Source organism: Mustela nivalis, assembly GCF_964662115.1.
Source record: "Mustela nivalis genome assembly, chromosome: 13".
Taxonomy (NCBI): Eukaryota; Metazoa; Chordata; class Mammalia; order Carnivora; family Mustelidae; genus Mustela; species Mustela nivalis.
The window spans coordinates 71,428,354-71,571,714 of NC_139032.1; the positions used below are offsets into that span (position 1 = coordinate 71,428,354).

Below are 143,361 nucleotides of genomic sequence, written 5' to 3' on the forward strand. Positions count from 1 at the left end.
CAAAGAGGAAGCGCGTGCAAACATTCACAGGTCCTCTGTGGGCCACGGAGGACGGTGCGTGTGTGTGTCTGCAAGAAAGAGCGTGTGTGTCTGTCCTGGTCGAGAACAGGAGCAAGTGACCCAGTGATTCTGGTAACTGGTTTTCTAGGGACTTTATTTCGTCTCTAACAGGGCCGTGTTGGGGGAACCGCCACACTCATGGAGTGACTTGGGGCGTTATTGGGAATGTGTGTGCCTGTCCCAAGTAGGAGCCAGGAGGGGCAGGAGGAGAAGCTCATCAGAACTGTTCAGATTTGGAGTGTCAACTGTGGACAAGGGGTTAATCTCGGAAGCGTCTGGCACTGTTTCCTCTTTGCTCCTGGCTCTCTTTCTCAACATAGTAGATTTGTGCTGGGTCCTCAGTGGTGCTCAGCTTTGGGTTCTCTGCCATTAGTGGTTGGCCAGGCAAGAACCCAAGATCCTGAACTATTTTAAAACCAAGAGGGACATAGCTGAGTTACAAAGAACTAAAGTGAGCCTTGCCTTTGCTTTCAGCAGAATTAGTTACCCTAGAAAGTTCTGGCTGCACAAGCAGCCAGAGTTCCCTCTGCGGCCTTAATGGTGGTTTATTCTGGAGGTGGGGAACTGCCCTGTAAAAATCGCCTCCCGGTGAAAAGGGCCGCTGGGGAGAAGAGCATCTGAGCCCTTGGCAGGGCACGGAGTCTGCTGCATGGAGGAGGAAGTGAAGCCTGACCTTCTTGGAGCAGAAAGGAAGCCTCTCTGCTCAGTTAGGGCAATCCTGAAGGCTCCACTGCCATTCTCGGTCACTCCTGTAGGGAATGGTTGTCCACGCAGCTGAAAGAAACGAGCCTTTCACCAGTTGCTGTAGAAAAGGAAACAGTTTCGTTCCTCCCTCCAGCCCCACTGCCTGCGGCGTCCCACCCCCCCACCCCACCTCCGCCCCCATCTTCAGTTGCTTTCATGGAAAGCCCGAGTTCTAAATGTGTTACTCAAACAACACCTTGACATTTTCCAGATGTGTAGCCTGACATCTGAGCTGGCCGCTGACTTTGCAGCTGGGTTAAGGGGAGTGCTGTTAACAGGGCAGGCTGTGGTCCTGGGGAGACTCCGTTATGTTATAAACGGACCACTTTCCTTCAACAGAAGCTTGAGCCAAGACACGGTTTGTTCCCAACGAAGGGAATTTCCAGAAGTATTTGCATCCCATCGTCAAGCCTGTATCTGTACCAGAAGCCAGAGAGAACAGCAGGATGGTGAGGCCTTGGAAGGTCTCCGAAAGAAAGGCTGGGCCTGTGGGAGCAGAACCGTCTTTTCAGAGCTGTCCCCGTCCTACTTGGCTGTAATGTGTCATGGCAGGAGGTCCAGGAGCCGTTGTTCGTGTTCACTCCCTTTATCAGGGGTCATAGCATTAACCCTGAGCCCGCCTGCTCTAAATTTAGCCTGCACCTGCCCAGGAGTACTTAGGGGCTTTAAGTCTGGCCTATTTCCATCAACCAGGAAGGGGTCGTTCTTAGGGAGTGAGGAGGCTTCTGGCTTCCCACAGTCCGCACAGGCCCCTGGTCCTCCAGGCCGGAAGAAGCTCTGCGAGGGGCGGAAGAAGAGGAAAGGCTGCCTGAGACTGGGACTGGAATGTGGCCCGGGGTGATAGCCTCTCCCCTCCGCTTCCTGGCCCAGAGGCCTGAGGCCGAACCACGGAAGGAAGCAGGGCGCTCTCAGATATTTCCATTCTCTGTTCCCTCACAGCGGTGGGTGGAAGGGGCCTCCTCAGAGTCCCCGCACGTTCTCCAGCCTGCCCCCGAGCCTACCATCTCGGGCCGAGAGCTGCAGGCCAGCTGCTGAGGAACTCAGGTGCTCTCAGCGTTCTCCCTCAACTCTTTCTAGCCAGCCCAGTTTGCGCCGTGGAACAGAGCTGGGACTTTCTTCCCAGTTAGCACGTCCTCCACCTTGTGCTTTTTGCTGTCTTTATGGGAGGTGGAACTCACTCCCTCCAAGGTCGTAGGCTCCTTGCTACTGAGTAGGGACCCCCTCAGAGCTCAGGGACCACCCCCTCTGCCCCTCACCATGGCCCTGGCCCAGGCCTTGCCACTCGGCATGTAGGTACTCAAGGCGTGTTTATCCTTGCCCTGTGACACCTCTCGGCCCCAGATCTCCAACCCATAGCTCCATTCCAGTCCCTCCAAGTCGGATCAAGTTTAGGAGCCTCATGGGGGCATCTTGCAGGTGTCTGGGCAGGATCTATTAGCCAGGATGCGTCCCCTCTTTCCATTTCCCTTTGCGACAGAAACCACAGCCAGGAAGTGGGGTCCCATAAGAAGCATTCTAGAGGTTTCCACCACACGGACCACAGAACCAATTCTCTGCCGCGAACAGCAGTCATGTCCTGTGTAATCAGAACTCGACTTAGGCATGAGAGAGAGGGTAAGAAGGGAAAAAACGGAGATGTTCTCTGGTTGCACAGCTATGCGGAAGTTACATTTTATCGCCACGCCTCTGTTCCTAGGCCAAGAATGAGTTTGTATTTTTGGTGAAACTTAAAAATAACTGGATTAAAGGATCAGGTCACCTATTATCTGGGGAAGCGTGTTTCTAATTTGACTATCATGGCCTTAGTAGGAAGTAAGTTGAGTTATTCAGAGGAGAAAGCTGGTGGGGCAGCGGGCTCCTGAGGTGTGAGTGATTTGGGCCACACTGTGCATTTAGGCTGGGAGCCCTGAGGTCACAGCTGGTAACAGGCGGTTTCAAGGGGTAACAGTCTGAGGGTGATGGGGAAGTCGGCGGGGAAGCTGTGAACACAACCAGCATTGAAAGCGCAGTGGAAGCTTCAGCTTCTTGCTTGCCCCTGTAGCAGAGGATACCTTCCTGCTGTCCCCCTGGGCCCAGCCAGATCCGCTAAGGAAAAAGTACCTCCTGCAAGTTCTTTCTGCTCATGACGTGCCCAGCTGCAGGCCCAGGTGCCCTGGGAAGAAAGACCACACTGCTGTCCATCACCCAGCACGCCAGGTGTCAGGACCCCGCTGTGTTTTGTGTGCAGATTAAAAACAGTCTTCTAGAATCTCACCTGTGCTGTTGACGAGTCACAGCTCTAATGCTTGGTGACCGTGGCAATGCTTGGGATGTGGGATCTGAATCTTTGGCCCCTGGGTTGCTGCTGGAGGAAGCAGAGGACGCTCCTTCAGAGGCCAGCCAGTGGGAAAGGTAAAATCCCCCAGACTGAGCAGGAAGTCAGACCCTCCTTTCTTTTTTTTTTTTTTTTTTTTTAAGATTTTATTTATTCATTTTACAGAGAGAGATCACAAGTAGACTGAGAGGTAGGCAGAGAGAGAGAGAGAGAAGCAGGCTCCCTGCTGAGCAGAGAGCCCGATGCGGGACTCGATCCCAGGACCCTGGGATCATGACCTGAGCCGAAGGCAGCGGCTTAACCCACTGAGCCACCCAGGCGCCCCCAGACCCTCCTTTCTAACTGGAGGGCCCTCTGGGGAGTGCAGAAGGTAGGAAGAGGAAACCTAGTCTCCAGGAAGTCTGTCTCTGTCCGGTTCTGGATAAAGAGGTGAGAGGGGTCTCTGACTTCTGGAGCCAGATCGTGAGTCTCTCATCACTTCTAGAGGTTCACGGGTGCAAAATGTCGACCAGAAAGCCAAGGAAATACTCTTTAGTAAAAACCACCCACCCTTCTGAACATAATACCCCTAGTCAGTTTGGAAGCCTGCTGTCACAGAGGGCACTTGCTGAGGTATCTGGAGAGAATGTGAAGATCCCGCCTTCAGATCCTGGCTGTGCCACTTTCTAGTCAGGTGATCTCGGGAAAAGTCTTCCAGTTTCTCTAAACCTCTTCTTCTGAAGTTCTAAAATGAAAGTAGAAAACTCTGCTTTTCCTGCACGCCAAAGGGCCCCGTTACCAGGATCAGCGGAGAGCGTGTGTACACATGCCCTGTGAACATGGCGTGTCCACAGCGGGAGGGGGTGTGGTTCTCGACTCTCTGTTCAACCACGTTCTCAGACTTGGACTTTCAGAGACAGGAGACAACTATTTTATGCAGTTACTCGGATTATGGCCACAATAAGTGCATCTTCTAATTGTGCTCAGCTTTAGTTAAAATGAACATTTGAGGACCTGAGGTAGGAAAAGATTGGGAGGTCAGAGATGCTTAATAATAAGGAACATTTACACTAAACACTCTGCAGTTTACATAATACTTTTTAAAAATATTTATTTATTTATTTTATTTGAGAGAGGGAGAAGAGAGTATGTACGCATGAGGTTGGGGCACAGAGGGAGAGGGGGGAGAGAGAATCTCAAGCAGACTCCCTGCCCGACACAGGCTTGATCTCATAGCCCTGAGACCATGAGCTGAGCCAGAATCAAGTGGTAAGCTTAACTGACTGAGCTACCCAGTTCCTCCTTACATAGTGCTTTTAAACAACATTATCTAATCAAATTCTCAAAACAGATTTGAGAGATCTTGTTATGAGTCCTGCTTATAAAGGAGTTTTGTTCTTCCAAGAAGAGTCCCATGATTGTCTTACTTAGGGTCTGGCAGAACTTTCACAGGAGACACGGGGGCCCCCAGGTTGTAAATTACCCATATAATTTGCTTTGCGTAACTATTAAACACATTTTTGTAACTAGTGGCAGCTTGAGATGCTACCTGGCTACCAGGTTATAATAAAAGCCGGTCTTGGACCAAGTCCTGGCACTTGTGCAGACATTTAGTAAGGAAACATTTGTGGGGCGTCTGGGTGGCTCAGTGGGTTAAAGCCTCTGCCTTCAGCTCAGGTCCTGATCCCAGCGTCCTGGGATCGAGCCCCGCATCAGGCTCTCTTCTTGGCAGGGAGCCTGCTTCCCCCTCTCTTTCTGCCTGCCTCCCTGTCTACTTGTGATCTCTGTGTATCAAAAAAATTAAAAAAGAAAAATTAAAGAAAAAATAAACATTTGTAAAAGTAGGCATAAAACCTACTGTCGTGAACCTCAAAGAAACCTCCGCTCTGGAAGATTCTAGACGCTCCCAACTCCACGTGGCATGGAGATAGATGCAGCAGTTTCACAAAGGCAGGATTCCCTTACTGTTTAGTAGTTCAACAACCAGAGTCCTCTGAGCTGGAGGCGGGGGGGGGGGGTGGGGGGGGTGGGGGGGGTGGGGTGGGTGGGGGGGAGGGCTGTTCGTATTCGGGCTCCAAGCACCTTCCCAAAGGTATAAAGCCCTGATGCTCACTCTGTCCCTAAATCCTATTCAGGAAAGGCCAGAGAACATCTCGAATTGGCAAATCTGAACACCACCAATCTCACCAATTTCTAACGTTTATTATGCTAATTGACAATGCGGTAATTTCACTGATGAAAACCCATTTCTCACCTTAACTGTGCCAATTAGCAAAGCCTCAGGGGGCCCTGGGAGTTAAAGAGAGCTGAACTACCCAGGAAGGAAGCCACCTGCGGAACCTGGAATTTCTGTTTAGATCCTGGTTGACCACTCTTAGAGGGTTATATTCCCAGTTAGGACAGTTGTCTGCCCCGGAATAGGATTTAAACTGATTCAGACACACACACGGCTGTATTATATGGTCTCTCTGCACATATTTTAAAGTAAATAGTAGGCATCCTGACTGGTTGTTAGCTATTGCAGGAAGCCTGGAGGCTGGCAGGTAACCTGTGTTGTGCTGTTAGGGCTCCACCTGGAGGGTTAGCAGGGGGACTCCAAGGATTTCCCTTGGGTCTCTTAGCACCCTTTCAAAATCCGGTTTGGTGCTATGTTATGTTATGTTGTTAAGTTATGTTATGTTATATTTTTTAAAGTTAGCTGTATGCCCAATATGGGACAGAACTTACGACCCCCAGGTCCCACGATCAATAGTCATATGCTCTACTATGAGCCAGCCAGGTGCCCCTTATGGGGTGTCTATGTGTGTGTGTGTGTGTATTTTTAAGATTTTATTTATTTATTTGATAGAGGGAGAGCAGACAAGCAGAGGGAGAGAGGGAGCAGCAGACAGAGGGAGAGGGAGAAGCAGGCTCTCTGCTGAGCCGGGAGCCCGAGGTGGGGTTCAATCCCAGGACCCTGGGATCACAACCACAGCCAAAGGCAGATGCTTAACCAACTGAGCCACCCAGGTGCATTGGGGCACAGTTTATTTTGAGGACTTTCCAGTTCATTTAATGAATGCATTTTATCTGAATCTGGAATCATGTTCATCTTACCTGAGGCATGGAGAAAATTCTAGTCTTTCTAATCTTCAAAGGGAGCAAGGAGCACTTGTTGGTTTAAGCAAAACATTTAATGACACCAAGCCCAGATTCCTGCCAAATTTGTGCTGTGGACTTTCCAGCCCACTTCCATTTATCTGGGCTACTCACTGGTGGCTTTGATTGCATCAGGCCATCTTGCAGGAAGGTAGATGCGTCCCGGTGAGAACAGAACTCAGGAATTTGCTTTGTTACGACTGTTGCCCAACTTTACAAAAACTCAGGACCTCTGATGCATGGTGGTAAACCAGGAATGAGTGTTGTCTCTTTGATTACTTCTACCCTGATTTGGGTATAGAGCTGCTGCTACTACCTGATGTAGATGGAACTGAGTATCAAGAAAAATTTACTGAATTTGTGGAAAGAAGTGGGAGGAGCCCCCTTGTAACTAACAGGAAGCAGAGAGAGCCGTTTCCTGTTTACACCCTCCAGTGTCTCCATGTTTTAAACAAATGTATTGGAACAGAATTGTTGCAGATTACACTGGGACTCCAAACTCTGGCTTTTAGCCAGTAATTAGCATTTTTTAAAAGATTTTATTTATTTATTTGGCAGATAGAGATCACAAGTAGGCAGACAGGCAGGTAGAGAGAGAGGAGGAAGCAGGCTCCCTGCTGAACAGAGAGCCCAATGCGGGGCTCAATCCCAGAACCCTGAGATCATGACCCAAGCCAAAGGCAGAGGCTTAACCCACTGAGCCACCCAGGCGTCCCAGTAATTAGCATTTTTAAAGATCTCGGTTTGCTACATCATAGAAGGCATTCAAGGAACGAGACTCCTCGTATCTGACTCAAAGCTAATGGTAGTGGTGTTGGACACGGCGAGAAGGTATTGTCAGATGCTATTCTCAGAGTTAAAATTTTGAATTGGAACACTTGCTACTTCAGAAAATAGGCCTTGGAAAAACTTGGTATAATTTTCAAGTTCTAAAAGAGAAAAAAAAGCTGACAGGGCATCAGCTTGGCATGGTCCAACACTTGACCTGAAGCAACCAGGAGAAAGACATGAGGTACTCTTGGGCCGTGCTGTGGAACTGGGCTCAGGACCTCCTGTCTCTGTCATTAGCAACAGGAGCTCACCCTTCCCTCCTCCTGACCAGAGTAAATAAACTCCAAAATAGACTTATGGCTTCCTAGGAAGTCCAATTTTTGTTAAGAAAGAAGTGTTGTCTCCTGGAGCTTATGGTTGCTGCTGATCTCATTATGACCTTGCAAAATAAGCCTCCTGCTTGTTTAATGAATGTTTAATCAATAGATGAATGACTAAATGAAGCGTAGAATGAATTATTTGCCTTTTAGCTTCCTTTACTGTTAACTGCCCTCTTTTCCTCTTATGTCAACCAAAGTATTTTATGTTTTAGGACGGCGGTGGTTTTCAACCATAATACAGTTCTAGTAGCTTCCTACCATTTTCCTACCCCCCCCCCCCAAATCAAAAAGGATATAAGAAAAGCTCTACTTAGTCCCATAAAGAATGTTAGCTGTAAGTCACTCAGCAAATGACGCTGGGGCAGGAGGGCCACAGATCATCGGATTCTCACTGAAGCAGTGCCTTATATCTCTTTTTGTTGGTCTGTTTATTCCAGTTGGTCTGTTTATTCCAGCTTTCCATGGAGTGGGCTGACTTTGACCTAGGTTTATTTGAAATTGAATGGCAGCCAGTGAGTTTCAGGCATTCATATTTTCTGTAATTCTTAATGACCTAGAAGTCACTGGCAATTGCCTTACCAAAAGAGAGTCTAGTTAATGTTTTTAAAAGGCAGTAAAAACATCTTTGACATGCCTCTTGAGTTCATTCCAAAGATAAAAGAACCCCAAGTTAATGATGGTAAAAAAATAAAATAAAGGTATTAGCATTGTAAACATTAATGGTATTAAATATCAGAGTTGGACAAAGACCAGAGCTAGACTGGAAGATCATCTAAGACCAAAAAGTGTTGACAAAGGAATAGTTGTTGTTGCCTGTGACTGAAGAAGGAACATAAATTACCTGATGGGATTAAATCTGGAGGAGAATGTAAAGAATGCAGAATGAGGGAAACCCCAGTTCATGGAGAACCATGAGACTTTTCCAGCATTCTGACAGCAGTGCAGAGCACATAGGGTGGGTCCCTGTATTGTTCTAGGTCTCAGGAAGAAATCCATAATTATGCACTTTCCTTAGAAGGACTCTGAAATGAATCCCCTGGGAGTCCTCCAAAAGTGATGTTTTAGCATTATGTTCTAAGATTTTAAAATCGTTTACAGCGGTCACACATGAAAACAATGCCACCTCGCAGTTTGGTATGGAAGTATGCCACTAATGCGGCACGAACTTGAGAGAGGAAGACAAACTTGACCAAAGTGTCCCTGAGATCCTTGAGGAACACTCCCCTAGTTAACATCACAATTTACCACTAAATTATCTAAGATATACCAGAGTCCTTGGGTGTGAAAAAAAATCATCCTAGAATTTGAAAATTAATTTTACTAATGCCAAATGACAAAATTGCGTGGGATTGGCAATTGGTGACCAAGTGGGATTTATTTCAAAACATTAAGAAGATGTGGTTTTTCTTACTGAATGATAAGAGTGGAGCTATCACAGACCAAGCATTTTAGGAACCAGGGAGGAGCCTCGGGCCACTAACTTTTCAAAGCAAAATTACTCAGTCCTTAACTAAGGAACTGTTTTGATGTAGTCCCAGAGATTAGAACTGTGCAAGCAGTGGCTTTGGTTATGGCATTTATAGTGCACATGCTGAATTAAGAGTCATAGCAATGGGGCACTGCAGTTATTAAGAGGCTTTGGAAGGGATCTCCCCTTTTACAGTATTTTATTTTGGAAAAATTCTCCAAGAAGCTTCTTGTCTCCAGAATAACTGCATTACACCTGGCAGAGACTCATGTTTTCATGAAGTATTGCTTATGCAAGAGGACCATCTTATTATACTTGGGGACACACAAATAGTCCTATTACATTTCTGCCCCATTGCTATGGCTATGGTATATAATCTCTTCTACTTCAGAAGATATCTGAACAGTGTCTTCAGATGATCTGAATCTTCATTTACATTGAAATTTAAAAATGGGGCTAACATCTATGGAACGTTCTCTGGAGACCCAGTGAGAAAAACAGAATCTAACATGGAGAGGTTTAGGTACCTATCACCACAACAAAGTAAGTTGGAAAAGGAAAATCTCTGTTCCCGAGACCTTGTCATGTTTCAGTTTTCCTTCCTGTCAGTTACCAACTAATTTCTCAAGGCTTCACCTCCATAAGAGATTTAGTATCTAACTCTGCCTTTCCTCCTGTCTTTATTCCAGAAGCCTCCCCAGCTCTCTGAGGATGATATCCGGCTAAAAAACCAGAGAGACAACTGCAGCAGGGCCAACCCCTTGGAGCCTGCATCCAGCTCCCTTCCCCCAGATCACAAAAACATGGAAATTGAGGTCTCCGTCACAGAATGTAAAAGTGTTCCCGGGACCGCGTCTACCCCACATTCCATGGACCACGCCTCTCCTTTCTACTCACCCCCCCACAACGGCCTCCTCAGTGATCACCATGAAGCTCTGGATAATGATGTGGCCAGAGAGATCCGCTATCTAGACGAGGTGCTGGAAGCCAGCTGCTGTGACCCTGCTGTGGACGGAACTTACAACGGTACCTCATCCCCGGAGCCCGGAGCAGCCATCGTGCTGGGCGGCGGAAGCCCACCTGCCCACGCGGCCATCCAGCCGGAACCCACCGAGAGGGCAGCTGGCAGACAGGTCCCTCCCCACACTGAGCTCAGCACCAGCTACTCTGACACCATGGCAGAGGGTGGAAAAGCCAACGGCCACTCCCCGGCCCAGCCCCGAGACCTGCGGGGGGACAGCCCCCAGGCCCCCGCGAGCCCCGGCTCCTCCAGCAGCTCGCGGTGCTCGGGCCGTGATGGGGAGCTCACGCTCACCACGCTGAAGAAGGAGGCCAAGTTTGAGCTGCGCGCCTTCCACGAGGACAAGAAGCCCTCCAGGCTCTTCGAGGACGATGAGAACGAGAAGGAGCAGTACTGTGTCAGGAAAGTGAGGCCTTCGGAAGAGATGCTGGAGCTGGAAAAGGAAAGGAGAGAGCTCATTCGGAGCCAGGCGGTGAAGAAGAATCCCGGCATCGCGGCCAAGTGGTGGAATCCTCCCCAGGAGAAGACCATTGAGGAGCAGCTGGACGAGGAGCATCTGGAGTCGCACAAGAAGTACAAGGAGCGCAAGGAGAGAAGGGCGCAGCAGGAGCAGCTTCTCTCGCAGCAGCAGCACCCCCCGCCGCAGCCCTGCGCGGCCCCCGCCCCCTCCCGCGAGCACGCTGGCGCCCCCGACCATGCCAAGGAGGACATTGTCACCGAGCAGATAGACTTCTCTGCTGCTCGCAAGCAGTTCCAGCTCATGGAGAGCTCCAGGCAAACGGTGGCCAAGGGCCAGAGTACCCCCAGGCTCTTCTCTATCAAGCCCTTTTACAGGCCTCTGGGGTCGATCAACTCAGACAAGCCCCTGACCATCCCCAGACCAGCTTCCATCGGGGGACCGCTGGAAGACGGTGGTGCACCAGCAGCCAAGGGGCAGAAAGCCAGCTGTGCCCTGGACAGCCAGTCTTTGGGGGGAAGCCAGGGCAGCACAGCTCCTCAGGGGAAGGAAGGGCCCTACAGTGAGCCTTCCAAACGCGGGCCCTTATCCAAACTGTGGGCAGAGGATGGGGAGTTTACCAGTGCCCGGGCTGTCCTCACTGTGGTCAAGGATGAGGACCCCGGGATCTTGGATCAGTTTTCCAGGTCAGTCAATGTTTCTCTCACCCAAGAGGAGCTTGACTCTGGTTTGGATGAATTGTCGGTGAGGTCCCAGGATACCACTGTCCTGGAGACCCTGTCCAATGATTTTAGCATGGACAACATCAGTGACAGTGGGGCATCCAATGAGACCACCAATGCCCTCCAGGAGAACTCACTGGCTGATTTTTCTCTGCCCCAGACTCCACAAACTGACAACCCTTCAGAGGGCCGGGGAGAAGGCGTCTCCAAGTCGTTTAGTGATCACGGTTTCTATTCCCCTTCGTCTACACTGGGAGACTCGCCATCAGTGGATGATCCTTTGGAATATCAGGCTGGTCTCCTGGTGCAGAATGCCATTCAACAAGCCATAGCCGAGCAAGTGGATAGAGCCGTGTCCGAAACCAGCAAGGGTGGGACAGAGCAGCAGGGACCTGGGGCAACTCTAGAAGAAGCTGGAACTGGGGCTCCCGGCTCAGAGAAGCCTCAGAGCATGTTCGAGCCACCCCAGGTGTCCTCTCCTGTTCAGGAGAAAAGGGAGGTGTTACCAAAGATTCTGCCTGCCGAAGACAGGGCGCTCAGGGAAAGGGGGCCCTCCCAGTCGCCCCCGGCAGCGCAGCCCAGTGGCCCTGTGAACATGGAGGAGACCAGACCAGAGGGGAGCTACTTCAGCAAGTACTCGGAGGCAGCTGAGCTGAGAAGCACAGCCTCACTCCTGGCCACTCAGGAGTCCGATGTGATGGTTGGGCCCTTCAAGCTGAGGTCCAGGAAGCAGCGGACTTTATCCATGATCGAGGAAGAGATCAGAGCAGCCCAGGAGAGGGAAGAGGAGCTGAAGAGGCAGAGGCAAGTCTTGCAGAACACCCAGAGCCCCCGGGCAAAGAACGCCCCGTCGCTGCCCTCCCGGACATCGTGCTACAAAACCGCGCCAGGTAAGCAAAGCGCGCGCCAGACACAGATGCTGTGCACAAAGTTTGATTTCAGCTTATGTGTTTGTTGTGGAGCCTCCTCTGTGTGTGGCTAGAATTCGTGTTTGGGGCGGGACGGGAGGGTGTGTGCGACTTGAGGGTTTTAGCATCCAGGGACAGGCAACTGAAGTCAGAATGTCCCCAAGAAGAACCCTGAACCTGGCTGGTGTGTCATTTCCCTGAGGGTGCAATCGCTTCTTTCTTGTTGTTCTGCTCTGAGTTTGCTTTAGTAGAGAATTATTTTCTTTTATTGGAAAGGGCTGCCTCTGGCTCTGGGAGGGGCCGTGTGTGGCACAGACCCTGGCGGAGCGAGCCCGTGTGGGGGTGGGCTTGGAGTCAGTAGCCTGACCCTTGGTCTCTGTGGTTAAATCAAACCCATGTGATTTGGGGGATGTGCTCTGCTAACCCCTTCCAAACCAGGTCCCTTCCTAGCAATGACAGTCATGACCCTGTGTTACAGACTGACCCATAGCAGATGTTTTTGTCTTTCTTCTGTAGGATTGGCTTGGTCTTCCTTTTAGTCATCACAATGCAGTTGGTTTGGAATCAGGGCGGTCTCATTCATTCTTGGCCTGTCTTCACCACATTTGGAGAGATGGAGTTACCCTAAAGGTCTTTCGTCCCTTCCCATTGCCTGGGCTGTCCCTTTCTTGAATGCTTTGTATAAATGGTTGATGTTATTTAATTATGGTGGTAATTCATGTTGCTGCCATTGTGAATTAACAGGGTGACCAGTGGTTTTTATTTCCCATTTGGATATGATGGCAGTCAGAGCACCACACGTCCTAGTGTGGGAAAATGCTGCTCGAAGTGTGGTCTGGGCTAGTCCATAAACTGATTGTTACCAGTCCACACTGAGAATCAATCCAGACAGGGAGAGCGAGCATTTGACCATTCTTTTTGCAATTTGATATTGTCCTCAAATCCAAACTTGGAATTCTGTGTTTTTTAAAAGTATTGGTTCAGGACAGACTGAGGGGGAAACTTCTTTCACTGGAGACCGTCTGAAAAGCATGACTGTAACATATACTTGCTAGCATTTGACCTGGTTTATCCAGATCCTAGCCCCGTCTTGACCCGTGGCTTCCATCAAATCTACAGTGACTCAAGGTAACTCTTTCAGTTATTAATTTTTAGCTTTGAAATAATCTCAACCTAAGGAAAAGTTTCCGAGTATAGTACAAATATGTTTTATTTTGAACCATTCGAGAGCAAATTGCCAACACTGATGCTCCATCATGCCCAATTTTGTAGAATGTCCCTCAATTCGGGTTTGTCTATGCTTTCACATGGGTGCCTTCAGGTAATGCATATTTGGTAGGAATATCACAAGAATGATGCTATATTCTTCTCACTATATCCAATCAGGTGTCCCATAAGGGACAGATACGGACTTTTTTCACATTATATTAATTTTGATCACTTGTTTGTGGGAGTGTCTGACAGGCTTCTGCAGTAAAATTACTATGTCCTTTGTAATTAATAAATATTCTGTGGGGAGTTACTTTGGTACTGTGTAATCTTTATCCCGCTCCTTATCAGACTTTATTCATTTATCTATTTAGGTCAACGTGGTCATATGGATTCCTATTATATTCTGTGGGTTAAAATCCATTTCTATGATTTTTATTCTTAATTTGTTTAGATATAACTTATGGGAGCTCTTTCAAGCTAACTTCAGCATCCTTTTGACATGTCCTCATTATTCTCTGGGCGTGTCCTTGCTTTCTGATGCCACAGATGTTCCAGTCTCATCTTATATTTTCCTAACCCTGAAATCAGCCATTTCTTCAAACAGCACTAATTCCTTTTCAGTGGAGAATGGAATTTAGAAACCAAAATCTGGGAGCTTGGTGTGCTCCTTGTGATTGGATCGTCACTGCTCCCAGGCCCTCTCAACAAGCAGAATTAGAGAATATACACAGATTCCATCTGTCTGTCTGTCTATCTGTCCACCTACCTGCCTACCTACCTGTTTTGAAAACCATGAGCTCACCTTGATACCTTTAATTCTAATTTAATACCACGGCATTCATATTCTCCATATTTGTAACCTCCTTTTGACAACAAAATACCTGCTTCTTGCAACCCTCAGTATATTTATTATTTCATCAATCCCTCACCTTATGTAAACAGTCTCCTCTATTTTCCTTACCCACCATAGGCTCCAATACCATATGCCTGATACCAATACCCACCTACCCTGCTGTAAACTCCAGCACACCATTCTGAGTCACTGTGACTCCTCCCACCCCCACTGCAGACACCATCTTGTTGAGCCCTCCCCAGTGACTTCTGGACTAAATTGTTCATGAAGAAAAGAAAGGGAAGAGAAAGAGGAAAAGCATGGTCCCTTTCTTGATACAATTTTTAATTCCTGTAGGTCACAGGGCAATGGCCAGCTGAGTGAGGCAAAGAAAACTTTCAAGGCCATTTGTGTGTGTGTGTGTGTGTGTGTGTGTATGTGTGTGCGCGCGCACGTGCGCTTAATAGAGACTGGTTGGCTTTCCCCAAAGATCCTTAGTTGTCAAGTTCAATTTAAATTTTTGTGGACTAGCCTGGCACAGAGGTGCTAGTGGACATTCTGTATAGTATCGTAGAAAAAGTTTTCATACCACTTGAATTCAGCCCAGTCTGAGGAACCTACTTCACGAGTTAATGATGCTGAAGGGCCACATAAGAACTCGAAGTCTGGTGAAGGAATGTTCTTCAAGCATCTCAGCAATTTCTGCTCACATGGAAGGTAGATGCTCACACGGCTCTCCTATCATTTATAGCTGGCTTTACCTGCCTAAGACTCCCTTTACATGATTTGATTATAAAACGATCCTTAAAGTGCATGTGCTCAGTGGTCTTTACCTCTTAATTGAACTTCCTGCTGTATTGCTCCCCTCCTTTATTTCTAGTGTGTGAAAAAAAAAAATATTTCAACACTTTCCTCTGTTTCCTGACCTGCTGTGGTCTCTTGGGCTTCCCCACCAGGCTTAAAATAAGATAGGGTTCTGTGTTTGCCCTCAGCATCCCAGCAGCCCAGGACTGATTTTCCCAGCACATCCCTCTATGCTTGTGCTAATGTCCCCCCTCCCCATCTCTCCTCCCGGAGGAGGATTGATTCTACATGATGATTCATCCAGGCAAGTCTGTGTACTGCAATGGTCTAACTGTTGCACTGAACATAATCGTGGTAATGACGTGTGTGCACCTCATTCCTTCATGTTTATCTCTAAGTAGGTGGCGGGCCTTGCCAGAATTACAACATAGATTGAAAAAAAAAAAAACAAAACTGAATATAAAATGTAATTTTCTTTCTGTCTGTGCCCGGAAATGTTTGGAGTAGTGCTTCGCCAGCCAGCCTCCCAAGTTTGTGATCAGGGAGGAGGCTGACGCATCACTGTGAGCAGCCAAACTAGACGATTCATAGCAGGGTTGAAACCGCTGGTTCCAACTTTGGTTTCGTGCGTGGAGATGATGCTACGTTCCTACTGCGTTACTCTGCATCTGCCATCGGAAGAGGTGATTCAGCTGGTTTGTTGCATGACTCAGCTTGACGATTCAGTATTAGGTGATGAAAAATGCAATTTTTAACTTTCCTCTGGTGGAGATCATGCTGGAAACAAGCTGGAATCCTAAAACCTAAGGGAAGTAGAATCCACTGAGAACCAGGATGTCATCCAAAAAAGCAAATCTGCTGATTCCCCCCAACCATTCCCCAGGTGTTGAAAAGATAACTTGTTTTTGCTGTTAGTTTCCTTGCCTTTCAGAGATGGAGAAGATATATTTTTTTAAGATTTTATTTATTTATTTGATGCAGAGAGAGAGGAAAGCACAAGTAGGCAGAGAGGCAGGGGGAGGGGGAAGCAGGCTCCCCGCTGAGCAAAGAGCCTGATGTGGGGCTTGATCCCAGGACTCTGAGATCATGACCTGAACTGAAGGCAGAGGCCCAACCCACTGAGCCACCCAGGAGCCCCGAGAAGATATTTTTTAAAAGATATGTCATTCTCAAAGGCAAGTGATTAGGAAAATTATTTTGGAAATTTTATCTTGTTGGCTCTTACGTGATTTTAAAGGAAGACGTTTCACTTAAATAGGATCTATGTGACTTTTGCTCATACAGAAGTGAGTAAGGCAGATGCAGTTCCTGCCCTCAGGGAACTTACAATTCAATGAGAGAAACAACATCAGATGAAGATGACAGTTTCATGGTAGAGAAGCATGAATACCTATAGGAGCCCATATCAAGGGAGATCACCTCACTGAGGGTATAAGAGAAGTCTTCCTTTCTTTGGAAGCTACTATCCAAGCTTTGAACTGAAGGAGTAGAAAGAAGTTGGGTTTAGGGGTGGGGGGCAGTTGTTCCAGTAAAAAGGAAGAGCACCTAAGGAGGTCCAAAAGGAAGAGAGAGCTTGTATGCTTGAGGTACTTAAGTAAGGTTAGGATGGGTTAAAGGAAGAGATTTAAAACAAAATGAAAGAAAGTTGGTTTGGAGCCAGACAGTGAAGAGCTGCTTTAATGAGTCCATTCCACCAGCTTTTATTAAGCTCTTCCTGTGTACAAGAACTTCTGAAGTTGGTTGCCATCTTGACAAAGGCTGTGTGTTGTGTGAGAGGCCATATTCCCAAGAGTGAACACATGTGTGCCTTCTGTTGACAGTACTCAAAAGTAGAGAAGAAAGGAAGCATTCCAGCAGGTGCCTTAGCCTAGCTTGAAGGAGCAGCCTACAGCACTGCTGCAGATACCCTTGACGATCAAGTTTGGGAGGAAAACCCAAACTTTTTGTCGAAGTTAACCATTTGGATCTTTTCAAATGTCTTTCAGATTGAGGCTGTCAACAGACGGTTCTCACTTTAGCGCCTGTTGTCTATTAATAGATATCCTGGTTTCACTTCCAAGTTCTAGGCATGACAGAGAAACCCAGCTAGTTAGGTGATGATGAATTTAGTTTTTTAAAATAGTTTCCATTTTCGTGCCAGATGTTGAACTGGTCTACGACATCAAATAATTTGCTCAGTGGGACGGTATGGGGAGTGGGAAAGCAGAAGGTATGGATATTGAGTTCTATAACTTGGAGGGTCTATTCATGTCTTTTAATATGTGGAAAGATATGATAGTTATGCATCTCATAAAGATATAATTTCCACGGAGTTTCAGCTTCGACTGTCAGTTTGAATGAAGGTTGCGCATGTGGTGACCTTTACATTATTATAAAGATTAGTGATTGGGTCTTTTTTCTTTCCCCTTCATTGTCTTCAAATATTACAAAGTCCTAGACAGAAAAAATATATATATTTATGTCAGCACAGTACTCATGAAGGAGAGCTTGATGGCTTTTTCCATGCAAAATTAGAATGGATGAGGCCAAGTCTCACTTCAGATGCCCTCCTTGCTCCGCAGTAGAAGACCTTGTATTAGCAACTGGTGGAAACATTCTGTCACAGACCCAAGTGAGAGAGGGCTCTCCTTCCAGGATATCCTCTGTCTCCCTTTCCTGCAGCCACAGATTGTACAAACTACAGGGGTCCAGCTGGCCTTGTGAAAGTACTAAAGCTTAATGTGGAACATCTTACAGAGCATTATGCCTACGACCGCCACATTTCCTGAACATTCTCTGGTGAAACAAGCCTAATCATGGTACTGTGGGTTACCAAAACCTTAAAAGAGTGTACCATATGAGTTATTTCACACACATTGTTCTCAGTTTTTTTTCATTTGCTCATTTAATCTGCCCATCCGTCTTTTAAGATGTCATAACGAATTATCTAAGTTCTTGAGGCCAGATATATTTAGTTTCCCTGATTTCAGAAAAGCCATGAAGTATATAAACTCTTATTTAGAAAAGCAATACAAGGCCTATACTTTACTTAACCCACCCAGCATGGGGTCTGGAAGCAACCCCCTATCAACAAATTAGATTTCTACTATAAAACTTAGGAAGACTTAGTTACATTAAGTGGGATAAATAAACCCCAAGAAGAGCCTCATGCCGGATCTTGTCAGGTTTTGTTGCCTAATAGGGTATGTCTTGGTTTTCAGAGCTTTGTTTGGATTTTGAAACCACACATAAGAGATCATGGACCTACAATATTATTCCCTTTTCAAGGAATTAATACCAGAGTCCAGAGAGATTAAAACCTGCCTGAGGTCACTTAGCCCAACTTAGTCCATGTTCTTTCTTTACCCTTTCTTGTCCTCTGCAGAACCTGCCCCTCTGCTCTAAAGATCTCCAGGCTGTCTAGTAGTAACAGCTCCCCTCTCCAGCCAACAGTGGTTGAGCTCAGTTTCTTCCCACCCTCTCCCAATCTCAGGCCTGACCCATGCATTGTCTTGGGTCCCTCCTGCCCCCTGCTTTTTGGAACCACTATAGCTCTGAAATCCTTTGCTCACTGTGGTCTGGATGAATGAGTTTGCTCCCAGAGGCCATGAGACAGTGCTGCCCTAGTGACCCCCAGTGGTTCCAGACCTTAATTCCAGTGCTCCAGATTATAATAGGCAAAATTGCTGGTGCTGTCCAAAGATCGGAGCCGATGGCGGAGGGCACGAGCGTAGTCTGTGTCAGCTGTCTAGCCTGATGGCTCCCATGACTTCTTTCTGAATGTTCGTTCCCCAGAAAGAAACACAGTCACTCACTCTAGGAGCAGGTCCATTCCCTGAAGCCGTTGGAAGGATTGGGTTCTCAAACAAGGAATCGATTTCTTAGTTTGAGGATGAGCAGGAATAAGTGTTTGTTCCATTAACTGAACATGTTTGGAAGAGTGGGACCAAAGACAGCTGTGTTCACTGGTGGTCACTGAGCACCATGACTGCTTTCTGCTGTTCCTGTTTGCTCAAGGTTGATCCTTCTGCCTTGGACCAGAAGCTCCCTGTGTTTTAGTTCATCTGAACCCAGCAAATACATTCATTTTTAAAAAATATTTTTATAAGTGAGTGAGTGAGTTAGAGTGCCCTGGTGGGGGGAGGGGCAGAGGGAGAATCTCAGGCAGACTCCATGCTAAGCGCAGAGCCCGACATGGGGCTGATCTCTTGACCCTGAGATCATGATCTGAGCTGAAATCAAGAGTCACACGTTTCACCGACTGAGCCAAGCCAAGTGCCCCAACTACGTTCATTTTAAAAAATGCATGCCATTTGGGAAGGAATGGTCAAGAAAAGGTTAGATTGAAGGAGTGTTTGGCAAAGGGGTGAGTGTATGTGATGACGGGAGGGCTCTTCAAATGATAGAATTCAGAGTTCTTTTTTGGACATTCTCCTCCAAGGTCTGAAAAGGACAGCTGCCATGGTTAAACATGTCAGCCTGACTCCTGAGAAGATACGGACCTCCCGTCTTCCTTCCATGCAATGTCTATGGGGTATAGCTTCTGGCAAGAAGAACTTTGGAAAAGGCACTACCTTCCATGGGTTTAGTTCCCTTCTGTAAGCAAATTCTTCTGTCACTGCTTCTTGTGCTGGTCTTCTGACATATTCAGCGTGCCTGGGTTACCTTCCAGTGGGGCTCTAGCTCTTCTGGGGCCACCTCATAGTGTCCTTGCTCCTTACCCTTGACCCCTATGTGTGGCTACTCTGTGTTCCAAGTTAGACCGGCTTCTGAAAAATCCGACTCCACCGCTGCCAAAAAAGATGTCATCGTAAACTGAGAAAGAAAAGATGAATCAAAGGACCTAATTCTTATAAGATCTCTGCTCTACCTCCAGTAAGAAATATGAGCTAATCAAAGCCAGGCGTGGGAGCAGGATGTCCCCTGTGATTGCTGGAGTCTGGTCAGGATATGACTACGTCTCTTACTAGCCATCGTGACCTGCTGTTACTTCCCTCAGGAGACTGGCATTTCAGACCTATTTGATCTTTGTGAATAAGCTACTACTTCGGGGGTGGGCTAACTAGGGGCGGTGGTGGGGAGTGTGTAAGACATGGCTATTCAGGCACCAAGGAGTACATTCTGTATTTCATGTTGTGATATTTTATTTCTCATGACTTTTCCCTATAAACTTCAAAAGTTTCCCAAAACCTGTCTGAGTCAGACCTCACAGGTATTTCCAGCCTGTCTTTACTTTTCAAATATAAATTCATGCCTTCTATAAAAAAAAAAAAAAAAAAAAAAAAAAAAAAAAAAAAAAAACTATAGTTAAGGGAAATTAGGTGCCTACATGTGACCATCACATCTCTGGACTTGTGTCTGCAGTTCAAATCCTGACTCCTCTGCTTGCTGACTGTGTGACTGACTGACTTCACCTCTGTAATCCCCCGTCTCCTCACCAGTAAATGGGAATAAGATAGTACCAACCTCATCAATAGGTTAGAACTGTGCCCAGGACACAGAAGTCTCCCCAGAAGAATGAACTGTTTTGTGGTTATTATAGTTATGGTTAGGTTTTGAGAAAAGGCCTTGAAAACAGAAATTATTTTCTGTTGACCTCTTACAGAATTATTTTCGAGGTTGCTCTTCTGTAGCTACTGTGAACCTAAAAGAAAAGTCAAAACATACATTATAAAATCTCTTTTTACTCCTAGCTGGTGCATTTTCATGTTTACTTCATTACAGTGAAAGTCTCACAGAATCTGAGTTCAGGAATTAGTTTTCCACAGTCAGCTGTGATTTCAAAAAACAAAGTGTGTTAGAGGACAATCAAATTACAAGTCCATAAAATTGTTTCCTTTTTTCTTTCCCTCTTTTTTTTGGGGGGGATGGTAATCATCACACAGTCGGACCCACCTTGTTGGTAGAAATGCGTTTAACGAAAAGGTCTTGATGGGAGAATTGGTACTTGCCGTGATGTTCATTCTTCCTATTTTAACTAAATTTTTTGCTCTTTTGGTCGTACACTCTGCTTCCCCTAGAGAAGCAGAGCTCTTTCCTTCTAGAGGTTTCACCTTCTAGTCCTGTTCATAGGGGATGACCCAATTTCATCCAACAACTCATTCAACACCCTGACCTTTAAGAAATAATACTTGTTAGTTTCTCAGACTTGTTTTACCAGGGAGGGCTGTATTTCTCATCCGAGCTAGGCTGACCACGTGAAGATTCATGTCATTGCATTTTCCCACCCCTGTGGGCCTTCAGAAAAAGAGATGAAAGGACCAGGGACCAGTCCTTGGTGTGTGGGTCACCAGCACCTGGGCCCTGGATCTGACAGGCAGGATATTCCATTTTACTGGGAGGAAGTGAAATTGAAAATACAATTCTGAGCTCATTTCTTTCTGGGGACTTGTGAGTCGACCGTCTTAGATGTTTCAATCTTATCCCCATGCTGCGTGAAGAAAGGAGGTCATTGAAGGGCTGGGCAAGGCCTGGCATCTGGTGGGCGTCTTTGTTCGGTTTGGTTTGGTTTTTAAGTAAGAGTGGGTGATGGCTTTTTCTTTTCTTTTGAGAAATGTAGTAACAAAGGGTCTTTGATTTAGGAACTCCAACACCATAGACATGGAATATAATAATCCCCCAAATCATAGTGTTTGGCCAAAATAATTTTCTAAACTTTTGAAACCCATATTCTTGGCCCATTCGAAGTTAGCCTTGTCCATACTGAAGGAGGGTCTGGGCTGTCAGCAGTGGTGACAGCTGTGTGTTCTGAGGACATGCAGCCCTTGCTCTGGTTCCTGGTTGCTCTGTCTGCCGCCCCCTCCCCCCAAGGCAACACAGCCCATCACAGATGCCCAAGGGAAACCCTTCTTGCCTGGAAAATCCAGAATTGCAGCCAAGGCATGGCTTTCTTTCTCTCCACCAGAAACTGGCTTCATGATTTATAATAGTAGTTATCTATAATAATAGTTTCTTTATAAAACAGAAATGGGAAATTTTCACAAATTCATGTTGTTTAGTTTTCCACTCACGACGGGACACAGCATTTACTAATTTGGAGTGAGATATAGCTGCCCCCTCTGCCCTGTAGTCCACCTCACAGACCTACAGCCTGTGACGGTCACTGTCGCAGATGGGAGGGTCACTGTCGCAGATGGGAGCGGTGCTGATCTGAGGCCCCGGGGAAGCGTAGGCTCATCAGTGAGATGCGAAGGCGTGTGGATTGCCTCGTGCATGAAGTTAAAGTAGTTAAGTAGTTAAATAGTTTAAGTAGTTAAAGCAGACAGCTTTATCTACTTGACTAAGCATGGCTACCAATATTTAAAGGAAATTTTTTCTGCTTTCTTTTATATTTTTAAATTAATTCATGCTTACTGTAGACAAAAACTGGCTCATAATCCACCCTAGTTAGGATTTCTGCCTAGTTTTCTGCACACACATACGGACATGGAAGAAAATATTGGGTTTATATTTTTATGAATTTCCTATCGCTGCTGAGATAAATCACCACAAATTTATTATCTTACGGTTCTGAGGTCAGAAGTTGACAGTGTATCAGCTGTGGATTGAATTGAGGTCCCCCCAAAATTCGTAGATTGAGCCCTAACCCGCAGTGGAGATGAGCACTTTGTGAGAGGTAATTCGAATTAGATGAAGTCAGGAGGGTGCGGCCCTTAGGATGAAATTAGTGCCCTCCTCGGAAGACACCAGAGAGCCAGCTCTCTCTCTGTCTCGGCCGTGGGAGGACACAGGGAGATGTGGCCATCTGCAAAATAGGAGAACAAGTTCTCACCCGAACCCAACCATGCTGCTACCCTGATTTTAGATGTCCAGCCTCTAGAACTGTGAAAAAATAAATTGCCATTGGGTAAGCCACGCCGTTCATGCTACTTTGTTATGGCTCCTCAGACAGACTGAGACAGTGTTTGTCGGGGCTACAACCAGTGTGTTAAAAGGGCTGTGTTCCTTCCAGGGACACTTCTGGGTTCCTTCCCTTTTCCCTTTTTCACTTTGAGAGGCTGCCTGCATTTCTTGGCTCATAGCCCCTTCCGCCATCTTCACAACCAGCAGCATAGTGCCTTCCAGTCTCTCTCTGACCCTCCTACTTCCTTCTTAGTAGGACCCAGGTAGTTACATCAAGCCCAGCTGGGTAATACAGCATCGTCTACCCTACTCCGAGCCCTTACCTTCATTACACCTGCGAAGTCCTTTTGCCGTGAAGGCAACGTCTTGGCAGGTCTTAGGGATTAGGATGTGGCCGTCCTTGTGGAGGCTATCATTCTGCTACCACAGGACTGTTCGTCTTACTCGGAGAACAGCTTTACCAGATGTCACACATGCACTTTTGTTTCTTTCATACAGCTGGTAAGTGGCGAACCGGGATTTGAACCCTGGCAGTTGTCTCTAGACCCTGTACTCTTAAAGCCTTGATACAGATATGCTTTTGCAATCTGTTTTTTTTTTTTCCTTTAAGTATTTTGTGTGTTTTCCCATGACCTTAACTATTCCTCTAAATTTGAGAGACTAAAACATGATTTGTGATAACTAAATACTACTCATTATCTGAGTAAGTCAAAACTAATTTAACCAGTCTCCTACGTTCAGATGTCTTTGTTGTTTCCACATGTGTCATTATATATGATGGTAAAAATGCTTGTACATAAGCTTCGTGCCTCTACTTAATTATTAACTGAACTTGTGTGAGCCCGTTAAGGTAACTGGCGTACACCAGAGAACAGTATTTCACAAATTGTTTTCCTTGAGATATTAATAGGGATTTTATGAAATGAGGTTCCCTCATTAAATTAATTTGAGAAATACTACACACCCATCCTTGAATTAGTGATTCACGATCACAGCTGCACTAAAACCTTGGAGAAGTCCCCTGGTAAAGAAATCCATCTCATTTTATTTTTAAAGCTTTCTTTAACCAAGTGTTTACCAATGACTGTTTGTTAGCAGCTGGTATGACTTTGCAACGTTAAGCCAACAGGACACAATTTGAGAAAGACCTGGAATCATGCCACCCAAGGGAAGTTGCTTACCTTCAACATCTTTAAGAGCTTATAAAATCTAAAATTATTCTCGATGAGTATTAACCCAAAGAATATGAAAACCTAATTCAAAAAGATATATGCAACATTTTTTACAGCATTTTTTTTTTAGATTTTATTTATTTATCTGACACAGAAATCACAAGTAGGCAGAGAGGCAGGCAGAGGGAGAGGGAGAAGCAGGCTCCCTGCTGAGCAGAGAGCCCAACGCAGGGCTCGATCCCAGGACCCTGAGATCATGACCTGAGCCAAAGGCAGAGGCTTAACCCACTGAGCTACCCAGGCACCTCCAGCATTTTTTACAATATGTTTATTCCAGCATTATTTACAATAGCTAAACTATGGAAGTAACCCAAGTGTTCACTGATAGATTAATAAAGAAGACATTGTATATGTGTATATATATATATATATATTCATACATATACATATGTATTACATACATACGCAGTTACATACACCCGTCTATAGTGGAATATTACTCAGCCATCAAAAAGAATGAAATAGTGACATTTACAACAACATGGATGGATCTAGAAGATATAATGCTAAGTGAAATAAGTCAGGCAGAGGAAAACAAATGCTGTGTGAGTTCACTCCTATGTGGAATTTAAGGAACAAAGAAAATAAGAAACAAACAGACTCTTAACCTATATAGAGAACAAACCAATGGTCACCAGAGGGGAGTTGGGTGGGGGGATGGGCTTGAAACAGGTGATGGGGATTAAGAGTATACTTATGATGAGCACTGAGTAACGTATAGATTGTTGAATCACAATATTGTACACCTGAAATAAATATAACACTGTGTATACTAAATAGGAATTTTAAAAAATACACTAAAAAGTAATAACTAATAAGTGAATAAAGTTACTCTAGATGGAATAGTTTGAACAAAATCATGTTTATGAAGGGGAGTTGAAAATGTCTCCTACCTTCCACCGAGAATTCCTGCCTAGTTTTATTCTGTTGGTTCCTTATGTCAGATGCCGTAGAACTCACGTTACACCTGCTCGCTGCTCTGTAAATGTCAGGGACCAGCCTTTGGCCAAGACCAACACAGGTGTGCCCCAACATCTGCGTGATGCTTTCTGTTCATGCTGTTTCACAGGAACAGTGATGGGTGTCCTTCAAGAGAGCTAGTTTGTAGAGCATGCTGTCCAGTTGAGGAGCTAGACAGCAGGACGTCTGCCATTGAAAACAGAGGCCCCTTTCAGCTACCATCAACTAGTCAGTCATTCACTAAGTGAATAAACACACGAGAGCAAGTTTTGATGGAGCAAATGGGGATGGAACATGTTGGCACGGGGAGGTGCTGTGTGCGATATGCGCCGGTGAGCACCAAAGTTAACCGTCACTGTTCCGGAATTGTAATGGGGTGCATCTTCTGGGCCAAGGAATTTCCAGGGGCCTTGCAGGGCCATGGGCAAAGGTGAGACGGACTTCCCAGGTCTGTGGCACAGACCATTTTGCATCACATCCATGTGATGATCCCTGAGCCCCCACCCGTGGTGATGTATGCAGTGTCCACTGCTGGGGGAAGAGAATTAGAAACTTCTTCACGCATCCTCATCGAGAGGACTGTTGGCTACAATCTTGGGCCCTCCGAGGAAGAGGTTGGGTATGGAGCAGATGCCCCTCCAGCTGTTGGACCTTCTGTGTGATTGCTGAGACCGCACAGTGCGTAGTTTGAGCTGTACTGGGTCAGTGGGGGAAGGAGGGTAGCATGGTTGGAGATCACAGGTCCTAGCAGAGAAGCCCAGCCAAGCTGGCTTCCCCTGATCCCAGTCAGACTGATGGCCAGAAGTCAGGGGATGGGATGGGTTGTGGTGTCTCCTTTCTCTGGGGAACCCGTGACAGCTTCCCTTGAGGCTCTGACATTGGTTTGGTTAATCAGAAACCTGTTTTCTCAAAGACCTCTGGACCTCTTTGGAAGTGGCCATTCCAGACCTGTCAGCCATCTTTCTAACCTGTTACTTCTGTGACCTCTAGTGGCTGGAACTAGTAAAACGTGCTCCAGGGATGGGTGGTTTTGCTGGAATATTAAGAATAAGCAGGAAAATGCCTTTTAATGTCCAATACTTGACTATTTCTCCATATTAACCCTTCACAACCTTTTTATGATTCTCTTTCAGCATACATTCCATCATCTAATTTAGCCATAATCAACACAATTTGCGTTCCAGACCAGACCCAACTCTTAATTGTTACTCTAGCTGACATTAACTTGGGCTGGCATTAGCCTCTGAGTCTCTGTGGTCTAAACCATTCACAGATGTCATGGCATTGACCCTGACTACATCCCAAGGTGGTTGTAAGAATCAAATGACATGGAGCTTATAAATAAAATGCCACATAAATGTGCTTGCTATTCCTACAAAGCCATTGAATCTGTGCTTCTGTAGACCAAGATGGCTTTGTTTCATGGCTTTGGTGAAAACATTTAAACTCTCCTCAGATTCTTTACTGGGAATTTTATCCCAATTCACAAGCACTTAACAGGTGGCTGCTGCATATATGTCAGAATGTCATAATGTACTTAGTGTACTTAGTGGTTCATTCCACAAACATGAGCACCTGCTTTGTGCCAAATACCAGTGGGTGCCGGGATCCAGCAATGACCTTGACAGACAAGGTCCTGCTCTAAGGGAGTTTACATTCAAATGAGTTAAGGGATTCATAATGGTTGAAATCATCCCTATCCTGGGTTGACATTATAGCTTAACTAAGAAGAGAAGCTTAAACAACCGTATATGATACAAGTCAATATGTGATGGGGCTTTCACAGAAGTATAAACAAAGTGCCATGATCCAGGGGTCCTACTGTGGTATGTGTGAAAGGGTGAATTTAGAGCAGTGAATATGGACTCTCCTTTCTAGAAGGTTAATACTGGAGAGGTGACTGTTGGGAAATTATTTGGATACCTATGAAGTCAGTTGGAAAATGATCGACCTGGTAATTTGGTGTCTATTTCTAGTTCTAGAAGAATTGCAAAAATCTTATGCAGTATATGCCCTTGAAATTGCTCTTTCTCATTTGGTAGACATATTGTTCTTTGAGATTATAAATAGTCACTAGATCATTGGAATCTCACTGTTTTAAATACTAACTTTATAAATATTAACTTATATCAACTGTGTGAGGTAGGTACTTCTAGCCTCATACCCATTTTATAGATGAGGACACTGAGATAGAGAAACAGGAAGTTGCCCAAGATTTGGCTGCTAAGTATTGGATTCAAACCCAGGTGGCTAGCTCCAGAGCTGCATGCTCACCACTATGCTGTATAATTTCTTAAGGCTTCACTTAAAAAGTCAATGGGAATTCTTAGAGACACATACTAAGCATTTAGGGGTGATACTACCTAAGGTCTAAGGTTGATTTAAAATATTTCTGTACGAAAAGAGGAAGGAAGATAGATGGAAAAGGCATGGTAAAATGTTGCTAACAGTTTAATCTAGTTGATGGGTCTGTAGGTATTATGATAGCATTCTGTGTTTTCATAATAAAATATAGAATCCATTGCTAGTGAATATGAGGACTTCAAAATACTTATTGCCTTACTGTCAATATCAAAAGACTTTTTATTAGTGACCTGAGTAATTTAGGTCAAGACAATGAGTTTTGCTAAGTTATGATGGAATGGTGGGTCTGCAGATAGAGTGCTCTGTGTATTAAAAAACACCTTACACCTAATTTGCCAAATATGATGGCCATATGTCTTTTCTTTTAATCAATAAAGGTTGATCCTCTTGCCAGAAATATTTGACAGAATGGCAAAATGAGTTTGAGTTAGAAGGGACCTCAAAGACGTTTCTTCCCAAATTCTCTCTTTTAAAAAAAAAAAAAGGATTTTATTTATTTATTTGACAGAGAAGGGGGGAGGGGCAGAAGGAGAGGGAGAAGCAGGCTTCCTGCTGAGCAGGGAGCCCAATGTGGGACTTGATCCCAGGACCCTGGGATCATGACCTGAGCCAAAGGTAGTCGCTTAACCAACTGAGCCACCCAGGCGCTCCCAAATTCTCTTTTTATAATTAGAAAAGTTGAAGCTTGGAGATCTTAAGTGATCGGCCCAAGATAAGAGGGAGAACAAGAAATGGTTGTCTACGGTCAACACAGAGCTAGTGAATGGAAGTGCAAGAATTAAAACCTGGGTTTTCTGAACTCTAGGGTGTGGGGAGGGTGTCCAATTCCCATCAAAAGGAGCTATGCCCAGAAAAGGGCTGTAGCAGCCCACATGGAGACATGGTACCCAGGCTTCACTTGGTGACTGTGGCTACAGCAGTTGCCAAGTTAGAAGTCCAGGGAGGAAGAGGAAACAACATGAGCCACCTTCCGCTTGGGAATGAAAGGGGTCAAAAGGATCCGTCTCCTCCCTTGGTGGTTTCCAAACTTTTAGACTCAAATGGCCCTAGTAATTTGTGAGTTTCTTCCACATTCCTTGTTCACAGACCCTATCTGTGTCTTCCGTAATGGGCATAGTTGGAAAAATCATGGCTGTTGCACCTGAAGATGACTCTCAGAGGAGCATTTGGGGCTCTGGCAATGAGACTCACCCCGTGATGGGTCAGGAGTCAGGGCCGGGCATTTCCTGAGAGGGAAGGATACAGACAGTCTTAATGAAAGTGCCTGGAGTCACCATGGCATCACAGCTGACCTGATGTCCTTATCCTGAGAATTCTCATAGGGCCCTTCAGAAGCTTAAAATTTCACCTTTTTCAAGTCTGGTGCATGCCTTTCTGCCACACCCAACCTGCCTTTGTTGGTATTCCGACCCTAAGGTCTGAGAGTTGCAACCGTATGCTCTCAGGGCCCTGGCAGGTAAGGCAGGTAAGAGTGAAGCTGGCCAGTGTAAGACTGGGGTGACCTGGGAACAACAAGCCTGGCTCTCGTCAGATGTTTTCTAGTCCTGTGCTGTCCATGCAGAAAGGCTGGGCAGGTCTGCTGCCCACTGCGCTTGTGACTTCTGATAGAAGAACTTGGTGAGGAAAGCAAGAGACCTGGACGCATCGCCAGCTCCCTGGGACCTCAGCAAGGCATCCCCTTTGCAGAGCCTGTTTTCTTCAACTGTAAAATGTGGGTTTCAAAGGCTTGGCAGCACCGCCACCTCTGACGGTCGAATTCTGTAATCTGTGATAGAGGACATATTCCCAAAACAATCAGAGCCAGTGTCTGTCTGACATAGATTTCCAGAGTGCCTGCAGGCCTCCTTGGTCTGGCTGATTTTCCAGCACTGACATCCTTGAGGTCTTTGTCGGATGGGTTTGTGACATCATCTCTAACTTTTAGTCCCTGCAGGACAACGACCCACACTGAACTCCAGTTCTGGTACTGCTCTCTGTCAGAGGTTGCTTTTTGTAGGTGTTCTTTCTGGAAGCAGTCATGAGCAGACGAGCTTAGAAAGGGTCTTCTCTTCCTGTTGTTTCAGGGAAAATAGAGAAAGTCAAACCTCCTCCATCCCCCTCACCTGAAGGCCCCAGCGCGCAGCCTGACTTAGCTCCTGAAGAGGCTGCCGGAACCCAGCGGCCCAAGAATCTGATGCAGACCCTCATGGAAGACTATGAGACACACAAATCTAAAAGGCGTGAGAGAATGGATGATAGTAGTGTAAGTGTTTCCTCCTTTCCTCTTTCACTTCTCTGAGGGCGAACGGCCGCGTGGCGTGTGGTTATCCCAGTTCAGGCGCGGGTGTGTGTGCCGTGGTCTGGCCAGCGTCCTGGCTCTGAAGCCAGTTCTCAGATGTGTCCGTTTAATGTGCCTAGAGTTGGGTTTGGGTGTTTTGCCTTGTTTCTCAAAAACGTGGATCACGGAGGGAGCGGGTCGTTTTGCTGCTGAGTGTAGCTGGAACCCACCGGCGAGGCCAGAGCAGGGGATGTCTGGTGTGTAGAAAAAACCACAGGAGGACAGCACAGGAGGAAGGACACAAGCACCCCAAAATCATGTCCGGGTCCTGGGGAGCTGATTGCTACCATGGCCGGCCCACCCCATAGACGTTTTATTTCTCTAGAGAACTGTGACGAGGCTGTCCCTCTGCTGTCTCCTCGCAGCAGTCCCCATAAATGTGTCGCAGTGTGCCAGAGGCTAAACGTGTTTTGGGCTGTTCCCAAGTGTGTGTGTACAGTTTGGCAGGAAAGAGCCATTGGAAATGACAGTTCGAAACCACAGGGCTACCCTGCTACCCTCGGTTCTCAAGATCTTTTTGCCCGTGACAGTCAACCTGAGCCATGAAGGAAATCATCTACTCTGGCGTTTCTTTCTCCAGTCGGAGACATTAGGATTGTTTCACACAGTCTCCCCCGCCAGGAGCTCCGGGGCCCATGCCGACCTCCTGGGAGTCTGGTTGGCCTCCGTCTCGTACCATTTATCGAAGTGGTCCTCCCCCATGCCCGCACAGTTTCACCTGGGTCACAATTAGCCTGGGTCTGTTGAAGACACTGCCCGGTTTACCCAGAGGGTGCTGGTTTATGCCTGTGGTCCTGGTGTAATTTTTAACAGGCCCCTCCCCCCCCAGTTTGGATGCTAAATTATTGGGTCACCTTCAGCTTCAACCTACAGGCTCACAGTACGAATCCCATGCCTACTTACTGCCTTACTTATCCTGGTTGGCTAAACTCAAAAGGTTTCTGCACTCGAAGCTAGATCCCGAATGATGCTTTTAAAATATTTAGTGATAAAGAAAGTGGACACCTCCGTGGACACCAGCCCGATGACTCGCTTGCGTTCCCCAGGCTCTCCCTTGGGTTTACACCTAAACTGCCTGGAACGCTGCCTCAGCTGCTCTGGTCAGCCGGCACATTTGGGGGACATTCCTCCTACCACACGGTGGATGGGGCCTGGGTGGGGCCCGGGCTTCGGTAGCTGCCGCAGACACCCCTGCTGGGGCTCCTTCACCCAGCGCATGGGACTTCTGCCCATGAAGTCACCTTGGCCAGCACTTCTCTACAGCCCCACTGAGAACACGGAGTCTCCCTGTAGGTATTTTCTGGGGCCTGTGCTTTTGAGGTGCTTGCTTGCTTCCTTCCAAGGAGTCCTCACTGTGTATCAGCAGCCGTGGGGGCGGTTAGCTGAGGGGCCCCTGCATCCTGGCACGGAAGGGGAGGAACGAATGGAAGCACTCTGCATGTGCCCCGTGCAAGTGTTTTCTAAGCACCGGCCGCGTATCTCTGGTGTGTGCTTTTTGTGCGTCCATTAGAGGCACACACTACCCACAGCAGTGAAGAGCCTGCGGCCGCCCACTCAGCAAACAGAGCTGAAAGCTGCCTTCGTGCAAGCTCAGGAGGCCACCAGACCGGCTTTCCCCTTCGCCTTCAGGACGCTACCTGGAATCAACGTCTCAATATACGCCTTACCCCTCACTTAACCAACCAAGTGGCAGGCTCCCATGTCAATTTTTCCTCAAGTAAAGAAACATTTTGCATAAGGAAGAAACCCGTTAACTAATCAGGCTATTAATATCCCCAGATCTTGGATTCAGAGCCAGGTGTTTTACACTGTCCTTGAGATACAAGAGAACTAAGTTTGTTGTTGTGGGAAACTTAGGAACAGAGCAAAATCTATCCAGTTCACTATATCCTCTATACCCAGAACTTCAAAAGCCTACTCAGGTTGCTTCTAAAGCACGTAAGTGACCATCAGCTAAACTTGATGTTCGTGCCACCTGTTCATTCACCCCTTAGACCCTTTCATCCCGGGATCCTTTCTACTGTCTCTTCATCAGTCGCTGGGGAACGTGTCAAAGTTTCCCTGCAGGAATGAACAAACTTCATTTGTCTTTCTAGCTGTTTCTGGCCCCTTCTTTAATCATCTCTTCTACCAGAAGGATAATCAAAGGGAGCCAATGGGTTGCTTGATATTTGTGTACCTGGCTTCCCTGCCCCAGAAGCTGGTAGTTCTGTTTTCCCAGTGCCGTTCCCATACACTATTCTAAGGGTGCAACCTGACTCCTTAGCTCCTCCCCCCCTCTAGGAGCCTTACCTGGCTCACCTGAGGCCAGCGTCACCTGACACATCCACCTGCCAATATTCTTCCCAGTAGGTCACTGGACAGCACTATGAGTCCCTCACACACACTCAGGACCAAACTTTGTGTTTGCTCAGGGGAAGCAGCGAGCTCTTTCTGACTGGAATGAAAAGAATTCTTACTTGCTTGCTGAGGAGAAGGAAAACCTAAAATGGGGCAGTTGGCCTGTCTGTGTAGTGATACGGTAGACCCATGGTCCTATGGAGCATGAAGGACAGAAGAAAGAGAAGACAGAGCAACCAAAGGAAGCTATGCCTAGAGTTTTCATGAGTGGCTTTTGCCAACCCCCGAGAAAGACATGCTTGCCATTCCAGACAGATGAGTTTTTTCCCCGCCCTGGAGCAGCGGTGGTCTCTGGAGTCCTGTCCCTGCTTCATTTCCAGCTTAAATTTTCCCACTTTTTAAAAAATTGTATGCCAGACCGGAAGGAGGCTGCTGGCTCCTGGATCCCTGCCAGGGGATCGTGTGGGGGAAGCTGCAGTATTTGGTGGCCTTTTTCATGTGTCTGAGCTGGCCCTCTTCTGCTGGAAACAAGGTGAATGCTTCGAAAACAACAGAAGATGGGAAGTTCAATCCCAGCTCTCTTTTGGGGTATCTACCCACAAAGCACTGCATTGGGGATCTTACATCACCTGTGGATGTCTGCTCCTTTCACAGTTGGTGAAAAAGTCAATAACAAGGAACTGGAAAAAGGTCCCTTTTCTCGAGACGTGATCCCCCACATGGCCGCCCTTGTTACCGGCTCTGACCTTGGACGGGTGCCACCTGCTGGTTTCCTTGCTCTGTGTGAGATGGTCACCAAGGAGTGCCTCCCTGCTCAGGGCTTTGGCCAGGCCCCACTAAGAGACCCCCTCCATTAATTTGGGGGTAGCGATGTTGCTTTCTCTACCCTTAGCCCCTTAACCCTGGTTTACCAGCCTCCACAGGGCCTTTGTACAAATTAGAAAAAAGCACCTTTTTTTTATGTTCCAGGATGCACCCCTGCCTCACTGGGAGGGCAGTGAGCGGACCTAGCTGCAATCCCGTGCACCCGCTCAGCCTGGTTCTTCTGTGCCTCGTGTGCACCACACACCCAGATGCAACGGTCCTGTTCTGATTATGGATTGCTCGTATCTGGAAGTGTTTTCTTTGTGAAAGTGTCCCCTTATCTGGGCCTGATGGCCATCTCTGGTCCATCCTGTAACACACGATGGGCTGGTGAATCATAGTTTCCTAGAAAGTTCCCTGGTGCCTTGCAAAGGAACGATGTTTAGGCAAAAGTGTTTTTCTAGCCACTTGTTCCCTGAGCCTCCAAAGGGAACGGGTTCTTGAGTCAGTGATGCTCTTGAACAAGTTGGTGGATTTGCCTTCCCTTTCTCACCGCAGAGATGCTGACCTGCACCCAAATTACAGTCTCCTGTAGGCATTTGGCCCCAACCCCGCTTCTAGCATAGGGTCTGCTTTTGGAGGTTTCTACTCTCCCTTGCCCCTGAAATAGTTACTGAGGCATCTTTCAGTCGTCCCTGCCTATTTTGGAATAAGAGAAGGCCTCACCTGTTCTTCTGGGCTAAGTCAAAGCTGGGGGCTAGCGTGCTTTTCTAAGAATTCCTCACACACATTCCCCCTCAAACCAAGACACCCTGTGGCCATACTTACTCTCAGGGAATGGATGAGGGAGTCCTGTCCTGTGCCCCACACCACGGGCTCTGTGGGAAGCTTAGCCACAATCAAGGATGTTTCGTGCTACCTAGATTTCTCCTAGCTGCTCCTGCTCTGTGGGGGTACAAAAAGAATTCATGAGACCCGGGCCATCAGCCTTGACCATCACAGTACTGTAATTTTTAGCGTGACACATTAGCAGCCGATAATGACCACAGACATAGGACCTCACCTAACCAGTCCATGGATGCCAGCGGCCAAGACTGAGAAATGCCTCCAGTGTCCTAAGCTGTGTAAACACAAGGTCATTACCATTACCATAATTCCAGAGGGGGCTGCCCAAAGTCCATTCTTTTATGTCCTTTCCCTTAGCTGGCCCATTTTATTTGGAGATTTTCTTGCAGAGACTTTGAGTTTCCCACAGGAACTAAAGGGTCTTTTTAGTTCCTGCATGATCACCCGGCTGTCAGGAACTCATCCAGGCCCCCCAAAATAGTGACAGGGATGGCTGTGTGCCCTCCCTAGGCGGTGCTGGCCATAGTTTGGCTCACAGAATCTGCCCCCACAAACCTTGCATCCAAATCAAGTCCTTCCTGTGCTTTGGATCTTCTCTTCGGGGGACAGTGGGCTACAAGACTGCTGTGGGGTTCAAAGGAACTACAGGAAGAGAAGAGGCTGGTTGGCTATAGATTCTAGCAAATCCAGTATAGCCATCGAAGACCTCCTTGGTGGGCGGCCATCTGCACACAGGGGTGGGGAGGACTCTTGTTAATTCAAAACACAGAAAAATGGAAGCAGCAAATGTTGAATTAACAAAGTATGGCTTATCTGATATTTTTATTAATGAATAGCAGGGTATCTGTGTGCTTTCCAAGATAGAGTTTTAAATAAACTAATATCAGATGAAGCGAGTGTGGCACGTGTGTATGTGATGGCCTCCCGATGTTCTGTCCCCGCCCGCCCACCCCCAGCGTGGCACCCGGTTTCCAGCTGGGGGAGGGTGTTGTGCGAGTGTGTCTCTGCTGTGTACTAACCCTGCTCTTTTCCCTCTCTGCCAGTACACCTCTAAGTTACTGTCTTGCAAGGTGACTTCCGAGGTACTTTTCCACTTGTTTGCCTTGCTGTTCCTGCATGCCTGAGCCAGGTGCATGCTCCTGTGGTTTTGCCATTTCCTGATGTGTTCGAGGAGACGGGCAAGGACCCAGCTCGTCTCCCGTGTTTCTTTCTTCCAGCCTTTTTGGAACTGGGGACTCTGGGGACTGCCTGGAAATGTTGGGGTAAATGCAAAAGGGCTCCTTGCTGCTGTGCTTTGCTGTGCTGTGTGGTGGGACCGGAGAAGACCTTGCCCTGCTCATGGATCCGGAAGGGGTCTGCATGCAAAGGCACAGATGGTAGTTTCTTCGGGCACTGATAGCAAAGATAGTCTGGTGTGGTTAGAAGACAGTGCAGCTCACGAGGACGGAGCTGTGGATCCAATCCTTTGGTTGGTTGGTTGGGTTTTTTGGAAGCTCCTTAAGCATTGAATTTCCAAGTTCCTCCCTTCTTTTACAGTTTCCTTTTTCACAGAATTCACACATATCTGTGCTATGAAAAATCACAGTATTTTTCATTTTCCTCTAATTTTTAAATATTTTTCCTTTTTTTTTTTTTGCTACAGAACCACATGTTTTTGTATTTTTTTTTTTTAGAATTTTATTATTTATAGAAGACTTGCTGTAAGTATACAGAACTGCAGGGAGAATCATTCATTTATTCTCTCAGTTAACAATTTATTGAGGACCTAGGACACCCCAGGCCCTCTTTGAGGTTCCAGAAATAGAGCCTTTGACGAAACCAAGTCCCCAACGTCATGGAGTTGGCATTCAAATGTTTCAATGATAAGAGATAATAAAGCAATAAATCCTACCCATCCAGGCTTGACCATGCTTATCATTTCATAATATTTGCTTAATATTTTAAATTATTAATATTAATAACAGGTATTAATAATTAATACCATTACTATTAATTTTGCAAATACCATCCGAGCTCCCTTGTTACTTCTCCCCAGCCCCCACTTCTCTCTCTCCGGAGAGGTGACGTTTCTTCAGTTTACTGTTAATCCTTTCTGTGCATGTTTTTATAGTTACATTTCATATGTTTGTCTACGTGGGTGACATCTTGGTTTTTGCATGCCTTAAAACTTTCAAGAAACATATCACATTGTTACATCCTCTGCTCCTTTATTCTGTCTACATTGTCTTTAGATGCGAACACGGGGTTACTGAGGGCTCTGGCTCATTCATTGTGACTGCTGTATCGTTCCCCGTCGAATGAATATATCACTGTTTATTCATCCTTCTGTTGATGATGTTGGTTCCTCTCTCTCTGTTTCCTTATTTTTTTGCAATTACAAACAATGTTTCAATGAACATTATGCGTTGCTCTGGAAGAATTTCTCTCTTCTCGGAGGGAAATACTGGTCAGAGGCTTTTTCCCCATGCTCTCACTCATGACATACTGCACGTTATTCTTCAGGATGGTTATGCTTACTTATAGCACAGTATATTTTTAAAATCTGCCTATCTTGCAAAATAATTACTACCAGAGATGGAAGCTGATGATTATCAGTAATCTTCGTTTGAAAGATAAGAGTATTCTTTCATAAGATATAAAATAAGTAATGAAATATAAGAGTTGTATCATCCCATGGACCCACCTCGATGACTAATTGTGGTTCTCATCTCGGCAATGGCAGTGGAAGAAAGAGGTCCTAGGCCCCATCCCCTTTGAGTTAACATAATTAAGAATAACAAAAATCGGGTCAGGTATGTCCAAGGAAGATAACACTGGGCCCCATCTATCTTCAACTGAAGAGGACTTAGGAAGACAGAATATTAATGTGAATGGAGTCACGGACATTCCTTAACCCCTCTGTCTTTTGTTATCCATCCTCCCAAGTACAATCGTCTGTTGGTTTCTATGAGAAACGAGCGATTTGCTTGAATTCTTCAAGGACCAGAGACAGAAAATTAATATTAGGGGGGTTGTTCAAAGAGAGTTGATTTTTCTCGCTCTCACCAAACCTAAATCTGAATTTGTGAAAATGATAAACCTTTAAATCAGACGTTTTATTATTATTTTCAAATTTTTTAATGTTTTCCCCTCTCCCTCCCTGTGGAGGAGTATTGTTCTTTCTGTTGCTTCTTTCGACAGACTCCTTATGGACACTGAGCCGCAGTGTGGCACAGCAGCCTAGGGCATCAGCTCCACACCCACATAGGCACATACGACATTACTGTCTTCTGAATTAATTATGGAATAAATGCTCATTTAGATACCTTCTCCAGGAGCTTGGCCTTTAAATCTTCAAAAGGCCATTGTGGGATGCCTTCAGCCCTGAGCCAGTCCTCACCAGAAGCCTTGGATTACCTGGAGACAGTAAATGGTATAGTGCTCCTTATAAAAATGCCTTACATCTGAACAGTTCGTCATTTACAACCCCCTTCCAATAATGATGGAAATCGTTACAGTTCACAAAGTTGCGGAGCACAGGGAACTAGGCCGTACGTACATTGTATCATTTATTCCTTCGGCCAGCTCTGAACTATAGCTTTTAGGATTCCCATTTCACACCTAAGAGAACTAAGGCCCAGGGATAGATGACTTTTCTAAGGTCACACAGTCATTAGGATTTAAATCTAGACATGCCTGGGCTTCAGAGTCAGCACTGTCTCCGGAGAACGCCTGCGACCCAGGGCAGGTGCTGTCTCCATCTTGCAGATGAATAAACTTGAGACACGAGATGCCATGAACAATACCGTGTTCCAGACGGAACTGGAAAGAAAGTGAGGACTTCCTGATCCAGTCCAGTACCCTCTCTCAGTACCGTGTTACCACACGCTGACCTTCTAGACAATTCTCTACTAAACTACACTTCTTTGCCTCTATCAGTCTCTTATTCTTAGATATTGAATAAGTGACCGTAGTATGCTTACACACAAGACCCTGCGACATGGCTTATTGCTTAACGATGAACATTCGTTTAGGAGACATGGCTAAGCGCCTCCTACATGGTAGGTCCAGCTGTCCCCACTGGGGAGCCTGGGGAAGGCTTCCCAGAGGAAAGCACATGGTGGGTCTGGGAAGTCCATCTATTTGTCAGTGTCCAAAGAAGCAGGTTGAGATGGACCCCCCAGTCGTGAATCTCCCTAGAACTTGCTCGTGCCCAAGACTGCCTGCAGCCTGCATCTCCCTGCTGCTCTGGAGTTGCCCGCCTTTCTGGCCCTCGCCAAAATGATTGTTCTTAGAATCAGCAAAGCCTTCACTGCAGTTCGGATCATCAGACAGTGCTGGCTCTGCTAGACTTTAATGTCAGAACCTGCATGTCCTAAGCTAATGCCACCGTAATTTAAGTGGTTGGCACGCATGGGCTTGCTTGTGGTGCGGAGTCATGAAATCGAGTCATTTCTCATATGTGGGCCACCTGAATGTCATCCATCTGGATCTCATCTCCATCAAACCAGAGCTGGAACGGCCTGAATGAAGTTTTCCCTCTGGAGTCCACAGAATACTCGGGTGAACTGAAGGGAGGGAGGCCTTGCCCTGATGGTGGTGAGCCTACCTGTCCTTGATTTTGTGACCTTGGATTTCATTGATTAGCACCTGGGTCTGGGAAGTCCATCTATTTGTCAGTGTCCAAAGAAGCAGGTTGAGATGGACCCCCCAGTCGTGAATCTCCCTAGAACTTGCTCGTGCCCAAGACTGCCTGCAGCCTGCATCTCCCTGCTGCTCTGGAGTTGCCCGCCTTTCTCAGGTTGCTCAGGTTGCTTTAATTGGCCTGGGAAGCTCTTTTTCTTTTCACTTAGTTTCTGTTGGAAGTTGAGTTCTACCAAAATCGACTTTCATGATATAAATATGATCACGGCTTATGTATGTCCACAACGTTTGACGGATGGAATTCACACTGGCCCAGCTGTTTGGGATTATTTTCTGGTTTGCTTGTTTACAAAGAGACTGAGACAACTGATAACCTGTGCTGTCCAATATGGTAGTCACAAGGTCCATGAGGATATTAAAGTGAATTAAAATTAAATTTTTAGTTTCGCAGCCACACTGGTCTTATAAGTTCCAAGTGCTCCACAGTCATGTAGCTCAGTGGTTACCATGTTGATGCCCCAGATCCAGAACATTTCCATCAGACAGCACTGATCGGATAACATGTAGAGAACCACTGTGTTAGCGAAACACAACGCAGAGTCAAGTCTAGTTCAAAAACATGTCCAGACTTGTGATGAGCTCTGGGCGTTATATGTAAGTATTGAATCACTAAATTCTGCTCTTGAAACCAATACGACACTCTATGTTCACCCACCAGAATTTAAATAAAAATTTGGAAGAAAAAGATGGACCTGCAAAACATTTCAGGGAAATTAAATCTTTTCATGTTGAAAACTTATGAGTCAAATAGCAAATGAACTTTGGCAATGAAATGAATGCATATCCAGCACATCCATCCGACTTCATTTCCCATGTCTCTTCTACGTCCTGGCCATCCCAGACACTATTCCTTTCCCTTTCTTGGATGCCGTTGAGAGGGAAAGGACAAAAGAAACGGAGAAGCTGGTTTGTGTACATAGTGAACATTCATGATCTCTGATTCATTTTTTTTTTCCTTCTTTCCTTCAGGTCCTTGAGGCCACGCGGGTTAATCGAAGAAAGAGCGCCCTGGCCTTGCGCTGGGAGGCAGGGATTTATGCCAACCAGGAGGAAGAGGACAATGAATAACAAACTTCCTTCCACCCAGAAGCTTCTTTGGTGCTTGGGTTCCCAAGAAACCAAGAAATCCACACATCAAAGCATTTTAATGGAATATTTATTAAAGTGCGAACAAACTCCACAATCCTTATGTAGACCAGAAGCTGCAATGACCAATGATGAAAAATCAAGTGAAAAGAAGCCCACCCATCAAACCCTAGAAACACCCAGGAGTCAAAAGAGAAAGGATTTTTTTTTTTTTTAAAGACTTAAAGAATCACCTGGATTTGGACCAGTCCTTCGACTCACAAGGACAAAGCAGTAACGAGTCAACACGGCTGCCACGGGCAGAACTAAGACCAGCGTTTCTGGGTGATGAGGACAAACATTGGTAACACTGGCCACGTAGAGCAGTAGAGCCCACGCCGGTGCAAGCCACGGGGCCTGGGGTACTTCCTACACCGGCTTCCCACCTTCACTCACGGCATCCCAGGTGTTGGGATAACTCCGTTTACTCCAGCAGCCATAAAACAAAATGCAATTTTCTCTCTATCTGCCCGGAAGAGACCATTAGGATTCCATTTCTCTTCCATTTAGTTGTTTTTAACTGGGAGCAATCAGTGATGGCAATACCTAAAATCCACCTTTTGGAGACACTGTTTCTTCATCTTGCAAACACAATCTATTCTACATGAAGGGGTTGAGAAGGAGGGAGAAAGCCAAACCAAATGGATTGTTTTAGCTTTAGGATCTCGTCTGGTTTGAGTATTGACTAATTTGCTGTTCATGAGAACACATTTTCACAATTATGTTTCTCTTCACACGAAAGCTCTATTTAGTGGGCAACAACTATTTTTATGATGGGATGGGGGGAGCGTATCCATGTATGAAACCTGTACACATTCAACAGCTTGGCTCAAGACGGTAGGGATATTTTTGGAGTGGCAATCATTGAAAAAGGGCAAACTCTGCCTGAGGCAGAGGACAGGAAATAAAAAGGTGTTTATAGCTATATTTTATATTATAAACTGGACCTTGGGAGGAAGAATGATAGATTATTTTGGATCAGTCAGAAAGGAAACATTAAAGAAAAGGTCATGAAGGTAGACAGAGAAACAGGGAGGGAGGAAGTGGGAAAACAAGGAAGTAAAAGATAACTATTTTTGCTGAGCAACCAGCGTTTTTCAGGATGATCAAGAGAAAAATATAGAATAGAAATTTTAAGTGCAGGCTTGGAATCGGCTACAATTCCTAAAGAGGGTTGTGTGTGTACACGTATGTGTGTGTGTGTGAGCGTGTGTGTGCCTTGGTGTGTTTGGGTCAAGGGTGTGTACAAGAATGAAAGTTCCAGAATGATCTTGGGACAAGGGTGTACAGTGATTTCCTCCAAAGCTGTTTGCCAGTGTCGGGAGTGAGTGAGAATTTCTTTTTTTATGAAAAGGGATATAGAGGCACCGACCGGATACAGTATTTGTAATATTAAATTGACCTAACCTGGTATTTGCAGGAGTCGCCATTGAAATGTTGGGAGCGGTTTTGTAATTTGACATTGAGAAAAGTACCGTATTTATTCTCATGCTTTGTATTCATAGCTTAGTACACTGTGGAGGACGCCAGCTTTGCTCTCTGTCATTTAAAGCAATATGAAAAGGGTATCCCATAATTGGGTGCCCTGAATTTCTGGATGAGAAACATTTGTAATTCTGGCCATGAGAAAAAAAAAAAAAAGACCAGCCTTTTTTTTTTTTTTTTTCTTCTTCTTCCTATTTCTTTCAAAACTGTGGTTTTTAAAAAAGCAATAATTAAGCCAGACCTCACTAAAATTCTTTTTTGTTTTTATATTGTTATGTCATAAGCTCTGCTATGTTACTCTGATAGGTAGCGATGCCACAACAGTGTGTATGTAGATGTTAGGCACGTTATCTTTGCTTCTCTTAATAGACTAGTGTTGACTTTAGGGGGGAAGGTTTATTCGCAGACCAGCAGCGGGCATTAAGTAAAAATGCACCTGTCTGATACCTCACAAGGATCCTTCAAACTGCCAAGGGAAACTGCTATTTGAAGCCAAACTCTAGAGATGGGGGGCGGGCACCATCTTTATATGGTTTTTTGTCCTGAATATTCTGAAGGGATACTCAGCCAAACGTGCTGGCCACCGGGAACACAACAAAGATCCCTACGGCAAGGAATTCTTTTTCAAGTTGGGGAGCCTGGCGTGGAGACAGACGTGTCCAGGAAAATAAGGTCTGTGTTAGGTGGGGAGTCCTGACGGGTGGAAGGCGGGGGGACCCAGGAAGGCTGCTTTGCCCGAGGATTTCCAACCGTCCCGCAGCAGGCACAGGACTGAAAACAGCTGGGACAAGAGCTTCGTGGGGCTCCGGGGGCACAGCGGTAGCTAGGATGGCCGGTGAGTGAAGTGGGTCTAGGCGGAGCCCCAAAAACGGAACATGCTTCATGCCTTCTGGACTGACTCTGCCTCTGGTAGTGATCCAGACGTGATAGAGACAAACACCGTCTTTCACAAGAGGAAACAGCCCTCAGGACTGACCTGCAGGTTTTTGTTCAGTTTTGATGGAAGCTGTGTACCCACCCACTTTAAAACCTACATTTGAAAAAGAGAATTTGCTGCGGATTGAAAGCTTAGGAGGTCACACAATTAATGGAATCGCTCTAGAGGCAGACCAGTTGGCCGCTGACTCCGGCTCATTGAACCAGAAGCATGAATCACGTTGTGCAGAGTTCTAGAGCCGAGTCCCTGGGTGCGTGCTCCGTGCATCGATAAGGCAACAAATGCAGAGTTTCCGTGACCCTCCCGTAGTCCCAAAGCTGCTTACCTACGGCCCCATCATCTCCAGCCTTTGCTTGTTCCCTCTGCTGCCTTCTGATGACTGATGGCAATTTCCTTGCTCCACTCACTCCTGATCCTATGAAAATGTAAATTACAGTTCCCTTGGAAGAGCCAGATTTTCTCTGAGCTCTTGAGTTTTTTACTCCTTCAGAAAATACGGGGCTTTGTACATCGCACCCTGCTAGGCTCTGGGATCCCAAATGAACCCCTTGAACCTTCTGAAGATGCAGCAGACCCCTGGAGGAGAGTCATTCCTGCGTAATCCATGAAGAGGAAGAGGCTTGCCCTGAAAATCATCAGCCTCTGATGCTCGTCCCTGCCCCCAAATAGCACGCAAGCTTGTTAATCTCAACTATAACAAATATTTAGATTCTGTAGATGTTAAAAGCTTTCCTGAAAGTGTTCCTTTCCACAGTGTTTATAGATGTTCACTTTCCTCGGGGGCTGATGAACTACTGACACGCCTTGGCTTTCTCATCCAGAAATTATGGAAACAGGGTCTGTCAGTGGTAGGAGGCGAGGCTGTGTTCCGCTTAGTTGACACAACGCAGTTTCCTTGCCTCTTCACACCTCTGCATGCTGCCTACCCTAGACGATGACATATAAGCAGTATATAGATCAGTGTCCACATAGACACACAATACACACACACACACACATAAAGCATAACAAGAAACACTACAACAGTGTCGACTCTTTGAAGACAATTAAACATTTTTCCAACTAAAGAATGGATGTAATTAAACTATGTATTGAAAAAAAAAAATAGCCTAAGTGTTTAGAGATGGTGACTATATCCAGTTTTAGTGACAGAACCAATTTCCTGAATTTTAAGCATTCAGTGAGTGAGCTGCCAATATTGATTTTGTGTTGCCCTGGACCCAAATGACTTTTTTTTTTTTTTTTTTTTGGGAGGAGGAGAGTGGGGAAAGCAGCAATACTGTGTTTGAAAATTATACTCTGTATCTGGCTCTCCTGTGTATGTTAACCACTTAAATGTTATTATCCTGCTTCGGTTTTATAGTGATTGTGAGGCATTCAATGCAAGTATACAATTATTTTCTCATTAAAACCCAGTGTGTGCTGTGTTTTTATAACCCACGGCTGCTTGTTTGACTGGGGGTGGGGGGAGGTCGGAGGCCAGATCTGCCACGCGGTGACACGCCCGCACCCTTGGCCTGGACTTCCGTGCAGCAGCACCCACGTCTTGCACATTGGGAACCGAGAAAGCAATGCTAGCTGGTGGGGCGTCCCTGTAACAGGCTGTCCCAGTCCCCTTTATGTGATGCTGTCTCTGGCTGCCCCAGCTAGAGCCTCGAAACCTCTGTTGGGACCCCAGGAATGTACAGGGCCTCCAGATCAGGTAGGTAGACGCACAAGGTCAAAGGGATGGCTGGGCGAACAGCAGGACAATTGGTAAAACTCAAGCTTCCCATCGGTTCTCAGGCTCTAATTGTTCTTACTACATTTCCGGCACCTGTATTGGGCTCCCCTCCGAAGAACAGAGAACTTCAGACTTTGAAGAGCGTACGAAGATTGCAGGTTCATCAGAAAGCTTCCTCTCCAAATTTCCTCCTGTCTTCCCACCCCCGGCTGCTCCGTTCACTCTCCAGCCCCTCACAGTGACTCACGCCCCAGACCTTGTGTCTCCCGCTCCTCCCCCTCACCCCTCACCCCTACGCCCTGCACCACCCCACCCCTCTCCTTGGAGTTTCTTCCTCCATCTCTCCCGGTGTATATGACTTCTTCCAACCTTCTGAGACAGCGAAGTTGTGATCAGCTCTGGATTCAGTGTCCTGGTCCTCTTTGCCTCTGTCACTCCTAATATCAGAGTGCTGGGCAAAGCCAGGGGTGTCAAGGTACAGAGGACAGGCACTCAGAATGGGAGGCAAAGTCTAGGATAGTCCAGGTAGAAGGAAGAAGGAGTCTCACTGAGGAGGCTCTTACCAAAACCAATGGGAGGCATTAAAACCACTAATGGGTAGATGGGCTGCAGGCTTTTTGCTCTCTGACCGAGACCTCCTGTCCCTACACCACTTTGATCTCCCCTGTACTTACCGGCTGTCAAAGACAATCACTGGGGGACACATGAGGCCACGAAGTTACCTCTGAGCATTGCTCATGTTCATTATGGGAGGCCTGTGTCACAAGAAAGGGTGGTGCTTATGTCCCTCCCTGCACAGAACCCCCACAAAGTTTAAAACTAGGCTGCTGGGAGCACAGAGAACAAATAGGGAATTCAGAGGGAGACTTGAAAAGGTTTGACAGGTCTAAGAAGACACAAAGGCAAAGAACGGGGCCTCCGAAAATCCCCGGAGATGGCACAATAACAATTTCAAAATGTTGCCCAAGCATGCAGATGTTTTCTTTCAGAGCAAGAAAAATGCATAATAAAGATTTTTTTGTTTGTTTGTTTAATTCTGCCATGATCTAGTATTTAGTATTCTCAGCGTCCGTTCAACTCAGTGGGAGAATTATCCAGCTGCTTTGTTCTCAGTTCACAGGTGGTGGGCTCTGAAAACCTAGGATGCCTGTGTGGGTACCCCCAGAAGAGTAAAGTGGCAAATCTCTGTTTCCCCTGTTGGTTTGGTTAGTCTCCGCCTACCCACTGAGACCACATTCTGTGTCCGCAGTGGTCCTCAGCTCCTAGCAGCGATGTGCCTCTGTGGAGCGCGGCTTCTGCTTCAGCAAATACCTCTGACACCTGGAGGGCTTGTTAAACACGGACTGGGGCCTCGTATCCAGGGCTTCTGATTCAGTAGGTCTGGCGTACGCAGCCTAAGAATCTTCTAACCTGCTGCCTGGACATGTCGCGGCTGGTCGAGGAACACCAGTCTGAGAATCACCGACCTAGAGTAAGTAATGAGTAGGGTCTGGGCGTACCACTTAATGTTTGAAAACGGGGGAACGGACACCTGATTTATAAGCTGCAGATACCGTCACATGTGGTCCCAGGTTGTTTTGAATATTGGGGGGGGGGGTGTGCCTTTACCCAACATGCCAAATCAATGCTTTGTGGGTCTTGGTGAACCAGGGTGTCGATTCCATTCAGACTCTCCAGAGGACCGCCCCCCCTCGAAGGGGTTGAGCAAATTAAAAAGAAAATAAATGTCAGGAGAACGGAATATCTAGGTACATTCAGACTGTGATTTCAGAGTAAGAACAAGGGGTTCATTTGACTTTTGGAAGTTTTTATTATGTGGGGGGGGGTAGCAACATCAGGACCCTGTAAGGTTTTTTTGTTTTGTTTTTTGGGGTTTTTGTTTTGTTTTTAATTAACATGGCTGCATAATTTGAGATGAGATACAAAATAAAAGGCATTCCTTATTATCCTTATTTGGTCTAAAGCAGCACTTCTCAATTTCTGACTCCATCTGAATCACCTGGAGAGCTTTAAAAGTTTGGGTTCAGTTGGCCTGGGCTGGCGATTAAAAAGCACCCCAGGAGACTAACCTGCGGCAAGCTTGAGCAGCACTGCCCAGGGCTGTGGCTGCCTTCTTGGCCGCACCCACACAGGGTCCCCAGGAGTTTGCTTTTAAGATACCGGCACTTGGGCCTCATTCTCAGATATTCTGGTATTTTGTCTTCACGGGGCTCAGACAAGGCTGTGAACGTGGGCGTGTCTTAGCAGCTCCCCAGGTGTTTCTAACTTGCAGCCAAGATTGAGAATTGGTAGCCTAGTGGAGAAATGTGTTTGCCTCATGGCCTGACTCTATCCGGAAAGTTCCTGAGGGCAACCTCAAAATGCAATGAATAAAAGGCCTCGAGGGGCTGAACCCGCCCATCTCATGGGTCCCAGGAGGAGTGTTGGGGGCTGAGGGAGGGGCTTTGTCTCAGGTCTCCTCTCTTCCAACCTCCTCTGGCTGACAGCAGGCCCAGCTGTTCAAGCTTTTGGGTGAACTGAGGAATGCAAAAGCTACAAGGGAGGCATGTTCTAGCTTCCATTAGCTGCACACTGCGAAAGAACCCAAATGGACACAGAGTTATTTCTGGGAGAAGAAGCCATGATCGTTAGAAGCGTTTGCTGATTTCTGTGGTATAAATATTCCTACAGCGGCTGATTGCAAGATGCCGATGGTTTAACAACTGTTTTGCAAAATCCCTGAATATTGAATAATTGGTGGAGATCAGAAAACGGGATAACCTAGAGGTCTGGAGCTAAAGCCCCATTAACAGAGCCATCATTTGCCTGAATGTGTTTTTTTTTTTTTTTAAGATTTTATTTATTTGACAGAGAGAGATCACAAGTAGGCAGAGAAGCAGGCAGAGAGAGAGAGGGGGAATCAAGCTCCCCGCTGAGCAGAGAGCCCGATGCTGGACTCGATCCCAGGACCCTGAGATCATGACCTGAGCTGAAGGCATCGGCTTAACCCACTGAGCCACCCAGGTGCCTCTGCCTGAATGTTCTGAACTGGTCACGGCAGGTAGCAATCAGGGGCTCAGGACTCTGACCATCTCTTAGGATGATCGTGATACGTCCCAGAGAGCAAAACCACCCAGCCTAGGTCTAGTGCTCACTCCTGTCACCAGGGGCTGTGGCGCAGGGCAGGGGGTGCTGGGAAGACCACATACATGACACCAAAGAGCCCATGTTGTGAACCATGGCCTTGGACATATAGTATTTCCACGGCCATTGTCAGTGTCTGACAAACCTCTGGGATCAGACAGGGACCTCAGAGTTGGGACTCACCACTTTTTCAGCAGAACCTTTGACCATTTGCTTATTCTAGATTGGATTTCTGACTTCTAGAGTTGCTGTGCAGAATGAATAGAAATGTTGAGGGCCGATGAGCTCGGAGTTTACTTCCCGGAAAGGCCTGCCTTCCATCAGCAAATCCTTACTGAGCGCCTACTATGTGTCCAACGCTGTGCACATAAGAACAAATGAAAACGGAGGTTGTCGGGATGTTTTCACTGGGATTGGGGGAGCTCTTTGCATAAGGAATGTGGGGGCAAAGCTGCTCCAAAGTCGGGCACTGTGTCCACACCTGCCTGTTGAGTGGGGCCATCCTGTGCAGGTCTCACACTCTCTTAGCATGCTTTAAAGTTTTCCCCTTAGTGTGGGAACTATGTAAGTGTAGTATTCTTCTGGGCGCGAGAGAGAACGATCCAAATGGAAAGATGTTTAGGAGAAGCCACAGATGTTCCAGAACTCATCAGGGGAGGGTCAAACGGCGCTAGGAACCTGCCAGGAGACACTGAAGAAGGAACTTCCTGCAAGAACAGGAGGGCGGTTCAGTCGCCTCCGGGAAGGGTGGAGTTTCTCACTTTTGGGGGTTCGCCTTTGCCTGCAAGCACGAAGTGTGGCCACTAGGTGGCGATGGTGTCTAGGGCCAAAGCCGCCTCCCCAGCCGCGAGCCTTCCCCAGGGGAGTCAGGACATTTTCCCACTCTGAACACAAGACCGGAATCCTTTGAGATCTGACATGGAGCTACCCCAAAAACACCAAAATGGAAGCCACCACGTGTGCAATGCTATGCGGAGGCCCAATGTGGCCCTTTTACTTACACTCACATGTCGGCGGAAAGCCGACCGCCGCCAGCAGAGGGCAGCAGGCCTCTACCTGAGCCCTTCCAAGAGCCAGCGCTGGTGGGTTCCTTCGCTCCATTCCTGGCAATACTCCTTTGAGGTTCCTACTATAGTATCGTCTCCATCTTACAAAGGAGAAAACCCGCCCTCGGGGCGTCTGAATAACTTGGTGCCGGTGACAAGTCTAGGGGTGGAAGGAGGATTCAAATCCAGGCCATCCTCCCGGCCAGAGCCTGTGCTCCTGCCTCCCCAACTTTCCTTCTCGAAGACTTGATTGAACAGCAAACAAACCTCCCATCTTGGTCCTGGTCCAGCTCTGCTTTCTGTCTGACCGGTAGAGCCTGCGCTGAGCGCAGACCAGTGCCAAGAGGGAGATGGCACTACTGGGGGCTGGCAATTGGGGGTGTCGTCCAAGTCAGGGCAATTGGAGGGGGGCAGTTGCACTGACGGTCCACTAAAAGCCACTATTGTCACAAAGAGCCAATGCATGCTGAAATTCTGGTTCTTTCCAACGAGGCACCATGGTTTGCCGTCTTTATTATCACGAGTGCCTACGGAGTCCTGCATATGTTCTGGTGGGCCACAGACGTGATCGCCAGCTCTCTCTTGCCTACAGCATGTTTTCCTTGGCTCCTGCTGTCTCCGTGTACACACACACACACACACACACACACACTCTCTCTCTCTCTCTCTCTCTCTCTCTCTCTCAAGAAACACTCTAGTTCTAGATGTCTGCTTCTGGACTGGGCGTGGTGAAGCTAGACTGTCGATGAAGAGACCCAAAAATTAAGTCAGTGTCTGAAGGAACATAGTTTATTTCTCTCTTACATGACAGTCCAAGGGGAACCGTGAAGGTCCAAGGGCAGACTTATTTAAGTTGGTTTCTTTCTCATCCTGTTCCTCCGTCACCCCCAGGACCTGCGGTCATAGGTATGGTCCAGCTTTAGGAAATAGTGAGATGCAGCCAAGCCACTTGCTGAAACATGGGTGTGGCCATTCCCTGGCTTCTCGGTGGCATTGAGACAGACTGTAGACTGGCTTCTAGAGATGAGGACTAACTATTTCTAGAATTTCCACTGCCGCCACAGAAGCTGTTAAGGAAACAACCCAAAGGCAGCCTAAAGGAATAAGCTATTAAAAACGTGATTAGGGGGGCGCCTGGGTGGCTCAGTGGGTTAAGGCCTCTGCCTTCGGCTCAGGTCATGGTTCCAGGGTCCTGGGATCGAGCCCCACATTGGGCTCTCTGCTCAGCAGGGAACCTGCTTCCTTCTCTCTCTCTCTCTGCCTACCTGTGATCTCTATCTGTCAAACAAATAAATTAAAAAATCTTAAAAAAAAAAAAAAACACGTGATTAGGGTGGTGTAGCCTCTCCCAGTCCATGGTCTACGTGTAGCGTAGCTTTTTCCAGAGTTATGACAGCACAACCTTTGGGGTGACAAATAGTGACAAGGACAGATGAGAGGAACAGAGAACTAGAAAGTCCTCTGGACTCATCAGCATCTCCCTTGTCTTTTAACACAAAGAATAATGCTCCCAGAGATACGACTGCGGAGCACGGGGTGTTTTGACCCTTTAAGGTGGACCACGTAACTGTGTTGTGCCTAAGGACCAGCTCACTCTAAGAGATGTCCACTGCAAGTAGACGGGGCTCCTAGTGCTCAGGCTCTTTGCGTGTGCACTAGTGGCGAGGTGGGACCTGGGAGACTCAGCAAAGGGTAGACCAAGAAGACTGTCCCTAAGAATGTCAGACCTCTCTGATGTGTGTCTCTGTCCCGCATTGCACTCTCCCTGGGACAAGGCTGCCTGCGCATAAAACGTTCAAAACTCGAGTCCTCGCAGCCGCAGAACATTTGAAGTAATGAACATGTAATTAACACACCTTATCTTTTCGATGCATCCTCATCATCTATTCTTAATGTCCCCTAAACCCTCTGCTTGCTCAGGGCACTTGGTCCTTGACAATCAGCCTGGGCACCTGGAAAGGGAAAAGCTCATGACACGGGGGCCTAATGAGGGCTCTCGGTTGTACCTCCCTGGGTTCCATAAATATGACGAAAGAGAATTCAAGGGCTCTGCCCAACCTGTGTGTGAGGCAGCACCAAAGGGTATCCTGCAGGGAATCTGTCACCTGCAGGGAAGAGAGAGGGGACACCATAGAGCAGCTCTCCCAGGAGGAAGGCAGGTGTGAAAAGAGACGAGCACCAGAACAGAGCCGCGTGGGTGAGACCAGAGGGATGGGCTCAGAGATGGCCAAGATGGAACCAGAGGGTTTGCTGGGGAAGCATACATGACTTTAAAGAGATTATAATTACCTGAGGTGAAATTCGCATAACTTACAATTAATCATTTTTAAAGTGAACAAGTCAGGATGCTTAGTCCATTCCCAGAGTTGAACCATTTCATCGTCTCTATTAGTTCCGAAGCGTTTCCATCCTCCCCAGCAGAAGTCCCCTCATCCGTGAACAGTCACTCCTCAGTATCCCTCGCCCAGCTCCTTGCAACCACACATCTAATTGCTATCTCTGTGAATTGGCCAGTTATGGACATTTTGTATAGATAAAATCATACAGTACGTGACCCTTTGGATCTGGCTTCTTTCACTTAACGTAATGGTTTCTAGGTTTGTCCTGTTTATAGCAGGTGTTAGAGCTTCTTGCTGTCTTAAGCCTGAGTGGTATTTCCACTATGTGGACAGACCACATTCTGTCTCTCTATCCGTCCATCCACTGGTGGCCACTGGAGCTCTTCCCAGCTTTCGGCTCCTTTGAGGAGTGCTGCTGTGAACAGACATAGTCATGTACTTATGTGAGTCCCCGGTTTCGGTTCTTTGGGGCACATACCTAGGAGTGGGTTTGAGGAAACTCTTGAAAATCTGGTTTAATCCCATCCATAACTTCCAACCGCTTCCGTGTCAGGAGTCCGGGATTAGCAGAGGGTTGTTGGAGAGAAAGTTGAGTGAGTTCAGAGCCCCACCACCACAGAGGGGGCCGGGGGGTCTGCCTCTCCACTAGCTGAGGGAAAGGGATTTTAGGGACCCTCAAGGAGCTTTTGTGTGTTCTCTGAAGATCAAGGAAATGGGGAAGTGGTCAGCTTCTTAACAATGTAGGAAAGAGAGCTGGCTGTGGGCATTAGAGCTCCTCCCTAGAATCCATGGGCACGAAGCGTGGTGCAGCCATGCTGTGGAGCAGAGGTGGGTTGCTCACTCAAGAGGTGCGAGGTTTCCTTAGATCCTGTGTGTAGAGCTGCCCAGAGAGGGGCTGAGCAACAGCAGAGAGAAGCTGGAGTTTCACCCTGTGCGCAGACCAGCAGCCATTTGGAGCGGGGTACATCCTCCCTCCCCTGTCAAAGGAACATCCCAGCGAGGAGAAGGTGGGTCTCCAAAACCAAGAAAGGGAAAGTGTTGGCTCTCGCTCCTTCCCTGCCCATCTCCGGGTGGTGTTAGTCAAGTAAGGTCTTACCTCACCTCCCTCCCTCCCAGCCACCGCCTACTCCCCGCCCTGAAGAAGATAGAAACCTCTCCAAGGAACTCAGGATGAGAAGGAGAAGCTCCAGGTAGGTGAGCCCTAGCCCAGCCCTAGCTGAGCTTCCCACCTTCCCCCTGCGGACAGAGCTACAGAGGAAGAAGTTTTCCCTTTGAATGAAAGCAGAAATCTTTTCTTTTTTAAATGACACTGGACAGAATGTAATAAGTTCTCAACCGAAAAGGTGTTTTGTGACTTCGTGGCTGGAATGCTTCCTATTTCTGTGAGTGATCAGAAATGCTACAAGCCCAGCTGTGAATTTCATCCATGATCATGGATTTGTTAGTTTGTTTGATTTTGTGGGGGTTTTTTGTTTGTTTTTATTTATTTGTCAGAGAGAGAGAGAGAGAGATCACAAGTAGGCAGAGAGGCAGGCAGAGAAAGAGGAGGAAGCAGGCTCCCTGCTATGTAGAGAGCCTGATGTGGGTCCCAATTCCAGGACCCTGAGATCATGATCTGAGCTGAAGGCAGAGAGGCTTGAACCCCTGAGCCACCCAGGCACCCCTGGATTTTGTTTTTAATAAAACTAAATAATATATTAAAACGAGAACAAACAGTATAGACCGGAGCGGTTCGGTAAGATTTGGTGTTGGCATTTTAATTCTTCGGGTTTCTGGTCACACCTGGAGAAGGGTGTGGTGTTAAGCATCGGGAGAGCCAAAATTTCTCAAGTTCGCTGAGTTGAGTGTTGCTTAGAAAGTGAATTTCTGGCTTAGACTGCCCCTCTTTCTCTGACCCCGTTTCTGTGTGCACCACTGTTTGTGGTTTATGATTCAGATGTATGACTATAGCCCACAAGGTGTGCCTGTGCAATGTTTTGGAGCTTTACTTACCCTCCTGAAGAACAAAGCGTCTGACATTCCTACGTCCCTGGCTCTTGTCGTAGCACAGAGCCTGGTATGCAGAAACTGCTCGGTCCCTGGAAACGGTGTGTTCTCTGTCCGTCTGCAGACTCTTCATGTGGTAACCTGCCACGTAACCCACTACAGTGGCCTCTCCCAAGCTTCACTGGCTGGCTTGACTCCGCAAGGAGCCAATTAGAAAAAAAGGGGTGGGGGCTCTGCTCCCTTCCTAGGTGGCTTCCAAGGGACACTTTTCTTCCCTGCCCCTCTTTAGCCCAGAGTAGGAAAAGGGGACCAAAAGTGGGTAAGCAAGCTTGTCATGGTGGCACAGTCTCTCCCAAACCAGTAAGCAGTTCTCCAGCGTCTCTATACCAGTGCTTGGAACACTGACCGGGGATCTTTTTTTGCTTAAATCTAGAAGAAGAAATCTAGCACACGGGATGCATGCAGGGGACAGTCTGTGTCATGACCCATGAGATGGCATCCGAGTCACATGGAGGACTTGCTCGGACACACTGTGTGGCCTCACCCCCAGAGTGTCCGGGTCGGCAGGTCCGGGTAGGGCTGGATCCCATCTCCGACCTGTGCCCAGTGAAGCTGGTGCTGCTGGCCTGCGGGCCATGGCGCTTGGTGCTCAGCGGGGGCACCAGCGGTGACCCCAATCGCTCCAAAGCTAATCACTCTGAAATTGTTAAAGTGTTTTAAAACACTCTGAACATAACTCTTTGCCCACACTCCTCCTCCCTAGAGAAATACCACAGAAAGTGCTCTCGGGAGCATTTTGCCGGAACTGCCCCAGACTCTTGCCCGGAAGTATTTTTTCATTGTGATCATTGAGTTCGCTTTCGTCTGTGGATGGCTTCTAGCTCATCTCAAGAAGAATCCTGAAATTACAGAACCGTGCAGCCCCCAGCGACCAATATGTTTCTGGTTCCATGTACGGAGAACACACAGATGGGTTCTCGAGGCAGTCCAGAGTCCCCACGTAACTCTCCCCGGCACAGAACACAGTCGGGCCTGTGTATTGGTTAGAGGATCAATGGTCCTTCTGCTCAACTTTCTTTTTTAGACAGCCCCAGATGCAGGGGTGAATGTTCTCACCCACACAACTGGTGTGATACAATAAGCATGGGCTACAGAACAGCCCCCTCGCTGCTGCCCCTCCTTAGGAAGTCAAGTACAAGGCTGAGACCCAAAGGAGAAGGGATATGAAGATTTGAACGCCGTGCTTGGTCCTACAGAGAAGCCGCTGTCCTGTGAGAAACTTTTAGCCTCTGGTTTGTAATCCATGTGGTCCTAAGGTACTGGGTCTGAACGCTGACCACACATTAGAATCACCAGGGGGAGCTTTCAAAAAGTGCCCGTGTTCCACACCAGCTGGTCTAGACAGGCGTCTGTTAAAAAAAAAAAAAAAAAAAAGGAGGGAGGTGAGAATTTAACAGAGAGAAATGAAAGCAAATGCCTCCAAAGGACATGTACAGCAAACAATATTGACTTTATTCATGACGGGGGAAAAAAATGGAAACAGGACAATGGGAAAATATGGTTGGGGTTACCTGGAAGAGGCTGAAGGGAATTTTCTAGAATGCTGGACATGTTTATCTTGATCTATGCTGTGTGTGTGTGTGTGTATCTAGCTATGAAAATGGTGTATATCGCTAAGATATACATGAAAGATTAGTGCACGTCCCACATTCTACATGTTTTATGCTTTGATTAAAAAGTAAACTATAGAATATCAATGCTCTGGCCCTAGTCTGGAGACTGTAATTTAATTGGATAGTCTTCAAGCTCCCGATGATTCTCTCATGCAGTCGGGGATGGGAAGCACTGTCTTCAAGAACAGGGCTCACCCAGGTACATGCCGTAGGCTGGAGGGGCCAAAGGGGGCCCCCCCCTGCTCGCATGTGGGCCAACTCACCAGGGTTTGCCACAGCGAGCACTTGTTTTAAGTCTCCTTTGCATGCACACACCCTTTGGGGACCGGTGGTGATCCTTGGGTGGTCAGGGGTCTTCCCAACAATTTTGGGTGGTCGGGGGTCTTCCCAACAATTTTGCTGGCACGGGGTAGAAGAGCTCAGCAGAGAGGAACCTGGGATCTGGGGGAAAGTCTCCCCTAGCCCTCAGATTGCAAGTGTGGCCACATGCGCAGTGGCCAGAACCTTAAAAGAAGCGAGCAAGGGTCTGGTATTGGGGGAGGATCTGGCAAGTGGAACCTCAGCCTGGAAGGGGCGGGTGTCCACAGCTGGGGCAGGAGCGGAGATGGGCTCTCTCAGAACCCTCTAACCAAGAGAGCACCACACTTCTTGTGAAGGAGAGCGGCGCCTGCATTGGGAAAACATATGCTAATCAGATCTCACATGGATTCGGAGGGAAAGCTCGGGCTTAAAAACACTTGAAGTGTGGGTCCGCAGAAGGTGCCGCCAGCAACTTTTCTCTTCCTTCCTCCATTTCTTGGCCAAGGCTGAGAGGCTGGCGTGCTGCCTGGCCTTGGTTATGATCCTGGACTTGAGGAATTCAGGGGGTGGATTAAAACAGCCAGGTGGTAGATTCATCAAGGAACAGACAAAGGGGAGATAAAAGGATTAAAAATACATAGTGAGTGTATTGTCTTCCCAGACAGAAGTGAATGGGAAATCTCAATGCAACCGCCCAAACCCAGAGCCAAGGAATAAAATTGAAATGAAATGTTCATTCCCTTGGATACGGTTTCTAGGAAGCATCTTGCTCATGCGCTGGGGAAGACACGTCATCACAGCAGTCAGAAAAAAAAAAAAAATCAACTTCAGGAATTTATGTGCAGATGGAAAATGTGGATGTGGAGTCAGTTAGGTATTTCTCAACAGTAAGGAGGAGACCTAAAGGAATGTTTGTGCAAAGTAGGGATAACCAATGCCTGGATGGCTGGAACGGGGTTAGGCGTTAAGAAGCAGAGTATTTCGGGGCACCTGGGTGGCTCAGTGGGTTAAAGTCCTGGGATCGAGTTCTGCATTGGGCTCTCTGCTCAGCGAGGAGCCTGCTTCCCCATCTCTCTCTGCCTGCCTCTCTGCCTACTTGTAATCTCTGTCTGTCAAATAAATAAATACAATCTTTAAAAAAAAAAAAAAAGAAAGAAAGAAAAAAGAAGCAGAGTATTTCGAAAAAGTCTTAGGGTTCTCTCTGGCCTCCAGATAGAGGCACCAATTTCACCACAGTTTTCAAGTCAGAATATTTCAAGAGGATTTCCTAGCTATGATGGTGTAGAAGTAAAGGAAGGGAAGGAATCAGAAGGAAGCAGTGTAGCATAGTAGTGTTGAAAGAGAAACTGAGACATAGTAAACATTTAAAGAGTTTATTTGAGCAAAAATCTATTCGGATCCGCTAGCTGTGGACTAAAAGTGCTTAGGGGTGCCCCACCAACAGGAGCTCAGGGACAGACTTTCATACAGTAGACAGGGAAGCAATGTGAGGAAATTATTGATTGATGACAACCCAGTGCCTGGTCAGTTGTGTGCGACTGGTTGTCCTTGGATTTCAATTTTGTAACCCAGAGACATCATCGTTGGATTGGGTCTGCTTCTCTTGCGAAGGTGGTGGTGGGTCATGGGTCCAGAGACAGTTTCCGCCTGCGTGCCCAGGCCCTGGCCGGGCCAGCAGAGAGGAGATGAGACTGGGGCACCCAGGAAAGAGAGGTGGAACTCTGATGGGTAGGGGGTGGGTGGGCTGGGGCTACGAGAGGGAGTCTGTCATCTCCAGGAGCCTGAGAAGCACGGGGATGAAAAGTTAGGGAATCAGGCTGAGGCGGCATGAGGGGAGACTGCCCCCTAGTGGGGACACATGGAATTGCCAGCTAATGCCAAGGACCCTCCTGTCCTTGCTCCTGCCCCCAGGAGCTATCATCACCACATGTTCTAACTCAGCCAAGGTCATGTCTCCCAAAGGCAATGCTGAGACTGGAGCCCGGAAGACTGAAGCCGATCAGCAGCAGCACGTCGGGGTTTCCTCGCTGTGGTTGGAAGGCTGGGAGCCCCGATGTGGGTTGGTCTCTAGTGGCCAAGAACCTTCCTCTGCTAGCACCGTGGAGAGTGTGGGAAGAGGTTAGCTCCAGTCCCGCCCAGCGCAGGAGAGAGGAAATCAGAGCTGTGGGTGGTATGACAGCCCAGACTAAGCTGAGCCCTTTGCCTGAGCACATGTGCCAGCCCATGGGTTGGTAGAAGTGTGAGTGTGATTGAGCAACGGGGGCGTGGTTCTGGTCCAGTGCTGTGGCAGAAGCAGCCTTGTGGGAAGTAGGACTCCAAACCAGCACGGCTCTTGCCCTCTCTGCCTTCAAACTCTCTGAGGGGAACACTTGATCCTCAACCACCCTCCAACCCCACCCCCACCACTGCCTCTGCCCAGTCCTGAGTATGAGAACGACTCAGTCCAGGGAAGGCCAGGCCTCTGGGGCAAAGGTGCCTCCCTGTCCGGTCAGCCGCGACGGCAGGCAGGCAGCTGGCTCTGACCTGAACTTGGTGACACTGACCTGTGTTCTTGGCTGAAAAGTTCTACAACTCAGGGATTGCCTCTTGGACTCTGGCCTTTCATTCATTCATTCATTCATTCATTCATTCATTTTTTTGAGAGGGTACAGAGGAGGGGCAAAGGGAGAGGGAGAGGGAGAGAGAATCTTGAGCAGACTCCGCTCTGAGTGTGGAGTCTGATGCAGGGCTCCATCTCACGACCCTGAGACCACGACCTGAGCCGAAATCAAGAGGCAGCCGCTTAAATGACTGAGCCACGCAGGTGCCCTGGCCTCTGGCCTTTTAAACCCTGGCTCAAGAAAAAGCAACTTCAGACAGAGGAATGTGGATCTAGAAAAGGGCTTTGCGGAAGGCTTACAGTTAGGGGAGTGACCCCTGCCATGTCTTGCCTCTCAAGGTCTGTAACTTCCCAGCACCCCGGCTCTCCTTTTCTTCTTAGTCAGGGTCCTGCTCTTCAGTGTCCGATTGGAAAAATCCTTAGAGACTTTTCAATTAAGTGAATTATGCATTTTCAGGATTCATTCTGGACCCTGTCTTCTCTCCACACTGGGTAGAGGTCTACTGGCCTTGCCTCGTCCTTTTCAGGACCTCCACCTGCTCACACCACCATATGTAACTCATATTCAGCCCAGAACTTTGGTCTCAGGTGTCCACTGGCCCATTTGATATCTGCATCTGTGTGTCTCACGAACATCTCAAACTCAGGATCCCTCAAATGGAACCTCTACTCTTCCTTCAGTAAATCCTAATGACTCTAGCTCCAAAATACATATGCAATGTACCCACTTTTCCCCCATCTCTTCGGCTCCTACTCGTGCTTGAAATAACAGCATCTTTCCCACTGAACTTGCCTTGGCCATTTTTCCCCTGGTGTTGCCTCTTAATGTGACCCTCAACTCATTCTCTCTGAATGATCAGAGTAATCTGGTTAAACTACAAATTAAATCATTGTAGTCTCATATGTAACTCTCTTGATGGCTACTCCTTGTATTCAGAATGAAATCTGTCTGACCCCCATCTGCCGTGCTAGCCATTAGTACTGCTCACCTGTGTCTTCCAATTTTTCCCTCCTTCCAGGAAAATGGGACGATTTCATATCCCTGAAGTGAAGATAGGACTGTGAGACTTGCTTTGGGCAATGAAATGTAAGTAGAAGTGATTTGAAAGCTGGAACCTGACCATTAGTGAGGACACCCTCTCCTCCTGCTACAGCGATTAGGGAAACCAGTGTTGATATTGTAGGGATTTGGGAAGTTCGCCCAAATACTCGTTGACTTTTTGTGAGTCACAACAATCTCATGTTGTGAGATTGGAGGGTTTGTTTCTGCAGCAAAACACAGTCTATCCTGACTAACGCATTGTAGAAAGAGAGGTTGCATGTGGCGGTCCTCTTCAAAACAAAGCAAAGGACAAAGGTTTTTCAGAAAATGTCCTGGTTTTCATTAGACTAAAAAAAAAAAAAAAAAAAAAAAATTAACAATGGCTCTATTGATTATTCCCAGAAATCCAATTCCCAAATTGGAGTGGATTTCTGGGTGATCCAAGAAGCAGGCACACATGGATTTTTGCCAAGTAATGACACACCTAGTTAACAGCTCTGGGTGTAGATAGACAAGACTGGATCACTGTTGGGGCAAAAAGAGGAAAATATACAAGTGAAACTTTACAGAGAGATTATCTGATATGAGGGAAAGGCACCTTTGGTGTGTTTAAGTATCATTACTAAAGTTAAACATTAACCAGGAGAGACCTACTTTCTTCCCATAACCCAAGCAGTAACACCTGCTTCCCTTTGTTTTACGTTTAACATATCCCAGGAAGGATCTGAGGGCTTCAAATTCAGCTGAAAAGGAAGGAGTTTGTGGGGCATCTGTATTTTCCAAGCAGGAGCATTTCCTTGTCTCCTGCTCAGGCTCCTCTTACCACATATCTTCAGTGACTGGCCTGGAAGTGTTTAATAACTTAATTAGGAGAGAGAAAGTGAGACAGACAGAGAGAGAGCGAGAGAAAGGGAGGGAAGGTGAGATAACAGATAAGTGAGATGGACGGATGGATAGAAGGAAGGCAGGCAGGCAGGTAGGTAGGAAGGCAAGAGCAGAGGGGAGGAAGGAAGGAAATATACCTGTGATGACATTGGAACGTGCAGTCTCAGTGAGAGGGGAGAGATGGCCAACCTTCCTGAACATGTCTTACACACACAAAACAGTAGAGTTTTTCTTTCAACCCACAGTGACCATACTTTGGGAGCCTCCGCTGAAATGGTATGGTCACTACCAAGGACTTCTCAGTGAGCTGGCCTCCAGACACAGTAAGCAGAAAAAGGCAATTCTCAGAGCTCATCTCCAGATCATGTGAGAAATCATCAGAACATATTGAAAACAAGGCTGCTCACACTCGTTGACTCTAGTGCTCCTGCTAAGGCATTCCTGTGGCTTGGGTGCCAGTATCACGTTCCAAAATTCCCATTTCTAGGGACAGAGAAGATGCCTGCGGGGCCTCCCCAAGGAATCGGCATCTAGGGTTCCAGTCATGTCTTCATATACAAGCACAGTGGGGCCACCCTGATCAGATACACTCTTTCATCCTAGACTGTGTGAGATCTGACCTAGGCAATCTCTTCTTTTCTGAAGGACAAGACCATGCCACCATGAAGTTCAAAATCCCTCCCACTGAGTTAGTCTGGTTCTTGCTCCTAGCTAGAGGCCCGACTCATGGCTCTGCCTCCTGGGTTCTTGGATGAGGCCATCCATAGTTTCAACGTTGAGACATTTGGCTGAGTAGGAAGCTTTAGGCTGGGCCATACAAGCCCAGGTTCCTGGCGGTTTGAGAGATCCTGGGCGTTTTCCTCTGGGGAAATGGATAGTGAGCTGGCTTTCCAGACCTGTGTGGGTTCTTCTTGGAAAGAGGGTGCCAAATGTCCACATTCAAGCCAAATCCCTCTGCCTTTGTCTGGGCATTGCTCACCGGACATTCACACTGGGCTGTTGGTAGGTTGGTGGACCCTTGCTGGGTCATCGGATTGTTTTCAAACAGACCTGGGTCTCCTTCCTGAGGGAGCCTTTGTTTGGACCCCATGAGCTTGTTCTTGTGTTTTACTGGAAGACTGATTTCCTGGTGGAAGGTTTGAACGCAGCGGTACATCTCCAGGTGTGCGTGCCATGGAGATTCACGGCCCCGAAGACAGCCTCCGTTGGCTTCCGCCAGCATCCCCTCAGCCTCCAGATCTGCCTCGTCTAGGGACAGTGAGTGTCTTCTCTCCTTGTTAATCCAAACAGGACTGACCACGGACTCAGCCGGAGCAGGCGTGTGTCCTCCTGGCAAAGCAAGGCACAAGCAGGGTCACCCCTGGTAGGTACATGGCAGCGCTCATTCTGGCGGTCTCAGAGGTCTCGAGCCATGGGAATATTATCCCAAATATGTATTTACACATAGACGTGAGTCACACGCGATCCCACTGTACCTGCTCCCACCTGTCCCCTCCCTTCCCTGCCCACACACTCACACCCACACAAACCCTCTCTAACACATACACACCCTTATGCACATGTACTCATTCATTCAACAAGTATTTATTGAGCACTTATTCCATGCCAAGCATCATTCATTCTAGGTTCAGGGAATACGGCAGCAAACGAGACAAAATCCACATCTTCACGGATAGGTTCTAGTGGGCTAGGAAAACGCTAAGCAAAGGAATGTGTTACAAGAAAATTGCAGGGGGGAACCGATGCTATGACAAAAATCTGAAGCAGAACAGAGTTTAATAATCGACTCCGGTTCCTAACTGCAGTGAGGGGGTGACCCCAGGGCAGAGCTAGGGAATGAGTGTTCAGATTGGAAGAATGGAACAGAGTCACAGGCACTGGCTAGTGGAAAAGATTACTCTTCACCTACAGGGTTTTCTGTTCTGGGATTCCCATAATGGGTTTACAGCCCAAGGTGCAGGAGGGAGGAGCGGTATTTCAAAGCAGCTCCTTTTGGAGGTCTGGAGGCTCGCCTTCTCCCACCCCTCGGACACTGATCTGGGAACACAGTTACAGCAGCTCCGGCTTCTCTGAACTGGCTGCGGCAGGGATGATGGTCCAGACCAGTGTCTCTTTTTCTCAGGCACCTGTTTTTACCACCTTGTGGCACACGACAGTTTATCATCAACCCTTGGTGGCAGTGACAGAAAGGGGTTCCAAAGAGAGTTGGTCTATTGCCTCTGGATCGTGAGTGGGGCTCCCTTGAGCTTCGTGGCACTTGTCCCTGCCGGAGGCCCTGGATGGGACAGGTGCGCGCAGGAGGGGAGAGACGGTGCTGAGGTATGAAGGCAGAAGGAAGCCCCTAGAGCTCCGGGTCTGGGAGTCTGCAGGAAACGGGACTGGTGGGGCCATCTCTGCAAACCGCGGAGGGACTGAAAATGTGTTCCCACTTCAGGACTACCTGATTTTTCTGGACATAGACGCCCTGACTAAAAGTCCAGAATGCTGTGTACTTATTTGGGAAGAGGGCATGTGATAGGAGAACCTTGGAACTAGTATCCTTTCCATTATGTCCGGGCAGATGGGCAGGACTTGGTTGCAGAAAGGAGCCTCCTTCCTTGTCAGTCCCAGTTCGGGGGCCACAGAGAACAAGGAAAAAGACCAAGTGGAGGGTACACCTGGACCCCGACCCCAAACAGATCCTGCTGAGTGGCTGACTTCATCTGGGAGTCAGAAGTCTTCCCTGACAAATCAGAGTCTAGTCCGACCAGCCTTCTGGCATTAACTTGGCCAAACTGATGGGTGAGGATAGCTGGGCGGGGTGGGGGGGGGTGGAGCACACTGAGTTACAGAGCGTGGGAGAAAGACCCAGAGGGTTGGGTTGGAGCAAGGGCATGTCGAGTTGGCCTGTCTTTGCAATGTGCGTCCGAATTCTGAGTCTGCTGAGCATGGTACTCTCTTGTTTGATGAGTGGTTTAATTTCTTGTTTGCTGAATGACTGAATGAATAAACACATTCGGGGATGGACTAGACCTTTAGGAACCTTTTGGTGTCCACCCTGCAGAGATGGGGAGTGTCTGGCTGTGCCAGTTCAGTTCACACAGAACAGCCCCAGGAATGGGAGCTGGGCACCCTCCGCTGCGTGGGACCACTGTTATCTGCACAGGACAGCACACTTCCTTCCAGATGGTGATGTCCCTCTGGCCCCTGATTCCTTCCCAGCTGGCCTAGCATTGGGTGGGCCGCTCAGGGAGTCCTGAAGAAACCCTCAGGCACAGCATTGCTCTTCCCACCTCCCTCCACCCATTCATTCCTCTGTTAGAGAGAAGGGCTGGGGTGGAGCCTTATGCTCCTAACTTATCCAGGAACAAAATCTGAGTTCCCAGAGGGAAGGGGCATTCTCTCCTGGAGGCTTCTGTATCTCATGCCTCCTTAGAAGTTGTTTGAGACCATGATAAGTAAGCTCCATGAGTCTGGGTCCCTGAGCGCCACACGTTCTCTGGCCCATGGCGGACTGTTGGGAGCACCATGTCTGCTCTCTCCAGGGCCAGTTTCTCTGCTTTGCAGGAGGCGAGACCCAGCCAGGAAGTGCTCCCATCACCCCCACCTGGCCCAGCAGGGGGCCGAGCCACCTCTACCAGGCAGAACAGTCTGGCAAGGTGAGAACCTAAGAGTGGAGGCCAGGTACAGCAGGCGGCTGGCTAATGCCTGGCTGAGGCCCCTGCAGGGGAACTGAGCCAAGCAGAGCTGCCCAGAACTGGCCTCCTGCTGGGCTCTGCTGGCTTGCCTGCTCTTTCCCACCACGAGGACCCACAGAGCCCCCACCGGCCCTGGCCGCAGCCCACCACCCATTGTGCCCATAGCCAGGCCCTCCTCCCTCCGCTTTTGGCTTTTGTCCCAGCACCTGCCCAGCCCTACCTGTCGGGAGCACCACCAGGTAGGCCCGCGCCCTCTGCTGCTTTCGCAAGCCTTCGTACTGGGCTCGCAGGACCTGGATGCTGAGTGGGGGCTCTTTCCCCGGGGCCTGAGGGCCCGAGCCCTCCGCCATGAAGCAAGACTCCAGCTGCCAGAAATGCGGCAGGGCAGGGCAGAAACAGGGCCACCCCTGCATCTGGATCCGGGAGAAAAACAAACAATGATGGGCGGGGCGAGGGAGGGGAGAGAAGGAGCGGTGGGGGGCGGGGGGGGGGGAGAGAAGGAGCGGTGGGGGGCGGGGGGAGTGAGGAGGGCAGGTGGAAAGGGGGGGAGGGGAAGAGGAGGGGGAGGAAAAGGTAAGGGAGATGAAGGGAGATGGAGGGGAGAGGAGGGCAGGGGAAGTGGAAGGCGGGAAAGGAGTGGAGCTAAGGGGAGGGGAGGAGGAGGTGGGGAGCCATGGGGGGGGGAGGGGAGGAGCAGGAGAGGGGAAGCGGGGAGGAAAAGAAGGAGTCAGAGGGAAGAGGGGAGAGGGGAAAAAAGGGGTCCCCACGAGGAAAGGAAGCAACAGAGGAGGAAGCTGGTAGGGCCAAGGGGGCTAACGGATGAGAGAGGAGGGAAAGATGGGGGCAGGTGCCGGCAGGGCAGCGGGGGGAGGAGGGACCTGGAGCGAGATGGAGGGGCGTGGGGTGAGGGAGGAGGAGGGGAGAAAGAGCAAGGCACGCACAGCTGCTCTGAGCCCTTCTGGGTGCCCAGGGAGGCCCCGTGCTCCAGGTCCTTCACTGCTGGATCCCAGTGTTCAGAGTCTAATCCCCAGAGTTCCTGCGCAGTGTCCCGCGTCCCCCCTGAGCGGGGAGCTGATGCTGGGCTGGGCCAGGCGCCTGCTCAGCGCACACCTCTTGGACTGAGACCTGGAATCTCATGGGCAAACCTGTTCGTTTGGTTTCGATGGAAAAGGAGCACCCTCTGCAGCCTCACAAAGCTGTGCCTCACAGTGCGCTTCAGCCATGCCCCTGGGAACCCCAGCAGCAAAGGTGCCCCCCCATCTCTACTCACCCAGCACACACATCCCAGGAGGAAGCCCGGCCCCAAACCTTGCCCTGGGGACAGAGGCAGGGGAGCCCTGTCCTCTGGCCAGCCGCAGCTCTCTGACATTTGCACCAGCCTGCTCCGACTCAGCTTTCTCCAGCCAAGCAGGGAGCTAGTGTTTCTCTTACCCACAGCGAGGCGCGCCCTCACCCCTGCTGTCCAGCCCCTCCAATTTTATATCCCCTTGGAATCCTAGACTCTCTCTCCCCTGCGCCAGCTTGGATCCATCCTTGTGCCTTTCGGTCAGCGAAGTCCCTTTCTATCTTGTCCTAACATGAGGCTTGCAGAGAACCAAATTTCCCAACACACCTACGGAGGCTGTGGAAAGGGTAGCAGCTGAATTCTAGAGCCGTTCTGGAGCCGAAATGCATGGGGTCTAGTTACCAGGAGAGGGAGTGAGAGATGGACAGGAAGTCTCCACTGGGCAGTGTGTTTTCGAGGGCTGCTCTAATGGAGTGCCACAGACTGGGAACATAAAGGACAGAAATGTATTGTCTTAGAATTCTGGAGGCTAGGAGTCCGCGGTCTCCCTGTGTGCCTGTCTCCATGTCCAGATTTCCCCTTTCATGAGGACAACAGTGATGTTGGATTAGGGCCCACTCTAATGACCTCATCTTAACTAATTATATCTGCAATGACTCTATTTCCAAAATATGGTCACATTCAAATGTCCTGGGGCTAGAACTTCAACGTATGAATTTGGGGGCGGGGGGGACACAATTTAACCCATATCAGGTAGATGAATGGTAGTTCTGGTCACAGAGCTGGGCCCAGGAAAGGAGCAGACTAGGGTGTGGGAGAGGAGAAGGGGTGTGTTTCAGTTGTTGTGTTAGGGATGCCTGTGGTTTTGGATCCTCAGGAGGGGCTCAGCAGCTTGGCAGAGACCTGCAAATGTTGTCTTTGGTGAAAATGATACAGTTGGCTCTCAGAAAAGTTGGCTCGTGCTCTGAATATTCACGTATAGGTTTTTCTTTGAGTACTTGTCTGCAGTTCTTCTGGTGACTCTTCCCAGGAGCAGAATTGCTGAGTCATACGGTTGTTGCCTGTTTTCATTGCAAAACTCCCTTGGCTGTAAGTATATTGCATTCTGAGGATATTTAAAAAATGGTTGCATTGTCTGCTTTGGTTTTTCAGTTGATACGCCAAGAACTCTGCCCTAGAGCAGGCCGGCCTTTGCAAGTTGGTGTGTTTGGTGTTTTGGAAAGGGGATCACCATTTATAATTCCTCATCATGCCGTGACAAAATAACTCCCTGTCTAAACCAGGAACTGTCTGACCTTCTTTTTCTAGCACTATTATGTCAAATGAATGAAAAGTCCAGGATAAAAATGTGCAAAAGTTTTCCCAAATTTGTTTTGCGGTGGCCTACCAGAATCATTACCTGTGCAATTAGAACTTTATATGATGACTGTGCAATCTTATTAAGTGAGGTGAGTAGGCACTGTGGTGACCAGGTTCCGGAGTCTCCCGCCAGAACACCTGGGTTTTCATCCTGGCTGTGCCACTTACGGGTTGTGAAATCTGTTTTCTTAATCGTCCCAGTTTCCCCATCTGTAAAATGGGCCAATAATAGTTATGCGTAACTATTTACCATCTGTAAAATGGGGTTAATAATAGTACCTTTATGAGGGTATGAAGTCCTTAGAACAGTGGTGGTGTGAGGTCAGTGCTATAAGAACTTGTTGGAGACAAACTGACATATTGGTTCAGGTAATTACATACCTTAAATTACGATTATAAGTTAATAGTGTGAGTTCTTCTCAAGGAGGATCTTATTGATTTTAGTTTTGACAATGTCTATCACTCTCTGTTAAAAAAATATTTCCCAACACCCTCCAAAATAAAGCATATAAAAGTTATCGAAGGAATCCTCTGGGACAACTACTTAATACTTAATTTCAAATACCTAAAAAGATATTTCAAAATTTGAAAGGAATTTTACTAATGATAAACACAATGTGCTAGAATAATAACAGCCTCCATGTTTTGGCTTTGAACTTAAGATTCAATTCATTCAATATGTATTTCATTCAACAAGTACTTACTCAGCTACTGTGATGTTCCAGACTCAGTAATCGATCAGTGAAGAATAGCAAATAGACATTATCCTCATGAAACGTCCAATGCAGTTGTGGGGAAAGAACTGTTATCATTTATGGTAAGAACGAGGTGAAGAGAGTACAAGAAGTAATTTAAATTAAATTAAATATATGTTAATTTAAATTAAATTAAATATAAATTAAATATTTATATACATAAATATAAATTTAAATTAAATATATGGCAATTTAAATTAAATTAAATATATAGTAAATTAAATTAAATTAAATTAATTAAATATATGGCATTTAGCGGAGTTCCCAACTTTTAGAATGTATGTAATAAATGTTACCTATGATTATTATTCCAATAATGATTATCATTTATCCAGTTTATTCACCATAAAAAAAAAATCCATCATTTAAAGTTGCCTGCCCTCTAGTGAGGACCTTAAGTCATAGCCACACAGACAACTGGGAAAGATTGAGGGGTTTTGGTGTTTCTACTGCTATTTAATGAGCTCTGGCTGGTTCCGCTATCAGGCCCCATAAACCTATAAATTTCTCCAGAGGGCTTCTTTACACAGGCTCAGTGCCAAGTGACCTCACCACCCTCCCTGGGCCCATCTATGACTAGTCAGTGCCTATGAAGTAGCCTGAGGTAGAAGTTCTACCAAATAGGCCTAACCCTTCCGGAGGTGGCAGGCCCAAGTAATCAGGCTTCACATAGAGCAAGACAGAGCCACTGAATCCACAGTCAAAGGAATCGGATGGGAAGTATTTGAACCCCATTGGTGGGAGACCATCGGGACAAAGAATGCCTGCTACTGACCAGGCAGGGGTGCCTCTCATTCCCAAAATATTTCAGCAGCAGCTCTGAGCAAGTCCAAGTGGGTTTTGTGACTATTGCCTTGTTCCTACCTTCCCCGAATATCTTTACCATAACCCTGAGTTAATCCACGTGGTTCCAGTGTCAAAGAGCCTGACCAAAGGCTCTTTGGATATGCTGTCCCATTTCATCCCGACCAGCTTCCTGGGAAACAGGTATTATTACCCCCATTACAGGGGCTCAGAGAGGTTGTGTAACCTACGCAGGGTGCCACAGCTTGATAACTGGAAGGACAGAATTTGCACCCACTTCATTCTGCTTTCGGAGCTGGAGTTCCTTCTCATAAAGTATATCCCATGCGGGGCGCCTGGGTGGCTCAGTGGGTTAAAGCCTCTGCCTTCGGCTCAGGTCATGATCCCAGGGCCCAAGGATTGAGTCCCGCATGGGGCTCTCCGCTCAGTGGGGAGCCTGCTTCTCCCTTTCTCTCTGCCTGGTGCTCTGCCTACTTGTGATCTCTGTCTGTCAAATAAATAAAATCTTTTTTTAAAAAAGTGTATCCCATGATACTGAAACCTGAGTCTAACGGGGGTCTGAGATTAGATACTCCTCCACTATTTATTATTAGCAAAATGCTCTTTTAAAAAACCTAGTTTAAAAAACTTTAATCAGGGACGCCTGGGTGGCTCAGTTGGTTAAGCAGCTGCCTTTGGCTCAGGTCATGATCCCAGGGTCCTGGGATCGAGTCCCACATTGGGCTCCTTGCTCGGCAGGGAGCCTGCTTCTCCCTCTGCCTCTGCCTGCCTCTGTCTGCCTGTGCTTGCTCGCTCTCTCTCCCTCTGTCTCTGACAAATAAATAAAAAATCTTAAAAAAAAAAAGATTTCTAAAAAAAAAAACTTTAATCAGTTTCTCAGATAATGTTCTGTGTGAGCTTTAAAAATAAGATAACATCCAGGGGAGCACCTGGTAGAATACTGTGACTCCATCTCAGGGCTGTGAGTTCCAGCCCCATGTTGGGCGTGGAGCCTCCTTAAAATAAAAAATTGAAATAATAATAATAGTAAGTTAACATCCAGGAACAATTTGATTCCTTGTTCCAAAATCTGTAAATTTTCCTTTAATCAACTCATCCTGAACCTGATCCTTGACTGAAAAGTCGTCCCAGCCTTTTGGGCCCACATTCTTGGGTTTTCTGTTATATAGTGTGATGGCTGCAGTCCGAAGGTGTTTAAGCTAATTTGGGGGCTCTCGATTCTGACTGCACAGTAAGAATCACTTGAGTAACTTCTTATAGTTCCTGACGCCAGGGCTTCATCCCATACCCACTGGATCCAAATCACAGAAGGAAGGGGCGAGGCTTCGCTACTGTGATACTTGCCGGCATGCCATTAAAGCCAAGAACCACGGAGCTATTTCCATAGTGACTTATCAAGCTACCTAGCTTTGGAGAAACCTTTTCCTGTTCACAGTCCTGGCAGATCTGTTTGCAGAGATGCATTTATATGGGAGAGTGGGGTGGGGATGTGGAAGAAGGGATTGGCTTCAGGTCTCAATTTCCCTGCTCTGAGCCCTCTGTCCGATCTCAACATAGGTGTGTCCTCTCTGCTACAGCCTATGAACTTGAGACCCGTTGCAAAGATTTGCGGAAGAAGAGCGAGCCTAATTTCAGAGACTCCCTACAGGGGCTGACCTGTTAATGTCGCCCTATCATGTAACCCAAGCTATGAGTTTTTCCTTAGACTGTGTTTTCCAAGGTTCGTATCTCTGCTCTGCTGTTCCCAAACAACACTGGGTCCCTCTTCCTAGCGTGTGAAATTTGTGCACAGATCCAGATGTGTGCACAGAACGGCAAGGATATTTATGGAAAAACCTACTCATCTCTGCTTTTGTTTCTACCGAAGATTTCAGCTACATCTCTGGCTTCTGGAAGATGACTTTTGGATCCCAGCAGGTTTGGCTGATGACCCCTGGGCTTCCAGAAATCACATGTACTAGTCAAGTGAGAGTTGCTCAATTTGACATCACTTCCCTGTCAAGTGTTGACATTCGATTCTTTGTGACATTATATTTATTTTATTTATTTCTGATATGTGTTTTAATGGGCTGTTTTTGTGTTTGGGTGGATTTGGAGAGGTGATAAGCCCAAGAACACAGAGGCTTTTGAGACCCAGAGCCAGGTTAAACATTTGCTAGAAACTTCCATCTCCTGGAATTTCTCTTTCCATACCTCCTGGGCTGCTTAGTTCTTTCTCAGAATTTCTGGGTGGAGACAGGCCTGGGTGGCCTCCCCACTTCCTCAATGGTGAATCACTAAAGAAAAAGCCTTTTTGGAGTCTCTAGCTTCTGTGCCCCCAGCTTTAGCCCAGCCCATCTAGGAGAGGGGCCATTCCTTTGAATAGTCAAAGGAGAAGCCACTAATGGACACGTGAGGGCTCAGTTGGTTAAGCTTCCGACTCTTGGTTTCGGCTCAGGTCATGATCTCGTGGTCATGATCTCATGCGTCATGAGATCGAGCCGCGCATCAGGCTCCCAGCTCAGCACAGAGTCTGCTTGAGATTCTATCACCTTCCCCCTTCCCCCAACTCATGCTCTCTCTCTCTCTAGCCCAGTGATGGGTATGAAGAAGGGCACATATTGCATGGAGCCCTGGGTGTCATACACAAACAATGAATCATGGAACACTACATCAAAAACTAATGATGTACTGTATGGTGACTAACATAACATAATAAAAATAAATCTTTAAAAAAGAAAGCAGTAATGAAAATGTGATTACAAATATAAACAATATGGGTCTTCAGGCAGTTTGTGAATATGAGGACAGATAACTAAGTCTCTAACCGTCTTGACTTCTTCATGCCTATAGTCTGTAGATGTGAGGAGGCATGGAGTCAGATGGAGAAAGATTTGGGTCCACCCAGAAACTGGGATTTGTATTTTGCTTGAAGTCTAATTGACATATCACTCCTGGGCTGTTTGTTGGCAATAATTACATCCCCAGAAAGTTGACCTCACTTAGGGACCCAAGTGGACAGTGAATCTAAATTAAAGAAATTTCAAGCCATACGTAAATACATCAATACAGAAAACTCCCTTGAAATAAAACAGCTTAAACAGCTTAATATGTTTGTGATGAAGGTGGCACTAGAGAGCCAGGGGGTGGAGGGAGAGGCAGTAAGCAGTGTTCCATAAACAGTGTTTAGTCCAATGGAGAGCTCTGTGGGGAAAGATTAATCTTGACCTCTGTCTCCCATCATACACAAAACCCAATTCCAATTGGATTGTAGGTCCAAATTTTATTTTATTTATTTTTTTTTAGATTTAATTTTTTTTAAAGATTTTATTTATTTATTTGACAGAGAGAAATCACAAGTAGATGGAGAGGCAGGCAGAAAGAGAGAGAGGGAAGCAGGCTCCTTGCTGAGCAGAGAGCCCTATGCGGAACTCAATCCCAGGACCCTGAGATCAAGACCTGAGCCGAAGGCAGCGGCTTAACCCACTGAGCCACCCAGGCGCCCTGTAGGTCCAAATTTTAAAAGACAGTAAGTCTTCTAGAAGAAATAATAGAATAAGTTTTGGGGGAAGGCAAAGATAATTTAAACAAGACAGGAAAAACACTAATCAGGGAGCATATTATTGATAAAATGGAGTGCATTAAAATGAAGAAATCCTTATTTGTTTTTTATTGAAGACATTAAGAGTAAAAATGCAAGGCACAGAATGGACATAGAAATACCAGTCAGTAGATTCCTACCTAAAATATATAAAGAACTACAAACCATTGAGAAAACATAGACATTAATACAGACATAGAAAAAAGACAGGTACTTCAAAAAAATAAGTCAATAAGCATATAGAAAGATGTTTAATCTCCACAACACTGAAGTCAATAACAGGGCCTTTGATAATAGATTTAAAAGGAATGAAATATTCACAATTTTCCTGGTTTCTTCAGGTAGCTCAATACTGTATCTAATGACTGTTAGTTGAATGGACACTTGTTCCTGCCATCATCAAATTGAACTGAATATGAATTTCTCATTGGAACCCATTATGATAATTTCTTCTATCTACAGATTCCATTAAAAAAAATTTTCTTCCTGGATATTAATCCTTCATCTCATTGTTTTATTCTAGCACCCAGTTTCCAAATCATTTCTGCTACTTTCCATTGTTCTCTGTAGGGATTATGCAGTCGGCTAAGCAAAGATTGCTTCCCTGGGACACACAATGCTTGGCGTAGTGCTGGTGTGGTGTTCAAGAGCTTCGAGCCAGTTCTCTATGCCAGCATTGACCTGTCTGTTCAGTATCATCCATTGCTCACTACTTTCTCCTCTCCCAGTTCCGACAGTTCCCTATGTGCATCTTTCCATGGGCAAGTGATGTTTCATATTGATTTCGTGGAGAATCTAGTTGACAGTCATACATACCAACATTGGCCAAAGAGAATTCCAAAGACCAGGTGTACACCATGGCATGGGAGTAATAAAATACTGTTCTTTGGACTGGGAATGTGCAAGCCAGTGTTCCCCAGCTTCTTTCTGTGTTTTAAAATATTGGTTTGATTATTCAGATATGATGAGGCCAATGGAGCAGGAGATGTCTGCCCTTGGAAAGCCAACTAGTACTCACAGTTCTCATGAAGAAGGGCAGGAAGGGATGAGGGAAACCAAGGCAAGTGTCTTTATTGTGGGTTCCACAGGAAGGAGCAGGAGAGGCAGGGAAAACAGGCTGAGGGTCAGCGAGATCAAATACTGGTGATGGGCTCCGCAGCCCAGAACGTGTCCCTAATGCCTTGGACCTGGTTTCCCCTTAGTGGTGATGTCAGGCCTCAGGTTTGGCGTTTCAAAATCTGAGCTGTGGTGGGTTCAGCTCACCTTAGCAGTGAGGGCCCTTCATCCCAACTTTTAAAAACACAACTATGTTTGGTTTTCAGCCCCGAGGAGCAAATGCTGGCTGGTGGGAGATAGTTGGCTTCTGTCCTTGTGACACATGGTGGAAATTCACATGATGGATTTTAAAGTTTTTTAAAATTTTGATTCCAGTGTAGTTAACATACAGTGTCATATTATGTTTCCAGTGTACATTAGAGTGATTCAACACCTCCAGACATCGCCCAGTGTTCATCCTGACAAGGGACTCGTGAATCCATCACTTACTTTACCTCGCCCCCCAACCGCCTCCCTGCTGGTAACCCTCAGTTTGTTCTCGACAGTTAAGAGTCGTTTGCTTGGCTTGTGTGTCTCTCTCCTTTTTTTCCTCTTCTCATTTGTTTCTTAAATTCCACATGAGTGAAATCGTATATTTGTCTTTCTCTGACTTATTTCGCTTAGCATTATACTGCCCAGTTCCATCCATCTTGTTGCAAATGGCAAGATTTCATTCTTTATTTTAAATTTTCCAAATAGTTTTATTTTAATTTATTTTCACATCCTAAGTTTATTTTATTGTCTTTTTCAATGCTCCAAGATTCATTGTTTATGCACCATACCTGGTGTTTCCTACAATACGTGCCCTCCTCCATACCCACCATTGCACTACTGGTATTTACCTCAGAGAGACAGAGGTACTGAAAAGAAGGACCATCTGTACCCCAATGTTCATAGCACCAATGGTCACAATCGCCAAACTGTGGAAAGAGCCAAGATGCCCTTCAACAGATGAGTGGATTTCATTCTTTTTTTATGGCTGAATATAATTATGTTATGTCTGTATGTATATGTGTGTGTGTGTGTGTGTGTGTGTGTGTGTACCAAATCTTCTTTAGCCATTCATCTATTAATAAACACACCATGGATTTTGAACATGATCTTTTCTTTGGCTGTGGGGTGGTAAGGACAGGTGAATTGTGGCTCTGAGTGTAAGAGCCTGATGGAGAAGTGGTGAGGTGGACAGGCTCAGGCTTGGTTTCCATATGACAATCACACTCATAGGTCAGTCCTTTCCTAGCACTAGGAATTGGCTGGCTCTCGGCTAAGCAATCCTATCAGGGTCACTAAGATCCCACATGTTGAAACATCACAATCAAAAGATACGCTTAATGCACTGTGTTTGAAAGACCTGATGTTAAATGAAAGGCTGTATTTTCTACCATGTTTATCCAGTGGAAAATCATTACCATGAATTTGAAGCACAGTGTGTTTTGTTAGAAAAAAATCTCATGCTGTTAAAAGGGTTAGAATCATTTTCCAGTATGATTAGCCAACAAACACAGTAACACACCAGGGATTTTGTCTTTTTTGATCAATCTGCTGGTTTTGTGTCTATAATTTTATCTCACAAGGTGCAACCCAGAGTTACATTTGTTACTTCTGAATTATGCATTTGACATGAGGAATTCTCTTTTCCATCTCAGTGTTTTAATTAGTAGCTAAAGAATCATTTACCAAATAATATTAAGTTGTAAGGATTTAGTCAGACTTGCAGTTTAAGCTGTGGATTTGAGCAGAATCATATTCTTATTAACGTCCATAAATAATTAAATCTTCACTAATAAATAACCTATAGTGCCCTATTTCTGAATGTATATGGGTTATACTCAATAAAGTCTGAAATTTTTATTGCTGCTAGTTTTTAAAATTTCTACAGGCTTCTTGCTTGGAAATTTTCTTTTTCCCTTTCAGTTTTTTCTCTCTCCTAACATCCTGTCGTGATTTTTACTATGACCTTGACTTGAACTCATTTCAGTGATCTTAAAGATTAAAAAGTAATGTGGGGGGCGCCTGGGTGGCTCAGTGGATTAAGCCGCTGCCTTCGGCTCAGGTCATGATCTCGGTGTCCTGGGATCGAGCCCCGCATCGGGCTCTTTGCTCAGCAGGAGCCTGCTTCTCTCTCTCTCTCTGCCTGACTCTCTGCCTACTTGTGATTTCTCTCTCTGTCAAATAAATAAATAAAATCTTTAAAAAAAAAAAAAGTAATGTGGGGTTGTTTTCAAATATTCAGATTTTGAATATATTTTAATCTAAAAACATAAATTAAGAGTTAAAAAGTAGAAAAATTAGAAAATTCTCATGTCTCCAAAAATTAGTTTTCCCTAAATATTTAGAATTGCCAGGGCACCTGGGTGGCTCAGTCAGGTAAGCACCTGACTCATGGTTTCAGTTCAGGTCATAATCTGAGGGTCATGAGATAGAGCCCCACGTTGGGCTCCACGCTCAGGGAGAAGTCTGCCTAAGACTTTCTCTCCCAGGGTGCCTGGGTGGCTCAGTGGGTTAAATCCTCTGCCTTTGGCTTAGGTCATGATCTCAGGATCCTGGGATCGAGCCCTGCATCGGGCTCTCTGCTCAGCAAGGAGCCTATTTCCCTTCCTTTCTCTCTGCCTGCTTCTCTGCCTGCTTGTGATTTCTGTCAAATAAATAAATAGTCTTTAGGAAAAAAAAAAAAAAAGACTCTCTCCCTCTCCCTCTGCTGCTCTGCCTCCATGCATGTAGGCACACCTGCACTGATCTCTCTCTCAAATAAATAAATCTTTAAAAATAAATATTCAAAATTGCCTCAAAAATTAAGGAACAAATATAAAGACATTAGTCAAAAAGGCCAACATCTTTACTTAATTTGTGAAAACAAATAGTTATTTTTATAAAAAAAAATAATAAAGCCACTCCAGTATTCAGTGTCCATCTGAATATATAAAGAAACATAATTAGTATCACATTTTCATGTATTACATCCAGAATATAAAGAAATATATAAAGAAACATAATTAGTATCACATTTTCATGTATTACATCCAGAATATAAAGAAATATATAAAGAAATATAATTAGTATCACATTTTCATGTATTACATCCAGGCCTATAGGTTTATATACAAATTCAAGAATGATATGAATTCTGTACTATTGCAAAACGTTCCTGGGTTGTGCAGTGCAACTGTTGCAAACTCTGCCCTACTTTGTAAGAACCTCGGGAACTGAGAATTGAAATACCAAGAGAAGCAAGATAAAGATTTCTCTACCATGACCGGTCAATGACACTTTGTATTACAAGAATCAGCCCCCTCCAGGCTAAGAGTTGACCATGAAGAATGGATCATTTCTTCTTCTACTCCATTCCTCTCTCACTCTACAGTTAGCACCTGTCTCCCACATCTATGACAGCCCCAATAGGTCTTGGCTGACCTAGTTACTGGTTGCTATGACACAAACTCAAAACCGAGGCTTGGACGGAGAGAAATGTGTTGATTCTCTGATGGTGGTCACATGCGCTCTTTCACTAAGGTTTGTTCTAAAGCATGTCTGTTGGCAAATGTATGCACAGATGGCCTCGGGGCCATTTAACACTGCAGTGAATTCAACCCTACAGTTTTTTCATCTTGATATTAATGCCTCCAGATAATGATAGAATTCTGTAGCTTCTACCCCCCAAATATTGCTTCTCGAAGTTTCATGTTCTAAGAATTACTTAGAAAGAGCTTATTTAAAATGCAGATTCCTGGGTCCCACCCCAGAAATACTGCTTATATAGAATCTGCATTTGCTGGAAGTTTCCAGACCACTCTCTAAGAACCACTGATATCTACCCATCTACAGCAGCACCTCCTCTTTAACTCTGTAGTAACAATTCAGATCCCCTCCCCCTACCATTTTCTCCCAGCTGAGGACTCCTGACTGACACAATGGCCCCAGGAGGGACACCAATGTAGGGATTCTCTTTACCAGCTGCGCATTTCAATCACCTGGAGAACTTTAAAAAAAATTCCTGATGCCCGTGCTTCGCTCCTAGCAATGAAATCCTACTCCGTGGGACTGGCACCCCAGCTACCAGTATAGATCAAAGCAAACCCAGTAGAAAGATCTGCGCAGCCAGAGTCAAAAATGACTGTTCCCATCATTCACTGCCTGCCTTGGTCTTTCTTCCCCTGCCTTAAAGTATTCTAAGGTTCCTTCTGTCCTGGAGCAGAGCCTCCTGGCTGGTATCCTGGGGAAGCAAACAGGCTACAGGTGTGGCACAAAACATCGACCTACCAGTAATGCGGCTGCTCCTGGGCCCACGGGCTCACGCTGTAAGTAGCTTCTCCCAGAGCTCCCTAGACTCGAGCTTGAGTTGAGCTACGTTTGCTTTCTTCTCCAAGACCGTGTGGTCTCTGCTGCCCACTGTAGATGGGGACCCCATTGCACGCAGAAGGAAAACAGGGCCAGGTGGACCAGAAAGCTCAACCCCAAGGTAGGGCTGCTTGGGGAAGGGGTGTCATGTGAGCTGGGGTTGGTGGAAGGCCCATCTGCACCAGCAGCTCTACACGTATTCGGTTCTTTAACCGATGGTCACTGGTGTGCTCTCCATACGGTTATGGGGTGACTCCCCCACTAGTGCACACGTGTTCTAAAAACTAGTTGCATTATCACTGGGAAGGATTTGATCTAAAAACATGAACCTGGATTTGAAATCTGTTGGCATTATTGCTGTGAGTGTTAACGCTGTGTTGGGCTATGAAAAAAAGGAACTGTTTTTTCTCTTAAACATCATTTCAGATGGTGGTTGTTAAATTGTTTTGTGTTTATCACCTTGTGTGATGCAAGTGTGTTGTTGTTGTTTTACATAGATGGTTACTAGCTAAAATAGCAGAAACCTTGCAAAAGCTTGACCAGGAATTGTATGTAGCATAACCTGCCCAAATAAGAACACTCCCAAATGTGTAAAAGCAGCTATCTACCTGACTTCAGGGTTTCAACAATATCGAAATTGGGAATTTCTGTTTACCCAAAGCAACTTGCTGGTCCACTCACTGGGTCGTGTTGTAAGATTTCATGAAAAGTGCTCGTTGAAGTGAAAGTGCTTGCTTGAAGTGAAACTAGGGGCCACTAAGCCTTATCCCACTAGCTTGGTCCTCCACAGCCAATCATCATTCCAGAAGCTTCCTGTTCCTGAGCACCAGACATGGACTGGAAGTGGTTTCCGGGCACAATGAGCTCTGTGGCGTTGCGTCTGTTACCAGAGGTCAGGGAGGATGGTCATCATGGGAGAAAGAGGAAATGGAGCGAGGCAATTCTAGTGTTCTAGTATTTCTAGTATTTCTCAATTCTTGACATGAAATTTTTTTTTTATGTTAAGTGATAATACTACTTTAAAAATCCACAAAGCGGGTGAAAGAACAAGTCGCCAGCTGAAAAAATACTTGAGACATAAAATCAATAAAAGGCTAGCATCCAAAATGGACAAAGAATGCTGAAAAAAATCAGTAAGACTGAACAACCAACAGAAAAATAGAGGAAAAGACTGGAATAGGTGTTTCACGAGAGAAAATCTGAGTAACCAATAAGCGTGGTGAAAGTGCTCAGCATCATTAACCCAAAATGCAAAATAAAATCAAAATATGGTTACACCGCCACTGAGTTGGATTTAATTTGAATGTAGAGGTCTGAGTGTAGTAAGTTGGGGAGTAGGTGGAGTAACGAACTTATTCCTGTCGTACCTAGTAAACCTAGCATTTAATAAACTTCAGCAAATTCATACTTGACTCAAGGCAGGGTCCAGGGACCGGACCTGTTCATGTTCAATAACATGAACATTGACCCCACCTGAGAGCTTGTTAGAACTGCGGAATCACAGACCCACCAAACCGGAATCAGCATCGTAATGCGCTCTGCAGGTGAATTCATGTACACAATAATGTTTAAGAAGCATAGGTCTGTGACTCAGTAATTTCACTCCAAGCCTCCCCCTTAAAGAACCTTGTTCATGACAGCGTTGTCTGTAAACAAAAACTGAGACTAATCCTAGTCCACTGACCGTGGAATGAACAAAGAAATTACAGTGTAGCCCTGGAACTCTAGAGCTGTGTGCTCCATTATAAATTGTAGAGATGCCTGGATGCAAATTGTAGGGGTGCCTGGGTGCAATTATAAATGGAAATTGTTTTCTTAATTCCTCTTCTACTTTGCTATTAGTGTATGGAAATGGATTTCTGTATTTTGTATTCTGCAGTTTTCCCAAATGCTTTTATTTTAGTAGTACTGGTTTTGTTTCTGTTTTGTAGAGTATTTAGGATTTTCTAGTATAATGTCATGTGCAAATCAGGACCGTTTTATTACTTCCTTACCAATTTGGATTTTTGTTTTGTTTTTGGTCTGATTGCTATGGCTAGGGCTTCCAGTACTATATCAAGTAAAAGTGGTAAGACTAGACATTCTTAATTTTTCACCATCGAGTATGCTGTTAACTGTGAGCTTATCATATAAGGCCTTTATTATGTTCAGGTATGTTCCCTCTGAACCCACTTTGCTGAGAGTTTTTATCATAAACAAATGTAGAAAAAGCCTTTGATAAAATTTAACCTCTATAGAAATGATTGTAGGATTTCTAATTCTTTTTTCTTTCTGCTGTTTAACTTGGGGACTTTCCATTACCCTGCCTTCTAGAACACTGATTTGTTTCTCTACATCCACTAACGTGTTGTTTCCCTCTAATGTATTTTTCAGTTCAGTTATTGTATTCTTTAGTGCTGATTGGTTCTTTTTAAATACTTTTTAAAAATTTTTGTTGAAATTCTCATGGAATTCCTCCACTGTTCAGTCTAGCAAAAGTTTCTAGGATCATTCCTTTAAGCTCTTTCTCAGGCGTATTGCTTACCTGTTTCATTTAGTTTTTTTTCTGAGGTTTTGTTTTGTTCTTTCTTCTGGAGCTTATTTCTCTATCTCCTCATTTTGCTTGACTTTCTGTGTTTGTTTTTATGAATTAGGCAGAACAGCTACTTCTCCTATCCTTGAAGAAGTGTATGGCCATCCCCTGCGTAGACTGTGTGTGTCTGATGACGTTCGCTGGAGCTGTGGCCAGAGTGGGTTGAGCGTCCTAGGGTTCATCCTAGGAATTTTATCCTCCTATCATTAATGTGGTATATCACACTGATTTGCAGAGCCATCTTTGAATCCCTGGAATAAATGTCATTTGATAATGGTGAAGGATTCTTTTAATGTATTGTTGAATGTGGCTTGATAATATTTTGTTGAGAATTTTTGCATGCATGTCCATCAGGGATATTGGTTGGTCTGTAGTTTTGTTTTTGTTTTCTTTTGGTATGGTCTTTGTTTTTGTAACGAGGGTAACGCTGGCATTGTAGAATATATTTGGAAGTTCTTCCTTGTGTGTGTGTGTGTGTGTGTGTTTTCTCAATACTTACTCTTCCCAAACTATTAATTCTTTTGTAAATGTTTGGTAGAATTGACCAGTGAATCCATTTGGTCCTGGATTTAGATCAGTTGAGAGGTTTTGATTACAATTTGATTGGATTACAATTTTGTTACTCCTCATCAGTCTGTTCAGATTTTCTATTTCTTCCTGGTAGTGTTTGAAAAGACTGTTTTTAAGAATTTGTCCATTTTTTCTGGTTTGTCTAATTTGTTGGAATATTTTTTATAAGTCTCTTATAAACCTTTTGTTTCTATGGGATCAGTTATTTCTCCATTTCTGATTTTGAATTATTTTTCTTGATAAAGGCTTTATCAATTTTCTTTATCTTTTCAAAGAACAGGCTCTTGGTTTTGTTGACCTTTCTATTTTCTTTTTTGTTTGTTTCCATTTATTTTTATGCTGATCTTTATTTCCTTCTAACTTGAAGCTTTAATCTTTTTCTGAGATAGGCCTGTATCACTATAAATTTCCCTCTTAGAACTTGCACCGTGCCCCCCGACCAAAATTTTGGACTCACTTTTATTTGCTACAAGGAATGATTTTTGTTGTTAATTTCTCTTTGACTTCTAAATTGATCTATTGATTAGCAGCATTTCGTTTGGCCTCCATATGTTTGGGGGTTTTTTTCCTTTTTTTTTTTTTCTTTTTTTTCTTGTAATTGATTTCTAGTTCCATACCGTTGTGAACAGAATAAAAGCTTGGTGATATTTCAGTCTTGTTAAATTTTTGAGACTTGGTTTGTGGCCTAACATGTGATCTATCCCAGAGAGTGTTCAATGTGCCCTTGAAAAACATGTGTATGCCATTTTATGGGATAAAATGTCCTATATACATCTGTTAAGTCCATCTGGTCTAATGTGTCCTTCAAAGACACTGTTTCCCTATTGATTCCCTGCCCTGTCCCCCGCCCTGCCTGGATGATATATCCATCCACTGATATGAGTGGGATGTTAAAGTCCCTTATTACTGTATTACTGTTGGTCTCTCTCCTTTTGTCTATTAATGTTTGCTTTATGTATTTAGGTGTTGCAGTGTTGAGTACATTGATACTTAAAACATTATCCTCCTGTTGGATTGATGCCTTTATCATGTAATGCCCTTTGTCTCTTGTTACAGTCTGTTTTATCTTTTTTATTATTATTATTTTTTTACAGTCTCTGTTTTAAAGTCTTTTTTTCTGATGTAAGTATTGCTACCCTGTTTTTTTTTTTTCTTTCCTTTTCATGGAGTATCTTTTTCCATCTCTCCTTTCAATCTGTGTCTTTAATTCTGAAATGAATTTTTTTAAGGCAACATACAGATGGATCTTTTGTTTTTTTAATTTATCCTATCTATGTCTTTTGACTAGCATTTACCATTCACAGTTAATTAGTGACAGGTATATAATTCCATTTCGTTAATTGTTTTATGGTGGTTTTTGTAGTTCTTCTTGCTCCCTTTTCCTTGTGAATGATGACTTTCTTTAATGTTATGGTTGGCTTTCCTTTCTTTATTATTTGTGTATCTATTACAGGGTTCAGGTTTGCAGTTACCATGAAGTTCATATATAACATCCTTAAGTAATTGACAGTCTACATAAAGTTGGTCACTGAAGTTGAAACACGTTCTAAAAGAACTTCACTTTTACCCCCCCCCATTTTGTGCATATGTTGCCATATTTTACCTCTTTTTTGTGATTCCCCTTAACTAACTTTTAAACATCTAATTGTACCGGTTTTAAAAAAAATAGTAAATATACAGCATTTTATTAGTTTCAGGTGTACGATATACTGAGTCAACAGTGCTATACATTCCTTTGTGCTCTTCATAAGTGCACTTTTAATCCCCTTCACCTATTGCGTCCATCACCTCCCCAACCCCCGTCCCCCCGAGCCTGCACCTCCCTTCTGGTAACCATCTGTTTTCTATAGTTAAAAAATCTATTTTTTTTTCTTTGTTCATTTGTTTTGTTTCTTAAATTCCACAGCAGTGAAATCATATGGTATTTGTCTTTTTCTAACTTGTATAGCATTATACTACCTAGATCCATCCATGTTATTGGAAATGGTAAGATTTCATTCTGTATCACTGAGTAGTATTTGTGTGTGTGTGTGCACGTGCCACGTGTTTATCATTTACCAATGGATACCTCAGTTGCTTTTATATTTTGGCTGTTACAAATAATGCTGCTATGAACATAGGGGTGCATGTATCTTTTCAAATTATTTTTGTATTCTTTGGAGAAATACCCAGTACTTGCTAGTGGGATTGCTGGTTCATAGAGTAATTTAATTTTTTGAGGAACCTCCATACTGTCTTCCACAGTGGCTGTACCAGTATGCATTCCTACCAACAGTGCATGAGCATTACTTTTCATCCACATCCTCACTAACACTTGCTGCTTCTTGTGTTTTTTGATTTTTAGCCATTCTGACAGGTGTGAAGTGATACCTCATTGTGGTTTTGACTTACATATCCCTGATGATGAGTGATGTTGAGCATCTTTTCATGTGTCTGTTGGCCATCTGTATGTCTTTGGAAAAAATGTCTGCCCATGTCTGCTGCCCACTCCTTAAATGGATTTTTTCTTTTCTTTTTTTTTCTTTTTTTTTTTTTTTTTTTTTTTTGGTGTTTAGTTGTCTCAGTTCTTTATATATTTTGGATACTAACCCTTTATCAGATAGGTCATTTGCAAATATCTTCTACCATTCTCTACGTTGTCTTCTTGTTGTTTTGTTTTGCTGTGTAGAAAAAATATATGTGTATTTTTATTTTGATGTAGTCCCAATAGTTTATTTTTGCTTCTGCTCTCCTTGCCTCAGAAGACCTATCTACAAAAAAAAAAAAAAAAAGTTCTGGCTGATGCCAGAGATATTACCATCTGTGCTCTCTTTTAGGAGTTTTATGGTTTCAGGACTCACATTTAGGTCTTTAATCCATTTAGAGTTTATTTATGCGTACAGTATAAGTGGTCCAATCCCATTCTTTCGTGTGTAACTGTTCAGTTTTCCTAATATAATTTGTTTTAAAAAACGTCCTTTTCCTCATTGCATATTCTTGCCTTTTCTGTCAAAGACTGACCATATAATCATGGGTTCACTACTGGGCTCTCTTTTCTGTCACATTGATTTATGTGTCACATTGATTTTTGTGCCAGTACTGTTGTGATTATTATAGCTTCATAGTATATCATGAAATCTGGGAATATGATACCTCCAGTTCTTTAAGATTGCTTTGATTATTTGGGGTCTTTTTGTGGTTCCCTACAAATTCCAGGATTATTTTTTCCAGTTCTGTGAAAAATACTATTGGTATTTTGATTAGGAATGTATTTTTAGAAGAGTGTGGATATTTTGACAATACTGTCCATTCCTGAGCATGGAATATCTTTCCATTTATTTGTATCATCTTCCGTTCAGTGTTTTATAGTTTTCAGAGTACAGGTCTTTTACCTCCTTTTGGGGGCCTATTCCTAGGTATTTAATTCTTTGGGTGCAATTATAAATGGGATTGTTTTCTTCTAACTCATTACTAATGTACAGAAATGAAACTGATTTCTGTATATTGATTTTGGGGGGGCTATCCTATGACCTTACTGAATTAGTTTATTGGTTCTAATCCTCTTTTGGTGGAGTCTCTAGGGTTTTTGATATATAATATCATGTCATCTGCAAATAGTGAAAGTTTAACTTTTTCCTTACTATTTTATTTTGTATTTCTTGTCTAATGGCTGTGGTTAAGATTTCCAGTTCTCTGTTGAATAAAAGTGGTGAAATATACATCCTTGTCCTGTTCCTGACTTTAAGGGAAAGCTCAGGTTTTCACCATGGATGTTCACTGTGGGTTCACAATGATGTTCACTGTGGGTTTTTCATATAAGGCCTTTATTTATTTTTTTTAAATCTTTTTTTTTTTTTAAGATTTTATTTATTTATTTGACAGAGAGAGATCACAGTAGACAGAGACGCAGGCAGAGAGAGAGAGAGGGAAGCAGGCTCCCTGCTGAGCAGAGAGCCCGATGCGGGACTCGATTCCAGGACCCTGAGATCATGACCTGAGCTGAAGGCAGTGGCTTAACCCACTGAGCCACCCAGGCGCCCCATAAGGCCTTTATTATATTGAAATATGTTCCATCTAAATGTATTTTGTTGAAAGTTTATATCATGAGAAGATATTGAAATTGTCAAATGCTTTTTCTGCATCTATTGAACTCATGAGTTTTATCCTTATTGATGTGATATACCATGGTGGTTAATTTGCTAATATTGAACTACACTTGCATTCCAGAAGTAAATCTCACCTGACCATATTGAGTGATTTTTTTTAATGTTTTGGATTTTTTTGTTAATATTTTATTAAGAATATTTGTATCTATGTTCATCAGAGATATTGGCCTATAACTCTGTTTTTGGAGTTTGTGTATATCTGGTTTTGGAGTGTGTATATCTTTATCAGGGTAATACTGGCCTCATTGAATGGATTTGGAAGTTTTCCTTCCTTTCCTGTTTTTTGGAATTGTTTGAGAAGAATAGGTATTACCTCTCCTTTAAATGTTAGGTAGAGGGGCACCTGGGTGGCTCAGTGGTTAAGCCTTTGCCTTTGGCTCAGGTCATGATCTCAGGGTTTTGGGATCGAGCCCCACATCGGGCTCTCTGCTCCACAGGGAGCCTGCTTCCCCGCTCTCCCTCTCTGCCTGCCTCTCTGGCTAGTTGTGATCTCTGTCTGTCAAATACATAAACAAAATCTTCATAAATAAATAAATAAATAAATAAATTTTAGGTAGAATTTACCTGTGAGCCATCTGGTCCTAGACTTTTGTTTTTTGGTAATTTTTTGATTACTGATTCATTGCTGGTAATTGGTTTCTCCTGGTATTCTATTTCTTCGTGATTAAGTTTTGGGAGGTTACATGCATCTAGGAATTTATCCATTTCTCCTAGGCTGTCCAATTTCTTGGCATATAGTTTTTCATAATACCCTTTCATAATCCTTTGTATTTGTGTGGTATTGGTGGTTCTTCTCTTTCATGGTTGATTTTTGAGTCTGTTTTATTCCTTTTTTTTTTTTTTTAATGTATGTGTCTAAAGGTTCATCAATTTTTTTTTCATTCAATTTAACTGTTTCAAAGAAACAGTTCCTGGCTTCATTGATTCATATATATGAATCTCCTTTATTTCTGTTCTAATCTTTCTTATTTCCTTCCTTCTACTAGTTTTGGGTTTTGTTTGTTCTTCTTTTTCTAGGTCCTTTTAGACATAGGGTTAGGTTATTTGAGATTTTTCTTCTTGATGTAGGCCTGTATTGTTATAAACATCCCTCTTAGAACTGCTTTTGTGGCATCCCAAAGATTTTAGACCATTGTGTTCTCATTTTCCTTTGTCTCCATATATTTATTTCCCCCTTTGATTTCTTGGTCCGTTCATTGTTTAGTAGCATGTTATTTAGTTTTCATGTATTTGTGTATTTCTCAGATTTTTTCTTATTAATTTCTGGTTTCATAGCATTGTGGTTAGAAGTTGATCTTTGAAAATTTGTTGAGACTTTCTTTGTTGCCTAATATGTGTTCTACTCTGATGAATGTTCCATGTGCACTTGACAAGAATGTATATTCTGACATTTTGGGAAGGAATGTTCTGAATTGGTTTGCTCCGTCTGGTCCAATGTATCATTCAGAGCCACTGCCTCTTGTTGACTTTCTGTTTGGATGTGACCTATCCATTGATGTAAGTGAGGTATTAAAGTCCCCTATCATTACTGTATAACTATTAATTTACTTCCTTTATGTTATTAGGCTGCTTTTACACATCTGAGTGTTCCCATGTTAGATGCATAAATGTTTACATTTTTATAAATATTTATATTTTCTTGTTGGATCATTCCCTTTATGATTATATAGTGTCCTTTTTTATTTTAAAGTCTATTTTGTCCAATGTAAGTCTTGCTATCCTGTTTCTCTTTTCACCTCCATTTGCATGATAAATGATTTTCCATCCCTTTACTTTGTCTGCACGTGTCTTTAGAACTCTTGCAAGCAGCAAGTAGATGGCTCTTTTGATTGGAGCATTTACTCCATTTATATTCAAAGTAATTATTCATAGGTATGTAATTATTACTATTTTGCTTTTTGTTTTATAGTTGTTCTTGTAGTTCTTTTTTGTTCCTTTCTCTCTTTTCATGATTTACTGGCTTTGTTTAGTGATATACTTGATTCCTTTCTGTTTATTTTTTTGGGTATTTATCTACTGGCTTTTGATTTGTAATAACCATTAGGTTTGTATATAACATCTTATGTGTATAGAAGTCTTTATTAAGTTGATATTTGCTGACATTTGAAATCATGCTTGACTCCTTTTCTCCTTCCCACATTTTTAGGTATATGATGTAATAATTTATATCCTTTGCTTTTGCCAATCCCTTGACTAATTTTTTTTTTTTTTTGGTATATTTATTTTTAATGCTTCTCTGCTTCGTACTTTTCTTCCTCCAACTTATGGTCTTGCTTTTCCCATTAAAGAATCCCTTTTAACACTTCTTGTAAGGCTGGTTTAGTGGTGGTCATGAATTCCTTAAAGAGTTCCCAAACAAGTTAATCTCTCCTCCTCCTAATTATCAAGTTAACGATAACCTTGTTGAATAGAGTATTCTTGGCCGTATGTTTTTCTTCCACTTTCTTCAGGCCTACAAAGTTTCTGCTGAAAAATTACCTGTTATCCATATAGGGATTCCCTTGTATATAACTGGCTGCTTAAAGCTCCTCCAGAACCTTCCAATGCACTGGCAGAATTAGGAGCATTGCCCTTAATCTGGTCAAATCTGCCCTACCCTTGTTTCCTCCCAATCCCTTTCAAAGGATCTGCTGGAATCTCGATCAAGAGCCCTCCTTGTATCCTCAACAGTATTCTTAGAACATTTCTCCTTCTTTAACTAAAATTTTGTAAGGGTTTTTCTTCCCTAATCTTTTATATTCCACATACCCTGAGTCAGGGGGTGATTGGATTTTGTGCTTGCCTTGCAGTGCCCTTCATAAACCACTTTCTGCAAAATTTCCCATACTTCGGGAACTCATTCACTTCATGAGACCAACTTCTTACCCTCTTTATTTCTGCCTTCTGCTGTCTGCCAACCCCCTCATTCAGTGAAGATAGTTCACCTCCTACGTTTCTTATTCCTGTTCTCATTTTCTTTCTCAGCAGCTATGTAATCACCTGGTCTCTGATCGTTGACCTGCTGAGTTCCAACCGTTTTCCTCTATGCCACCTCTCTACCCATTCATGGTCATTACTCCTTATCTTCTCTGGAATCTGTATTACCTCTAAAATCCTGCCCGGCTCCCCATCTCCCATCTGTTCCTTTATGTGCTCAATCACTCCTACTGCCACTTTTTTTTTTTTTTATCTTGTTAAGACCTCTGATCTCCAGACTCCCTCACTTTGTTCATCTCCACCAGGCTTCTCCTAGCTTTGCTTTTCCATTTATCCAATCATGATTATTTCTGAAAATACAGTCTACTCATTTGCGTCCTCCCTCTATTGGACCCACCTCCTACAACACTGTGCCGCTTGCATTTTGACTCTCCACCTGCTGCTCCACCTCTCCTCCAACTGCTCAGAAGCAGCTGAATGGCTGGAGAAACACAGAACAGGGTTTTGAAATCCTAACAAACTTCTCATGGACACTCAACCCTGCCTAGAAACCATGGTTTACTTCCCCATTTTGACGATTCCTGTTTCATACTTTCTCCTTTAAAGTTGCCTGCTTGCTTTCCTCCTACTTTCATCTTGGAATGGTCATCTGATGTTTTTTTTCCCTATCTTTTTATCCCAAGCCCACAATTCTGTTTATATTTGCACGCATTTTTACTCATGGATTTACCTCTGGGCTCTCTATTCCATTCCATTGATCTATGTATCTGTTTTTTATGCTAATATCCTACTGTTTTATTCACTATAGAATAGTAATAGTTTGAAATCAGGAAGTGTGATGCCCCCATCTTTGGTTTTCTTTCTCAAAATTGTTTTGTCTCTTCTGTGGGTCCATAAAAGTTTTAGGATTTTTCTATTTCTGTGAAAAAGGACATTGGAATTTTGATGAGGATTGCAATGAGTCTGTAGATTGCTTGGATGTTTCAAACATTTTAAGAATCTTCTTCCAATCCATGAGCACAGAATATCTTTTCACTTAATTGTGTCATCTTCCTTTTTTTTGTTTGAAACAAAAAGGTCTTAGAGTCTTAGAGTCTTCAGCATATGTATCTTTCACTTCCTTGGTTAAATTATTGCTAAGTAGGGGCGCCTGGGTGGCTCAGTGGTTAAGCCGCTGCCTTTGGCTCAGGTCATGATCTCAGGGTCCTGGGATCGAGTCCCGCATCGGGCTCTCTGCTCAGCAGGGAGCCTGCTTCCTCCTCTCTCTCTCTGCCTGCCTCTCTGCCTACTTGTGATCTCTCTCTGTCAAATAAATAAATAAAATCTTTAAAAAAAAATTATTGCTAAGTAGTTTGTTCTTTTCAATGCAATTGTAAATGAGACTTTTTTGTTTCTAACTAACTGAGCCACCCAGGCACCCAAGACTTTTTTTGTTTTTAATTTTGCTTTCTATAACCTGACAGTTCACTTGTATAGAAACAAAGATTTCTATATACCAATTTTTGTGTCTTATAGCTTAATTCATTTATTCTAATGGTTTTTTTTTTTTTTTTTTTTTGGTGAAATCTTTAGAGTACACACACACACACACACACACACACTTATAGTGGCAGTTTTAGTTCCTTTCAAATTTGTATGCTTCTTATTTCTATTTCTTGCCTAATTTCTTTGACTAGGACAGTCAATGCTATGTTGAATAAAAACGGTGAGAGTGGGCAATCCTGTCTTGTTTCTGATCTTGGTTAAAAGCTTTCAACTTTTCCTCATTGAGTATAATGTCAGGCACAAGCTTATCATATATGGCCTTTATTATGTTGAGGTATGTTCCCTTTATACCTACTCTGAGAGTTTTTATAAGTGGATGTTAAATTTTGTCATGCTTTCTGACATCTATTGGTATAATCATGTAATGTTTCTCCTTCATTTTATTAATGTAGTGTACAACGTTAATTGATCTTTCTGGACTCTGAACCTGGGATTTATCCCTGGAATCCCACTGGTCATGGTATATGATCCTTTAATTTTTTTTGTTTTAATATGTTATTTATTTGACAGTGAGAGACACAGCAAAAGAGGACACACAGCAGGGGAAGTGGGAGAGGGAGAAAAAGGCTTCCTGCTGAGCAAGGAACCTGAGGTGGGGCTTGATCCCAGGACCCTGGGATCGTGACCTGAGCTGAAGGCAGACACTTAATGACTGAGTCACCCAGGTGCCCTATGATCCTTTGATTTGTCGTATATGATCCTTTAATTGTATTTTTGAAATCAGTTTACTAATACTTAAGGTTTTTGCATCTGTGTTCATGAGGGATATTGGCCTAGTATTTACTCTCTCTCTCTTTTTTTTTGGCAATGTACTTGTCTTGGTTTTAGCATCAGGGTAATGCTACCCTTAAAAAAGAAGTTTGGAAGTATTTTCTTTTTCTTTCTTTCTTTTTTTTTTTTTTTTCCCCTGAAGAGTTTTAGAAGGATAAGTATTCAAATGTTTGACAGAATTCACTGGTGAAGCTTTCGGGGCATGTAGCATTTTATTTGTTGTTGAGAGATTTGCGATTGATTACTCCTTACTAGCAATTAGTCTGTTCAGATTTTCTATTTCTTCATGATTTAGTTTTGGAAGGTTGTATGTTTCTAGGAACTTACCCATTTCTTCGGGAACTCATTCACTTCATGTACATGTATATGTACATTGTCCAACTTGTTGGCATATGTTAACAATAGCTGCTTAAGATCTTTTGTATTTCTGTTATCAGTTGTAACATCTTTCATTTCTTTTTCAAGTCTCCTCTCTTTTTTTGTCCTTGAGTTCATCTAAAGGTTTGTCTATCTTGTTTACCTTTTCAAAGAACCAGTTCTTGGTTTCATTGATCTGTTCTATTGTCTTTGTAGTTTCTGTTTCATTTGTTTGGGCTCTGATATTTGTTATTCCTTCTAAGTTTTAGGCTTCTTTTTTTTTTTTTCCTTTCCCCCACTTCATTGAAGCATTTGTTTGTTGAAGTGTAGATGACACACAGTTACATTAATTTCAAGTGTACAGCATCATATATAGCTCGACAACTATATGTTATGTTGAGCTCACCAAAAGTCTAGCTACTGTGTGTCACCGTACAGCATTATTACAGTACCATTGACTCTATCCCCATGCTGTATCTTTTATTCCCAGGATTTATTCATGTTTATAACTGGTGGCCTGTATCTCCCTCTTCACTCACTTTTGTGCATCCTTCCCCCACCCCCAACTCCCTCACCTCTGGCAATCACTGATTTGTTTAGTATTTATGGCTTTGTTTCTGCTTTTTGGCTTCTCATTTTTCCAGATTCTACATAAAAGTGAAATGATACAGTATTTGTCTTTCTCTGACCTATTTCACTTAGCATAATACCCTCTAGGTTGGTCCATGTTGCAAATGGCAAGACTGCTCCTTTTTTTTTTTTTATGGCTGAGTAAGCTATTTTGTGTATGTATACATGTATGTATATGTATATATATCACATGTATTCATGGTGAGCCACATGTTGTATAACCATTACACACACACACACACACACACACACACACACACGATCTTGTTTTCTTTATCCATTCATCTATTGATGGACACTTGGGTTGTCTCCCCATCTTGGCTGTTGTAATTATTCAAAAAACATGAGGAGCTTCTATCTTTTCAAATTAGTTTTTTGGGGTAAATATCCAGTAGTGGAATTATTGGGTTGTATGCTATTTCTATTTTTTATCTTTTTGAGGAGATTCCATACTGTTTTCCACAGTGACAATACCAATTTACACTTTCACCAACAGTGCATAAAGGTTCCCTCTTCTCCATCGCCTCACCAACACTTGCTATCTCTTGTCTTTGGTATTATAGCCATTGTGACAGGTTTAACATGATATATCTCATTGTTGTTTTGATTTGCATTTCCCTGATGATGAATAATGAGTATCTTTTCATGTTTCTCTTGGCTATCTATATATCTTCTTTGGCAAAATGTCTATTCAGATTCCCTGCTTTTTTTTTTTTTTTTTTTAAATACAATGAATGCTGGAACACTGAAAAGAAATATAAAATAAAATGGGGGAAAAAAGATTTTATTTTAGAGAGCAGGGTGATGGGCAGAGGCAGAGGGAGAATCTCCAACAGACTCCATACTGAGCACAGAGTCCAACATGGGGCTTGATCTCAGAATGCTGAGATCCTGACCTGAGCTGAAATCAAGAGTTGGATGCTCAACTGAGCCACCCAGGTGTCCTTCTCTGCCCATTGTTTAAATCAGATTTTTTCAGTGTTGTATAAATACTTTATATTTTGGATATTAACCCCTTATCAGATCACTTGAAAGTATCTTCTATGTAGTAGGTTGCCCTTCCATTTTGTTGGTTTTCTTTGCTGTGTAATCCCAATGGTTTGGTATAATCCTAAAAGTTCATTTTTGCTTTTGTTTCCTTTGACTGAGAATGACTATCTAGAAAAATGTTGTGATGGCCAATATCAAATTACTACCAATGGTCTAGTTTCATGTTTTCAGGTCTCACATTGATTTTTGTGCATAGTGTAAAAGGTGGGTTAGTTTCTTTTATGTGTAGCTGTCCAGTTTTCCTAGCACCATTTATGAAGAGACTGTTTCTTCCTCCTTGTATATTCTTGCCCCCCTTTGTTGTGGGTTAATTGACCATGTAAGTGTGGGTTTATTTCTAGGCTCTCTATTCTGTTGCATTGATCTATGAGTTGATTTTCGTGTGGGCTCCATACTGTTTTATTAGAGTTTTGTAGGATATGTTGAGATCTGTGATTGTACTACTAATCGCTTTGTTTTTCTTAAGAGTGTTTTGGCTAATCAGCATCTTTTATGGTTCCATTCAAATTTTAGTATTTTTTTCTGGTTCTGTAAAACTTGCAACTGGCTTTTTGATATGGATTGCATTGGATCTAGATAGCTTTGGGGTAGTATGGACATTTTAACAATATTAGTGCTTCCAACCTATGAGCATGGAATATCTTTCCATTTTGTTTGTATAATCTTCAATTTTTTTCATAATTTTTTATAGTTTTCAGAGTACAGGTCTTTTACCTCCTTGATTAAATTTAGTCCTAGGTATTGGGCTTCATTCTTCTAGTTCCTTGAGGTTGTAAATTTAAATGGAGATTTTTGTTTCTTGAAGTAACATTTAGCACTATGAACTTTCCTCTTAGAATTGCTTTTGCTGTGTCCCATGAGTTTTGGTTTGTAATCCATTTTAATTTGTCTCAATGTATTCTGGCTTCATTGACTGACTTCCATCAGTTCAATAGCATGGTGTTTAATAGCTACATATTTGTGAATTTTAGAGTTTTCTTCTCATAGTTGATTCTAGCTTCATAGCAATGTATTTGGAAGACAGTGCTTGATAGGATTTCAATCTTCTCAAATTTAAGACTTGTTTTGTGACCTAACCTGTTCTATTCTGGAGAATGTTCCATGTGTGCTTGAGAAGAATGTTTATTTTGTTGCTTTTGGGTGAAATGGGCTATATCATCTGTTATAGCCATCTGGTCTAATGTGGTGTTTGAGGCCAATGTTTCCGTCGGTATTTTTTCTTTTTTTTAGTCTGGATGTTTTATGCACTGATATAAGTAGGTAATTGAGGTCCCCTACTATTTTATGGCTCTCTATTCCTCTTTAGGTCTGTTAAAATTTGATTTACATATCTAGTGCTCATGTACCCATCTTTATTCTTCTGATTCTGGTGGAGAAAATGACTTTCCTCCAATCCAAGACTGGTCTCTTCCGTCATACTCCAAATTCCATTCTTTCTTGACTGCATAAGGAATTCCTTTTTTCATATATCCCTTTTTCCTACAAAATCAGTCTCTACCTCTGCACATTTCCATTTGCATGCTAGCAAACCTGCTCTCTTAAAAACACAAAGTCTTTATTAAATCCCACCTCTCAGCTCTACTTTAGGACAAGATTTCTCAGAAGTTCTACAAATTCTGCTTCCTTTTCCTTATATCCTATTCACTTAATTTTTTTTTTTTTTTTTAGATTGATGTATTTGAGAGAGCAGGAGAGTGCAGAGGGTAGGAGCAGGGGAAAAGGAAGAGAGGAGTCCTCAGCAGGCTCTACATAAACCTGGAGCCGACCTGGGGCTCAATATCATGACCCTGAGATTATAACTTGAGATGAAATCAAAGGTTGGAAGCTCAATAGCACTACCCAGAAGCCCCATTCACTTAATTTTTTTTTAAAGTAATGCATAACACATTCTTGTTATGACCCATCCAAACATTTGTAGATAAAACTAAAAAAACATCAACTTCTACCTGTTCTCCTTCTCCAGAAGTCACTGCAGTAATCAGTTGGAAATATTTCCTCAGGGGCACCTGAGGGTGGCTCAGTCAATTAACATCTGCCTTTGGCTCAGGTCATGATCCAAGAGTTCTTGGATAAAGCCCCACGTTGGGCTCCCTGCTAGGTGGAGAGCCTGCTTCTCCGTCTCCCTCTGCTGCTCACCCTGCTTGTCCTCTCCCTCTCTCTCTATCAAATAAATAAAATCTTAAGAGAAAAAAATATTTACTCGGAGATCTATGCCTGTTAATTTACATGCAGGTTTACCTGTAGAAATAGACAGAGATGGGCAGCGTGTCTCCTGTTTTATACAGATGGAATCCTGTTCTGTATTAATATTGTTCTACAACTTTTTTTTTTTTCCTCTGTGACTTTGTATTTTTTCCTGTTTCAGTATCCATAGCTCCTTATTTTGTTACTTTGAGAGGATTTATCTAATTGATTTTAACCATTCTGCTATTGACAGATCCTGTTTTGCATTGCTATAAACAATCCTATAACAATCATCCTTGGACATTCTTTACACTGAATAGTGTTATTTTTGATAATGCTTCATTTCTCACCAGTCTGGCTTCCATCCCTAACTTTCCATAGGATTTATTTATTTTGTCACAATTACCACCTCCATTTTGTTTTCCTCTGCTATTTCTTAGCTTGTCAGCTTTTTTTTTTTTTTTTTTTTTTTATGTTCTACTCTTTGCTTTTGGGATAAAACCCTCTTGTGGGTGGCCAGGCAAGAAGGAGAAAAACCATTAAGTATGTCTTCTTGGTTCCTGTTCTACTTGGTCTCTAAATATTGGGAGTTTTTCAGGCTGTCTTGAGCCCTCTTCATTACCCTCCTGGGTGATCTCCTAGATTCCTGTTCTGAAGAGCCAGCCAGACACACAGGTCAGTGAGGCATGGCCATGTCTTTCAAATTCCTATGCCAGGCCAGACCTGTCCTTTGAGTTCTACACTAATATCCCACAGGCTGCAGGGCATCTATATTTGAATTCATACCACTGAAGCCTCTCTTAACATGTCTATGAAGAACCTGACCTACTTCTGCCTATCCTTCTCTCTTTACATGGTACCCCAGCCCCTCAGTTGATCAAGCCAAAAATTTGGGGAATTGCTCTAAAATCCTACTCCCATGAGTCCTTGGATTCTCTCCCCAAATGTTACTGAGCCCATACACATCGGTCCCATCCTTACACTTTCCCATCATCCCCTAATCACCACCATCATTATTTCTGGCGCACGTAAATGCGAAAACTAACTGGTTTTCCAGTTCTTCAGTCTCCTTCCTCAACCCACTTTTGTATACAGTGCCAAAATAGACTCCTATCAGAGCACATTATCTCTGACTTACCCTACAATGGCTTCCTTTTGTACCTATAAGGAAAGCCTTAGATTACTAGGTCCTGCCACCCTAACCAGCTTTAGTTATTGATGGCTCTGCTACACCAAGCTTTTTCTTGACTCAGGGCCTTTGTGCCACTCTCTCTGCTGTGGTGGGTTCCTTGGCTCTTTGTATGTTGGAGTCCTTTTCACTCATCAGGTCTCACAGCTTAGTCGCCTCAACCACTCCATCCAAAGCAAGTTCCCCTCTTCTCATTACTGTGCCCATTTGTTTTCGCCTCCTAGGATATACTAGGCTACTATTCACTAGTTTTCCTTCCTTTCTAGAATATAACCTCTTATGGGAAGGGAGTCTTATTCACAGCTGTTGTCCTATCTAGCACAGAATAGACGCTTACTTTGAGAGATCTTCTAAGTTCAGCATCCCAATTTTAGATGAGGAAAGAAACCTAGGTAAGGGCTCATTGATTCACAAGTTGTTAAGATTTTCAACTGAGAGGCAGTATAGTGGTGGAGAGTATGTATGTGGGCTCCAGACTCCCTTGGTTCAAATCTCCAATTGTGTGTTGATGGGTGTGACACTGGAGAATGTCTCCAAAGAATGTCTCTTTGCCTGTTTCTTCACTGGGAAAATAAGGATCATGGTACCTATCTCCTAGGATTGCTGTAGAAATTAGCATAAGGATGGTGCATGGCATATGATTAATTCTATGATTTTCATTATACAAATTTAAGAAGTGTTTCTTATGCCTCTAGCCCTTTGCTGTGTCTAGAACAAAAAACACCTTTTTGTTTTTTACACTCTGGGTTTGATTTTCCATTGAAAAAAAATTTAAAAACAAATATAGTTGACACACAACGTTCCACTAATTTCAAATGTACAATGGTGACGAATCTATATATTCTATGCTCACAAGTGTAGTTACCATCTGTCATCATATGGCACTATCACGGTATCACCGATGATATTCCCTGTACTGTTCCTTTTATCCTTGTGACTTACTCATTCCAGAGACTTGTGGCTCACTCCCCTTCACCCATTTTGCCCATCTACCTCCCAACCTCTCCACCCCCCACCCCCGCCCCTGGCAATCACCAGTTCTCTGTATTTACAGGTCTGATCCTGCTTGTTTGCTCATTTTTATTTCGATTCCACACATAAGGGAAGTCCTCTGGTATGGTCTTTGTTTTATTACATTTTGCATAATAGTCTCTCATCTATCCATGTTGCAAATGGCAAGACCTCATTTTTTAAAAAGATTTATTTATTTATTTGACTCAGAGAGAGCAATCACAAGTAGACAGGCAGGCAGAGAGAGGGGGAAGCAGACTCCCTGCTGAGCAGAGAGCCCGATGCGGGACTCGATTCCAGGACCCTGAGATCATGACCTGAGCTGAAGGCAGTGGCTTAACCCACTGAGCCACCCAGGTGCCCCTGTTGTTGTTTTCTAAGTGGACTCTATGCCCAATGTAGGGATTGAACTCAGGACCCTATCACAGACCGAACACACGTGTGGGTTTATTTTTAGGCTCTCTAGTCTGTAACACTGATCTATGAAATCCTAAAGACAGATTTCTTTAATGAAATGACCAGCAACTTCCACACTGTTTACCACTTAAGTTAGTATGTCTATCTGGCCTCCAGAATCAGTTTCAGATAGTTCCCATGGCAATGTTTGCAGAACTCCCTTGTGAGCTAACCGTGAAGAACTGCTAATGGACAGAACTGGACTCCATTTCCACTGACTAAACAGCAGCTCGCTGTGACGTTTTGAGACTAGAATCTCAAACCAGAGAAAATTCCTTCACAGACAGACCTCAATTTTGGTCTGAGGATCATTCAGACAGCAGATCTACCTGCTAGAATAGAGAACGTGATTCTCTCTGCTCAGAGGAGTCAAACAATTATAACATACTACCTTGTTATCTGCATTGCCCCCCAAAAGATTTTTAATCAGTGGCCTATAAGGTCACTAAAGAGTTATCGACAGTATATGAAATTAAGACATTAAATGTCATCTAATGGCCACATTTCATTTATTCTGAAAGCTATTCAAAGACACCAGACAGTTTTAAAAAGGGCAGAATTAATATTTTATTGTCACTTATAATCAGGCGGCAGTTGGGTATAGAGTCTTCATACTTGATCTTTACTTTTTGTAAATAAAAAAAAATTACAAGTTTTCAACAGCCAAGGGCTGGTTATGTTTTCAGAAAACATAATTAGATTAATTCATTTATGGTGGCTTCAAGTTTTTCCTTATTAGCTCCAGAAAATTCACCCACCTGTTAAGAAAATATTGAATTGTGGTTAGATGTAGTTTTGTGACTGAGATATCATAGAACAGGGAAATAAGAGGGGAGGTAGAGGGAGAGAAGTGTAATCTTCCTTGAAAGAACTGGTTATAAGCTAGAGCTACACATTTTAGGTTAAAAACAAGCTCTCCCCCACTATCCCCCAGTTTGTGTTTAAGACAGATAAAATTTATCTCTCAAAAATCAATGTACTTAAAAAAATACGAAGCATCAATCATGGGATTAGTGACTAGTTCTAACAAAGATCAATTTTCAATTGATGTCACAGCATGCACTATGACCTATTTAAATATTATTAAAAGTAGAAAATGGGGACAGGCTTTTCCACATGAAGGTCTAGGTCCCTTCAGTGTCTTAATTTATTCTATGTTTTCCTATTGGCCAGCTGGGTAGAAGGTCCGTGTACCTACCTTCTGTCCCTTTTTAAAAAACTGGAAGGTCGGCATGCATTTGACTTCACACTCTGAAGCCACGTCCTGTGGAGGGAGAGGCAAGAATTAAGACTGAGTGTTGAGCTTCGACAGAAGTAATCTCTAACCAGACTATTTCTCCCGTCATACACCTCAAAAGTCAGCACTAGAATATTTTTTAAGCATATGAAAACTGATGGACTGAATGAAATGGCGGCAGAAGAGGCAAACTGGTTATATTCTCAATGCAGATTAATAGGCACCCCCCTCTGGAGGGGCCACCACCAAGCAGAATGCATCAGATACAATGACCCAGTGAGGTGTTTAACCCAATTATATCTTGGCTATTTCAAGTTTAAAGGAGCAATAACAGATCCTTCTGTAACGATACTCAGGATTAGAATCTTAACTATTCCTCGGAATTAGTACTGTTCTTCTTTGCTCCTAGTTTTTTCCAATCTTCTTCTGGTAGTGGAGTCCACAGCTGATGGTCATGAAGACTAAAACACAGCCTTAGCAAGAGGACCAATAATTTACTCACCAAAGAACTGTTCTAGAACAAAGGCGTAGTAACCCAAAGACAAAGCTCTACACCATTTCTTTCTGCTTTTAACTAAACCTTTACTTGTAGGTTCTTTTATCTGGCTGCACATCGTGAACAAAGGTCCCCGAAGTATCAAGCATATCCTAATTCTGTAACTGGAATACCAAAGGAGAACTTCTAACACCCCTTGCCCCCTCAATACTTTGTTTATACAAGGGCTGGGGGAAATACCCCATAAAGTGGTTTGGTTTGCACAAGAGTTTGGATCAAGAGATCCATTTGGGATGTCTGCCTGGTCCTCAAGAGGCTTGTGAAAGAACGGCAGACCCCAAAGCAGTGAGGGACAGCAACCAAGGAGGCTGAATTCTGAGAACCAGATCGCAAGAACCAAAGAGCCTACTGAGGAAAGGAAGGTGTCATGGTGATTTCTAGCTTAGTATTTGGCAGGACACAGGACTTAAAAAAGGGGACGGGGGCAGGCGTCTGAGTAAAAAGCAATGGCAGCATGCCAACCTGAGTTCATCTCCTCCACTAAGACTGGGGAGGAAAAACAAAGGGAGTTTTATAGCTTTATAAATTTGCTTTGCTGGTAGCTTGGGCAAGAAGGAGAGTGAGCACCACTGTTAGAGGAATTCCTTCCAGATAACCTTGACTTTTCCTCTAAATGCTGGCTGACAGAGAGGCACAAGGACAGTAATGACTGGAATAAAAATGGCTAATGGGTTCTGGATGCCTAGGGAAGTTACCACCACAACGAAGATTCTACAATTCCAGTAATTCCCTTGGGCAAGAACATCCACGATTGAAAACAGGGTGAACACTTGACAGGGAGACTATGAACTGCCCATGACCAGGCTCCGGAAGGACTATGGATGAGGATTCAGGAAATCAGAAGATGACAAGTTAGAAGGGGAAAGGGGGACTGGCTTAGGTCAAAGATTGAAAGTTGGTAGTCTAGGGGGCTGAATCAGGTCCAGATACACTGCCTGGCTCACGTAAGAGGTTAAAGCAAATCTCTGCACGGGTTGCAACAGAAGCTACCTCTTGAACTTGAGTATTTGGGAACACCGGGCTCACCCCTCACAGCGCTGGGGAGAACAGCTGTTTGCCTCGGCCCCTTCCCTCTCTGGTGCTCACGGAAGCCACTGGCTGGAAATCACCTTTCACGCAGGCCGTTGGCAGAGCCTCACAGGAGCTGGGCCTTCATTTTACATTTACAGAACAAGGGCAGCCACCTGGAAGGATGAGCCGTCTTCTGCCCCGTTCCAAACAGAAAGCCCCGGGGGCGTGACTGAGCTGCTGTCACCCACAAAGCCAGGTAAAACAGAACCTCGACAGTCATCACAACTTTCTGATGAGAAAGCTTTATGAGCAGAAGATACAGGTTTCCTCCCAGTCAATGAAAGGGATAGTCTAATCGATGTTCTCAGATTCCAGACGCCTTACCCCTCACCTACCCAGAAGCCCAGCATTCCTACATCGGCACAACTGCTTAATGTACAACAAAATCCTAAAACTGGAAAAAAGATGAATGCTCAGAAGTGGTGCCCATGCTTTGAGAGAAGAGAGTCTGAACAAGACTTTTAAAATACTTCTAAAAATTACAGTCAAATCTTTACGTGGTAAATTTTTAAAGAGTTTTCTTTCATTGGGTATAAAAGGGGTTTGCTGTTTTGTTTCTTTTAAAGGGATCTAGGATTCTAAACCTTAATTCCCCAAAGTGAGGCTTTGTTACTTGCAATTTATGATCATCCTTATGAATAAATTCTCTGACATATCCTAGGACAAAACCTTAATGTGATACTGCTAAGCTTATTAAGGAAGATCATTTTTACTTGCATAAATATAATCCACCTTCACTGCAGAAAAACTGGAAGCGGGAAACCATTCCTCCTCCACTAGCTACTATAAACATGTTACTATTGTATCTAAATGCTTTTCTTTATAAAACCTATGCTGTGTGCAGGCTACACATACAGTGTAACATACCTACAGTGGACTTTTCCCCACAAAAAAGTACAGTTTTTATGGTCCTATCAACATGGCCTCAGAGGAACTAATCCATGGTCAATATGTAAAAGGCTTTGATTTTTGCTTCAAGCGAACACTTGCACCTGCCTATACAAACATCTCTGCATCCACTCTGGTCACCCCCGCTAGAAGCAGAATTGCTAAGAAAAAGAACATGTTCCTTTTATTTTCATTAATTAATTAATTAATTAAATCTTTTTATGAATTTAATTATTTATTTATTTTACAGGCAGAGATCACAAGTAGGCGAAGGGGCAGGCAGAGAGAGAGGAGGAAGCAGGCTCCCCGCTGAGCAGAGAGCCTGATGCGGGGCTCAATCCCAGGACCCTGGGACCACGACCTGATCTGAAGGCAGAGGCTTTAACCCACTGAGCCACCCAGGCGTCCCAAACATGTTCCTTTTAAAAGCTCTAGATACATACTGAAATGACCTCTGAATCTGAAAGTGTATCGACTAGTCAGTATTGATCATGATTTTTGCCACCAGCCCTTCTCTACCCCATTTCTTAAAAACACGAGCTTAGCCTACGCATCAGACTTCCCTCCTGTGACAGGATTCTTCCAGGCCCATTTCCTCAGTGGCAGGAGAGGAAAACAGTTAAGGACCTGAGACTACAAGAACCAGAGTAGTTAACGTGCTTAACAATGTCCATCACTTCTCTAAGTATGTTCAATATTTTCTAGGATTTTTGTTTATATCCAAGTAAAACCAAGAAGACATCTAAAGAATGAGGCAGAGCAGCAGCCCGTTAACCCCAAATGGTTAATGATTAATACACATTAAAAAAATTTTTTTTTCTAAACTTTCCAGTCTATTCCATGGGTATACCTGCCTACTCTGTTATAAGACCACCCTGTGTTAGTAAATGCAGCTAATACACTATTTTTATGGGGCCTGACCTTTCTTATCCCCCACGACTTCTCTCCCAGTTAAGGTTTTTACAAACACTTTCCAGGACTTTCCTGACTGTCTTATTTGAGAATGTTAATCAATGGCCCCAAAATATCAGGTTGACATTGCATCAGACAAACTTGGGGAATACTGACGTTTTAATAATGCCGAGTCACTATCCAGGAACACAGTACACCTACCTACGATCTTTTATGGACTTTTCAACCTCTTCTTTTCTACTACTACTACTTTTAATTTGCCTATTCTTAATAGTGACTCTAAAGGCATTTGTCCTTAAACTACAACTGTAAAGATATTTTTATCACGTTCTTCACCTAAAAATAAAACTAGCCCCCTCCTACTGATGCCACCAACTTGGTTTTATAAACAATCTGGAATTTTAAGAATATAATGAAATTTACTTTTTAGGGAGTGTTTAAGTTCAGTGAATTCTGACAAGTGCACAGTCACATAACACTAAAATCAAGACAGACCGTTCCCTCGCTCCCCTAAAATTTCCTCAGCAGCTCCTCCGGACTCCAATCCTCCCCCAGCCCTCTGCCCTCACCTGTTTCCCATCCCTATAGTTTTGTGCAATCTGACTTATTAGTAAGTGTAATAAGACTACTTTTTACCTTACTAAGTTTAGTTTCATTGATTTCTAGCTTAAAACTCCATATGGCCAAAGTAACTTTAAACTTGCTTTTGTCACTTCTATTAACTCATCTAATCAAAACAGAAACACACAATGTTCTAAATGGTTGCACAATTATCAGGTCTAAATTATTTTGTTTCTTGTTTTAATTTACAAAGTTAAGTCTCCCACCCTCTACAGAATTGGTACTAGAGTCAAGTCTATCATTTTCAAAAGGACTGGTACTCCTACTTTTCTATAAATACAAAATTTTCTTGGTGTATCACATTATGCCCATACCTCCTAATTTTTCCAGGGCCTGGAAAAATCTGTTTGAATCTATCACACCTAAAAGGTAACTTCCTCATGCTCAAGTGCTTACAGAGCCTGCTATTAAAATGATACACTGATTATGCCAAAGACACTACAAAGTACCGGAAGTCTGAAATTCATCAGCAGGGAATTATCTGCACAAAAGTTTAAAGACTAATCCATTTGTTAAAAATTCCATCCATTAATGATATGACCTAATTCTCAGAAATGTGACTGAAGTACTTTTTATCCTTTGTCTCTATTTTAGAGTCGAAATAAGGGGATGACTTTACCAAGACCTGCAAATTCCATGAGGAAAAACTACTGCCTGTCAATCAGCTGCTTTGACAGAATTTGCTAAGAGAATAATTCCGAATGGCCTGGGGAGTCGGAGCTGGTAGACACTGTTACATGTATGTGACCAAAGGATTCTGCAATTAGTTCAATTTTTAACTCTACAACAGGTTGATGAGGCTATTCAGATGGTGTTGTAATAGTATCATTAAAGGTATTCAAAGTAAAACACTGTGTGTTGCTCAGTCTTTAGAATACAGAGGCAAAGTGAAAGGTCCTCAACTTGTGAGAGGGTCACTCCGAGGTCTAGAAAGTTTGAGGGTATATACGCTAATCAGATATGAAGGAAGAGTTTGGCCCCACAAAAAACCTTGCTTGCTCTGCATATCTTCTTCCTCAAGGTTTCAGATTCCAGCCCTGAGAACACCTGTCCAGGGTCTGGCAAGGTGCACGGTCCCCATGCTCGCCCCATGCTCGGCCTGACCTACCCCTCCCTCCTCCTGTGCGGCAGGCCCCTCGGCTGTTCTGTGGGCGTGTTAATCAAGGCGGTTATCACAGCCGCCTGAGGATCAAAGGACAGAACCAGCATTGAGAACAGGTTATTATTCCTTTCCAATAAAAACTGAAGAGATTTGCTTACTGTCTGACAGGGTCCCAGGACCAGTCACCAAATCTCTCTAGTACCTTCCAGGTACCCTATCTACCTGGCTAAAGTGACCGCAGAGAAAAAATGCCTGTAAGTTAGGTTTAGGTGGGGAGCAAGAGTATGTTCACAGGCACCTGCTCTATACCCTCCTTTTCTTAAAACTCTGGGACATTCACTTTACCTTATAAAATAAACTCACTCTATACCTACTGCATGCCAGCCAGGTAAGTAAGACAGACTTTCTGGTCTCAAGAAACTCAGAGACTAACGATAAAGGATAGACAAAAAGACTACTACTAGTTAAGATTCTCTGAACACAAGTAGGCACTACTCTAGACACTTCGTAAGGATCCTCTCACGTCATCCTGACAACTCCTTCGGGATGCCGGGTCAACACTGTTGTTTTACAGAGGCTCAGCTGAGATGGAACTGGAAAGTAAAGCAGGCAGTCTAGGTATGGGATCCTTCCCTTTCTACTACCATATATGCCAGGGGGTAGGGGGAAAGGGGGGCAGGGGCAGAGGACAACATGGAGACACAGATGAACGAAAAGCCTAGTCTAGGTGAAGAAAGGTTTCTGGAGAAGATGTGAAGCTTACAGCTAGTGTCTAAGGTATGAAAGGAAAACGTGCCAGGACGAGAAGACCCCACCAAGAAAGGCATGAGTATGGAATCAGAAAATGTGCTAAGACAAAATAATTTGGTGATCGTAGGTCCTCACAGGTTTAAAAGTACTGCCATATACCTGTTTTTATAAACTCTGTACCTTTATTAAACACTATAAGTTTTGCTTAATGAAAAGGCCACCCTAGGAGACTAATGAGGCAAGTATTAAGGTTCGCCTAAAGCAGAAGTCCCTGAGCCCGGCCTGGAACCTGGGTGGGCACCCTTTGGGCCACCTCTTACCCTTACTCCTCCTGCCTCCCAGGGATAAGGGAAAAATGTCCACATATCTGTAAAGAACTTCTAGGTGCTGTTCTTAAATGTGAACAAGCTATCCTAGTTCAGTGGGCTGGAGGGGAAGGTCTTGGGCCAGGAGCAGGATCTGCGCCCACCCTGTGCCAGAGCTTCCTCTGAAGAGCAAGGGCCAGGCCAGAGGCCATCATTTTAAATCCTGACTCTGCCACTTACTGTGACTCCATGGACAACCTATCTTATCTGTAAAAGGGGGATGCATGGCCCCAAGGATTAAATGAATCAATACTTGTAAAGCATGTGGAAGAGTACTGGGTACACAGAGTTGTAAAGAAGCACTTGTAAAATTAAATCAACCCTCAAATTTCCCTCCAAATTACTCTCTGCTGTCAGGCACCTTGGTATTTGTTCTTTAAAACACTGGGTTTTCTAACTGACTAAAAACAAGCAAGATGTGTGAGCTTGTGTTTACACCCTCTCATGTCAGTAGTTCACAAAGAATCCTAAGAGTGGTCTCCCAAATTTTAAGTCTATGGATTTAGTTATCATATTCAAATTCAATTTTGATTTATTGAGCATCTCAGTGTCAAAATGAATGTATTAGTTTTTAGAAAGGTGACTGCTAAGGTACAGAAGCTTTAGCCATCTGTTTTTATGCTTATTTTAGGATGTGATATACATAGCTCCTGGTAGCTAGATAAGCTCCTAATTAGCACAATTACCTTTTGTGGCTGGGACTGTAGTTGTCATATTACTTGACATGTATGTAAACAAGCACTTGCAATTCAGAGAAAAAGGCCAAGGTGAAAAGGTTAGTAGTATTCCAGATTTCCAGTCACATACCTGACAGTCATCCACGTCTACTTCAAGGAACACCACATTGGAATACTTCTCAGAGAGGGACTGCAAAATTTAAAATGAAAAATCCAGAAAAATTCAGAACTGGGTAATGGCAAGTCACGATACTCAAGCTTCTTTAATAGAAAATAATAAAAGTAGAAACTACTACTTAAAGATCCAAAAATTCAGAGTAGGAACCAGGTAACCACAAAGGACATATGGTCTCTCCGACACAAATTCCTCCTGGCATAAAAGAATTCAGCACATCCACTTTTGAGGCCTGAATTTCAAAAAAGGCCCGCGTTCCAACATGAAGAAAAAGAAAAACCACTTAAGACAACCAAATTAAGTTTTGACAGTTGTCTTTAGTGGACTACACACGTGCCAAAACTAAATTAGGTTGTTACAATATTACATTTACATTAAAAGATTTTAAGTAATCTCTACACCCAGCACTCTTGAACTCAAGACCCCAAGATATCCAGAGTCCCATGTTCTACACAGTCTGAGCCAGCCAGGTGTCCCTTAAGTTGTTACACTGTTACTTTCAGACCAAATAACCACCACCACCACACAGACACTGTCCCTTCATAGCTTTGCTACCACCAACCCAAGAAATATAAAAACCCAACTGGCTGGGCGCCTGAGTGGCTCAGTGGGTTAGGCCTCTGCCTTCGGCTCAAGTCATGATCTCAGGGTCCTGGGATCGAGCCCTGCATCAGGCTCTCTGCTCAGCAGGGAGCCTCCCCCCCGCCCCACCTGTGTCTCTGTCTACTTGTGATCTCTGTCAAATAAATAAATAAAATCTTAACAAAACAACAACAACAAAACACAACTGGCTTCATACTCACATGAAAGAAAGGCTTGATCATTTTGCAAGGCCCACACCACGTGGCTGAGAAGTCAACTACTACAAGTTTATCCCCTGCACCAACCAAGGCTTCCTGAAAAGCAATCTAAGAAGAAAAAAAGAAAAGCTGGTTAAATACCTCAAAGTCCTGATCAAATGCGAGACAATGTGACACAAAGAAGGATTCAAAGTTACTGCTTTTTAGAAGTTTAATAAACTAAAATGAACCAAATAAACTATTTGAAAAAAGTCCTAGAGTGTGTAGTGTTACTTAATAAGATGAAACAACCATGATGTGTATAGTGTATCATTAGTCATGTCTTCACCAATTTGTATTCAAACCGAGCAAATGATAAGACATTTCTATTAGGTTTCCACATCAAATTTAGGTCTATGGCAAACAAGCACCTAAATGCTCATCAATGATGAAGAGGGTCACTTCAATCAAATAAGTCACAAAGGCAGGGAATTTTGCACTGAAAACAAGTTTAAAAGTGAACACATTTCTTTGATTAAAATGGTCTATAATGGAACAAGTCAAAAGCTTTGAAAATATCAAGGAAAATAAACCTCCTCCAGACCCTCAAACTCAGAGGGTCACTCTGGACATTAAGCATTCGCACACTCTCCTTAACGGGTTTCCAGAGATGAGAGCACACTGTTTATTGTTGCTGTTTGCCCTTTATCTCAAAACTCTGCCCTTGCTGGAGACAAAGGATAGCTTTAGTTCCCCATGCAGGGAATTCTCCTTAGGTGTTATTTTGCATTACAAATATGTCAAATAAAATTCCCCCAGTGAGACATGCTCAAGAAATCCCTTACCACCAATCTCCCTGAATAATTTACCAATGGTTTGGATACCGTAACCCCAGGAACCTAACCTTCTAGTTAAAAGGGACTCCTTTTCAACCACAGTTTAGTCAGTTAGTACCTACCAAAACAGTTAGTAGCAACCAAAACGTAAGTATCTGTAGCTGAAGTCTGGGTTTTCCCTCAAGGAGAAAATGCTGGTCACACAATGGTTTAATTAAAAACTAACATTCCCCTCCCTGGAAAGCTAAGAATCATATCAGATCCTATTCAGTAAACATCATTTAAAAACAAAACAAAACAAAACAAGCGTAGTGAATTCTTCTGCAATACAGTTACTTTTTTAGACTTCTAATTTCTACCTCAGGCGTTTTGCAGAAAAAATTCAAAAGTGGCATTCCCATGACCTGACTTCTGGAACCTTCTAGTTACTCAGATGCAAGCTCCCATCCCACCTTGGGGTGTGGGGAAATGTTTGTGTGTGAGGGCACTACGGGGAGGGAGAGCGAGAACATGTCAGAATTATAGAAATTATTTTTCCAAACCATCAAGTTTCTCCAGATGAATTTAATTCAGATCCTTCTCTACTGTGATTTTTAAAAAAATGTCAAACTAGGGATGCCTGGGTGGCTCCCTCGTTTAAGCATCTGCCTTCAGCTCAGGTCACGATCCCAGAGCAGTCCCCCTTATCAGGCTCCCTGTTCAGCAGGGAACCTTCTTCTCTGTCTCCCTGCTGTTACCCTTGCTTGTGTGCCCTCTCTCTGACAAATAAATAAATAAAATCTTTAAAAAAAAAAAAAAAAAAGTCAAAACAGCCATACTTTACTTCAAGAACCAGGTTAGACAAGAAAAAAAAAAAAAAATCAAGGAATGATAATGTCAGATGCATGCACTGTTTTGTGAACATGGTTGGCCCTCCATAAACACCTGGTAAGATTACTTACAAAATAAAGTATTATACAAACACGCTCAACGGTTTCCCAAACAATTCTGAATCAAATTCAAGCAGAGCTACCTAAAAATCTTGGGGTGGGGGGGAGAAGCATTCAACAGTAACTTTTGGCTTAACTGAAGAATTAGAGTCAGGTATGTGTAAATTTCACAACAAATTCTCTTCTCCTGACACTTAAGTTTGTCTAAAAGAGGTATCTTTTGAAAAGGACTCAAGATTATCTAAGAAGCAATCCATAATGTCTAACACTAAGAGACTAACAAGGAAGATCAATAAAGGTCCCCATTATGGACCTAAATATTCTGAAAACAAAACAATGTATGTGGGGTAGATAAGAACAGAGTCTAGTATCTCTTTTCCTAAACACACCCATTCCAAAAGTAATTAACAAGCACAAAAGTGCCCATGTATAGAAGGTTGGAGTTTAATAAGGGCAGCTACCATTCTTAAGAAATAACATACAACCGTGTGTTGGTTTCTTCCTCATCACCTTGACAGTCCATTATCCCACTTTATCTAAAATAGATACCAGTGGCTCTGACCCATGACACCTCAGAAAGAGCTGACTTAGCCAACAGCACCAAGTTTAGTTCAGCAGAATGAAAATCTAAAATGTACTCAACATCTACAAGTAACACTGAACTGAGCTTAATTTTGGATTAATATCCCTGGGTCATAATCTTGAAGATCACCTATTATCAGGGTCTTCGTGCCCTATACCCTAACCAATTTCTGGTCACCCTTGTATATCTTCTCATTGATGAGGGGAGGAGGGTGCCAAAACTATGACAACTAAAATAGGGAAAAGCTGAAAGATGTGTTCCGGGAGTCAACAGATTCTGTTTGTAGTGTATGGATTCTGAGACAACTATAAGAATCTTTTTATGGACAACTATAAACCACTCAAAGTCTTCTCCCTCCCTTATGGGTTCTCACCTGTTAGGTTATATTGATGATGGAGTCAGACCCCGGACAACACCTCCCACCCAGACTGACACCTGTCACTGAATAGGTACTGAATAAAAAGTAGGGGGAACAAAATTCTGTATTAATGACCTCTCCAACCAATGACAGGGTTGCTAATTTTAAAATAAAAGCTCACACAATAATAAGACATGCCATTTGTAAAAAATTGATTAAGGACAAGCAGATAGCTACAATGAGTCAATCAACATATGGTGGGGGGAGTTCAGAGTCCCTAATAATCAAAGGAGATACAATTTTTCTTACTAATAATGATTTAGCCAAAGTTAGGGGGAGAATGTCCGTGTGGAGAAGGGTGCTGTGAAAGACCACTCTCACATGCTTCTTGGGGATTTACAAACCTTAAATAAAAGGTTCGCACCCCTTGACCCAATCACTGGGCCCTAACCTGAGGAAACAGCCTGAACTCTGTACAAAGGGTTCTGAACAAATAGATGCACTGAGGCACTGAAAACTGCGTCAATGTTCAGGAATGTGTTCAGATACCGAAATGATTACAAAGCTTCTAACTACACAAAAAGGATTCAGGCTAAATTACAAAAGGGGGGGGGGGGGCTCAGGAACAAAACAGGATACATAAAATAATCCAACTACTTTGCAGTGGCTTCTAGGAAATAGAAGATCGCTCTCTTGCTCAATTTTCTACAATGACCATATATACTTTCTGATTTTTAAAGGAACCAAAAGATAAGGCAGCATTATAGAGAAACTTTCATTCCCAAAGCCACCCAGCATCTCTCAGGTCCAGACATTCAAGACGGGCCAGGGCTTGGGATGGGAAGTAACCGCACGGTAAACGCTTTCCAAGGGTCTTCTACTGTTCCAGCAACATCAATTTCTGCCCCTCGCTTTTCTGACTCTGCAGCTAACAAACATCTCTTAAATGGCTGCAGTAGAGCAGACACGAAGTCGGGCTCGGAGTTACCCCGAGCAGGAGGGTATGAGGCTTGCAATATACTCTCGAAGATGGAACACGGTCTTGGACATTCCTAACAGGTCAGAACCACCACCTGGTACCCCAGGGCCGCCGAGCACACAGCCGGGCGCGGCCGCCTCGGGGGCACTCCTGGCTGCAGCGAAACCCACCCAGCGTGGGTGAATCACGGACCGGCAGGGCAGAGGAGGCCCCTGGGCCCAGTCTTGGGGACTGAGTCATTCCAAAGCCAGCGCTGCCGGAAACACGCCCTGCGCCGCTAGAGGAGGAGTCCCGAGGGCGCGGCCCCGGCCTCACTTCCCTCGCTGCCACCTGGGCCGCTCGGGCCTCGGGGCCCGCCTCGGACAGACCAGGGGTTCTGCAGCCCGGAGCCGCCCCCTTGCGCAGAGGCCAGCACGCGCCATTTCTGGGGCCGGGCACCGATGGAGGCAGCTGGGGTCTCAGACCCGGATACGCTCCCAAGGAAACTCACGCCGCCCAGCGTGGGCGATCACACCGCCCACCGGGAGGGAGTGGCGGCCCGCGACCCCGTGCCTCTATCGAGGGGCCCTCCATCTCCTTCCCCAGCCTGTATCCAGAAAAGCAGCCTCCAGCCTCCATCCCCTCAGCCAACGCGGGTTTCCCGAGCACCCGGGTGCAGGAGGCGCCGTTGGCGGGGCGGGGGGGGGACGCCCGGCGCGCTGGACACGGGCAGCACCGGGGACCCAGAGCCCGCCCTCCAGGGCGCCCTCGTCCGTCTCCTCCAGTGCTCCGGTGCATGCTCCGCTGCCTCAGCGCGCCCAGGCCCCGGCTTCCCGCAGTCCCCCGCCAAGGTGTCGCGTCCCCCTTCCCCCCGGGCTGCGGAGGGGCGCCTGCCCACCTCCCGCCCTCGCCCTCCCCAGCCACTGAGGCTGCGCGTCGCGCCCGGGCCTTCTCCCGGGAGCGCGTACCTTGCTCTCGATCTGCTTCACCATTTTGGCGGCTGAGGGTCTGACAAGCGACCGTATGAGTCGATGAAAGTGGATCCAAAACGCCGGACGGAGCTTGCGGAGCGCTCAGCCCGCCTTCCCTTTATAGCACTGAGGCGGGCGGGCGGGCGCGCGCGGCGTGCGTGTTCCGGGGGCGCGCCCGCTCGGGCCTTTCGCTCCCGCCCCGGCGCCCGGGCCCCGCCCCGCCTTCCGGAACCACCGAGGCGCCGGCTGGGGGCGGAGTCGCCCCGGGGGCGGGGTTGGCGCGGACGCTGGGCGGGGCTCTAGGGAGCGTCCCCGGCTCCCAGCCCGCTGCCCCGCCCTCCCGCGCCCGGCTGTGAGTCGGGATGTGTGTTGGCCGCCCCGCGGCCTATGGGACGCGGGCACTGTGCGCGGTAGGGGGAAGCGGGGACGCAGACGGCCATCCCCGCAGCCACAGGGCCACCTGGGAAGGGGCCAGCGGCCTTCACGGAACGCTCCCACGTTTGAGAAGGGGCCGCTTGAGTAGGGCTGGATTCCTCGAAAAGGCCCGCCACACTCCCGCTCCCCCAACCCTGCAAACCCCACAAAGTGCTGAGTAACGATGACCAGGAAGTATCTTTGCGTCCCAGCCTCCCTTCTGGAGCTTATCGCGATGGTTGTCTTCTCTTCGCTCCTTCCTGTCCTTTTACTTTGACCCATGAAACCGCTGCTCCAGCGTGACAATGCAGTTACGCGCGGGAGTGACGGCCGGGGACCGGCTTGGCCGCCGGCAGGGGCTGTGCCGCAGGTGTACCTGCGGCGGGGCTGCTGCGGGGCTGCTGCCGGGCTGCTGCCGTTGTGGCCTGAGCAGGTCCTGACCTCCGGGCGCCTCAGTGTTCCTTTCTGTACAGTGGGAATCATGCTGGTCCCTAACTCATGCTGGTGGTGTTTTGAGGACTAAATGAAGTACTTGTAAAGTGATTAGGACAGTGCTTGGCACGTAGTTAAGTACTCAATAGTTATAATTAAAGCTGTTGTGAGTACTAATTAGGCTTGCTTGGTGTCACGGTGGGGGTAGGGGAGACAGGCTGATCTTGGCGACCTTATATTTATAAGGGCGCCAGGACAAACATTTGGGTGAGTTTTTTCTACCAGTGATAGAACCTGGAGCAGAGGTGTTGATCCCGGCATGTGCGTTGTAGGTTGGGTCTGGCAGGTTAAGAGGCCTTGTGAAGCAGGGGAGCGGGGTGCGTCACAGCAGGAAGTGAAGGTGGTGAAACTGTTGAGCTGGAGAGAGGAAGGAAGGCTTGGAGGTGGGATGATGTTGGTGTGGGGTTCTCAGTAGGAATTTTCAGGGGGAGCAGCTCTGGATGGAGCTACCTCTGGGTGTGATTGGCTCGGATGGTGAAACTACCCCCTGCCTGCCTTCTCCCTATTGTAAACAAAAGGGAGGAAGAAAACCAGAGGGTTTGAACTCATCCTGCCAAGCTTCTACAAGGTTGAGGAGCACAGGGCCATGAGTAAGGCAAGGGACAAGGATCGTGGTCTGAGGAATGGTCTCAATGCTTTCCCACAGAGTATAAGGACGATTGGAGCAGAAAAGAGGTTTTATCGGGTACCAGGATAGAATAAATAACCTTCTTTGCTGCTGCTGTGTCACCGGTCAAACCTAAACACCCGCTTCTGGGCTTATGTAATAGTGGGTACCTTTACATGGGAGATGACAATAAATCCTGTGCTGTCGAAAGGGGAAGTACAGGTCTTCAGTGACCATCCAAACCACCCTCAGCTGACATCTCTCCAAAGATCTTCCAGATACACAATGACTCAGTTGGAGGAGGTTCTGACTGCTCCCACCTTCACAGCACCAATATAGAGTGGCTATGGGGGAATGCCACAGTTTCCGAGAAAAGGGAACTGGAAGGCTCGCATTTATGCTAAGAGCCCAGACTCTGCCATTAGACACCTTGTTCTCATCCCCACTCTACCACTTAGTAGCTGGGGAACTCTAGAAAAGTCTAAATAGCCTTTCTATGCCTCAGTTTCCTCGTCTATAAAATGGGGCTAATAATACTTCACGCTGTTATAAGGGTTGAGTGAGCTAAAAAATATATAAGCTACTTAGAACTATGCCTTGGACACAGTAAACGCTACATGAGCTATGATTACAGGCTGTTAAATGGAATGGTGAAATCCCTCTGGAATGACGGCAGAGGTGGAAGGGGAGGCTGTAAAACAGGTGTCAGAGTCATACGTGAATTAAGTAATCAGGGAAGCAGTAATGAACAGTGAACTCTATAACATGACTCTCCCAAGAAAAGGATTTTTGCCCCAAAGGGAGGAAGATGAGGTGGGGTAGATCTGGCCTTAAAGAGCAAGCCCCCTACCTATAGGAACATGGGAAACTTGTGTCCCATTGTGGCAAGGAGGTGACATTCTGTGAGGAAAGCGAGGTGCAGGGGAATTGTTTGGGACAGCCCAGTGAGGGAAGATTTGTTTGGGCAGACAGGTAGTGGAAGAAGAGGAGAGACAGGGTGACGTCAAGGCCTTTCCATCTGAAGGGCTGGTTCTGTATATTAGAACTCCCAGCTCTAAGTAGAAATTCCAACCCCAACTAACTCACACCAAAAAGAATTAGTAACTCATATTACCAAGAACTCTAGAGGCCTAAAAATGTCACATTGCCACTGTCTCTCCTGTTTTATTCTCAGTAGGCTCACCGTCTTCTGTGAGACTAACCCCAAGGAGCTCCAGCCTTAGGTTCCCTACCATCCTCCTATCCCAGAGGAAAAACTTTCCTCTCCTTTGTTCTGGTCAGTGTCCTGGAGGCTGACCTTCATTGACTTGAGTAGGGGTGGGAGCAAGGGCATCAGCCTCGCTTGAGCCATTTGGACTAGGAATGTGGATAATCCAGAGGATTAGTAGAGAAAGGGGAAATGGAAGCCTGTCCGGACAGGCAAAAATGATCCATCCCCATCATCCAGAAGAATAGAAACAAGGGGCATGGGTGACGAACTTGCGTCAGGTTTCTGGGTCAGCTCCGTCTGAGGCTCCCTGGGGGCCTGGAAAACTAGGTTTGTTGTCATTGCACAGGTCCAAATTTGAAGAAAATGCAGCTCTAAGTTTTCTAAAGTAAGCTTTTGTCAGATCATAGATTTCCCTAAGTGTGGCCCTTGACAATCTCGTTCAGCATAGCTGGGGGTACTTGCTGACACTGTAGATTCCTGGGCCACACCCAGACACATAGATGAGGTAGATCTCTGGAAATCAGCATCTTAAAGAAGTCGCCTACAGGACTGGATACAATAAGATTTGATAGACTGCCCTGGCATCTGCAGAGGAAGGCAGCATTACTTTAGCTTGAAGACTACGACTGGTACAGCCACTATGGAAAAGAGTACGGAGGTTTCTTAAATTTTTTAAAATAGGTATACCATAAGGGCACCTGGGTGGTTCAGTTATAAAGTGTCTGCCTTTGGCTCAGGTCATGATCCCAGGGTTCTGTGATCGAGTCCCACATCGGACTTGCTGTTCTGTGGGAGCCTGCTTCTCGCTCTGCCTGATGCTTCCCCTACTTGTGTTCTCTGTCAAATAAATAAATAAAATCGTTAAAAATAAATAGATATGCCATATGTTCCAGTAATTCCACTGCTAGGTATTTACCCAGAGAAAATGAAAACACTAATTTGAAAAGATATATGTACTTCTCTGTTTATTGTCCCATTATTTCTAATAGCAAAGATTTGGAAACAGCCTAAGTATGCGTGAGGAGATGATTTAATTAATTAATTAATTTTAAAAAGACTTTATTTATTTATTTGACAGAGAGAAAGAGAGAGAGGTCACAAGTAGGCAGAGACAGAGGGGGAAGCAGGGGAAGCAGGCTCCCTGACCAGAGAGCTCTGACGCGAGGCCCTGAGGAGGAGAGCCCTGAGCTCCCTCTCTGAGCAGAGAGCCTGATGCGGGGCTCGATCCCAGGACCCTGAGATCATGACCTGAGCTGAAGGCAGAGGCTTAACCCACTGAGCCACCCAGGTGCCCCAAGATGAATTAATTTAAAAAATGTACACACACACATACACCACACGTGCATACAATGTAATAGTAGCCATAATAAAGGATAAGACCTTGCTATTTGCCAACAACACAGATGGACCCAGAGGGTCCATCTGATGCTAAGTGAAATAAGTCAGAGACTGTCTGACATTCCATAGGATTTCACTTACATGTGGAATCTAAAAAACACAACAAATGAATAAACAAAAAGAATCAGACCTATACATACAGAAAACAAACCGATGGTTGCCAGAGGGGTGGAGGGTGGACAGATGGGCAAAATGGGTGAAGGGGAGTAGCAGATCCAGGCTTCCAGTTATGGAATGAATGAGTCACAAGGAATAAAAGGCACAGCATATGGAAGATAGCCAATAACACTGTAATAGCGTTGCTTGGGAACAGATGGTGGCTATACTTGTGGTAGGCAGAGCATGATGTATGGAGTTGTGGAATCACTGCTACATACCTGACACTGATGTGACATTGCATATCATATATACTGAACTTAAATAAATAAATAATACCAGTCCTGGGTGTGGGGAGTGGGGCTTGAACACTGTCTAGCAAGAGAGTTGAGATAGGAACATGGTATGTGATATAAAATTGGGAGCTCAAAATACTATGGTAGAGGAGATACTTGAAGGAAAAGGAATAACTCTACACGTGTGTGATAGTCATTAAGTGCCAAGTCTGGAGCAAGGGGTCTTGCATTACTTTTTTCAACATCCCCTAAGAAATAGGTACTACTCTTCCATTGTACAGAGAAGAAAATTAAGGTTCGAAGAGGTCATCTCGTCACACCAAATGCACACTGATTCTATTCAATATTGTACTATGGGTTCTTAGCCAGAGCAATTGGATACGAAAAACAGATAAAAGTCAGCTGGATTGGAAAGGAAGAAGTAAAACTCTCTTGGCAGATGATATGGTCTTATATATAGAAACTCCTAAAGGTCCTAAAGACTACTAGAATAAGCAAGTTTATCAAGGATGTAGGATTTGACACAATATACAAAATTCAAAAAGAATGAATTACTTGTATACAAATTTAATAAAAGTAGTATAAGACTTGTACAATGAAAATTGCAAAACTTCATTAAAAGGAATTAAAGTGCTAAACAAATGAAAATACAGCCCATGTTTATGGACTGAAGACAACATTATTAAGGTAATTATTAAAATTATTAAGCTAATACTTCCCTAATTGATCTGTAGATTGAATAAAATCCCTGTCCAAATCCTAGGTGCCTTTTTTTGCTGAGGTGGACAAGCTGTTCCTGAAGTTTATACGGAAATCCAAGGGACACGAAATAGCCAAAACAATCTTAAAAAGAACAAAGTTGGAGGATTTATGCTCTCTAATTTTAAAACTTACTACAAAGCTACAATATTCAAAATAGAGTGGTACTTGCAGAAGGATAGGCATATAGGTCAACAGGATAGAATTGAGAGTCCACAAATAAACCTGGGTTTATTTATTTATGATGAGTTGATTTTCAGCAGGAGAACAAGACTATCCAAAGGAGAAAGTATAGTTTCGTCAACAAATGGTCCTGGGATAATTGAATATCCACATGCAAAAAGAATGAGGTTGGACCTTGCACCATTCACAAATATTCACTCAAAATGGACCAAAGATCTACATGTAAGAACTAAAACTATAAAGCTATTAGAAGGAAACACAAGATACATTTCTATGACCTTGGATTAGGCCATGATTTTGTAGATATGAAACCAAAAGAACAAGCACCCCCAAAAATGAGCACATTGAATTTCTTCAAAATTAAAAAAAAAAAATTGTGCTTCAAAGGACACCCAAGAAAGTGAAAAGATAACCTACAGAGTGGAGAAAAATATTTGTAAATCATGTAATTGAGAAGGGACCCAATTTTAGAATATATAAAGAACTCTTACAACTCAACAGTGAAAAAAAAAATTGGCAAAGCATCAGACATTTCTCCAAAGGAGATATACGAATGGACAATAAGCACAAGAAAATATGTTCAATAACATTAATCATTAGGGACATACAAATCAAAACTATGAGGAGATACTACTTTACGCACACTAAGACTGCTATATGAAAGACAAGAACAAATATCGGTGGAGATGTGGGGAGATTGGAAGGCTCACACACTGCTGGAGGGAAAGCAAATGACACAGCTGCTATGAAAAAGTCTGGCAATTCCTCATACATTAAACATAGAGTTACCATATGATCTAGCAACTCCACTGCTAGGTGTATACTCAACAAAGTTGATAATACACGTGCACACAAAAACTTGCACATGAATGTTCATGGTGACATTACTTTTGATAGCTAAAATGTAGAAGCCACCCAAATGCCCACCAACTGATGAATGGATAAGAAGATGTAGTGTTCCTACCCCATGGAATATTACTTGCCCACAAAATGGAGTAAAGTTACAATACATGCCACAACATAGATGAACCTGGAAAACATGCTCAGAAAAGAAGTCAGCCAGAGAAGGCTACATACTGAATGATTCCATTTGTCTGAAATGGCCAGAATAGGCAAATCCATAGAGTTAGGAAGTGACTGGTTTCCAGGAGCTGGGGGATCTGGGGAATGGGAACTACCAAGGGATCTGGAGGCTGTTTGGGCGGGGGGATTGTTTCTTTTTTAGGTCTCAAATATGTTCTGGAATTAGATAATGGGGTTGATCATACAGCTTTGTGAATATACTAGAAGCCATTGAAGTACAAAACAAAATTGGGATAAGGATATCTATTCTGCCTTCACAAAATCATCTTCTATAAGTAGATATGTTCTACAAATTCTAAAAAAAAAAAAAATAAGAAAGAAAGACAGAAAAAGAAAAAGAAATAAAACCCTTTTCACAGAAGCCAGGTGAATCCAGTTCTTGTAATTTTACTTTGGAAAACTTCTTTCTCCAAAACATGTGCATTAGTGGGAGTAGAATATCTTTGTCCAATGCCATTAACCACTGGTCTAGAGCCAAGGGTGAGCCTGATTCTTGTGCCTTAATAAGTTGTGCCTTAACATCTTGTTAATCTGTAACCACAAGTCAACCAGGAAGTACATATATTTTATGATCTCCTTACCCAGGTATAGTAAGCCAGATCATTCAGTGGAGCTCTATTAACAATCTAGCTATGCACAATTATTCTTACAAATGGGTAAACTTTAAGGGAAGGAAGCTGATCCCATAAAGGAGTTTTACATATTAGGATCCATAACCCATAACAGAAGCGTTCAATCAAAATACATGGTTGTAACAGATGTCAAATCCTAGAACCATTTAGACTTCACTTGGTGACAAGGAAGTAATTATTTTTTTTAAAGATTTTATTTATTTATTTGACAGAGATCACAAGTGGGCAGAGAGGCAGGCAGAGAGAGAGAGGGAGAAGCAGGCACCCTGCTGAGCAGAGAGCCTGACGTGGGGCTCCATCCCAGGACCCTGGGATCATGACGTGAGCCAAAGGCAGAGGCTTTAACCCACTGAGTCACCCAGTCGCCCCACAAAGAAGTAATTAAATGGCCCAATAAGCACATTCAAGATTATTCTGCTATGGCAGTTTTGAGGGTATGGTCAAAGTGTCACACGCCAAGACATAAACATATTATCGGTCAGACTGTTACGTGATATTGGCCTTTACCTTTTGATTATCATTGTAACTTGGCCCATGTTTGTGAAACACGTTCTATTATGACTCTTCTCCCAGGGAAGCAGGGTTAAGTCCTGAAATTGAAGTCTTTATCAGAAGTAAAGGGGAATTGAAGAGACACTAAAACTTAAAAATGTATCGTTGTAAGTCAATGTACACCAGATGTGAAGTGATCTTTATTTTGCCCATAAAGGATATCTTTACTCCAATAAAGCACTTGGCGTTTCTTCATTTCTCTTTTCACTGCTACCCTCCTGGTTGCGACCACTCCATCCCTTACCTGGACCACAGCCATACCCTTGTAACCGATCTCCCTTCCACCATTCTTGTTCCCTTACACACAATGTGTAAATCTGAGCACGTCGCTCTACTTGAAACCCTTCAGTGATCTCTTCATTGGTCCCTGAATAAAACACGAACGCTGACCACGGCCACGGGATTGTGCTTCCCTCAGGTCCCCTCTCCAGAATGTTCCCACTTTGGGATCAACTCCAAACTCATGAAAGAAGACATAGGAGTCAGACCCACGAAGACCAAAACATCAGTCTTTTTCCTAAAAACACATCTGTTTGGAAAGCAGATGTGCAGGTATAATCAGACCTTCTTGGGAGCCAAAATTTCCTTGTAGAAATACAAGGGCTGAGGTATAGTGGTTTCATCTCCACTTACTTCAGGCCCTTTCCATCTTATTTCTTGATGATTGTAGAAACCAGCCAATTATTTGTCTCATACTAAACTGGTGTGTTTATGGCATCATTACCATGTTAACACAATTCTTAAAACAACTGTAGACACACTGAGCTTTCCTCTTTGATTTATCCCTTTTCTAATTTACAGGGCATTAATTGTAGTGTTACTCCCACTTAGTCCTTTTCTCAGGAACACATTTGGAAAACTATTAGAAATCTGATAACTGAAATGTGTCACCTAGCAGCATCTCATCTCTGCCCAAACAGACCGAACAGACCAGTGAGTCAATTCTATTTAATCCTGAGTTGGGGGCAGGGTCTTAGGAAATAACAGGTTACTTCATGAACATGATTATCAAAACTATTCATAGACCCCAAACAGATATAATCACATTTAACTTCTAACACCTAAAGACAAGCTATGAGCTCTTAGTGGAAAATGTGGGTTGACCACCAAAGACATAATGAAACAAAACACGACCTGCAAAGTGGCTGAGTAAAAAGGTAATCGGTCATGTGAGCTCTCTGGTTTCAGGACACATCAAGATCAAGTAATGTCACCAGGACCTAGTTTCTCTTCTATCTTTGGTTCTACCACCTCTGCTTGACCCTATTTTCGGACAAACTTCTTTACTGTGGTAGCAATTTGGTTGCTGTAGTTTCACACCTAAATTCCTATCACTTCAAATCCAGGGGGAAAGGGCAATTTTTTTTCCCCTTTCTCAGGAGCCTCTGTCCAGGTTTTATTGTGTCCTGTTGGTTGAGAGGATCAGTCTTCTTGGTCACATAAGGGATGAGGCCAAGGTTATATGTGCCACTGCTTTGGCTGGACTGGGACAATGAGAAATAGAATTCTGTAGAAGGAATCTTCAGGGACCACTCAGCTTCTTTAGGATGGCAGGCTGTGATTTTATTGGCCCTCTTAGATTTCCTATCATGTGGGGGCTGTACTTCTCTATGCAGAAAAGAGAGAGGAATGCTGGGTACAAAGAAAACAAAAAAACAAAACAAAACAAAAAAACCCAAAACCACCACGTCTTTATAGTCTCTGTATGTCTAAAATGATCAATTGTTAGGACAATCTTTACTTCAAATTTGGTTTCTAGAGCCACGTAAGCAGCTCTAGCTGTGAGGGAATAAGCAGGAAAAGACTGGAAAGACTGTGTCCAGCATCTAAGCACCAAGTTCAACCACCTTTATCATCACTTCATAAGCCAGTAGCCCAAGTGACCCAGTATCCCCCAGCACGTCTACAAGATACAAATTTCATGATCTGGAAACAAGGTGCTTCTCTCCTATCTAGGGAAGAAAGAAGGGCAGTGTTTCCAGCCAGTGTTTCCAGTGTTTCATAAGCATTGGCATAATTAAATTGCTTCATTATAGGACCCAAGGACAAGTAGCAAATTAGCATCAACCCCTGATCCTCAAGAGGAAATATATTATTTTGGAAAAGTAAGAAAGTTAAAAGGAATACAATAGAATGTAGCAGCCAAGAAGTAATGATAACGTTTTTCATGTTAGAGGTTTTCAATGAATTCATATTATTAAACTTAATCATAGGGTAATTATTTATATGAGAAGAAGTTAATTTTATCAGTCATGATAGGCTAAAGGAAAGGAAGAGTCCTAATAAGGGAAAGACGTGATTATGCTTGAATTTTGTGATCCTTAATTTTTAATTCATCGAACATTCCAGGATTGTTTCCAGTTTACGCTTAGATCAGTTGAAGCAGGAGGCATTTTTGTGAAATTCTTCAAGCCACTGATAAAGCAGAAGCTTAAAACAAACAAACAAACAAACAAACAAAAAACCACCCAGTCCCCTAGGGCCCAGACTTGGGAAGGCAGTACTATGCTGCTTCTGCTTTAAAAATGTTCCTTGTCTTCTTAATCTCTCATCCTGATATCAACATTAAAGGGCACTTTCACATTTTTGTAATGGATGTTGCGGTTTGTATGATACTAGTTCACAGCTGCAACTGAAGCTTATGCTGTATGATTGATTCTCATGGAATGTCTGGTAATGACAGAAGGAGGCTTGGAAATGGAGCAGGAGCAAGGGGAGGGGCAGTGAGGGGGAGGGGAGTAGCAGCGTGGACCACAAACCCAAATCAGCCAGAAACCCAGTCTGGTTGAGGGCCCTCTTGCCACCTGGCCACTGAATATGCCGATCCCACTGGATTATAGTTGGATAAAAACAGATTGCCTAATTAAGACTGAGTTTTTAGGAAACAATGCATGAGTTTTTAAAAGTATAAGTATGTGCCATGATACTGTACTGATACATGTACTGGAGATAGACTTAAACTGAAAAATTATACTAAAAATTATTTGTTTTTTAATCTGAAATTCAAATTTAATTGTACTTTCATTTGCTGAAATGGCAACCCTCTACTGGACGTATCTGCTGTTGCCACTACGGTCCTTGAAAACCAGCTCCCATAACCACTCACACAGATTTTTCAGGCCATTTCTGGATCTTGGCATCATGGGTTCCAGAAAGAGTCTCATCGAAGTGGTTATGTGTGATTGGTAGAGCCTCCATTCCATGCCCCTGCCCTGACTGTGGGGAGGTCAGGGAACTGATGGTGTCTCTACTGTTCATGGAAATTGGCTTCTGTCTTCCACTAAATCTTAAATTCCTCAGACACGGGGGGCAGAGGTAATAGTGAGGTTCAGATACTGGGGGAGAAAAAGATCAATGTCTACCCCGTTTTCCTTTAACATAAATTCCCCCTCTTTCTCATTGTCTAATGGCTGGTGAGTTGGGGGCCAGCCAGGCAGAATAATATAATTCTTTTTGCCAGCGACTGCTTCAAGAGCCCAGATCTGAGCCAGTTAGCATATGGCGTCTTCTTGGCTGCAAGGACTGTTGCAGGATCGGCCATGTGATCCAGTCTGGACCAAGGAGATGAGAGGAAAGCACTAGAAGATTCTGGGGGAAATTTACCTTATTCCTGAGACTTACATGAAAAAATGAGCTAGTCTTCCTCCAGATACTGTTTTGGGTGCTCAAGAAGCCTGAAAATCCTACACCATCTTGCTTCCAGCCTGAGATAAACAAGAGAGAGAGAAAACAAAGGCAGAAAGCATCCTGGTACTTGCAGAGAAGTCGAGCTGGAACCACTAGATTAAGTCCCCTGACGCCTGTCCTACATCTGGACTTCAGTTCTGGATACCAATACATTTTTGTTTGGCTTAAGTAACATCAAGTTGGGTGTTCTCGTACTTATAGCCAAAAACAACCCAACCGAAAAGGGATTCATGAAGATGAGAGCCAGTTTTGCAAGCTTTGTCATTTGTTGAATTCTGGAAGTTTAGCATAATGTGTTTTGATTGAACGAGAAATTATTGCTATTATGAAATTGTGAGGCAAAGATTAGTATTTAAATTAATGCAACACAAACAACTGGAGAGCAGCTCCATTAAGTCAGGGGGAGAAGTGGCTTATGATTAGTGCCAGATTCTTGCTCTTTTTGCATGAACGCCCCGAGGATGAACCAGCCTCTCAGGGAGTACCCTCTGAAGAGAGAATCATTTAAATTCCTGGAAGGGCTGGCAGTACAAACAGAAGCAAGATTTTGGAAAACATTTATCACCCTCTTTGTTTCTTCTTGAGGTGGATAGCTGCTTCTTTGGCCTGCCTAGTAACCTCTCCCCCCTTCTTTGGGCGCTAACACCGGGATTTTCCTGGGGATACTCTCTCTCCTCCATTTCTTGTTGTCCCATTGGGACCAGCCATCCAGGTGCCACACTTGCTCCTACCATGAGGCCCAAGGGTGGGCAGGTGACTTCAGACCAAACTGTCTGGAAGAACGTAGCTCTCTAGGGAGTGATACAAGAGCGAAACTCACTAGAATCATTCCTAAAGGGACCCTTCTTGGGTCCCTGCCGTTGACACCCCTGCAAATGCCTGAGTCCCGTCCTTTCTGAGACTTCATTCTGGAACCCTCCCCAGCGGCTTTGTATCAGGTAACCAGGGTGAATTTCTCTTGCATGCTGCCAAAAGCTTTAGCTGACATGCTCCACCAAAACAATCCTTGAACACACCACACCTTTCTATAGGAGCCACCTCCTTAATTTTTACGAAGCACATATATAAATCTTTTTATAATAACTCCCATTGTTTACCTGAATTATCATACAATTATTGATAAAAATTTGATTGGGAGCTAACATATTGGAAATGACAGTCAATTTTAAGGATTCCTTTGAAAAACACTTACATAGCACTTATCCTGCCCAAGGCATTGATTATGCGTTTAATCTTCACGATAATCTGGTGCTGTAAATACTATTGTTATCCCAATTTTACAGATTTTGAACCTGGAGCACAGAAAGGTCAACGAACATGCTCAAGGTCACACCGCTAGTAACTGACAAAGCTGCAACCTGACCCAAGACAACTTGACCCCGGGCCGTGCTCTGACGCACGAAGATCCGGCATCATCCAAAGGCTGAGACAAACTATAAAACGGACTTCTAATGCGGGAGATTAGTCCTGTGAAAAAGCATCTTGATGATACAATGTCTTCTTCGTCCAGAAGTAAGAAAGATAAACAGTCGGCTGAAGCCTCTGGGTTCCAACTTTCAATTTTTGAACCAAACGAAAACTGCTTCAGATTTCCAGGGGAAAAATCCTCCTCTAATTAGCGAGCAAGCAGGAGTGAAGTCCGAACACCTGCTGCTGTTTTTTTTTTCACTGTTGCCAGGGGTTCCGTGAGCCGCCTCGGATCAGTAAGTAATTATAATGGAGACTGAATAGCATTAATTATGTAACCTTAACTTACTAGGTTTATTTCCATTAAAATTGCCCCATAAAACCGGGATATTTTAAAGGCTGCCATAGACGAGGGGAGCGCAGAGGACTAAACCCTTTTTTACAATTGACTCAGCTAGGAGTCATATCCTGCACAGCGTGAATTCGTGAATTCTCTCCTATCACCGTAGTGAACTCTAGTCAATATCTACAGAAGTACGCGCCCATTCATTCAAGGAAACCTGCTAAGTACCTGCTAAGTGATGAGCTCCGTCCTGGGTACTGGGACTAGGGCAGGGAACGGGCAGATGAAAATCCTGGCCCTTCTGGCTCTTACTTAGAGGGAGCTGTAATGCCACAGCCACAAAATTGAAAAATCCTGAATTTCTCCCATCTCTTGATTGCTTCCACTGCTACAATGAATGCAAGGGTGGGTTCACCTGAGGGTTGTGCTGAGTGTGGGAGTCCGTGCAAGGTTAGCTGGCCTGGTACTTATAAAGGTGCGCAAGGGAAGGACACTGTGGCTGCAGACTGACTACTTGGCAGAAGCCATAATATCATGATTTGTTATTGCCTGCCCAGGATTGCATATGAGTACGCCATGTGCTTCATATATTCTAACACACTTTTCGAACAACCTAAAATCTAAAGGCAATAGCACTACATCTCCGCAGACTGCTGCCTAAGGCTTGGCCTTTCGCCTCTTGTCCCCATTTCCAAAGGCAGAGTCCTTCCCCACCCCCCACACCTTGGGCATGAACTTCTTGCCTGAAGACCACAAAGATTAACTAGTGTGAAAATGATAAACCAAGAACCCAAGGCTTGGTCTCAAAATAACCCACCAGTTGTTTATTTCAGGGGAGTTAATTTCAGAAGGAAAATGGGTCAAGCTTGGGACAAACAACTCTCCTGGATCCTACACGTACAGCAAGAGGCTGGGACACCATGAAACACACGCCAGGAGAGGACAGTCAGCTGGTGGCACGGGGTGGCTTGGCGGCTGGGAAGAACTAACTCTTCGTGATGAACGTATCTGGTGAAGCTGTTCCAGCCACCAGTGAGGAGGAGGATGCCTAAAACTCCCTGCAGGTGTCGCAGCCGATGATGGAAGCCTAGAATCTGCAGCTGCTCTTCAGGAGCTTGAGGAAGACATTGGCCGTGAAGGTGACCTTGCTGAATGGATGCATCCAGGTCTGCCACACTGCACCAACCACACCTGGTGACAGGAACTACTCACGGAGATGAGGCTGCAAATGAAAGTCCCAAGCCAAAACCAGGGGATGGAGCATTTGTGGAAGTGATTTCTTTACTGAGGAATGAGCTGGAGAAGAGACCCGATACTCTGGTGGCTGAAGGACACCCAACAATGGACACCAGCTGCTATTCCTGCACTCTGGCGCCAAACCATGCAGATGCAAAGCTGTCGGAGGCCCCTTTCCTGGAATTTGAAGACCAAAGGACAGAAGCCATATGTTTCTGTAAATGAGACCACTAGACCTCCTTCACTAAGACTTTGTGTTCTGCTTAGTTTCATGTAGATTTGAAATGAGGTTTTTCATAAAATACAAGCAACACAGAATGTAATCTATCAATCAATCAATCAACAATTTGCCGATGTACCTGTTTTTACACCTTAACTTCTCTGGAATTGAAAGCTGACTTAGAAGCCAAGGCCTCTCCTAGGTTCGCAAGGTATGGTAGTGATGGAAACATCGCCTACAATATCACGTTTGGACATGACTGTTTCTGTGTTCAGCATTTCCGTTGAATTACGAGCATTGCTACTGCATGTGTTGAATTATTTGTTATTTATAACAGCTTTCTGGTTCTTGCTTGAAACCTTCTGTTGACACCTGCTACTAAGATCATCTTGCAGAATGGGTGCCTTTGACAGGGAAGAAATTCTCCCAGATAGGGCAGGGAGCAGGTGAGGCATGCATGGGGGAAACTTCTTTGGGAATTGCTGCTTGGCTCATCTTATTGATGGAATAAGGGCTGGTTTTGCTTGGGATAGCAAATAAGAAAACACTGGGTTCTAACTTAATTGGTAGGTTTTTCTTTAATAGTATACAAGGTGTCTTACAAAAAAGGGCAACTTAGAGTTGATAAAATGCAGAATTATTAAGCTCACTTTATAGATGAGAAAGCTGAGACACAATCATGTGAGTTAAGCTGCTGCACACCCCAAAGATAGTAAGTGAGAGAGCCAGGATTTTATCCTGAACTGTGCAGTCAATCTAAGGTCTAAACACTTAGGTAACTATTGTACTGTACTATTCCTTGGTATTTATGTTGATCAAGGAAGGCTCTGGTGACCTGATTTACTCAATTAGCCAACCAACTGCATCATGGGTGCCCCATACACTGGGGACAGGTCCAGTAGTGAGCAAAGACCTGGAGCTACCCTCACGGAGTGCATAACCGAATAACGGGATAGGTCTTAATCATGTAACAGGAATAAATGTAAAGTTGTAACATGCAGTAACAGAAAGGAGAAAAATACAGTGCTATTCAAATATAAAATGAGGGGCCCCCTTTTCTTTCCTTTTTAAATATTTTATTTATTTATTAGAGAGAGAGTGTGTGCAAGTGAGCATGAGTAGGGGTAGGGCCAGAGGGAGCATCAGACTCCCTGCTGAGTGCAGGGACTCGGGCTTGATCCCATGACCCTGAGATCACAACCCGAACCAATATCAAGAATTGGATGCTTAACTGACTGAGCCAGAGAAGTCAGAGAAGGCTTCCTGGAAGAAGGCTTTCCTTTCAAGTAAAGGTAAATAGGCAAAGAGGTGGGAGGTAAGAGCATCTCAGGAAGAGGACGTAACATGTGAAAAAGGTCTTGTGGTGGGAAAGACGTTAGCACCTTCTCAAACTAGAAAGAAGCCAGAGTGGCCATAGGGAGTGTGTGTGCGTGTGTGTGCACGCGTATGCACACACAGATGGAGGCCGGAGTGTTCTGAGATGGACGTAGAGAAGTAGGTTGGGGTAAGATCATGCGGAACCCGGCAGACATGATGAAGATTTAAGTCTTCATCCTGAAAGCAATGACGCTCTCCCGGAGTCTCACTCTCCCATTATTGTTCCCTAGCTCTATTTCAGTAAATCTGAAACTGTCCCAAATTCTGATTCATTCTCTGTGGGTGAGAGTAATTTTTCTGGAAGCCCTGATAAGCAGCTATCTTGTATAATGTACAATTATTTCCCCTACTATTTAAAACAGTTCTCATTGCTTGCTCTGGCAAGCAACTTAAGTGATGAAACTTAGCCATAAATAAGAGAGAGATTTAAAACGGAACTTAGATATGGTACTACGGTTGTCTCGGTCTGTTCGGGCTGCTATCACAAAATTCCCCAGATGCGGTGGCTCACAGTTCTGGAGGCTACAAATTGGAGATTAGAGGGCAGACATAGCTGGGTAAGGTCCCTTTTCTGGGATGCAGACTTGTCACATGATGTAAGGAGCTAGGAGCTCTGTGGGTTCCCTTTTATGAGTGCTCTACCCTCAGGACCTACTCACCTTGCAAAAGCCCCACCTTTGGTAATGGTATTTTAGCATAAGAATTTGGAAGGGGACACCAACACTCAGACCATAGCAGTGGCTCTCCAGACCTGTAAATTAGTACATATAGAAAGACCGTTGAAACAAAGTTTATTTGCCAGTATGTAAACATGTGGTGTAGAGAGATGCATGCGATGTACTGCGAGGTCATACATATGAAACATACTGTATTTAATTCATTCAAAGATGCACATTTTTTTCACTGAAATTATGACCTGTCTTACAACAAAATACACATCTTATGTGTCACATATGAACTGTCAGCACCTGTTCTTGGTGATATATAAAATAATAGTCTTGTAGTTGCAATACAATCAAGTAGAATGTCCAAGAGTCGAGTTTATAGAGGCAGAGCCAAAGACAGGTAGTGGGGTTTACATAACTTATTGAGGTCATGATCCCATGACCCTGAGATCACAACCCGTACCAATATCAAGAGTTGGATGCTCAACTGACTGAGCCAGAGAAGTCAGTTGCTCTTTCAAAAAAGCCTGTAAGGGAGGAAGTGAAGCAGGAGAGGGAAGGAACAGAGATAAGCAGGGTCTCAAGTCAAGACTAGTCTCTGGCTGATCCCTCATAGGAAGTGGGTTCTGAAACATAAGCCCATCACGGTTTTACTCTCTTGAGGCAAGAGGTCTTTTGTGCCATCCAATTAGCTAGTCATTGACTAGGGACTGCTTTTAGAGAGGTTCTAACTTCTTGGGCAAGAGGCTCCTATCAGCCAAGGGTAATCCTCAGAAGAAGCCAGGGAGCTGGGAGCCATTATCAGCCAATAGTCACAACAACTGAGCGTTGGGGACCTCCACTTGGGGTAGGTGACCTGAGGGACATTACAACACCCACTAGAAGAATCCCGCTCAGCTTCAAGGTTCACAATGTCCACAAAGTAGCAACCAGCCCATCTCGAGAAGAATACTCATTATCTTGTCATGGTGTGATCTTCAACGTCCTCAATAATATCCTTAGAGTAGACTCACCACCAAGTAGCCTAGGGCTATATCTCCCAGGTCTCCTAAGGACAAGGCAAGGGGATGCTGTCACATGTCACAACTACCACAGGCACCGAGCCACTGGGATCTGCTTGTGGCCAGTCTGGCTCCCAAAAGGAATTCCCAGACTCTTAACATCCCGGGAGGGGCAGGAGGTGGGTGGGTGGTGGTTAGCCCAGAGATGAAAGCATAAAGCAGGTGGGAGTGTGCATTCTGTCCCCTGCCCCACCTTTCTAGAATCTTCTCCCCTGCTAGCATCCTTTTCTCTACCCGGATCACCTCCACTCTCCCTCTGCCTGATCTCTAACTGTTCTCAGAATGTTTCTTTCTTTCCTTTCCCCCCAAAGAACTTAAATTAAAAAAAAAAAAAAAAAAGTGTTACTTAGCAATTTTATGTGTTACCACCTGGGTATATTTGCATTTTAAAGACCACTGGCAGAAGATACTGTTTACCATGAGGAAATGAATAACTCTTGGTGTAATTCAAGGCATCTGGGGTCCTTTAAATTATTCAACAGGGACAAGCTCCACATACAAACTCCCAACCTGGGGTGAGTGAGAAACAGAAAAGTTGGGAAGATCTAGCTCTGCTCTCTCGTTTTTTGGCACATAGACCAATCCATGCTGCTAGCCTCAGCTAATTCTTTCTCTCTCCCTGTATCTTGGCTTTTTTTTTCCACAAGAGTGGCCAGATGGTTGGCATTCACAGGCTCAATCAAGGGCATACGCAAGGATGGGCTAATTCTAATATATTAATTTTCCCCATTGCAGGGGTAACAACACTAGCAGCAATGACACAACCAACAGTCCCTGAATGTTTTCTAGGTGTCAGGGACTTCTGACCCCCAAGCCTTATAAAGGAGTGCTCAGTGGACTTTCTGGTTACTTAGAGCTAAAACCTCCATCTTTGGATCCTTTATACCTGAATATGTTTGTACACATTTGAGCTGACCTAGAAATGAATGTGAAAATCATGAGGAAAAAAAAAAAAAATACTTGGACGAATGTAGTCTTTCCTAGACTGACACTTAGCATGGGGGACATTACTGGCTCAATTAAAAAAGATGTAATAAGGCAGAGAGGGATGGGGTCCTAAGGATACAGAGCTGTAAGGGTGCTTAGAGTTCCAACTTTCTCATTGTACAGATGAAAAAATTACATACCAGGTAAGTTGTCTAAAGCCACAGCGCTCCAAGAAGACTTGGTGGTGGGAGTGGGATCAGGGAGGTGACATGGTCATAAAAGCAGGAGCCAACAAGGACTTTGCTAGATTTAAATGAAGATATTTTAATACAGAAATAGAAGCTTAGGGGCGCCTGGGTGGCTCAGTGGGTTAAAGCCTCTGCTTTCAGCTCAGGTCATGATCCCAGGGTCCTGGAATCGAGCCCCGTGTCAGGCTGTCTACTCAGCAGGGAGTCTGCTTCCTCCTCTCTCTCTGCCTACTTGTGATCTCTGTCTGTCAAATAAATAAATAAAATCTTAAAAAAAAAAAGAAATAGAAGTTTAATAATGACTGCAGTTAAATTCAGCTAGGAACAAATAAGGATGAAGACTAGGGAGTGTTTCAATCTGATGAGTATCCATTTGCTGCAAGTACATTAGCAATCATTCTGAGCTCATTCCCTGAGCAGGTGATGAGAAGGGCAAGCACCCCCTTCATGGAGATGTGCCTCATGGAGATATTCCCCAAGGTGGGTGCCTGTGATTAGGTGAAATAGAACATCTTGGTGAAAAATGTGGGAAGAACAGTTTCTATGCCAAAACGGTACTTTCCTATTTTAAGAAGGAAGTGGCTAGTGTTTCTTATCTGCCCAGATTTAGTCTATCGGTAATTTATGAAAGATCGTGTGCAGTCCACCAGTCACCCCCAAAAGTTAATTTCTGGTCTTATCCAACCAACTGTGGTTGAAGGTCATCAGCTTGATGAAAGGTACCGAATCACCGAACATTTCTAAGGCTTCTGTCTCTTTGGAAGTCTAGAAGACGACTATGCTTTATTGCACATTTTACTAGAGCCCCTTTGGGGAATAAAAAAGAAGTCAAAAATTAAAAATAAATAAAACACATGTTCACAGGTTCAAAGAGAGGGTAATCTGGCTGCAACAGTAGAAGGAAAAGCATAACCATACTTACCACCGTCAGTAACACTCTTGAATACTTGTACCATACAAAACACATCATGGCCATTGTTCCTCTTAATACTCACACTGACCTTTAGGAAGTTCCATTAGAACCCAATTTACTGATGAGAAAACTGAGCCCCAGAGAGGCCTGTAGCTTGGCAGCGCCAGAGTCATAACTGTAAACCCAAGTCCGTCTGACTTTCGGAGCCTGTGATTCTTCCATCCCTGCACACTGGCCCCCACAGGAAAGCTTTAGAGCAAAGCATGGTGATTAATTGCCAGCCTGATTAATAGAGACAGAACTGGCCCCACTATAGAGTAGATTTGTTCTTGGCTGCAGCTTCTCTTTATTTTGCCTGGTTTGGGATTCAGTCCTCTAACTTCTCACCCTCCTAAAGTGATTTGTGTGGGAGCTGATTATAGACTTGTAAAGTATATAGAAACCATGCAGTGTGTGACTTATTATATGTGTTAAAGACAAGATAGAGAATAATGCAGACACCTTTTGCTCCTTCTGACGGGTCTAGTTTATAGATTATGAATTCAGTGTGAGCCCATTGTCTTTCCTCCTTCCAAACCTGCATTTCTAGGTGGAAATAGAAATGTATTCCTGATCTTAGCTGAAATCTTAGGGTTTCCTGTGTATGTCCTCAGGACTGCACGTGCAAGGATGGAAAACTATAGCCTTTGTCCTTAGGGAGCGGAGTCTCATTGAAGACAGAGAGTTGCCAGATTGAGCAAATAAGAAATACAGGACACCCTGTTAAATATTGCATGGAACATGATTACACTAAAAAATTGTCCTGTTTATCTGGGTAATACACTTGAACTGGGTGCCATGTATTTTAGCTGGTAACCCTAGGCAGACATAAAAATCCACCACACCCAACAAAAAGACGGTGGTTCTAATGGTTGTGCACACGCAGCTCTGTAGGCACACAAGAGAAGGACAGCCAACGGAGGCTTCATGTGACTGTGTGGGCCAAAGGAACGGTGCCTTTGTAGGGTGATCTGGAATAAGATTTGATAGGCAAAGATGAGGGCAAGGAAATTCCAGAGGAAGGAGGAGCACAGAGTTTGATACAATGCCTGGAGTGTGTGGTCAACAGGAGAAGGGCAGAGATGAACATGGGGGCCGGTCATGAAGGGCTTCGGCAGAAAAGTGAAGGATTCAGACCTCACTCTGCCATCAGCAGGAAACCACCCAACCAAATACTTTTTATTTTTTCATACAATCAGGCTTTGATTAAGAAGCATTTTGTTACAAAATGTGGGCCATGGGCCAATGTTACTGTGAGAGGCGATTTTAGGTAATAATTTCTGATGACTTGGCATAGTATGGGGAACGCGGCATTAAATAATCTTGACTCACATGGGGTAAATGCTAATCTGCCTTTTTTTCAGTTTAAAACTTAATTTTATTTTTACATTTATTTAATTCTATTTTACAATAGACTAGGGTGCCTGGGTTGCTCAGTCATTAAGCATCTGCCTTCAGCTCGGGTCATAATCCCAGGGTCCTGGGATCGAGCCCCACACTGGGCTTCCTTCTCAGTGGGGAGGCTGCTTCTCCCACTGACCCTGCTTGTGTTCCCTCTCTTGCTGTCTCTCTCTGTCAAATAAATACAATTTTTAACAAAAATATATATTAAAATTAACAGACTTTTTGGGAACAGTTTGGAGGTTCAGAGACATTGAGCAGAAAATACAGAGTTCCCATATATCTCCTCTCGGTTCCTTTTTTGTTGTCTTTCAATCATTTTTTATTATTCAAGATGAAAGTCTTCCCTTGGTGTTATTTTATTTATTTATTTTTAAGTAACCTTTACCCCAACGTGGGGCTTAAACTCATGACATAGTCACTTGTTCTACTGCCTGAGGCAACCAGGTGCGTGGTGCTGTTCTATCTTTAACACGTTTCTAGTAGTTGTATTTCTGTTGGAAGAGAGGTTAGAATAGAGAAGTAGGAAAGGGAGAGAAAGGGAAGGGGGAGGCAGAGCATTCAGGCTTTGAATCTTTGACAAGCCACAAAAATCAGTTGTTTTCAGGATATTGTTTATGAAAGTTCTCTTCCACTTCGGAGAACAGTAATTCATCTCAGATCTGATGATAAAAACTTCATTGCAAAATAAGTTCATTCCTATACAAGAAGTAAATAGATAAAGTAGATAATAAAAGTGACATGTGACTGACCAAAGCTTGGAAATTTTAGGGCTAAGGTTGAGGTTGCCCTCTTACCTGGTGGCAAGCTCCCACTGGACCTTTTCAGCGTTAAGGAATTTTCTCGGGAAAAGCTCGATCTTTGGGGGAGAATGAAGGAGGAATGCCTGGGAGGTCAGTGGCTCTACAGGATTCCAGTAAATTGCTAAAACTCTTTCTCTGGCTCCCCTGCCCTGAACCGTCATTCCCATCTGGTCACATGTTCCTTTCTTAAAAGCCCTGACTATGAGGAACAGTTCAATGGAATGCTTCTTTTTAAGAGGAAACCAACATGAAAATCCCAAATACTTGCCCTTAAAAACTCAAAAAAAGAACGGCTCAAGATTTTTAAAATAGTGAGTACCCGTGACATATCTACAGCTGACTGGTGACTTTCAGGAACATTCTGAGAGAGAGGACTCTATAAATTTATGGAGATTTCTCTGAAACCCATTTTCTGGATCAGGGTACAGGGGCCTGTATGATTAAAAAAAAAAAAAAAAAAAAGGACTGACCAGAGCAGCAGATTTTATCTGCTTTGAGAGTATCTTTTATTAGTTCATCTTCCTTTCAATTTTGTCTAGCAACCCTGGGTTCCCATCTGGGCTCACCCCATTACTAGCAGTGTGATCCTGGGCAAAGAACTTCATCTCCCTGAACTTCCCATCTAGAAATGGAGAACAGTAATACTGTGGGAATGAAATGAAATTGCGTGTGGGCTTCTTGAGCTGCACTGTTCAAGAATTGCAACTTATTTCTGCCCTGTCCCCCTTGGTTCCGACGCCTCACTGATGATTGCAGTCAGTCCTTTGGTGTGCTCAAAGTCCTTGAACAGAGGTGCTCAATGTGAGTGTAGACCAGAACATTCTGGATTCCTCTCGGGATCCTCCACCCAGCTTCCAACCCAGGCTGTGGGCTCTGTGTATGTGTCAGAATGTGCACTTTTAACAAATGTCCCGGGGATGTTCCTGATCCCAGGACCTCCCTTTGCAAACTCCAGTCCCACGTCATCCCCAACACAGGGAAACCCTCAGGCAATGGTTTTCAGTTGTGACTCACCAGGTCCTACTTTGAGAAACATATTTTACATTGTGACCCTTGGATAAACGTACATCACACTGAACAAGGTTCAGGAAATGGTGGCTATCATTGTGACAGTACGTGCTCTCTGCTATTTCTTGTTTTAAGAGAATGCTGACCCGTAAATTGCATTTTAGGAACCATGATTGGATAATGTCTCGGAAAATACCGTGAGTGCTTGAGAAGCAAGTGTTGCACTGGTAAAAATGAGCAACTCAGCATTAAACCATAAGGCAAAAATTAAGTGACTTCTCATTCTCTTTCCCTATCGAAATAGAAAGGACATTATATAAGTTTGAACTCTTCTAATCCTAGGCAAGAGAAATCGCCCTGGGAACTTGGCTGCTGAAAGTCGGAGGGAGACTGGTGTCCAGGGACATCAGGGACAGTGGTGCGTCCTGTTTTACTGTTAAAACGGATGGCAGGGGGCACCTGGGTGGCTCAGTGGGTTGAGCCTCTGCTTTCGGCTCAGGTCATGATCTCTGGGTCCTGGGATCAAGCCCTGCATCGGGCTCTCTGCTCAGCAAGGAGCCTGCTTCCTCCTCTCTCTCTGCCTGCCTCTCTGCCTACTTGTGATCTCTGTCTGTCAAATAAATAAAATCTTTAAAAAAAAAAAAAACGGATGGCAGGCCTGGAGTAACAATGAAGGAAACAAAACATCGGCTCCAGCACGTACACAGACGCTACGCAAGATAAAACGCCGAAGGCTACCGGGAAGCTCCTTCCCTTCCCACCCTGCCCTCCTCTCTGCAGACATTTTCCAGGCCGCTCTTTCCGGAGGCCAGTGACTAGTGTGAGTGGGCTTTGGTGTCAGGTTGGTCCTTGACTTTCATTTATCGAACTTGCACATATCACCCCTTCATGCAGAGAACTTGATCCTGCCACGGTCCCCAGCTACGTAATGATTTCCCAGCCATCTTCCCCACAGTGGCCTGTGCTCTGGGGATAGGTGAAGGCCTTAGTCAAGGCAGTAGGCATATTCACTCACTCATACTCGTGTCAGTGCTGGTCTGGTCCCAGGGCCTGGCCAAAAGCTTTCTCACCATCACCTTTGTTCTACCAGCAGCCTGGCCCTCCAGAGCCATCTAGCTCCAAGTGCCTATCCTCACATCTCTGTCTCAGCCTCACTCAGAGATCCCCTGGGCTTGGCAGAATGGCATGTCTGGGAATGGGGAAGCAGTGACGGGACCAGCCCCCCCGGGGATCTTGTTTTTTTGGTGCAGAGAGGAGCACCTCTGCTTCTTTTCTGCCTCATGTACTTAGAACATCTAGACCCAAAGATTTAAAGATTAGGGGCCCTAGAACATTCCATCCTTGACCCTGTGGTGAGGGCAGGCTTGATTTGGGTTCTAGGCAGATAAGCAGTTGGACCCTATGGACACAGTACACACCCTCCTCTCCCCCATGAAAGTTCCATGAAAGTTCCCCCTGGCCCCCAACCCTGGTGGTGGGGCTTTGGGCTAGAAAGAAGCAAAGCATCACTAATCATACTTAAGATCTCTATGAAAAAGGGACAAAGCTTTTTTGGAACCAAAATGCTCTTATACTCATCACGTCTCAGTCTCTTTGATTTTTGAGACTTATAATTTCCATAACACTTCTCTAGTCACCATTTCACCCGGAGGTTACATTCCAGAACGGGGAGCAGGCAATGAACAAGAATGAGCTACCGTGGGGCGCCTGGGTGGCTCAGTGGGTTAAAGCCTCTGCCTTCAGCTCAGGTCACGATCCCAGGGTCCTGGGATCGAGCCTCGCATCGGGCTCTCTGCTCAGCGGGGAGCCTGCTTTCCTTCCTCTCTCTCTGCCTGCCTCTCTGCCTGCTTGTGATCTCTGTCAAATAAATAAATAAAATCTTTAAAAAAAAAAAAAGAATGAGCTACAGCGACAGAGAGATGATTCAGATGAAAAGAGAGAAGAAGAGCACAGAAATACACAGAAGAACCCTGGGCTCCCCATCTCTCTCCTCTTCTTGTTTCTGACTGCATGCGAAAGCTGGCAATCTTTCTGTCTTTGGATTCTATGAACCAAGTGATACTCTGCATGCCTCTAACAGTGCTTGGCACAGAGTAGGTGCTCAATAAATATTTACTGAATGATTAAAACTGTCCTTTTCTCTTAAGCTGGCATCTGTTGGCTTCTGCTACTCTATGTTCCAAAGAATAGTAAGATTCTGTCAAAATCTTAGTCATCAGGAGCTAGGGAAAGCTGGCTCCATTCTATGACTTCAGAACTCCAGAGTTCCTCTGATGGAAACCCCGTGTGGGAATGGTTGGTGTGAGAAGCAGCTGTCTTCTCTGGGGACTTAAATGTCTGAGCTGTCTCAGTTAACAACAATAACAAAAACATTATAGATAGTATAAGGACTTTCCAGCTTTTGTGTGTACATGTGGATTTTTTTTTTAAATTATAAAAGAATCTTAGAAAGGCACTGGGGGAGAGAAAAATGACACCATTCTAATACAAACGGATGCATCAGAGAAGAATTCTGTACCACAAGAGATGGCTCAATTAGCACTGGCTTCTATGTATTTGCAGTACACTAGGGAAAGAGGGCACTTGTTTCTTGATCACTGTGAAGAATTTCATCTTTGGCAATCTCTGGAAAGCCTTCTTAATGACACGGTATCACTTAGCTATGCAGGGCCTGTTGTGGAGGTCATAATAACATTGCCTAAGAAATGTGCACTGAAAGAAGAAAGGCTAAGTTAGAGAATGGGAGTGATACCACAAGAGCTTTAAGCAATTTTGCAGTGAGATTGCAAAAAGGTGGAATTCAACCGGGAGAGCGTCAGGAGAAAGACCAATGAATGGAGCATGAACAATATTTGCTGCAAATAAAAACACAAACACATTAGCTGCCACCTTTTAAAATGTTGCAAATGTATTTTATCTTGGAGATCGGCTTACATTAGTTCTCGAATCTTCGCTTCCAATTTTTGAGCATCAGCTCCACAAAATTCAAAAATCTGTTTACAAATACACAAGGGGAAATACGTATTGGTTTAAATATTTGCAAAGATGTTAAAGCTTTGAGTTTTGTTCCTGTTAAATTATCCTCTACTCATTTCCGTTGTCTGAAAGATACTTAGAATATAAATACACATTTAACACATTAAACTCATGGTGTTTCAATTACTTGGCACATTTCCAAAAATCGTTTATGCTAATGTTTTGTCAGATTTATAGAATTCTTCACAATAGTCTTCTAAACCGAGCTCTAAAACATACAGTGTGTTAGAAATGAGAAAACTCAATCACTGAAACCTCTCAGAGACTTTATACAAAGGTCTTAAGGACTTGTTAATTCATACACGATTTCTTGAAATCAAGTGAGACGTAATTTCCCATGCCCTGACCTTTGCACAGGTCATAGTATTATAAACAACTGATTCTAAGCAGCGCATATTCTTTCCAAATTGTCACATCTCTGTCTCAGGATACATCTCATAGTGGATGGTATATTTTATTTGGAACACTTTCCAGTGGTATGTAATATAATAGGTGCGTCTGTCAATGTGTGACTTAGATTTGATTGAAATATGGAAGTTTAAGACCCTTACCATGCATTATCACGTTAGTACCAATAGTATGATGTGCTTGTAGAGAAGGCAGAATGTGGGTTAACTGAGGACAGGGTTAGCTGAAGACTTGAGTTTCCAGTGAGGGAGGTTTCAGCTGCCAGAAATGGTGTTAGGACTTTGGGACAGGGGTTGGAAAGTTGTAGAACAACTTCAATGCTCCGTGTCTAGCAGAGAAGAAACCATCCCTGCTTCTAATGATTCTGCTTCCCCAGGCAGCAGCATTCTATCTGGGGGCCGCCTGTGAGCATGATGGTACATTCCATTTCTTGAAAGTAGACCCCAGTGTGCCCCAGACTTGAGACTCCATCTTGATCCCATTTTCACTTACCGGCTTGCTCACGATTCCACTTCCATTACAGCAAAAGGCTCTTTTGAGTCTCGAGAATAGGGTTACCTAAGTGTGGGTGCAGAATTTCATGATTTATCTGAGTTGCCTGGTTTGTACCCATTCCCTCTATAAATAGTTCTCGTGGCACTGGCTGGCGGGGAGGAAGAGGTCAGAAAGGATCTACAAAATGTTTCATTTCTAAGAGTCGGGTGGCAGGTGGATGGTATCTAGAAGCATGAAGGGAGTTTCTGAAATCTTCTGAGCCCAGGGCAGGTCACAAGACAAGAACCCCTGGCAGGAACATGGGCAGGGTTTGGCCACCTGAATGTGGGATTTGGCCAACAGTTTTCCGAAGTGATTTGATCAATTTCTATTCCCCCCAACAGAGGATGAACGTTCTGGGTGTTCCATATGCTTGACAACACCTGTTATTGTTCATTCTTTTTTATGTTAGTCATTCTGGTAGCTTTAGGGGACATTAAATTTATCACCAGATTCCATGGATTTTATCTCATGAACTTTCCCTCGAACTGACTTTAGCAACAGCATATGATCTGTCTGTCTCCAGTCCTATGTCCCTTAGTTCCCTTCCCCCCTGAAGGTCAAAACCACAAATCTAGTCTTTGTAAAATTCTTCAATGTTTCTTCACCACCATAAAATCCAAAGTCCTACAGGGATTCCTTGATTTTGTCCTATCTACCTCACTGAAACTCTGACCTCTAGCAATTCATTACCATTGGATTCACTTACTTATCTAATTTAACAAATCTTTAATAAGCGTCCTCTCTGAGCCAGACCTTGTAAACATGCCAGACAAAAGTCCCCTCTGGAGTTCATATTCCAGTGATAACTTTGTACTAATGTATTGTCATCGAAAAATTCCTGATACATACCCACCCTATTTTGTTACTCCCCCTTCTTCCCTTCTTCCTCACCTGCTAGTTTTAACCATCCTTCAAGATTTAACTCATGAAGTCTCTGTGATCTCCTAGAACTGGGGCATTCCACTATTCAAGAGTCGATTCTGTTACGTCGTCTCCTGCAGCTGACCAAAGATGGGGACTCCGCCTCATGTTTTCCCTCCATACTTCTAGCATCTAGCTAGGAACCTTATACGGAGTGGGTGCTCTGTTAATGGTTTTAGGTCTGATGTGAGCTAAGCTAAGCTGATTTCTGTCACTGAAGTACAAGTCCAAGACTCTGGGTAGTGTTACATTTCAGAGACCTGGTGTTACCTATTTTCTTCTTTGTCCAGTTTGTCAAAAGCAAATGTGAGGTGTTTTCCTGTCTAGCATGGGGCTTTATATACAGGAGCTTCATGTGTGTAGTTAGTGACTGAGGAGCAGCTCAGTGGTAAGGGTTTATGGAATAAGTAGCTTTCTTGTGAAGAGATACACATACAAGGGAACTAGCATATAATTTCTGCTTACAATGTTTTCTCATTTTAATCTGCATGTTGGGCCATGTCTCTCAAAGGCATGTTCCACTTCTCTCTCCTCAATGCCTTCACTTTATAAGCACTGCTGTCACCTCCCCCCCAGCCCCACACCCATGACTGCTAATGAAAATGACAAGCTCCAGTTTATGGAGCCCAGTGGGATATGGTGTGGGGCAGGGGGTGGGGCTCTCCATGCATTTCAGAACCAACGATGCCCATTATGAAAAATGGGCATCTTTCATTATGAACTTCTTTTTTAAAAGATTTTATTTTTAAGTAATCTCAGTGCCCAATGTGGGGCTCTAACTCACAACCCTGAGATCAAGAGTCACACACTCCACCAACTGAGCCAGCCAGGCACCCCTTATTATGAACATTTTCAAACACACACACACACACACACACACACACACACACAGTAATAAAGTGACTCCCTACCCGCCATTGACCCATCACTCAGGTCCAAACAGAGGCATCTTTTTTTCCCCAATCAATCACCTATAAAAAGTATATTACTATTACTGAGAAAATGCAAAAGATTCAAAGACAAGGGTCCCTTCCTAACAAATGGACTTCTGAGAGTACCAATTAAGGAGTTTAATGATGTATTCATAGAATCATTATAATAAAACACTTTGGACATTTGATAGGCAATGTGGTCCAGTGAATACTGAAGTTAGGTTTGGACCAGCTGACTGAAAGCTTGCCAATTTTCCAGACTTCTTTACTGAGTTAAAAGCAACAACAGAATCCTCAAAGCAACAATAACAACACAAACAAAAGAGCCCAAACCACCAACCAACACAAGACACTTTTTTGGGAGAAGGCTGTAGCAATGTTCATACATACAATATAATTTCATTAGCTGTAATAGTAGGATGTTCCTTTTCTTCCTTACAAAGGGCTTGCTAAGGCATTAAATCTTACTAATGAGATGGGAGGAATATGTCTAGCAAGAGAATGGTGAAAAGCACCTCCACCTGCTGAGAGCTGGACAGTGTTAATTACTTTTTGATCCCATCTTTGCTTCTTTCTCTGATTCAACCAGACCCATGCCTTGCCCTGAATCGACCTCATCATGGTGCAGGTGTTTGCACACTTCCCCCTGGACTTTCACAAGGCTGTTGTAAGGCAGACTTTGCAAAGGCGAGCAGCTCAGTTGTGGTTTTTGGAGTTTAGCAAAGTCAAACCAAGAAGGCGGGGCCTCTTAGAAACAGTCTGTTTCGAACAGCTTGAATTTATATGCATTTGGATTCAAGATGAAAGCATATGAAAGCAATCTATTATCTCTTTTTTTCAAAGCTACACTGGCCTTCTTCTCAATTTGTTCCAGCAGTGAGATTTCAAGAAAACACTAATTTGGTTTCATTTTCTTATAGCTGGCTTAGAAACTCCAGCTGCATACCTATTTCTCAAGCATGAGTGGCAGAAATACTATTTTTCTCCTTCTATGTTGGAGGTTGACAAACTTTTTTTGGAACGGGCCTGATACCTGTTTCAGGCTTTGCAGGTCATATCCTATGTGTTGAAACTCCTCAGCTCTACTACATATAGTGTGATAGTGGTCAAAGGCAATATTTAAACAAATAGTCATGACTGCGTTTCAGTAAAACTTTATTTCCAAAAGCTGGTGGAGGGTCAGATTTGACCCTGGGGCCACGGTTTGCCAAGCCTTAGCCTACTGCCATCAGTTGAAGGTGTTGAGCACACGCGTGAAGCTGCCTGAGAACTCCTCTCTCAGTACAATGTTGTTTTCTGTTGAAGGGAGAAAGGGGCACGAGTCTAATGTTGTGGGGATTTATCCTACGCCACACTGAGAATCATGAAAAGTGATTTTGGTCTCTGGCCGTAAGAGATGCCATTCTGCCCATTACCAGAAGAATAGGATGAAAATTTGTTCATGGGGATAATAATGGTTTTGGAGCCATTCTCTTCAATGACCTATACTCCTGTTCTCATGTTCCCACTGGAAGGTCTGCTCAACTTTCCAATACTGGGCAATCCCTTCACCGACTTATCCCCAGCTTGAGGTGAATATATCAGTTGAGCCTAGATAAAGGTATGAGTTCATGATTATCCTCTCCCTTTCTGGGGGTGTTCTGCCCAAGGGACAGGTCTGCTCTCCGCCCACTGTCCTTCCTTTTCTAGAAAGCACCTCTGAAGCAGGCCTCACGGAGGTCTAGAAGGCTATCATCACCCTGTGTCCTCACTTTTGGAGCATGACAGTTGAGAAAAGCAGCACTATCTCCTCCACTTAGGTGGGTAAGTTTCTCCTCCGCGGTCCAAGATTCTCTCTTAGATGGGCCATCTCAAAGTCTAGGCTTCAGGGGAACAGGAGAAAGTCTGGTGACCTGAGCCTAAGCCATGTTCTGTAATTAGCACAATTTAGTGTTATTACAACTTACAATAAAGGTGATATTTTGATTTTCCACATGACTCTGTGTGAGAAGAATTAACACAGCAGGTCTGGTTCCTTATTTCTTGCTTGTCTCCAAGGGAACCATGATTGATCCTTCATCAGTGCCCCAGAGACTATTATGTACCCTCCCCCCACCAAAGTATTCTTTGTATCAATAATTGATGATTTTGTTATATATATCTGGAGTGATGGACCATGCCACACTGGCTAGCTTGGCATAAACATCAATATTGATGACTTGCACCTGGTTTTATTGTTGGGGTCCTAGTCTCCATTGTTATAGGTGGTTGTGTAGCAATGGTTGCTTAGCAAGATGTGTCTACATGGCCAGTCCCCACATAAAGGCCTCAGACCCTGAATGTCAAAAGAGCATCCCTAGGCAGAAACAGTCCACAGATGTCCTTGAAGTGCACTATTAAAGAGAGAGCGAGCACTCCTATGTGTCCCCAGCCAAGGAAGAACATCAGAAGTTTGTGCTGGACCTTTCTGGACTCTACCAATGCATATCTTTTTCCTGAAATTTTGCTCTATATTTTCTGTTATAATAAATCTTAGCTATAAGTATAACCTGCTATTAAGTCTTGTAAGTCCTTCTGGCCGATCACTGAATGAAGTACTCCTACATTTCAATGATTTAAACTTTAGATGACAGAGCTTGGAGGAGGATGTAAAATTTAAGGGGTTCCCAGAACTCCGTAACTAAGATAAATAATATTTTAATATATATTTTAAAAGTCAAACATTAATGCAAAAAATCCATCATGAATAAAATATCAAAAATTCAAATAAAGACAGGTTTCCACCCTATACCTGCAATTACCAGCCTCACTCTAATCCCTGCCCTGGAGACAAGAGGTGTACAAGTAATTACTGTCTATGAATTGCAAATATCTAGAGCAGTATCTTTAGCAATGGTGCCAAATGGTGATAAATGCTTGCTGCTCCTCTCTCTTTCTTTCCCTCTATCTCACTTAGTTCTTGCCCCTCCCAGTCAATTAATCTCTGCTGATGTATCAGCTGCTTATGGGCCTGACATATAACCTCTAGACACTATGGGAGAGAGTGCTTTTATTTTCCCTCAGGTAGAAACCCTCTGTGTCGTAACAACATCCTTAACAGTTTGAATATCCCTGGGCAAAAAACTCTTAAATGCTAAGATGACTTAGCTTAAATGGATATCATAGTTATTTCGAAGAGTTTTAGAGGTCTCTCCTAACCACTGCTTCCAAGTTTCTATTTATTCATAGATTTTCAAGGAGATAGGGGCACAGACAGATTCTGGGGCTCTAGCAATAATCTTATTTTATAATATGTACCAAGTCTAGTGCTAAAGCATTTATATACATTATCACAACTTTTCGTGACAACAGTTCAAAGATACATGATACAGTCCCCATTTCAAAGGGAGGGAAACTGGATTCAAGGTGGTGAAGGCACATTCCCAAGGTCACACAATAATAAAAGGCAGACCTGGGGTTCAACCCACAGGTGCCTGACTCCAGAGACAGCAAAAACTAGCCACAGACATTCTTTTGGGCAATCAAGTACTATTTTTTATGAACTTGAACAGTGAGTATTTGGGAGGGTGATTCTCCAAGGACCACCATCCTCCTCACTTTCTATTATCTCACTTATTGTCCCTGCCTGGTTCTCGAAGAAACCAATCCTGTCCTCTCCCGAGCACCCCATGGTGCTGCCCCTTGGGGATTTTTATACCAACTTGAAGGAGGGAGCACACTGAAATGACTTCTATGTCATCTGAGCAGGAGCCCTGCTGTTCACAGGCACAGGGACAGGAACTTCCCCTGACTCGATGTGAGCATAGGAGCTCTTAGTTCTTCAGAATTATTCATTTGTAAACAGCTCACTTATTAGCATCTATGTCCCTATATCCTATGGCTCTTATGAGTAGATTAAAGTGCTTTGAGGAGCCATTTATTCTCACATCAAAAAATGAAAGAGGGAACAAATTTCTGATGTTGGCCCATGTTTCAGCAGTGGGCCAAGAGTAGCTAAGTCTTTGTTACTCTTCCTTTCTGCTATTCCACTGATATGTCAATGTTGGTCTGGAATCAATGTTATTAGCCCAGGGGATCTCCTGATGAGCTTCAGAGGCTCAATGAATAACTAGTATCATATGCACATTGCAGTTTATGTATTTTTCTACTTATAATAGAATACACTATAATATTCTGGTTAGGGATAGTATAATAGTTAGTATAATAGAATACACTATAATATTCTGGTTTTGGATGGCCCCTCTGTGGATTTTTTTTTTTTTTAAACAATAGTTAATCTTACTGGAACAGGATGTGGGTGTCCCAGGTGGAAACACGAAGGAATACAGCAGGAAGAAACAACCCTACCTTATTTATTGCCTAGAATTTGCTTTCACTGTCTTTCACCCCAACAGTGTGAAGTAATTACAACTGTTGTTTATAGTGCATCCCTGCTAGGGGGCCATCCAAATCTGCCTGGAAACTTCCAGCAACCCATAATGCCTCTTATCTAACCCTAAGTCATGGTTATGTAGTTTTATCTGCTTCAGTTTTTTAAAGTTTTATTTGTTTATATTTTATGTATCTTTGAAAATAGTTGAAATGAGCTAGAATCAAGGGCAAGATAAAGTGACACCACCATTCAAGTATGATTCGGTATGGAGATGGCAATTAAGGGAATGCCAGGAAACTGCAGATAAGGGGGAGGCGATTGTATTTGAGTAAAGGAAGTAATCTTGAGATTATTGGCAGCAATCATAAAAGAGAAACCCGGGGGATTCCCTAAACCATCTGATCTAATGCAAGGGAGGGGATCATATTTTTGAGGGCAGCAAACATTTTCCTAAGTCTGTTCTATGAGGAATTATCGCAGGGCTTTTTATATAATGTACATTTAAAAAGGCATAATGGATCGTGGCTCTTTGCCAGACGTTTTACCAGAAATGTGAGTACCTTTCTTATAACATCCCTTAATAGAAACTGGATTCTAGGCTTTTTTTTTTTTTTTTTTAAATACTAGATAAATGCTATTTAACTGCTTTCCTAAGTCAATTTTTAGTTGCACTGTCCCAGGTGAAAGAGAGATGGAAGTGGTCTCAAAGAAATGAACTTAATCTTTTTCCACTCCAAGGAAAACAATGAATGTCATTGGTAGCTTTCCTAGTCAGTTCTATTGAGAGAGGAGGGAAATTCACAGAGACTGGTCCTTTTGCACAGTTACGCTCAATTTTCTCTGGTTCCAGTGATTTTCCTGTACAGACCATTACAGGATAGAACCTGGGGGCATTTCAGAGGTCTCAGGCTTTGACTGCAGCTCTGGATGCAATGGAAGAGGTGGGGGAACCCTCCAGAAGCCCTATACGGATATTAGATATGAAATGCTGGGGATTGAGTCAAAGAGGTAAAGGGATTTGTAATACCATATCTTTAGGATTTCTGTCTCCGTATTTTTTCTGCTGTTGTCTTTTGCACAGATGGTTATTCCTTGTCAAATGGAAGCCAGCATTGCCAATCTTCTCTGCAGGTTTTCAAATGATATCTAAATTGACCCAAGTATGACTCTTTGTGGAAATACGATCATACATACAAAGTTTAGAAGTAGACTTATTTGTATATTATGACGTGAATGATCTCAAGTTGTTGTTTTTTAAATAACTCCATAACCAAGATGCTAAGTTAGTAATATTTAATGAGACCCTCAATTCTCAAGAACATTTCTTAGGACATGGGTATCCATTTTATAACCAGAGGCTGGCTAACTCTGGAAATAGAGGGAGAGGCAGGTCAGCTTAATGCATGGTGTCATCAATTCAGTTAATTTTCTTTTCCATCAGCTAACTGGCATAAAACTCAAATTTGAGATCCTTCATGATGCCTAGAATATAGGCATTTTGTTCTAACCATTCAAAAGGGATCTGTCCCTATAGAAACCAGTTTAGAAAAAATTAATATAAGAGGTCACCCCACCCCCAACTGAAAGTTCTTCTACTTCCATATAGAACTGAGACCAAGCAGGGT

At 44.2% G+C, this 143,361-nt stretch overlaps 4 protein-coding genes and 3 long non-coding RNA genes across 24 annotated transcripts in view; 2 read left to right on the forward strand and 5 right to left on the reverse strand.

The window, feature by feature from the left end:
• PALM2AKAP2 (PALM2 and AKAP2 fusion) overlaps positions 1–43,135 on the forward strand; it is a 448,736-nt gene extending 405,601 nt beyond the window's left edge. For 8 of the 14 annotated variants that reach the window (XM_082696837.1, XM_082696844.1, XM_082696846.1 and 5 more), the window contains 4 exons: positions 9,544–11,944; positions 29,251–29,429; positions 34,538–34,576; positions 39,147–43,135. In XM_082696837.1, the coding sequence (XP_082552963.1) occupies positions 9,544–11,944; positions 29,251–29,429; positions 34,538–34,576; positions 39,147–39,245 (2,718 nt within the window). In that variant the 3' untranslated portion in view covers positions 39,246–43,135. The remainder of the gene's footprint in view (positions 1–9,543; positions 11,945–29,250; positions 29,430–34,537; positions 34,577–39,146) is intronic. The other 6 variants (XM_082696843.1, XM_082696840.1, XM_082696839.1 and 3 more) reach the window with 2 other exon arrangements.
• Positions 43,136–44,906: 1,771 nt separating this feature from the next.
• On the forward strand, positions 44,907–100,860 carry LOC309847091. 3 transcript variants are annotated; one of them, XR_014302292.1, is made up of 5 exons: positions 44,907–44,918; positions 57,533–57,600; positions 59,731–59,803; positions 68,188–68,285; positions 100,606–100,860. It is a non-coding gene; the product is annotated as an uncharacterized lncRNA (long non-coding RNA). The 3 variants fall into 3 exon arrangements; XR_014302293.1 differs by lacking the exon at positions 44,907–44,918 and having other exon boundaries at positions 56,583–57,600; XR_014302294.1 differs by lacking the exons at positions 44,907–44,918; positions 57,533–57,600; positions 59,731–59,803 and adding an exon at positions 62,068–62,356.
• On the reverse strand, positions 48,426–52,346 carry LOC309847100. Its single transcript, XR_014302307.1, has 3 exons — positions 51,948–52,346; positions 49,473–49,568; positions 48,426–48,510 (listed from the first exon to the last, which is right to left on the reverse strand). It is a non-coding gene; the product is annotated as an uncharacterized lncRNA (long non-coding RNA).
• Positions 55,272–56,584, reverse strand: LOC309847103. Its single transcript, XR_014302310.1, has 2 exons — positions 55,839–56,584; positions 55,272–55,695 (listed from the first exon to the last, which is right to left on the reverse strand). It is a non-coding gene; the product is annotated as an uncharacterized lncRNA (long non-coding RNA).
• On the reverse strand, positions 57,872–63,212 carry LOC309847085 (uncharacterized protein C9orf152). The gene is made up of 3 exons (XM_082696883.1): positions 63,059–63,212; positions 62,338–62,530; positions 57,872–59,769 (listed from the first exon to the last, which is right to left on the reverse strand). Exons 2-3 carry the CDS (start codon positions 62,528–62,530, stop codon positions 59,243–59,245), a joined length of 720 nt encoding a protein of 239 aa, XP_082553009.1. The 5' UTR covers positions 63,059–63,212; the 3' UTR covers positions 57,872–59,242.
• Positions 95,269–108,733, reverse strand: TXN (thioredoxin). Its single transcript, XM_082696888.1, has 5 exons — positions 108,492–108,733; positions 103,884–103,988; positions 103,036–103,095; positions 95,925–95,990; positions 95,269–95,484 (listed from the first exon to the last, which is right to left on the reverse strand). The coding sequence occupies exons 1-5, from the start codon at positions 108,513–108,515 to the stop codon at positions 95,422–95,424; spliced, it is 318 nt and encodes a 105-aa protein (XP_082553014.1). The 5' UTR covers positions 108,516–108,733; the 3' UTR covers positions 95,269–95,421.
• A 25,683-nt stretch (positions 108,734–134,416) lies between these two features.
• Positions 134,417–143,361, reverse strand: part of TXNDC8 (thioredoxin domain containing 8) — a 22,146-nt gene continuing 13,201 nt past the window's right edge. Inside the window, exons 4-5 of one of the 3 annotated variants that reach the window (XM_082696887.1) lie at positions 135,488–135,553; positions 134,417–134,544 (exon numbers count right to left, since the gene is read on the reverse strand). In XM_082696887.1, the coding sequence (XP_082553013.1) occupies positions 134,482–134,544; positions 135,488–135,553 (129 nt within the window). In that variant the 3' untranslated portion in view covers positions 134,417–134,481. The remainder of the gene's footprint in view (positions 134,545–135,487; positions 135,554–143,361) is intronic. The other 2 variants (XM_082696885.1, XM_082696886.1) reach the window with 2 other exon arrangements.

Coding starts and splice junctions, on each gene's coding strand:
- LOC309847085 (XM_082696883.1), bottom strand. CDS start 62,530: ATGCAGGGGTGGCCCTGTTTCTGCCCTGCCCTGCCGCATTTCTGGCAG. Junction 59,770..62,337: donor CCTGGTGGTGCTCCCGACAG/GTAGGGCTGGGC, acceptor TTGCTTTGCCAG/GAGGACACACGCCTGCTCCG.
- TXN (XM_082696888.1), bottom strand. CDS start 108,515: ATGGTGAAGCAGATCGAGAGCAAG. Junction 103,989..108,491: donor TGAAGCAGATCGAGAGCAAG/GTACGCGCTCCC, acceptor TTTTCTTCTTAG/ATTGCTTTTCAGGAAGCCTT. Junction 95,485..95,924: donor TTTTTAAAAAGGGACAGAAG/GTAGGTACACGG, acceptor TTTTCTTAACAG/GTGGGTGAATTTTCTGGAGC.